The sequence below is a fragment of the Danio rerio genome, chromosome 6, assembly GCF_049306965.1.
Source record: "Danio rerio strain Tuebingen ecotype United States chromosome 6, GRCz12tu, whole genome shotgun sequence".
In the NCBI taxonomy this organism is placed as follows: Eukaryota; Metazoa; Chordata; class Actinopteri; order Cypriniformes; family Danionidae; genus Danio; species Danio rerio.
The window spans coordinates 11,927,467-12,071,645 of NC_133181.1; the positions used below are offsets into that span (position 1 = coordinate 11,927,467).

At 35.8% G+C, this 144,179-nt stretch overlaps 5 protein-coding genes and 2 long non-coding RNA genes across 11 annotated transcripts in view; 3 read left to right on the plus strand and 4 right to left on the minus strand.

Annotated features, from left to right (window-relative positions):
* Nucleotides 1-13,885: 13,885 nt before the first annotated feature.
* On the minus strand, nt 13,886-19,841 carry coq7 (coenzyme Q7 homolog, ubiquinone (yeast)). Its single transcript, NM_001083011.1, is given in 6 exon segments — nt 13,886-14,678; nt 15,078-15,146; nt 16,969-17,108; nt 17,191-17,305; nt 17,683-17,861; nt 19,669-19,841. Coding segments are annotated over 6 exon segments (672 nt in total). The 5' UTR covers nt 19,760-19,841; the 3' UTR covers nt 13,886-14,600.
* Nucleotides 19,842-19,863: 22 nt separating this feature from the next.
* LOC101885660 (uncharacterized) lies at nt 19,864-39,541 on the plus strand. The gene is made up of 4 exons (NR_170240.1): nt 19,864-19,979; nt 35,733-35,903; nt 36,023-36,100; nt 37,406-39,541. It is a non-coding gene; the product is annotated as an uncharacterized lncRNA (long non-coding RNA).
* LOC137495925 (uncharacterized) lies at nt 30,161-32,145 on the plus strand. Its single transcript, XR_011015914.2, has 3 exons — nt 30,161-30,258; nt 30,856-30,903; nt 31,758-32,145. It is a non-coding gene; the product is annotated as an uncharacterized lncRNA (long non-coding RNA).
* Nucleotides 39,542-40,262: 721 nt separating the features above from the next.
* Nucleotides 40,263-99,059, plus strand: abcc6a (ATP-binding cassette, sub-family C (CFTR/MRP), member 6a). Of its 3 annotated transcripts, none has more exons than XM_073953716.1 (32): nt 40,263-40,339; nt 41,792-41,888; nt 59,701-59,877; nt 60,324-60,449; nt 69,192-69,329; nt 73,189-73,308; nt 75,874-75,935; nt 76,044-76,175; nt 76,616-76,822; nt 77,697-77,874; nt 79,511-79,672; nt 79,788-79,880; nt 81,095-81,298; nt 82,422-82,568; nt 82,673-82,760; nt 83,482-83,551; nt 83,659-83,785; nt 84,194-84,370; nt 85,849-86,016; nt 86,113-86,305; nt 86,481-86,559; nt 87,164-87,272; nt 87,364-87,571; nt 87,662-87,972; nt 88,127-88,326; nt 88,599-88,725; nt 90,623-90,724; nt 90,880-91,026; nt 91,366-91,524; nt 93,387-93,553; nt 94,889-95,083; nt 97,654-99,059. In XM_073953716.1, the coding sequence occupies exons 4-32, from the start codon at nt 60,432-60,434 to the stop codon at nt 97,760-97,762; spliced, it is 4,197 nt and encodes a 1,398-aa protein (XP_073809817.1). In that variant the 5' UTR covers nt 40,263-40,339; nt 41,792-41,888; nt 59,701-59,877; nt 60,324-60,431; the 3' UTR covers nt 97,763-99,059. The 3 variants fall into 3 exon arrangements, 2 of the variants coding, with proteins under 2 accessions (XP_073809817.1, XP_009300481.1); XR_012407676.1 differs by lacking the exons at nt 40,263-40,339; nt 41,792-41,888 and adding an exon at nt 57,806-58,001 and having other exon boundaries at nt 97,654-98,444; nt 98,847-99,059; XM_009302206.4 differs by lacking the exons at nt 40,263-40,339; nt 41,792-41,888 and adding an exon at nt 57,806-58,001.
* A 2,340-nt stretch (nt 99,060-101,399) lies between these two features.
* sumo3a (small ubiquitin like modifier 3a) lies at nt 101,400-105,037 on the minus strand. The gene is made up of 4 exons (NM_213124.2): nt 104,846-105,037; nt 103,781-103,909; nt 103,509-103,580; nt 101,400-102,511 (listed from the first exon to the last, which is right to left on the minus strand). Exons 1-4 carry the CDS (start codon nt 104,864-104,866, stop codon nt 102,449-102,451), a joined length of 285 nt encoding a protein of 94 aa, NP_998289.1. The 5' UTR covers nt 104,867-105,037; the 3' UTR covers nt 101,400-102,448.
* Nucleotides 105,038-108,253: 3,216 nt separating this feature from the next.
* pttg1ipa (PTTG1 interacting protein a) lies at nt 108,254-122,589 on the minus strand. The gene is made up of 7 exons (NM_001326362.1): nt 122,206-122,589; nt 121,428-121,480; nt 115,148-115,256; nt 113,549-113,651; nt 110,996-111,061; nt 110,661-110,707; nt 108,254-110,297 (listed from the first exon to the last, which is right to left on the minus strand). Exons 1-7 carry the CDS (start codon nt 122,441-122,443, stop codon nt 110,251-110,253), a joined length of 663 nt encoding a protein of 220 aa, NP_001313291.1. The 5' UTR covers nt 122,444-122,589; the 3' UTR covers nt 108,254-110,250.
* A 5,915-nt stretch (nt 122,590-128,504) lies between these two features.
* myo10l1 (myosin X, like 1) overlaps nt 128,505-144,179 on the minus strand; it is a 153,922-nt gene continuing 138,247 nt past the window's right edge. For all 3 annotated transcript variants that reach the window (XM_073953718.1, XM_073953717.1, XM_001924006.9), the window contains 6 exons: nt 144,136-144,179; nt 142,127-142,263; nt 141,903-142,026; nt 138,027-138,506; nt 137,281-137,472; nt 128,505-133,109 (listed from right to left, as the gene is read on the minus strand). The exon at nt 144,136-144,179 is cut by the window's right edge and continues 164 nt beyond it. In XM_073953718.1, the coding sequence (XP_073809819.1) occupies nt 133,005-133,109; nt 137,281-137,472; nt 138,027-138,506; nt 141,903-142,026; nt 142,127-142,263; nt 144,136-144,179 (1,082 nt within the window). In that variant the 3' untranslated portion in view covers nt 128,505-133,004. The remainder of the gene's footprint in view (nt 133,110-137,280; nt 137,473-138,026; nt 138,507-141,902; nt 142,027-142,126; nt 142,264-144,135) is intronic.

A 144,179-nucleotide genomic window follows, 5' to 3' on the forward strand; every position in this document is an offset into this window, starting at 1 on the left:
ATTGAAAGTGTTTTTGCTCCTAGATTGAAAATATATCCAAACAAAGGGAATGCAGAATCAACTTGAATCAACAAGCATGAAGCAGCATTTTTTGATGCACTCATAAAAGCACTTGTAGTTTAACTGTTCAAATTTAGTCTCCATGACAGGGATCTGTGTCTTGTGAATGAAAGATTTGGGAAGTTAAAAGTAGTGTCTCAAATGAAGCATTACTAAGTACTTGTGCATTTGTTCATTTATTTTCTTTTCTTTTCGGCTTAGTCCTTTTATTTATTCGGGTTTGATTCCACAGTGGAATGAACCGCCAACATTTTTACGCAGTGGAAGCCCTTCCAGCCTCAACCCTTCTCTGGGAAACATCCAAACACACTCATTCACACTCATACACTACGGGCAATTTAGCCTACCCAATTCACCTGTACCACATGTCTTTGGACTGTGGGGGAAAGCGGAGGCCTCGGAGGAAACCCACGCAAATGCAGGGAGAACATGCAAACTCCACACAGAAACGCCAACTGACCCAGCTGAGGCTCGAACCAGCGACCTTCTTGCTGTGAGGTGACAGCACTACCTACTGCACCACAAGTACTTGTGCATTCTGCACCTATTCACCTAGTGCATGAATGTTATAAGATTATTTTGTCATTCAACATCAAAATGCAAAAGCCACATCCCCTCCACTACATTAGTAAAATGATGACACCTTAGTGTATGAAGTATCCAAGATTTCACCAAGCACCTCTGAACACACAACAAATCGAACCTTGAGGCAGATGGGCTACAGCAGCAGAAGACCACACCCGGTGCCACACCTCTCAGCTAAGAACAGGAAACTGAGGCTACAATTGGCACAGGAAGAAATTGGACAATAGAAGATTGGTAAAAACATCGCCTGATCTGATGAGTCTCGATTTCTGCTGCAACATTAGGATGGTAGGGTCAGAATTTGGCATCAGCAACATGAAAGCAATGGATCTATCCTGCCTTGTATCAACGGTTCAGGCTGGTGGTGCTTATGTAAGGGTGTGGGGGATATTTTCTTGGCACACTTTGGGCCCATTAGTACCAATTAAACATTGTGTCAACACCACAGCCTTTCTGAGTATTGTTGCTGACCATGTCCATCCTTTTATGACCACAGTGTACCCATCTTCTGATGGCTACTTCCATCAGGATAACGCACCATGTCATAAAGCACGAATCATCTCAGACTGGTTTCTTGTACATGCCAATGAGTTCACTGTACTCAAATGGCCTCCACAGTCACCAGAGCTCAATCTAATAGAGCATCTTTGGGATGTGGTGGAACAGGAGACGTCAGGGATGTGTAGCCGACAAATCTGCTGCAACTGTGTGATGCTATCATGTCAATATAGACCAAGATCTCTGAGAAATATTTCCAGTACTTTGCTGAATCTATGCCACGAAGGATTAAGGCAGTTGTGAAGGCAAAAGGGAGTCCAACCCAGTACTAGTAAGGTGTACCTAATAAAGTGGCCGGTGAGTGTATATATATATATATATATATATATATATATATATATATATATATATATATATATATATATATATATATATATATATATATATATATATATATATAAATATAATACATATAAAGAGCCATAACTGGCATATCACGAGCATCTTATTTTTTCTACATTCTAATAGCACATAGTGATCCTGAACACTATTGGGATCCATCTGTAAGGGTTTGTTAGCGACCACGAGTTGGGTCGTGTGGGGCCTCGTCAGATGCTTGGGCAAATAGCTTGAAGAGCCAGCACAAAACTCATGACAGTGCTGAGCAGCACCGTGTCCTTGAAGTCATGCTGGTGAAGCCCCAGTCCTGTCAAAGCCACTGATGAATGTCCGCTAGGGTCACGCCACCCTATGTGGGACCTCACATAAGCTGATCAGAAACGCAGTCGTCGGAGGTGCCAACACAACTGTAGGCGCTTCTCGACACAAATGTCATGACTTACAAAGACGAACATCAATACATTCATACATGCTCACCTGTTCTATATGCCAATGCTAATGGATTGGTGGCCAAGCTATAAGCCACGGTTTGGTCATCAATTAACACACAGAGACTTGCAAGGTCAAAAAATAAGGATATTTGTTATTGCAGCAAGCATAGTGATATTGTACGGATGTAAAATAACAAGGGTTTTATAGACACTTAAGTCATTTCTATATTACTCAATATATACAGTTGAAGTCAAAATTAGTAGCCCTCCTAAGATTTTTTTTTATTTTTCAAATATTTTCCAAATGATGTTTACAGAGCAAGGAATTTTTTACAGTATTTACTATAATATTTTTTCTACTGGAGAGAGTCTTATTTGTTTTATGTTGGCTAGAATAAAAGCAGTTTTTAATTAAAAAAAATTTTAGGGTCAAAATTATTAGCCTTCTTAAGCAACTTTTTTTTCCACATAGGCTAATTCTGAAAACGTAGCTCTATATACATTTCTGGAGATCACGAATTATGTAGCCAGAAGCACGTATGACTGCATTTCGTTGCTAAAATGAATGCTATGGGGCGGTATGACGTCATTCCTTTTCATGCTTACCAGCTGACCGTTTACCTCCATATGGACAGCTATCCCGCTGTTAACCAGTTTGCCCAGTGGCTCGCCATGTACGTTGGCGGATTTGAGACGCAGAGAGGAGTTGACCACAACAACGAGCAGGCCCGGATTTGCTAATCAGGAGGACTGGAGAATTCCCGGTGGGCCGGTCCGTTTTATGGTCGAGAGGGCCAGTATCCCTAGCTGCTTGCACTCTCAGCAGTCGCACTTTTTTTCATTTGTTTATTTATTTGACCATAGCCTCACTCTTTTTATTCATTATTTTACTGCAGCTCCGCTCTTTTTAATAATTTTTTTCGCTGCCCTGTCAGCAAAATGAGGTCTGCAGGTTAATGATGATGTAAATATTAATATTTAATATTTATGAATTGATATTACACCTGCTCAATGAAAATCAGATGATTCACTAGAATCACTACATTAATAAATCTGACATAACATGATCAGAAATCTAAAAAGGGGAAAAAAAGATTAAGCCATCAATAAAACATAATACTGTGGTTAAAAGAGTCCTGCGGGTAACAGTCCAATACTTATTTTTTATTCCAAATGCACCAGCATACTAGTGTTATTGTGGTTCAGTGGTCAGCATGTGGCATTATGACGCCGCCAGTCCGAGTTCTAACCTCATCTGAGTATTATTTTTTTTTTCGTTTTTCATTGAAGACATATAATACTTTTTGGGTTACTTGTATAGGTGTACATATTTTATTATTATTATTTTTTTTGTGTGACCACAGTTACAAAAGACTGGATATCTATAAAGAATTTTGCACAGAACATATATTCAGATATTGTAGGAAAAGATATGGTAATGTTTTAAAGAATATTGTTGGAGATTTAGCTACCCTTTAATGTTCTTATATTTAATAAAAACATTTGAAGTTCTGTAGCAGCTGTTTCCTTGAAAAAGACATGATAGCATCATTAGAAACTGAACTGGAAATTACGTTGTTTAATTATAGTCAGTCATGAACTGAGGTGGGCCGGTCTAAGGCTTGAAACTCCAGGGCTGAAAAGGAGTCCCACTCCGGCCCTGAAAACGAGGTTTAAATCTTGTCAAGAGCGGTTCCAGAAAGCAGATAAAACAGAAGCCAAAAAAATAAAGTAAACAAGTAAATAACATGGTGAAAACGTGATAAATATCATACAAGGGCTTTTCTTTTTCTGGATTGCTTTTTAAAACTGTATGTTGGGTTTATGGAAGTGAATGGGCGGGTCAATCGATGCTTTTGAATACACTATTGGTTGGGTTTAGGGAAGGAGGAGGATGGGTCAGTCGATCGGTCAGTAAGTCAGTCGACAGCGGGCTCTTGTGGATTTACGCAAGAACAGCAGGCACAAATAACATTCGCGAGATAGATTTGAGATCGCAAGAAGCATACACAGTGGCCACTGATGGATTTGTGAAAACGAAAGCATATTTGGCTCTCTCCGGAAATGTATATAACAGTACACTTTCGGAATGAGCCATCATTGTACCTAATTAACCTAACTTGCCTAATTAAACCTTAAGCTGAATAGTAGTATCTTAAAAAATATGGTAAAATATTATTTACTGTCATCATGGCAAGAATAAAAGAAATCAGTTATTAGAAACGAGTTATTAAAACTATTAGGTTTAAAAATTTATTAAATTTTTTTTACAATTTAACAGAAATTAGGGAAATATATATATATATATATATGGGGGGCTAATATTTCTGACTTCAGAATGTGAAAAGTTTAGATGCAAAAGCCATCTGAAATTTTCCTCTAAAATGAGCATTTTTCTCAGCCTATATGTTTATCTTTAGTTATGTTTACGTTAAAAGGAATGAAAAAAACTAAATAACCTATTAATAACCATTAATGTGAAATTAATGAACCTACACACAGAAGCTTGAGGGAAAAAAAAAAAAAACATTTTAGAAGATTTCAGATAGCAACATTTCATTTGGTACTTCACATCAGTAAAATCCAAGAAAAAGCATTGCAAACTGCTGAACGATAAAAAATGTTTTTATTCTTAAACAAGACAACCATATCTTGATGTTCATTGTATGGCCAAAAAAACGGACATGTTATCAGGTTGAGTAAATGATGACCGAATTTGGGGATTTTGTTGCTGTGATGAACCAGGGACAAGAAAAGTTTAAAAGAAGCAGCAGCAACCGAATAAAAATGTGGGTTTGATACACTTTTATCTTAAATACAATGTATAGAGATGTAAGACTGTGTTTAACATTGTAGTCAGTGATTCATTGGATGCGTCTGATGTTGCCAAGAAACAAAAGGATCTGCATCCGAAAGATTTCATGATTTGTGTGAATTTATATTACCATTGTGCTCAAAATTTACAACGACAATTTTTCACGGAGACAGCAGCCATAATGTTTTGCATTTTTTAAAGTCTGCTCTTGATTCTGATTTCCTCAATATAAAACCGGATTCCTTGCAGAGGTGAGTTTAGGTGAAACAGCTCTTTCTTTAGTTACACAGAAACAATAAACCCCATAAGCATCAGTCTGTCTGTGATTGACAGCCAAAGGTCTGATACTTGCTTCTTAAACATTTTTGTATTGTGAGTAATCATACACTCAAGGCCACTTTATTGGGCACATCATACTAGTATCAGGTTGAACTCCCTTTTGCCTTTAGAACTGCCTTAATCCCTTGTGGCATAGATTCAACAAGGTACTGGAAATATTCCTCAGAGATGATTGACATGATAGAATCACACAGTTGCTGCAGATTTCTCAACTGCACATCCATAATGTGAATCTCCCGTTCCACCACATATCAAAGGTGCTCTATTAGATTGAGATCTGGTAAGTGTGGAGGCCATTTGAGTTCAGTGAACTCATTGTCATGTTCAAGAAACCAGTCTGAGATGATTCACGCTTGTTGTCATGGCACATTATCCTGCTGGAAGTAGCCAGTAGAAGATGGACACACTGTGGTCATAAAGGGATGAACATGGTCAGCAACAATACTCTGGTAGGCTGTGGTGTTGACACGATGTTCAATTGGTACTAATGGGCCCAAAGTGTGCCAAGAAAACATCCCCCACATCATTACACCTCCACCCTAACCACCAACCTGAACAGTTGCTACAAGGCAGGATGTATCCATGCTTTCATGTCGTTGATGCTAAATTCTGACCCTACCATCCGAATGTCACAGCAGAAATCGAGACTCATCAAACCAGGCAACACTTTTCCAATCTTCTATTGTCCAATTTTGGTGAGCCTGTGAGAATTGTAGCCTAGGGTTCCTGTTCTTAGCTGACAGGATTGGCACCCGGTGTGGTCTTCTGCTGCTGTAGCCCATCCGCCTCAAGGTTAGACAGGTGTACCTAATAAAGTGGTCGTTTTTTTCACAGACACTTATTAAGTGTTGTTAAAAATATTTATCAGTTTAAGTAATATATCAATGTCAATTATCATCATATCATTAAGTGTCACGTAAGTATCTTTCCGAATATTTTAACTGGAAGTCGAATATTTAACTGGAATATTTCAACTGGAACCAAAAAAATGTTAGCAAATAATTATGATTTTAAAGCAGGTCTAATCATTTTGTCTTCAGCTGTAAATCTAAAGACCTAAGCTGATGTGTGCCAAATCCCATGCAAATCAGACCAACTGAAATGGATTTATTTTAAATAAATGGTCCAAAACTGGAGACTTCACTAGAAATACAGTCCTTAAAAATCATTAGTACAATGCCACCTTGTGTTAGATATGTGTATGTTAAGAGTAAAAAAAATGAACAAAATCAGAATGGGCTTTCATTAGATTACATTTAAAAAGCTTTATTATAGTTAAAGATTGTGATCGGAGCAATATTTTTGTTAAAACCAATAAAAGTGATGTTCTATTTAGGATGACAGACAGAAAATGTAAAGGGAGGATCTGCTTATGACTCAGGGATGTCAAACTCAATTCCTGGAAGGCCGCAGCTCTGCACAGTTTAGTTCCAACCCTAATTAAACACACCTGATCAAACTAAGTCCTTCAAGTTTGTTTGAAACGTACAGGTAAGTGTGTTGGAGCTGGGATGGAACTAAACTGTGCAGGGCTGCGGCCTTCCAGGAATTGAGTTTGACATCCCTGGGTTATGTGGTTACTGTTGGCACTTATTGCAAGGATCTTTATGGTTAAAGAAGACCTGTCATGCCCCTTGTTAGACGATGTAAAATAAGTCTCTGATGTCCCTAGAGCGTGAATGTGAAGTTTCAGAAAATTCCTCACAAATAACTTCGTAAAAGTCTTTGAAACAGCCCCTTTTAGGCTTGGATCCTAATTGTGTCGTTTGGTGACTGTTGCATTAAATTTAAATGAGATTGTGCCCCCAGCTGTCCTTTTGAAAGAGAGTGGAGCTACAAATGCCTATTCATCAGCATAGCAGCAGATTCAAAACTGGACTAATGTTATCTCTGAAAAACTAAGGGTGCTTTCACATCTGTAGTTCGCTTTATTTGGTCCAGACCAAAGGCATTAAATGATACATTGTAGCATTTTCTGCCGTCTTTTGGTTGTTTTCACAACACTGCTGGCTTTGGTCCGAACCAGATGAAAAGAACCAAAATGCACTCATCTGACAAAATCCACATCACTTATTGGCCAGATGTTGTTAAACATAGTACCTAAACTGCTTATCAGTTGGTCAGAATTCACATGCGGGAAAATACCAATGGAACTCCCGCAGGTAAACAAACCGGCAGACAAAAAATGTCAATTTTTTCTATGGAGGGATGACTTCGCTGACTGATTGTATCCCTGGTCATTGTATACAATATAGTTTGCATACATCACTTTAGAAAACTATACATTTCAAGAATGAAGCATGGCTGCGGCTGGAAAACTGTTTTAATGCATCACATGTTACTTTAAGAGGATGCGTGATTTAATTTAGCTAAACTTTGACATGGTCATCTTGCGGAAATATTACCAGCGATCCCTCAGGTAATGTCTTTTTTCTCTTTGATAGTAAAGCGCTGTCAACAAATATTTTTCCTCCATTTCCCATAATGCACAGCTCATCGGCCTACAGCAGCTGGATTAGTCCAAAAGGTGAGGTACTTTTTTGTGGTTGGGTCTGTTTTATGGTCGGGTCATGTTCTCACCACAAATAAACCGCTCCAGGGTTCGTTTGAAACAGTACCGAGACATCTTCAAGCAGGTCTCGGTACGCTTTTTTAGTCCGTTTTTTTTTTTTCGCACTCGAGTACGATTGCTGCATTCATACCTGCCCAAACGAACCGCACCAAAAAGGAAAATGAACTCTAGTGCGATTCAACCGAACTAAATAATACAGGTGTGAAAGCACCCTAAAAATATCAAAATAGTATCTCAGCAGAAGGCAGTCTATGGAGATGTGGCAGGAGAGATAATTACTTTCTTTGCGTCATTGATTAATGGGTCTTTGTTTCTGCCCTATCACCAAACGGCATTTGGGCTATAAAAAGGAGAAAACATTTGCTACCTGGAATGCGCCACCTGATGGGCTGCGGCGCTGTGAACACACTTCTGTCACTTCCCGGACCTGCCAAGGGCACTCGAAATACTAATCGGGTTGGATATTGCTTAGATTGGTTTAACCCATTACAAAGGAAAAAGGTAATTACAAGTTGGTAATTGCAAGTTACAAGTAGGTATTTGCAAGTTGGCTGCTTTGTATGCTAAATGGCCAGCGCTCGAAAAAGATCTGCTCAACAGACAGTTGTGTCAGGCACATAAAAATACATTTATGGACCATGATAAATGGGTAAAGCTGCAAGATAGGCACTTGGATATTAAAAAAATACTTCCTTCTGAATAACGTTTTTACTTTTATTTTAACACCCTTTCTATTTCATGATGCCATTTTTTTGTGTACTGACTCAACATTTTGGTATTTTTTTCTTCTGTTCTCTGAAACACTGAGATAATATAGTTGTCGGTTTTATGGTTTACTGATATTAACACCCGCAGCTTGACTGGAATCATCACTCACACTTTTATGTTATGGTAATTTTGTCACACAACCTGGATGCCAAATATGCAGTTCAGCGCTTGTTTCTTTTTTTAAGCATCTTACATCATGCAATGAATCTGTCAGCACTATTAATCTAAAACAGAAATAAACCCCTGACTCAGGTGGGCTCGAAGATAAGCAACTTCTGCTGCCATCCAGAGAATAGGTGAGTAGAACTATTATTATAATATGATGATATTCGATATACAGCAATGTTCATTTGTTTTTAAAGTTGTAAAGATTTCTGTAAATTAACAGTTGTGTTAATGTACATTTTAACATTCAGTAATGCTCACAGGTGACACGGTAGCTCAGAGGTTAGCATTGTCGCCTCACAGCAAGAAGGTCACTGGTTTGAGTCCCCGCTGGGTCAGTTGGCATTTCTGTGTGGAGTTTGCATGTTCTCCCTGTGTTCGCCTGGGTTTCCTCCAGGTGCTCCGGTTTCCCCAACAGTCCAAAAACATGCGCTATAGGTGAATTAAATAAAATAAATTGGCCATAGTGTATGTGTGCGGATGTGTGTATGGATGTTTCCCAGTACTGGGTTACAGCTGGAAGGGCATCCGCTATGTAAAACATATGCTAGGTATGTTGAATAAAGGGACTAAGCTGAAGTGAAATGTATGAATGAATAATACTCAGTTTACTATTCCATTTCTCAGCATAAATTTCTCCCCCCCAAAATACCTAAAACACTGATTTATCTGACCACAGTACACGTTTCCACTGTGTGATGGTCCATCCCTGATGCCTCCGAGCCCAGAGAAGTCGATGGCACTTCTGGACACTGTTAACATAGGGCTTCCTTTTGGCACAGTAGAGTTTTAACTTGCATTTGTGCATGCAACTACTTATTGTGGTACTTGGCAAAGGTTTGCAAAAGTAGTCCTAAGCCCATGTGATGACATTTCTTCTAGATGAATGACAATTCTTTATGCAGTGTCACCTGATGGATCGAAGATCACAGTAGTTCAGCTTAGGCTTACACTTTTGTCCTTTACGCAATGAAATTTCTCTTGATTTCTTAAATCTTTTAATGATGTACTCTTGAAGGGGAAATTAGCCTATCCAAACGTCATCCTATCTAGAAACATTTCAATAACTTTCTCATGTATTTGTTTGCAAACTGCTGGTCTTCAGCCCATCTTTGCTCCTTAAGGACAAGACCTTTCTTGGATGCTTCATTTGTATCAAATCATAATTACATCATCTGTTGACATCATCTGTTTCAAATCACATCATTATTTAACCAGTTTACCTGATTACAAGCTCTAAATTGCGCCTCTCCCAACTTTTTTGGAATGTGTTGCTGGTCTGAATGACAGGAAAAAATGTATATTTAAAAATGAAATGATATTGACCAGACAAAACATGAAATATTTTGTGTTCATGTTGTCTGCAATGAAATACAAGTCAAAGTAAATTTGCATATCAGTACTTTCTATTTTTATTAGCGTTTTCCATACTGTTCCAACCTTTTCTGATTTGAGGTTGTAATTTGTATCATATACATATATAATTTATTTCTAAATATAAACATTTTCTCAAATATATGCATGCATGAATATATATATATATATATATATATATATATATATATATATATATATATATATATATATATATATATATATATACAGTATATATACAGTTGAAGTCAGAATTATTAGCCCCCCCTGAATTATTAGCGCCCCTGTTTATTTTCCCCCCCAATTTCTGTTTAATGTAGGGAAGATTGTTTCAGCACATTTCTAATCATAATAGTTTTCGAAACCTGTTTCTAATAACTGATTTATTTTATCTTTGCCATGATAACAGTAAATAATATTTTACTTGATATTTTTCAAGACACTTCTATACAGCTTAAAGTGACATTTAAAGGCTTAACTAGGTTAATAAGGTGAACTGGCAGGTTAGGGTAATTAGGCAAGTTATTGTATAACGATGGTTTGTTCTGTAGACTATCAAACAAAATAAATAAATTAGCTATGGGCTAATAATTTTGTCCCAAAAATAGTTTATAAAAAATTCAAAATTGCTTTTATTTTAGCCAAAATAAAACAAATAAGACTTTTTCTTGAAGAAAAAATATTATTCGACATTCTGTGAAAATTTCCTTGTTCTGTTTCCCATCATTTGGGAAATATTTAAAAAAGAAAAAAAAATCGAAAGGGGGCTAATAATTCTGACTTCAACTATATATATATATATATATATATATATATATATATATATATATATATATATATATATATATATATATATATATATATATATATATATATAACATACACACACACACACACACACACACGGGCGTAGAATTGGCATGGACAAAAGGAATGTGACTCCACCAATAACTGAAATGTCCCTACCATTAATTTAATTCTTATTAACCTACACATGCACAAAGTCAAGTTTGCTACGAGTTCCAAGGCTGTGCAATTAATCAAAATTCGGTTACGATTTTGGCCTCCATGATTATAAGAGACACTAATCGGCATAAAACAGTTCATTTCCGTCATACACCTCTCTAGATTTCACTACATTCATACCACCTTAAAGCCCGACTACAGAAAAATCATGTAAAGTGACTTTTGGAGCATGGGACGTGATTGTTATTTCTATTATTAAGTGTTGATTTTATATTATTAAGTACTTTATTCATGTTTATTTTTTAAAGCGCGAAACAGAATTTGTGCTGTTCAATGCAGCTCTATGGATGTATATCCCCACCAATGTCCAGAGCAAATCTACACCCTTGTATATACATTATAAATATACACAAAAAGACAAACTTAAATTATGTCAAAACAAACTTTTATTTTGGATGCCATAAATCGTGATTAATATTTGCCCAGCACTAATATTTATATATATATATATAATTTGAATATATTTGAAGGATTAATTTAAGAGTTGTAAACAAAAACTATTATTCTAATAATGAATCATTTAGTTTAGGCCTTGTGTGTGTGTGTGTGTGTGTGTGTGTGTGCATGTCACTAATGTTCCAGAACTTAAATAAACAGTCTAACAATATACACTAAAGGATGAATTTAAATCAGCACACACTGCAACCTGACCTGAAGTCAAGATGAAATGAACACATCTAATGCAGCAATGTGGTGTCTTATAAGGGTTTGACAGCTGTCATTTGCACAATGCCTTTTCTAAACAAAATCAGTGGCCGAGCACAGTTGTTTAACCTCTTCTCAAATCCTGAAATTTATGAGTGTTTTGCAATGGGAGCTAAACCGGGGGACATGATTTATGATTCATGAAGACACGTCACTGTTTATATATGTGAACTAGCACAAGCTGGTAGTTTGTCTCTGGGTGTTGTGTAGGTGGAAGGTGATGTCATCGAACACTTAAACTTCTGATCCAACGTGAGGTGGAAAATCAGTTCATGGGACGGGCAACCTGCTCAGTTCACTAAATCTGTGCTTACAAGTGTCAGATGTTGCATACATGTCTGTCTGCATGTTCTTATAGTTTATATGGTGGAACAGGGTACTACTAATGACAAGCTCATAAATCTTATTTCTAGAGAACGTGCACTGTAAAATAATGAGCTTGCTACGTACATTAAGAAATGTAAATGTCATGCAAATGTCGTCTGCTCTTCTCACTTAAAGAAATACTGCAGTTTTTTTTTCTAAGAATAGGCTTATTTTACTAGTACTCTACAGTTAGTACACTTAGTTAGTAAGACATGTGAGTTTTATAATTTTTGAACCCACTCAGCCGATGTCCAGGTCTGGAGGGAGCACTTTTAGCTTAGCCTATCATAAATCATTAAATTGGATTAGACCATTAGCATCAGGCTAAAAAAAAATCAATAAAAAAAGTGTATAAAAGATAAGTTTTCCATTTAAAGATTGATTCCTTTGTAGTAATATCATGTGCATACTGATATGTACAAAGACCCATATGGCTAGGAAATATACGCTCTTTCTTGCATAATAATCAAGGAACTTTACAGTCATAACATATCTGGAGCTTGCGCAATGGTATTATGCAGCGCTGATGGCTAGTTACCTAGCCGCTAATGCATAATGTTATAATGCCTGCTTCAGCCATGGTACAGTACAAAGTTTTTTGATCTTAGTCATATCAACCTAGAAAATAGCAACTTTTTATATTCCATCAGTCTTAGTATAAGATATAACTATAGAATATTCTTTAAACAAATTGGAGTGAGGTGCTTATAGCCTGATTATCTTTACTATGCTAAGCAAAGCATTGTGCTAAAAATGTGTAAATAGTTAATTTTCCCATTTAAAGCTTGATTCTATAGTTATGTCATGTACAAAGACAGGCGGAAAACAGACCAGTATGGTTAGGAACTATAACTTTACTGTCATCCTGGCAAAATAATCAATGAATTTTACTGCCATACCATGGCTGGAGCAGGCGCAATTGTATTTAATGGAATTCAGTCATGGAACATTACGAAGTTCTTTGATTTTAGTCATATCAACCTAGAAAATGGCAACTTTTATCTTCCATCAGTCTTGGTATATGATATAACAGCAGAATACTTTTTAAAAAATTGGAGATGCTAATGGTCTGATTCATTGATCTTTGCCATGCTAAGCTAAGCATTATGCTAAAATTGTGCAAAAAGATATGACTACAAACTATACTCTCATTCTGGCATAATTATCAAGCAATTTTACTGCCATATCATTGCTGGAGCAGGCACAATGATATTACTTGAGCCAATCTCTGGGTCTGGTAGGAGCACTTTTAATTTAGTTTAGCTTAGCATAGCAAAGTTCTTTGATCCTAGTCATATTGACCTAGAAAATAGCAACGTTCTGTCCTCCTTCAGTCTTGATATAACTAAAAAAAAGTCTAGCTTTAAATTTGAGTGAGATGCTAATAGTCTGATTCAATGATCTATGCTATGCTAAGCTAAGCTAAAAGTCATCCCATTAGACCTGAAGGTCGGCTGAATGGACTTAAAAATGGTTAATCTTAACTGTTAAACTCCAGGGGACTTGTAAACACTTAAAAAAAAAAAAACATCAACAAAAAACAAACAAAAAGTGTTTCTTTAATTTTTAATTTAATTTCTAAAGATCTTTCACCTGTAGCAGGGCAGAACATAAATACTAATTCATAAATCCATTACTGCTCCTGCATTCAAAAATTATGATCCTGTTCCAAATCTGTTTAACTTACTTTCTTCTGCACACCACAAACAAAACACTTTAAATAATGTTGACATTTTAATGTCCATTCAGTAGGAGGCAGTACAAAACAAAAATATCACCAACTTTTTTTCAAAATATCTTTAATGTTTTACAGTATGAAAGAAAAACTGTAAATAATAATAAAAAAGAATGATTTATTTTTGGTGGACTATCCCTTTAAGTCAGGGATGTCCAGACACAGTCCTGGAGGGCCTTTGTTGTGCAAAGTTTAGTTCCAACCCCAATCACACACACCTGGGCTGGCTAATCAAGCTCTTACTAGGCATTCTAGAAACATCCTTGCAGGTGTGTTGAAGCAAGTTGGACATAAAATCTGCAGGACGCCGGCCCTCCAGGACTGAGTTTGGACACCCCTGCAAAGTAATCTTATGACCACCAGATGGTGCCACACAGACAAAATACATAATAACATGCATTTTTATATTTCATTATTTGCAATCATTTCATTGTTTAAACCCAAGTCAGATGACTTAAAAATGACTTATCAAAAAATAAACATTTGTCCCTATATGCCCCTTTCTGTTTAGTCTCAGGTCAAATGAAAAATACAACAATGACTTTGTGAACACATTTAATTGTGGAAAATACACAGATTTGAAATACAAATTCCATTTTAAATTTGTATATTTAAATGTCCAACAAGTTCACAGGAGGTCAAAAATTTCATTTCGAATCAAGTAAACTGAAGATGTGACAAATGTGGTCTCCTTACATGTTACATTACTGTACATGAATGACAAAAAACAATATTTACAAGCCATGCATTGTTAAAATGACTCTAAATACGCTGAGAAATATAGATAGCAGCTGTACAGCCAGCCTGTATTGCTGTTTTCAAAAGCATATATCCTGGTACCTATAGAGGGAAAAACAAGTTAAAGAAACCTTTATCCAAAAAAACAACATAACATGTATGGAAAACAATAAAATAAAACAATAAATAAATTAATATGCAAATAAATAAATATAACGTCCAGAAATTCTTGTATAAATATATAAATAATTAATAGTGTAAGCAGGTAAATAAAATATATAAATTTAAAAAAAAACTACTTCCAGTTTAGCATTTTCTTACTCCAACATTTGTGTATTTTTTTTATTTACTTGCTCGCACTATTTATGCAGGAATTTGTAGATTTTTATATACATTCATTTATTTATTTGCACATTTATTAGTTTATTGTTTTTGCAGGTTTCGTCCTTAATAAACATGTACATTTCCCATAAATCAATCAATCTATAATATAAAACTCACCGACTCAGCATCATGCTCCAATCCTGTGTCATGATGCTCTATTTCATCATCACGAAATTCTTTAATGAGCTGATTGAATTAAAACAGTTTGATTAGGTTTTTTTTTGCTCGAAAATAGACACATGCTTTTTTTAAAAAGAAGATGCCAATTAAAGAGATGGTTCACCCCAAATTATTCCTCGCCATTTATTTACCTTACCTAAAGAGATTGTTCACCTAAAAATGAAAATTCTGTTATCATCCTTCACTTATCTAAAACCACTTTGAGTTTCTTTCATTTGTTGAATGCAAAAGAAGATATTTTAAAGAACGTTGAAAATTAGTAATTATTGACTTCCATACTATTTGTTTTTCCTACTATGGAAGTACAAATGTATTCTCAGACTATTGTATGATTACAGTTGAACCACTGAAGTCACATGGAATGTTTTGACAAGGTTTCGCAGATGACTGGGATTTTATTGAAACGACACGTGGGTGAGTAATTAATAACATTATAAATTATTATATTTTCTACCTCAATTTCTGTAGGGTTGGGCAATAAAATGGGTATTGATATTTATGGACCATACATCATTGTCAATATTGTAATGTAATGTAATGTAATGTGTATTTATATAGCGCATTTATTGTGTATGGCATACACCCAAAGCGCTTCACAATCATGAGGGGGGGTCTCTCCACACCACCAACAGTGTGCAGCATCCACTTGGATGATGTGACGGCTGCCACAGGACAACGGCGCCAGTGCGCTCACCACACACCAGCTATTGGTGGAGAGGAGAGACAGTGATAGAGCCAATTCGGTGAAAGGGGATGATTGGGAGGCCATGATTGTAAGGGCCGATAGAGGGACTTTGGCCAGGACACCTGGGTTACACCCCTGCTCTTTCACGAGAAGTGCCATGGGATTTTTAATGACCACAGAAAGTCAGGACCTCGGTTTAACGTCTATCCGAAAGACGGCGCCCACTGCCAGTTTAGTGCTTAAAGTACTTAAAGTGAATATTGATTTTAAAAAAATAATTGGTATGAAGTTTCTGTATGAAGTGCTATAGTTTTATTATAATGTGGCTGCTGAGCACGTGTCTTGGAAGGAATGCCAAGAAGGGTGTAAGTTTGTCATTTCCAATGAAGGCATGCAACTTGCACAATGTGCACATGGGAGTGACGCTCACATGGTGTGCAAGCGAAGCACACATATGGAAAGCCAAATGGGTCAAATCGCTTAATACCAAATGCGTGTCATCCTCAAAATGTCGGTATTTTTGAAGTTTAAGACGAAAATACGGTGAAAAACACTGTGTTTTACAGTGCATGTAATGTTGGTAAATTAAAATTAAAAATGATTTTAATATTCCTAAATGCATTGTTAATAACTATTAAATAATTATCGGTATTAAATGATATGAAACATGACATCGTAATATTTTTTTTGCAACATTGCCCAGCCCTATTTCAAAACAAAACAGTTTTAATAACTAAATTCTAATAACTCATTTTTGGCCATGATGACAGTACATAATGTTTTACGAGATATTTTTGAAGATACTAGTACTTAAAGTGAGATTTAAAGGCTCTACTAGGTCACTAGACGAGATAGGGTAATTAACCAACTCATTGTTTAACAGTGGTTTGTTCTGTAGACAATAGGAAAAAATATTGCTTACGATGGCTAATAATATTGACCTTAAAAGGATTTAAAAAAAATAAAAACAGCTTTTATTTTAGCCAAAATAAAACAAAAAAGACTTTTTCCAGAAGAGAAAAAAATATTATTGAAATACTGTGAAAAATCCCTTGCTCTGTTAAGCATAATTTGGGAAATATTTAAAAAAGAAAAGAAAAATTGACTTCGACTGTAAATGTGCATGCTCAGTACTGGTATTACCTGTAGTAACTCTGTGTATCTGTCTGGATCAGCTTCCATTAGTGTTCGGATTTGGCTGTTGTAGTGCTCCGAGATGCTTTCCTCAACAGCCACAGTGCAGGCCATGGCTCCTTCCTTACCCAGAAGAGCCGTACAAGCTCCTGAAACCACCACAGTCAGAGCTTATTATTACAAATTACAGTGCAAAAACAAACAATTAAGCGCGTCTACTTAAGAACGTACCTAATGCAAACCCAGCGATATTCCACAGCGGCAACAATAACGTCGGTCGAACACGATGCTCTCCCAGAATCTCGTTAAACTTTTCCAAATGTATTTTCTCTTGGTCCCACATATGCTGCAGGTGTGAAAGGCACATTTACAACAGCTATTTTATTAAACCTGGTATACAGTTGAATTATTAGCCCCCCTGAATACTTTTCCCGCAATTTGTTTTTAATTTTTAGCAGAGCAATGAAATTTTCACAGTATTTCCTATAATATTTTTTCTTCTGGAGAAAGTCTTATTTGTTTTATTTCGATTACAATAAAATGATTCACAAAAAAATTTAAAACTGCTTTTGATGTAGCCAAAATAAAACAAATAAGATTTTCTTTAGAAGAAAAAAATGTATAAGAAATACTGTGAAAAATTAATTGCTGTTAAAAATCATTTGGGAAATATTTGAAAAAGAAAAAAAAAATCTGTATGTAAAAGACAAAAGACAGACATACCTGAATTAGAGGCCCTGTCTGAGTTCTTCCGAGAACTGCCATTTGGCCAGCGTAGATGCGATTGGCCCCATACTCTCCTGCATGGTCAACCCTCAACATACGGTCCAGCATGGCTTTCTCCTGTTCATCACGAGGTGGAGGAATGACACTGTATCTTCTGCATGACACTAAGCCATTAACTGCACATAAGAACACAGTTACTTTGCAAGACAAGTTCGCTTTGTCACTGAATGCATGTTTGGGCACACCTTACAATTGTTTATTAAGATTTATGTAGCTTTTAAAACTATAGTAATCACTTCACATCTGTAAAATAGCACAAATTAGGGCTGCATGATTTTGGCAAAATCTGACGCTGCAATATTTTTCTTTTCTGCGATATTCATTGCGATATTAATATTGTTTCAAAAGATGATTTGAAGAGCTCTGTACTATCTGACAAAAGTCTTATTTTAAATAATATTTAATATTATTTTAATCTTTAAGAAATTATCTAAATCATTGAAATACCGATGCTCAAATGATATATTGAGCAGCCCTAGCACAAATACACTTTTGATGGAATTTAGGCAAGTAAAATGTAATAAAATCAATTATTAGAATAAGAGAGCAATCATGTCTTCAATTATTATTATTTGCTAATGTCATTGTATGCTAAATTTAGAAAAGGTTACAAAAGCATTAACTAGATAAGGGACATTACACCAGAAATGTAAATTTTCACTTAGAAAAAAATATGACAGGACCTGACCTTTAGGCTTGTCTTCCTCAATAAAAAATCATACAAAGCAAGCATAAAATCATACAATTCAATGATAGGACGAACTCTTGATGACTATCAGCTTCTACATCAACTGATGTCACTTCCTTTGAGTCATAGCCTTAATGGTGTATTGCAATTGTAAATATATTTGTAGTATTAATTTGTAGAATTTATTCATAATTTCTTGCTTTTTAACAATTGATGTTAACGATAATAACTTGCTATTTCTGAAGTATAGTTTTTTTCTAAATAACAGTTTTTAGCATAACAAAACTATTAAAGCTGGACTGAGGATAAGAACAATGACAGGGCTTGTACTTTTGTAAAGTGTTTTAATAAAGAAAAAACAATCTGAGAACCATTTGAATGACATATTCCTTTACAGAACAATTCACTGAAGACATTTAGGTAAAGTTGGTTTTATATTCGGACCTTCAGACCTTCTCTTTAATAATATAATTTCTGTTTCTAATATTTGCAAATTCTAAATAATGAAATCATATTAGCACCTAATGACTATCAAAGAACAACATTGTTCACAGTCAAATAACTAGTGCTAATGTTGTTTTCAAGTCATATTTACATGCTCATTCAGACTGAATATTTAAAGTAGGGTAAACAATATAGGGAGCATTAAATGAACAAATGTGCAAATATAAAAACAACTTTACCTCAATGCACAAGGCAACTATCCATCCATTATATATTTTTAGGATGAAATACTATTGATTTACTGTATTTATGTTTTTATTTTAGGAACAGATAATGTACGTTTCTACTCGAATATCCCATATATGTACTAAAAAAAACCAAATGTTTTCATTTGATGTGACTGAAAATCATAGTTATTCCAGCAACTCTCCTGAAATTAAAACATTTATATTTTGTAGTTTAAAAATATATAGAAACTGCATTTTATTTTACAATTCGGATGAAACTATATTAGCAGTTTACAGAAGAAATAACAACAAAATAGATGTAAACAACATCATCATGTCATAAACTTTTCATCAGAACAGTGAAACCTTCCCAAATCCTATGGCTTTTTTCACAGGACTATTACTAATTATTGCCATATACAGTCCATAAGCTAAAAGCTAGCATTTATAACTAGTATTACAGCTGAAGTTGGAGGACTCGGAGTTGTTTTCTTGACATGAGTAACGTTATGTGATCGCAGCTGTCATAAGCTCACACACACATACAGTACATACACGCCTTACCTCTGTTTACTGCACGACAGTTCCATACGCTTGACGGGCAAAAAACACGACTGAGGTCAAGTCTCACAGCACACTTCCCGGCTGTCTGCATTTCTAGTACAAAAATACAATTATCTACCGCAGTGTAAAGACAAAATTATATATTAGAAGTGAAGGTTGTGGCGCTTGTAAGTGACGCCATCGAAACGTCGCTACGTTCGTGCACGTACTGTTGTGGGTGGTTGTGTGTGATGTTTCTGGGAATGTGTCACGGAGAAAACGGTTTGTGGAGACAACGATTACAAACAACGGAAGCTGTGTGTCAAATTAAGGTATCGAAAAAACATGGCTTTTGGTGTTTTATTATTTGAATATTTGCTGTAATATTTAACTTTTTGGCCTATAGGTGGCGCTCTTACACGCAAATGAGTCCAACTAGTACATGTCAAGCAATACAAAACATTTATCAATATGACAGTTAAACTTACAGTGAGTTTAGCATATAACATGTAACCTCTGGTTAAAAAAAGCTTATTATAGCCACTTATATTTATAGGACATTCTGCCAGAAACGTTCATTATCTGTCCTTACATTAGTAGGCAAGGCAAGTTTATTTTTAATAGGCCTAGCACATTTCATACACAGTGGCAATTCAAAGTGCGTTGCATAAATAGGAATAAAAGGGACAAGTATAAGAAAAACAGATGAAAATGTGTTATAAATGAGTGAGAAAAAAATACAGTGAATAAAAGTATTTTATCCCCAAAAATTTCTAAAATGTCTTCTGTGAGTTCTGTAAAGGAATATGTCATTCATTTGGTTCTCAGATTGTTTTTCTTTGTTAAAAACACTTTACAATTGTACAAACCCTGTCATTGTCTTTGTCCTCAGCCCAATTGAACCTACAGCTTTAATAGTTTAAGTTATGCAAAAAAAAAAAAAGTTATTTAGGGGAAAAAAAAAACTTCAGAAATAGCAATTAAATTTTTTTTCTATTAACGTCAATTGATTAAAAACATAAAATTAAAAATAAATTATACAAACAAAATACTATTTTAGGCCTACTGTCCCCATGTTTCTGTCTGTCAGTCTTGTCACATTTGCATTAACTTTAACATAAAATGCGTGCAATACACATTTAAGCCTATGACTCGAAGGAAGTGACATCATTTGATGGAGGAGAAACTGACAGTGATGAAGGATGTGCTCTATCAGTGATTTTTTTTAAGGAGGACAAGTTTAAAGCTCAGGCTTTAAGTTTTTTTAAAGTGAAAATGTACATTTCAGGTAGAATGTCTTATGTTTACTCTTGCATAAATATACACTTCCAATTTTTGGTTAATATAAGAAGAAAGTATTTTATTAAAAACTATTTATTAAATTAAATGGGTTAAAATGTAATATTAATGTCAAACATTTAAACAAGACTCTTCATGCTCACCAAAGCGCTAAAAATACAATATAAATGGCAAGATTGTGTAATATTAATTCAAATGTACAGGTAATTTATTCCTGATTGAAAGCTGAATTTTTAGCATCATTACTCTAGTCCTAAGTGTATCACGATTCTTCAGAAATCAATCCCTTATGCTACTTTGCTGCTTAAAAAAATAAATAAATAAATAAATATATATATATATTTATGTGTGTGTGTGTGTGTGTGTATATTAATAATGTTGAAAACAGTAGTGGCATTTCATATTTTTGAGGAAACTGGTATATTCAAAAGTATTCTAAAAACAATTGTTATTCATCTAGGACACATTAAATTAATCAAAAGTGACAGTAAAGACATTCATAAACATAATATTTCTGTTCATAAAATAATTTTTCTTTCTAGCTGCATTCCAGTACTGGAAAACATCCACACACACTCAATGTGAATATATTTTAAGATAAAATTTATTCCCGTAATCGAAAGCAGATTTTTTTAGCAACATTACTCTAGTCTTCAGTGTCACATGACCCTTCAGAAATCAATCTAATATGCTAATTTGCATAATAATGCTCAAGAAGATTTTTTTAATTTATGATTGATAATTATAATGTTGAACACAGTAGTGGTTTTATATTTTTGAGATTTTTTCACATTTTGTTCAAAATTATTCTAAAAAGCCATTTTTATTAATCAAGGATACATTAAATTTAGGATGAACCGATACTCGCCGATACTGTGTACCAATTCCGATACATTTTAGATTTGGTTTCAATGAAAGTGCAATTCATTTAAAAGGAGATTTTATTGTTTGCCTGTAGCAAGGATGAACACAAAAATCATTAACAGAAGGAAATTCTTAGCCAAAAATATAAACACATTGTTGACAACCCTGTATTGATTGCCAATTAAGCATGGACATTTAAAGGATAAGTTATCCTTGCGCTGACACGCATCCATGACTTCACACATTACATAATCTAGCATCATATTGCATATTTGGTTTATATATATATATATATATATATATATATATATATATATATATATATATATATATATATATATATATATATATATTCAATATACTGTTAACATATACCTTCTCTGAGTATATACGTTTCATTTTTTTACTGTAAATGTCACATCCATAACGCTGGAATCAGCCATATATATATTAAGACAATGAAGTCAGGTACAGTAGGACAACAAATCACATCCATGTAGTGAAATACTGTTGAGTGGTATTGGTGCATGGTATTGGCATTTCATGTACGATATGAGTACGAGTATTTTAACCAAGTATTGACCCGATACTGGTATTAGTATCAGTGCATCCCTAATTAAATTAATCAAAAGTGAGAGTTAAGACATTCATAACATTTCTGTTCATAAAAGCATCCTGAAAAGTAAAATATGACAGTTTTCGTCCAAAAATGAGTCATTAATAAGAACCATTAACCAGAACTAAAGACCAAAAATCGTTCATCATAAGCAGCAAATTAGTTATTAGAAAGATTTCTAAAGATTCACGTGACAATGAAGACATGGTTAATGCTAAAGATTCAAGTCTGAATCACAAGAATAAATTACATTTTTTAAAAGCTTAAAAGTAGTTAGGGCTGCACAATATATAGTTTTATGATCAATATCGAAATATGCACATGTGCACTAGTTACACTGCAAAATCTGCAATGTTGAACTGGTTTTATTATTGACCAGGACCTATATTTGAAAACACTTATGATTTGTCATTGCAGTTTAGTGTTTAACCATAGAGTTACCAAAGCGTTTATCATATATTTTTGTTTTTAGGGTCTGCGACTGAGTGTTTTTTAAGGTCAGGTAAATATACGATGAAAACTGTACAGTGTTATTTTACCATTGATTCTTAAATTTATCTTTCTGAATATTTCTAGACATCTATAAAGTATTTTACTCGTACTGTATCATTGCTTTACTGTATTTATCAATGTTTGTGTTTATAAAATCATCCCATTGTATCTAAAATTATGAATTCTTTCCAAATAGACTTTCTTTTCGTTTCATCTTGTGAAGTTATTCTCAATATCGCAAGAAATATCGTAGAAAAAATAAAATATTGTAATGTCAGATTGTTCCAATATTGTGCATCTTTCATAGTTATTTTAAGCTGGCAGCATTTCACAGGGTTACTTTTTAAATGGAGCTTTCACTTCTAAAATAAAAGAGTATAGTGTATGCAACTTAACACTTGCCTAATTGCTCTCATTGCTGTATTTCAGTGGCGTAGACATATGCAATTGCCCTTTGCATTATGGCTGTTGTGTATTTCACCCTTAGTAATTAGTGGAACACTTTAGCAAATCAGTATGTGAACTTCTCAAAGTCATTTTCAGGGTGTATAAACTTTCGTGAAGTGCAGAATGTGATGTTTCATCCAAGTCAGCCGGTGAGTTCCATGGCTTCAGTAGCTATGTCTTAGATTAATGCATACTGCACATATTTCACTACAGTGATAAAAGTGGAGCCTGGTCATCTGAAGAAAGAAAGTGCTGACTGCTATGGAACTGTGATTTGTATTAGGCAAACATTGAACTGTAGGTAGAAGTCGGCCTGTAGAGTTTATACTGCGAGTTAGTTATGGGAATCCGATTCTAGGCCGACGTGACTGGACGGTTTTGGCTTTGAATAATGTGTGAAATGGGGCGTGATGTAATGTAGGAAAGAAAAAAAGTGAGATCAAACCATATGAATTTAAAAGAGAAATACATAACGTGACTGCCTCCGGGAAAAAGAAAATTAGTGTTGTGTTAACACTTGCTGTGTTTCAAGATATGTAAAATCATTTGGTGGTGTAATATATTAGAATAATGTGCTAAGAGTTTATGGTTAGTGGATAACCTGCAATTTAAGCACCACAACTGTATTTTATATGATGAGTTTTTGACATCTTATGCTTAATTGATGATGGGTTCAGGTTTGTATATCCATTAAGATGACCTAATGATGTTATTACCCATATCAATAGTCTATAAAAGGCATTAATTGAGCATTTCAGGTCTGCAGGCATGTAATATGTCCACAAATGTGGAAAGAAATAATGTGTTCACCTCCTTTCCAAGGCTCTGGTCAGACAGCCTTAGACATAGCTGTGGTGGAGTAATGTCTAAGAGCTCCGGGCACAATTCTGTTTATTTGTTTGCACCATTGAAAGAGGACAGAACACTCATGCCTCGATGTGTGCTGAGGGCTGTTTGATATATTTAGCTTAAATTTGTTGACCTGCATCAAAGATTGTTGTTTTTAATCTTAAAGGGAAAGTTCAGCCAAACCTGAAAATGCTGTCTTTTTTTTTTTTACCCTTTGCTTGTTTTAAATCTGTTTGCTTTTTTATTCTGGTGAACACATATGGTGATATTTTGAAGAAAAGATGTAAGCCTGTAGCTATTGACTTCCAATTTTTCTTTTACTTACTATGTTTTACCTACTATCATTTCTTCATGTTGTCCCAACACAAATCGATTAAGTCAGCCAACCCAGGCTCATTCTGAAAATGTACCCCTATACACATTACTAGAGAGTGCCAAATTCGTTTCAGGAGGTAAGTTTTTTTTTGCAGTTTGTGTTTTTGCTAATTCACCAAAGGCCTCTGTGTACTATACCCTCCTGTTTTTCCTGGGATTCTCCCGAATTTTACAGTTCTATCCCGCTATAATCCCGTAAAGGTATTTTCCCGTATCTCTCCCATATTTTCAGTCTTTCTCTGAAGGGTGGCAAGAAACATTAAAGAGCCGAGCCTCCCTATACCACCAGGGGCCGCCCCTTGCTCTTAAATGTGAGTCTGTTCTGTTGTTTAGGCTCGAAAACACTTTGAAATAAATATAAAAACTGCCCGATTCCCCTTCCTTTTTCATTACAGGTGCCGTCACCCCTCCTATGCAATCCTCAAAACAGTCAAACAATGGTGCATGACTGTCAGCTGAGGCGCTCTATAGTGATAACTAGACGCTGTTTCACAAAGTCTGGGTTTTGGATACGTGTTTGAACCGACATATACACATAATTAATAATAATAATATCTAAAGATTCCAATCTTGGTGTTTTTTTTTCCAAACACAACTAATCTTTAGTTGAAGATTAAACTAATCACAAGATTAAACTAAGATTAAACTAATCAGAACTGTCTTAAATGAGCATAAAAAGTTAGGAAAGCAGTCGAATGCTTTCATTATAATGTTAGAGTTTTAAAGTGACACCTGTTATTTAATGTAATCAAACAAAAAATATAAATTAATAAGAGATTCATTGGTTGCTCTTTAATCAGAATGTGTAAGTTATACAGTGAAGATACGGCTAATGAGATTTGATAGCTTGATTCTATTTCATTATAATAGCTATTAATTTTAATGTTTGCTAATGTATTTGCTGCTAATGTATATATTTATTTTTTCTTTAGTAAATAATAATACTAAAATATTACTGCCCATTTAACTGTTTATTTACAATGAAACAGCTCCAAATGAACTGTAATTTGGGGATTTTTTAAAGGAGGAGGGGGGGGGGTCCCTTATTATGGTGGGCATATCCCTTATTTTCACATCCCAATGTTGACATGCATGGTGTATAAGCCTTTTGAGATCTGAAATTTCTCTTGCAAATTCTCTTGCAAATCTCGCTGTCGACTGTCTGACCGTTTGACTGACCCACCTTTCTCCTTCCCTAAACCCAACTGACAGCGTTTTCAAAAGCAATCCAAAAAAAGAAAAGCCCTCGTAGCAGTCTTATTTTTTTTTACCACATTTTCAGATTTTAACACATTCTCATCCTGTTATTTGTTTATTTTATTTTTTGGCTTTTGTTTTTGTCTTACCTGCTTTCTGGAATTGTTCTTCCCTGGATTCAAACCCTGTCGTCACATCGTCACAGTCAACTCTTCTCCATGTCATAAGTCCACCGACGGTAACAGCTGGTAACAGCCGTCCAAACATATGTAATTAGTCAGCTGGTAAGCGTGAAAAGAAACGGCATTATAGCCCGGTAGCATAAAGACGAAATTCAGCCATACATACCTCTGGCTACATAATTTGAGATCTCCAGAAATGCATATAGGGCTACGTTTTCAAGACGAGCCTATGTTGAAGGTACCTTAATCGTTTTTACAAATTTAAGTCGATTGAACACAAAAATATTAAGTTGTTCCCCCAACAATTGTGTTGTTTCAACTCATTTTGAAATAGTAGCTTGAACAAGCAGCAAACGCAACTTTTTGAGTGAAGTCAATGGTTACTGGTTTTCAGATTTCTTCAGAATATCTTCTTTAGTGAAACTCATAAAAGTTTGGAACCAGTTAAGTGTGAGTAAATAGAATGAAATTGTAATTTTTGGGTGAACTATCACTTTAAGTATTTTTTTTATTTGTAGCTAATGCAAGCAAGCATAATGCAAGCACAAGTAAAGAATATGTAATTTCAAGCTTTTAAAAAAAATTTTTTTTTGCTAATGTGTTGCAGCTGATTACTTTAAAATACACAAAGTGTATAATTAAATGCACATTCATGTTTTTAGATGTTAGACAATTTTTGATTGCTTAATACTTTGAGGTATATAACCTCTGGAATCTTCCAGATTGTTTTTGAGGCAGCGATGTGTGTGCAATTTTCTTACCAAAAATTCTGGCGGAAGAATGATGTAACAAACCATTTCAACATCAAGCTGTGCTACTTTGTTATAGATTTATTTTGTAGTTTTTGTGTGCGAATATTATCGATTCACCACTATTTTAATTATGCATGTTGAGACCTTGAATGGCAATCACAATAGTTCCCTAATTATATTATGTTATGGTATGTTAACTATGTACTTATGTCAAAATAATAATTGGATAAAATATACTTATTGTATTCAGATTTAATTGCAAAATACTTAGGTGTTACTGAGGTGGGATACAGGTAAGGTTAGGGACAGGTTTTGTGGTATGGTTAAGTTTATAAGTGAGTTAAGCGGTATGAATAGGCAACACAGTATAATTATATATGTAACAACAACATTAATTACAGATGAAATAGAAAATTGAGACATCCTATTTTGTGTTTGCATCTAATTAAATTTACAGTAACTTTAATATGAAGAAAACTTATTAAATGTATACAAGTCTAGTTTAATATTACAAATAACTTGAAAATTGTCATTGTAATAGCACAATAGCACTGACATACATAGCATGTAAATATAAACCTATATGTATATTTGTCTTCATAGCATGTTGACAATGTAGTTTAATCAAAAAGCAAACTGAGCATGTGCGCAGAAAAAAAACATAAACCCATGCCCCACACACATACCTCTCCTGCTTGATGCTGACATGCTGCTCTGCTCCCGGTGTACTGTAAGTCTTGTGTGTGAACATGGATGCCAAAAATATAGCCGCGCTGCTCATGTGTTGTGAAGCCGGTGTAATAGCCTTTTATGCAGAGTTGTCAGCACATAGTGAGTTTTGCAAGTTGACAAAACAAAGTTTAAATAATATGATGGTGATCTTATTTAGACTAAGCATGCCCCCTGATAGATTGATGGTGATGATGAGTCAGGGAGGACAGACTTAATAAACCTAATTCTCGACCATGAGTCGGGTCTAAGACATAGAATTGCCTATAGAAGTGTTTCTCAAGCTTTTTTCACTCAGAAAAACATTTCTCTCCAAGAACAACCATAATGACTGGTATTGAAATAAATAGTAGGCCTAATTAAGCGACTACACAGATCACAAACGTGGCAGATAAATTCTTATTATTCTGAAATATTTATTATTGTCAGCTCCTTTAAACATAATAAATAGTTTGAACAATAACACACTTACAGGTAAAAAAAACATAAATAAAACATCAACGTTTAAATTAAAACGTGTTTTTAAAAGTTAATAAAAAATGGCACTGTTGTTAAAAAGTTAAAAGAAAACTGCTGTACTTAAATGTAAAGTATTCATAAAGTAGCCTATTCATCAAAACCTGCAAATGTTTCCCGGACCTCATAAATATAATTAACAAAGGGACTAAATACATTAACAAAGGGACTAAGCCGACAAGAAAATGAATGAATGAATGAATAAAGTAATATATTGTCTATGTTTGTGTTGTTAATTATGGTACAAAAGCCAGACTTAATTCTCTCTATATAATTATTTCTTTAACAATATCTCATGTAAATCATGTAATAAACTGATCTGACAGTCAGTGACATTGGCAGAGTGCAATTACACAGAGCTTAAAGTAAGTTTATAGCTCTTAAATATTTGATAAAAAAACTTTTCATGTTGTTAAAATAATAATTTGTAATTCATTGAATTGCAGTACACTGTAAAAAGTGCTACACTCACAAAGTTGGTTCTATCTACTTTAAATAATTGCAATCTAGTTAATTTTATTTGTTTTATACCAAAAAAATTAAATTTGCTTCCTCTTTACTTAAAATATATCAGTTTTTATATAACTGTATATTTTGAATAAAACTAATGCAATTTATTTGAGTAGATTTTTTTACGTGGTTATTGTGTAGAATAAATGTTATAAAAGTGAGTTGACACAGACAATTTATTAGAGCAGCTGTCGATGTGGGCAGGTGTTCATAAAACGTGATTTTAAAGAGCCCATATTATACATGAAATAAGGTCATATCTTGGTTGTAAGGGTCTCCAACAACAGTCTAATATGCATGCAAGGTCAAAAAACACTTTCATGGTCTTATAATCTGCATTTATTTTTATCTAATTATCCCAGCGACTCCTGTATGAATCGTCCAGTGATTCATTTGTTCCCAAACCCCTCCTTAGCGCGAAGCTAATCTGCGCTGATTGGGCCGATGACAGTCTGTCGCGATTGGTCGACTGCCTTCAGTCAGAGAGGGAAATGGCCAATAGCTAATCAGCAATTTAAAAAGTAATCACAGTTCATACACGCTCGATAGTGTAGGCGTGGACTTTAGCTGCCACACTATGGCGAGTGGATAGTGCCACGGATAACCGAACGAAGGAGACAGTCGTGTACTCGCCATACCACACACACACAAAAACACACACACACCTCCGGATGACAACGCTCCCGCTTCAGCCCGCACCCGCCAGGTTTTAGCCTGAGAACCCGCTCCGTTTTCTGCCCGCCGCGCCCGGTCCCGCTAGAGCGGAGAACACAACCAAATATCACCCAGTATACAGTCCAGACAGCCAAGCTGTCTGTTTAAAAACACACACACAGCACAAAGTACACAAAGCTCGTTCGTTCGTTCGCTCTCTCTCCCTCTCTCTCCCCGCGCCAGATTTCTGCGGCGCGGGAATACATTTCCGAATAAATCGCGGGAGCAGAACTCTAGCACGGAGCTCCATAAACAAACAGCACGCGTCGCGTTTTTAACGTGACTTTGCACGCGATAAGATAATATATCCAGTTAACCTGATACAGTACACGCGGTTACAAGTAACAAATCACAACTAAATACATTTGCAAGCTAGAGTAAACGAGGCAACAACTTTAACCGCACGTACTTACACTTGAGAAATGTAGGAAGAAACTCATCCTGACGTCCATCAGTTACTCTTTACTGATCCTTCCTTTAACAAACTCAGATGAAGTATTCTTTGTAGCATGTAGCTTCCAGAAGTTTCCAACTGCTTGGTTATAATGCTGATGTTTCATCTTTGGGTAGAGACTCAATATATCCATCTGCAGTGTGACTTCAATCGACCGGCATGTTTGTGTGCGTGTGTTTGTGGGTGTGCGTGTGTTTGTGGGTGTGTGTGTGTGTGTGTGTCTGGGTTACTGCGTCAGAGGGCGGGGCCTCAGGTTTGAAATCTCCCGGGTTTGCGCGTGCACGTGAAAAACTTTGTTTCGTTCGTACGTCATGGCGAAACACCTAATGAGTCGGTATCAAGGCGACTCGTTTGAAGCACTATGATTCGACTCTTTTATAGATGAATCAACAGTTTTAAACACTGTATTCTTACAGATTTAAGCCTTAGCTGGATACTTCACTTCACTTAGAGCTGTGTTACACACTACATGGAGGGGAATTTTCAAAAACCCATAATATGGGCTCTTTAATAGTTTGGCGTGACTCCTTTTTCATTGCCCGGGATTTAGCAGGCAGACGCAGCTTCTGCAATGGTCGACATTAACTGCTCCCAGCAGCGGATCTGATTAACACGGTAAGTTGCAAATTTAGCCGAATGATAATTGTAAAGTCATGCAAAACTGCTGTCTTCGCTAGGCAGGTGAGGTTTTAGCTTTGTAAATTGTACTGTAGCCTCAGGTATGTTACAGTTAGACTGCTCTCACATGGAAAGCTAAGTTGGCTAACGCTAACCAACGCTAGTTTATGCTAACGATTAAAAGTGATATTATTGAGAAAAAATAGTGAAAGTAGTTTTAAAACACTTAGTAGGTATAACTAACGTTGCAGAACCGATTAACAAGGTCACTGGTGGGCGGTCGGGGTGTGGGGGTTCAGTTTGCTAGCGCTAACTTAGCTAAAGTTAGCTCACCTAAGTTATAGCAGCACATTAAGGATGGATATTAAATGCAGAAACGTATGCAACAGTTAAGTAGTGTGTGTTTAACGTAAGAGAAAGTATAACTTAAAGTTTGTGTTTTAGAGATTTAGTCCATAAGTTTTTTAATGCTGCATAGTGAATAAATTACAGATTTACAATTTATTTTAACTTAAATTACATTTACTACTGATGTTTACAGAACCATTTAAATTGTATGCACCTCATTCTAAAATGCATGTTCTTGGTCTTTAGATACCAAAGTGATTTTGTTACCTGTGGATCTTCAAACTTCACATCCAGGTAAGAAAAACATTAGATACAACTACAGCTATAATTATTTGCAGGCAAGTAAAACATTGGTAAAATTGCAAACAATAGTGGGCTCCATAGAATTAACTTACATTTGATATCTGAAGATTTTTTTATGTGTGCAACAGTAAAAACAGTATAAAAATATCCTAATGCAGTTTCTTATTATCTGTCAGTCTTTCAATAAAGCTAACTGATAACACTGAATCACTGAACTGTCATTTGCCAGTGACATTAAATTTGAAGAAAAAGTCAATTAAATGTAGCTTTAGCAAAAATTTAATGTAAACCTTAATGTAATGTGTAAAATGGCAATGTATTTATTTATTTATTTAATAAAATTTGTATTATGACGTGCAAAGTTTGGTGCAAAATGAAGATGACATTTAAATTATAGAACTTGTATTCTATAATTTTCATATAGCCATTTTCAAACAGTTTTAATATCTAAATTAAATACACATTCTTATGCTTTATAAGTTGCCAAAATAAACAAAAAATGTAATACCTAAATTTTAACAATTCTTTGATTGACAGGAAAACACAATGACATGCACTGTTACACTGAGTAAAATCACAGTTTTCTTTAAAATTTGATAACTAAAAACACCTGGAATAATGTAATTACACAACCTCTATAACCTTTTTTTATTTTTTAAATAGAAGTTAGGTAAATTTTAACTAAGGTAATTTTTAACTGATAAACTAAGGTGTTTCATCCATGCATCATTCTCACTGGACTTTTGTAACTTCACTTGTAGTTATTTCCTATTCAGTATTTAGCTATTTAATGTTGTTTGGTAGCAACCACCTGAACTCCTGTTTCTTTTTGTCTCTACCAATAGAGTTGTGAGGAATCAGAGGTGCATGCGGCTGCCCACGGGAAAAATTTGCCATCAGCCCAACACAGTTTGGATTATCATAGGACTGTCAGAGGTTTGCCAAACCTGTCAAATGCATGATGGCTCCTGTTTGGACTTACCGATGTCCTCGACTTCAAGTATCCATCAAAACTGTATACATTTGAGATATATTAGAGACTCTTTGTGGGACTGGACATTATGCATCCTAAATCTTTATCAAAATATGCAAATCTCCTCACTGAGTTGCCTTGGATGATTTCTCAATAGGATCTGGTATTATTAATGTTTTTATTTATGTATTGTGTATGTGTAGCCACATTAATGGCCTATTTTGTAGTCACTATTAAAAGGAACATCGATTGATATTGAATACATGTTATGGTCTTTAATCCATCTTCCCATTCTTATTTAATTGTTATTGACAGGAAAGTCTGTTTATCTGTTTTTACTAGTGTATATTGTGCTTACAATATAGAAACGAAGATTTATTTTCTGAGGTTACAGCCAGAAGTCAATTAAATTAGTTTTAAATGACATATGCATGGTTAATTTTATTTAGATCATTAAGTTCATAATACTTAATTAAAATGAGTACAGTCAACATATAGCAATGTATAAGTAAGTTAAGTTTAACAAAAAAAGTAAGTTTATCTGATTTGAGTAATTTTAGAAATATTAGTTGGCTCAACTTAATTTTATTGCATTTGTTTTAAGCAATGTTTTAGTGTTTAAAATACTTAAAAAAGGCTGGAAGTTGAATCAACCTAAAACGTCCGATGCAGCCACTTGCCTCACTTTTTATAAGTTAGATCTAAGTAACATTTTTTACAGTGTACTGCACCATTGAGATTATATTTCAGGTAATTAAGGAATGTTTAACACTGACAAATGTGTTAAACTTAATAACTGTTCATATTCACTTATATTTTTATGTTTTTTTAAAAAAATATGTGTTATTAATTTATTTTAGATACTTACAAATAGGCATAAATAAGACACATTTTTACTATTAAATGTTTTTTTTTTTTGTCTGACTCAAATACATCCAGAATTTTTTAATGTACAATGTAAGTACAATGTAAAACATGGATATACACATTAGGTACACATTAAGTGCTAGTACATAGTATAAAGACACTTAATATAAAGTGGGTCTGAAGGATTAAAATCACCTGCGAAGCCCAGCAGACTCAGGGGAAAAACTGCTGCATATAATAGCCTGTGGTCAGGAACTGGGTTACTTGCTTGCGCCTGTTACGCAACCCTGGTGCAAGTTTGGAAATTGGTCCAACACTTTATTTTACTGCTGTTCAGTGGTATCCCCCTGGAAAAGCAAACCAACTCATAAACGCAACGACAACAGCACAAGAATCAAATTCAGATTTAAATTTGCATTGTCTCTTCCAGTAGACACACACCTCTTTTTATAGTCCGCTATTTAAACTAGGGAAAGGAGACATTTTACCGCCAGTATTGGACCGTTTGTCCTCTGAAATGTTTCTTCTCATCTGCAGACCTTGTTAAACCGCTCGAAAACAGGCTGCTTTTGCAGACTGTGTGATTTCAGCAGGCCGATGTAAGCTATTACATGCCACTGCATCTGTCTGTGCCTTTTTGACAAATAGACTAGTGTAAGGAAAGGTGTCAGAGGCTTGTTTTGCATCTGCACCTGGCTGCGGGGTTCATGCTTTCATGTCCAGACAGACCTCAGCCGACTGGGATGAATCAGATTTCACAATGAGCCGGCAAACAAGCAAGAGTCTGCACATCACAGGCAAAATAATATACAAATGCTTATTAGTAATGTTTAATTTTGACACAGACGCTTCTGTCTCCACCAGCAGATGTTTGGAAATATTGTCTGACACAAAAGACTGATGCAGTGTTAATGGAATTACCTTAAGACAAATTGAGCTGATATAAATAAATGTTTTAGTTTTTTAAAGTGCAAATTGCAAAATGTACTAAAAATCTAAAGCGAGTTCTTCTATATTTAAAAAACAACATAAGTTTCTGACTTTCTTTGTAGTCAAAAAAAGCAGCTTGCATTGAAATAAGCTTTATTTTTTAAAATATTACACATTTCCAATGCATTTTGGGCAACTGGATCACAAGTATTATTACAAGTAAAGACATATTTTTTCTTAAAAACAGTTGCATTTAATGGGCATTCTCTTTATTGGCACCTAAATTTGCTAAACTCTTGTCTTTTTTCTCTTAAAACTCCTTTTATCTCTTGAAATGTGCTTTTTAGAGTAGGTTTTATTTGATTTGATTCGACTTCTATATGATCTTTTTAGATCTATTACTATTAATATTTTATGTGTTTTGTTCTCATTCATCCTTGTATCTTTTACTGCTGCACATTTTATATCTGTAAGGTGCCTTGAGATGGTATTTTTAAAGGCACTGTATAAAAATAAAGATTATTATTTTTATTATGAACATTATTATTAATGTTCTTTGAGCAGAAAGCATTTGTACAGTATATACTTTTTTCCCCCACAGAATTTTTATTTTCACTAATAATATGAAACAAGCTTAAAAATATAGGCGAAAATGGGAAAAACAAAAGAATATGGGAAGCATCAGCTTTTGTTTCTGACAATTAAAGCCACAAAACTACACAAAACTTTGTTGGTTTGTATTAGAACTCTTGTAATATTTAATTGTATTTACTGATTTTTTTAACCTTCATTTCAGACATCAAAGTATAAATTCCACACTGTAAAAAATGCAGGGTTCCACACAATTCATTCATGTTGTTCCAACACAAATTAAGTTAACTTAACGCTTTTAACAAATTTAGTTGGATTGAATGTAAAAATGTAAAAAATTAAGTTGTCCCAATGAAATCTCAAGAATTGTGTTGTTTCAGCTCATTTTAAATAAGCAGTTTGAACAAGCAAAAAAAGTTTATGTAATCAGCATGGAATTCGTTATTTAGTGCCACTCAAAAACTCACATAAGCCTGATCAGATTATTTAGGGTTTATGTAAATGCTACTTTTAGATTTATCAACCAGAATGATTTAATTCAGCAAAAATGTATGTTTTTTTACACTATGTGTGTAGGCCTCTAAACATTATATTGATGTTTAAAATGATATATGCATAACGTATCTTCATATGTACAACATGTCTGATGTAGCTAGTTTGCTCAGCAGCTCATCTGGTACAGTATTGGACTCCTGATTTAGAGCACTCACGAGGCTGGTGAAACAGGGTCCAACAAAAGAGCTCAAAGCTGAGCTATAACAGTGTGCATCAGCATGTGTGTTTTAACCGCTGTTCTTTATAAGATGTCTAATCTCTATTATAGATCAGTGGTTTTAACACTGTTGGTTAGGCTCAGAGCGGGAACTCTATTTCCAAACACATTTAGCCTTAACCTTTTGGCACTACTGCTTTCATTTCTCTGCCATTATACTTTTAGCAAACAATGGCTTCTTGTAGATGTGTCATCTGAAAAGTGCAATCAAATAGTTCAGGTTTTGCAGAAGTGTAGGCTCCAATGAACCTGGACTGCAACTACTGAACCATATTGTTCTTGATGTACATCGCAGCAGTGTCCAGCTTATAGGTTATGCATAATTAGGTCCCAATTTACGCTTAGGTTTTATTAGTTGATGTTTGTTCATGTATTTACTAACGCAATCTACGAATGAACAATACTTTAACAGTATTTATTAATCATAGTTAGTTTGTAGTTTGTGTATTAAAATTAGTGATTCACCACTAGTCTAAGGCTGAGTTGTTGGTTGAATAGCAATCACACTTGTTCCCAATTTATATTATGTGTCTTTAATTATGTACTTGCGTCAAAACTGAATACTTATATTATTCAAATTAAATTGCATTGAATGAAATTCCTATTTAAGAACTATAATGTCTTACATTTGCATTTACCATAAGCTTAGCTGCTGCATTATCATTCATTTGTTTTCCTTCGTCTTAGTCGATTTTAGAGGTCACCACAGCGGAATGAACCACCAACTATTAAAGGAATTTACGCAGCAGATGCCCAGCCAGCTGCAACCCGGTCACGGTCACATAATGAGGACAAGGAGGGTTATCTCTTTTCATCAATTTATTCAAACTAGTAATGCATTAAAACCTGGAGAAGCAGGTAAGTGAGAGTCTTTGCAGTAGAGCTAATGAATAGTTATTTACGTTGTAAACAGATAGCTTCAAGCAGACATGGAGTGTAAAGTCACTCCCCCTAATGATAGCTTTGTTCATCCACAGGTTTGAGAGAAACATCCACAGGTTAAACGTTCGTTAAAGAGGGGGAACATCCATGGAAGAAGGACAGTCAGGAAAAAGGTAAGGTGAACTGTCAGACATCTATCCCAGCCACTGACTGACTGGAATCGCTGGGTTATATGGGGAGTGCTGATGATGGGTGCAGGTGTGTCTAATTAAAACCCAGGTGAAAGTGCTAGGGCGTGATGAGAGGTGGCAGGAGATGGGAAGCCATGATTGGTGCTGAGGGAATGTGATGGTGAGAGAGAATGGTAAACTGAGCAGCAGGAACGAGCCGGGGATGTGACAAACCCAGTATTGGGAAACTCACACACACTCTACAGCCAATTTATTCAATTCCACCAAGAATTGAATAAACCCACGTGAACATGGGGAGAACTTTTGAACTCCACACAGAAATGCCAGCTGCTCCGCCCAACAATGAACCAACAATGAACAACTTTATTACCATCAATACACATTAACAAAGATGAATAAATACTGTAATAGATGTATTGTTCATTGTTTGTTTGGTTAAGTTAGCAAGTACATTAACTAACATTGAATAATACAACCCTATTGTAAAGTGTTACCCACAGCCTGTTTTAGCAGTGGACGTTTTAAATCAAAATCTCGAGTGTTACATGCCAATCGAAATGGACTGTTTTAAACTCTGGGTCAAAGCAGATAGAAAATACCTGTTCCTTCTAAATGTTCAAATCTTACATTAAATATAAACTTTAGTATGTTATAATAATTTATTAGTTTTGACCCCAATAATACAACTGATGGTTCTCATTTCTGACCACAAAATAGAGTTGTTTGATTACACATCTTGCCTTTGCCATGAACTACAAAAAGTAAGAAACACTTCATTTACAATAATGGGATTAGTAACATTATATTGTCAGGATTCAGCATTATTTATTTCCTTTGTCTCATATTAGACCAGACTTGTGACCCATTGTTGGGTCATGACCTACCAGTTAGATTATATAACACTCAAAGTTAATACTGTTCCAAAGTTCAGGAACACTACCACTGACATGTTTAAAAGGTGTGACTATAAGCGTAGTATTTTTTTCCCCTGAAAACCTTCAGTTTTAATCTGCCATGACCGTCAGGGTGTGTTTAAGATGCCTGAGCATCTCTGTCATAATAGAAAACTGAAATATCTTTTTTTCTGGACCATTAAATGCAGCACAAGTGGACTCATAACAGTCAGCTCATTGAACTGTGACTTTTCTCAATAACATCTTATTTTAAGTCATGACCTAATGTTTTCTAGTTTAATTTGTTCAGAAATTCATGCAGGAGGAAAAATATTCAGATTTCTACTGAAAGTATCCTCTGTTAAGTCAGTGTCGTCTCTCCTCTTCTGTACAGACGGCAGCGCAGCCCATCTGGATGACAGCTGGGCCACTTGTTATAAACAAAACCATGAACAGTAAAAAAAAAAAACAAAGACAGTAAAAAAGTATCATTTTGGAAAATGCAAGTTGAAACCTTTTATGTTTAATTAAAAAAATACAATTGTTATACAACTGCTGTTTTCGATATAGCCATACCAGCACAGCTTTACATGTATAAAGACGTACTACACTAAACAAAGTCTTGCTGTCTTACTTTTTTGTTGTTGTTGAATCAAATGAACTCTTCAAGTCATCTCAACTTACATCAGATTAATTAAAAATATTAATTTAAAGTTTGTATAACTTAGAGAATGTACTAAAAACTTGATTAACTTCAAATAAATTAAGCTAAAATAACAAAACAAATAACAATTCATATTATTTTTATGGTACATAAGGGCACTGTAATTATCAGAGCCCATGTAAAAACATCTCAGTACCATCGACAAACAATGCAGAGTATTTAAAATATAAAACCAAACCCAAAATGGTTTAATAATTTGAAGCATTTTCAGAGCTCCATCTGATCCCAATTAGCTGTGGAAAGTAAGAAAATAAAATATTCAGACGACACTACAAAAAAATGTTGATCTTCGTTCCCGGTTGTGTTTCGTTAAACACTCTCGCTCTTTGTGGTCAAGCGCTCATAAAGGACTCATAGCTCCCGCTTATTCCTCAGTCCTGCAAAAATATTTTTAGCCAAAGTACGCCAATAAACATTAAGTCGTGTTTGTGTAGCATGAGTCCGTACCACGAATTATGTCATAAATGAATGGATGTACGTCACTGAGCAGGGGTGAGTAGGTGGTATTCTCCATTAGATTACAGGACAGGCTCCAGTGAGCTGTCTGCGGGCCGATCCCACGGATTTCCACAAGCTTCTATTTTGGGCCAGAAGGCCTGCTTATAGTTTGTTCAAAGCCACAGCACCCTATTAAAGACAGTTAAAGTAATTGGACGATGTTTACACAAAGACAAAGACTTGCCACGGCATTGTTCTTGAATTTGCAGCGTGCAGGTTTTCCGTATAGATGCATGTATGTTGGATAGCAGCTTTGGAGTCTTCAATCAGGGAGTCTTGACCGTGTGCCTAGCCTTTGATCTGAAGTCGGAGAATAATAAAAGGCAATAACCTTAATGATGCATCGTCCTGATGTTGCCCACGCATGCTGCCTTCCTCCGTTCCCGTTTAAAATTGCAGTGCTCCCTTAAAAATCTGATTTGTAAATGGGTAGATTGACAGTATAATAGATAATAATCTTTGAGGAAATGACAAACGGTGTTTTAGGGCTGTGAGGGAGGGCCACCAGCGTTTGCATGTAGACTATAACAAGAATAACACTCTAACACCAAAGTATTCATCAACATTTGGACTTAGAACAATACTCACTTAAAAAGTGCTACAGAAAAATGACACAAGTGAAGTAACGCACAGATTAACTTTTCCTTCAACATTTATTTATGTTAAGTGTTTAAATTTTAGTGCTAATAGTTTTCTTTTTTTGTATTATACTACTGAATGCAATGTAAAAAATTATTATTTTTTTGTGTACATTGTGCTTCTTTTGTTTTACCATGTTTAGAAAGCTATTGGCCTTGTAATGATATGTTAATGTACATTAGCAAAATTTTATAGGTGGTGTTTTTACAAGTTTAAGCTTCTATTTAAAGTTTACTGAAGCTTCTGTATAACCGTTAATGGAAAAAGTATACTGTACTGAGAATATACTGCAATTTTACTGTATTTTCCATTTTTTTAAAGAAGAAAAATTCTGAAGAAAATGGAGAATGTACTGGCAGACAATTACCTCTACATTTTTTTAACGGAAATTTTACAGAATTTTCTGTTTTTTGAAATGAAAGAAAATCCACAAAAAATAAAAATAAAAAGCAGAAAATGTCCTTGTAATTTTCTGCCAGTACAATCTCTTTTAAAAAATTTTTTTAGTGTATGTTAGTGCAATCTTAGAGTCACTTTTTAAAAAAGATAATTAGATGTGTTAGTTAGTTACTTTTTGACAAAGTAGTGTCTTATGATATATTTTCGATTTATAGTTTAAGTTAGCCCTAAGTTTGTAATGTATTACTTTTTAAAGTCATTTTCCTTTTAAACAGAAAATAAGATATTTTGAAAGAAAGCTTTTTGAAGAAAGCTGGAAACCTCTTACCATTGATTTCCATAGTGTTTGTTTTTCGTACTATGGATATCAATGGTTAGTTTTCAGCTTTCTCCAAAAAATATTCTTTAGTGTTATAGAATAGAGAAACTCATCAAGGATTGAAACCACTTGAGGGTAAGTACTGTAAATAGTGAGTAAATGTTTATTTTTGGGTGAAGGATTCCTTTAATATTTATATTGATCAGTGAATAATGTTTACGGTATGCTTAAGCAAGCTTGCTTTATGTTCATTGATTAATTCTTAGATTTGAATTAAAGCTAGAATTAAATCTGTTCATGATGTACAGGCTGTTTCTCTATTCCATGAACGCAGCGAACGGACTTGCAGTCTTGTGGAGAACCGTCTTGCCAGGTTACCTCAGAAGAACGAACTCTGGAGACCGTGAGAACAGTGAACTTTAATAATAAATATATATAAAATATATGCTGCTCTTCCCACCTTCTTTATTAGGCCGCAATGACTTCTGGTACTTCTCGAGCGAGTTTTGCGCTCAAGTCTGCATCGGTGCGTCCTCGATTCTTGCGGCCTTGAGTTTTGGAACTGATTTTTGGCAGTTGATAATGACGTTACACGAGAACACAAGGATGCAAGATCACTGAAGAACGCATATTGAGAAGTTTCTTTGTAAAGACAAAAAAAGGCGGAAAAAAGGCGGACTTGCGACATAGAGCAAAGTTGACCGGGATGATGGGGTTCGAGTCCGGCAAAGAGCGGTTCCAGAAACCAGGTAAAACAAAAGCATTCATTTATTTATTTATTTTCTTGTCGGCTTAGTCCCTTTATAAATCTGGGGTCACCACAGCGGAATGAACCACCAACTTATCCAGCAATTTTTTACACAACAGATGCCTATTCAGCGGCAACAGATCTCTGGGAAACATCCACACACACATTCACACACACTCATACACTACGGACAATTTAGCCTACCCAATTTACCTGTACCACATGTCTTTGGAAATCGGAGCACCCAGAGGAAACCCACGCGAAGGCAGGGAGAACATGCAAACTCCACACAGAAACACCAACTGAGCCGAGGTTTGAACCATCGACCCAGCGACCTTCTTGCTGTAAGGCGCTAGCACTACCTACTTCGCCACTGCCTCGCCCAAAACAAAAGCAACAAAATAAAATAAATAAACAACAGGCTGTAAATGTAGTGAAATCACATGAGAGCTTTTCTTTTTCTAGACTATTGGTTGGATTTAGGAACGGGGGTGGTTGGGTCAGTCAGTTGTTCAACAGCAAACAAGCCTGGTTGGCTGAAATGTACAGCATATTGTGCCCTCTGGTGGATTTATGCGAGAGAGCTTTAAGATCATCAACAGTGAGAAGATGTACCTCCGCTTACGTATTTCGCTGTCCCCAGAAATGTAGACCTGGGTACTCATCAGTGATGAGCCTGGGTTGACTTTGGTAGAACATGATTCAATCGTGGACCTATCTTAACAACACTGCTCGATGTTAAACCAGCTTAAAGTATTTGGGTAAACATGATTTAAATATTTATTTTTAACTTGAATGAATGTTTTTTGTTGAACAAGTATAAATCACATTAAACGAACACAAACATTTTGTGCTGGTTTAACATCATTCAGAGCTGTTAAGATAATGCGGTGTAATCATGTGCAATCAGTGTCCGCGATCAAATCATGTTTAACCAAAGACGAACATCAGAAGGGCATCCGCTGTGTAAAACATATGCTGGAATAGTTGGCAGTTCATTCCGCTGTGGTGACCCCTGATGAATAAGGGACTAAGCTGAAGGAAAATTAATTTTAAAAAATTTACACGAGCAAAAAATTGCTTAAGAATGCTTACTGATTTCAGAAGTTGCATAGGACAGTTATGGCTCTCTGAGCAGGATGGGCAACCCCCGATAAAGCAGGGAATAAGCCAAAGGAAAGTGTGTGAGTGAAGGCTTTTTACTTCTCACTATTCCAAATAGGATTAACTCACGTATTATATATATTTTTACAAATATAAAGAAGTAACCTCTTATATAAGACTGCTTACACAGATATCTATAGAGTACGAGGGTGGAAGTACCGGAAAAAGAGCTCGGGATCTGGCTCTAATATAAAGGTGTTACATTTGCTGATATAGGCCTGACATGTAGACGTAATTATATGGCAAGTTTATAGACATGTAAAATTAAGATACATTTTCGTTTAACCAGCCTGTAATTAGAAGACTGACTGGAGTGATGAAAATCCTGACGCATCCACTTCCGGTGGGAGCAAACCATCATCTCATCCAAAGGAATCCAGACAGAGGTACCCTCCATTTAAAGCGTCTGCAATTTGGCAGGCGATTACTCTTCCTTTTGTGGTTTTCCTTTTTTGTTTACCATGGAATTCCATCCATTTCATCAGCAAAATCTCAGCTAAAAGCTTATGTAATAAGCTCATGAGTGTGTGAGGAGATTTTCTTTACAGATTGTGGCTGAAAATCCAGTGCTGATTTTAAAATGTTGTACACTGTAAAAAAAATCTGTTAGAGGGAATATTTTCCATATTAAAATGAGTTTTTGTCTTAACCAACACCTGTAATGTATATTTTTGAAACAGCTTCTATTTCTCACAGGTGAACAACAGAAAATTATGAATGCTAATAATGTGAGATTAAATGTCCCTTTACATATTTTTACGGTTGTACATTGCACTATGGGAGCTTCATGTCTGCTCTGTTAAATTTTGATGTCAAAAATTCAACAGTTTAACAAAGTGACTTTTATTGACATTTTAGTGTTTTTTTATATATTTTTATTTTGACATTAAAGCAACAGAGCAATACAAAAAGCATCAACAGCTACAAAGACAGAAAAGAAAAGACAAACAAAGCAAAAAAAAAAGAAAAGATAAATGACAGATATAAAATAAAACATCATCGTTATATCTGTTCCTTCAGATTTATACATAGCCTAACAATGTTACACATACAGTTAAAGCCAGAATTATTCGCCCACCTTTGAATTTTTATTTTCTTTTAATATTTCCCAAATAATGTTTAACAGAGCAAAGACATTTTCACAGTATGTCTGATAATATTTTTTCTTCTGAGGAAAGTCTTATTTGTTTTATTTCAGCCAGAATTAAAGCAGTTTTACATTTTTAAAAAGCCATTTAAGGTCAAAATGATTAGACCCTTTTAGCTATATATTTTTTTTCTATAGTCTACAGAACAAACCATCATTATACAAAAACTAGCCTAATTACCCTAACCTGCCTAACCTAATTAACCTAGTTAAGCCTTTAAATGTCACTTTAAGCTGTGTTAGAAGTGTGTTGAAAAACATTTAGTCAAATATTATTTACTGTCATCATGGCAAAGATAAAATAAATCAGTTATTAGAGATGAGTTATTAAAACTATTATGTTTAAAAAATGTGTTGAAAAACATCTTCTCTCTGTTAAACAGAAATTGGGGAAAAAATTAAAATAAACTGTATATTTCTAGGACAGTGGGCACAGGCAATGTGGTGATCTTGCAAACAATGACAGGGTCATACCTTTAAACTGTTATCCTTGACATTTGACAGATAATTAAAAAAGGGTTTCCAGCTGTTTTCAAAGCCAGCAATGCTATCAGAAAGATTTTGTCTATGTTTATTAAAGGTTGTTGTACTGTAACATACAACACTAACACAGATAATATATCACTTTAAACTAAAATGTTCATAAAAGTCGATTTTTATTTTTATTTTTCAAGGTTAATAGTTGTTTGAAGAAAGATCAAGGTCCTATAATGCAACTCAAAAACATAAATAAATGGGGGAAAATAAAGTGGGAATCACAAAATATGTAAATCTGCTAATCTACGGATATTTTAGTGTATGCCTGATAACAATATTATCCAAATGCATTTTCCTTCATTGTTTTTTAGACAATTTATTTGTATTGATAGTGCTATAAATAAAATTCAGAGACATCCCATTCCATGTATTAAAAAAACTATTTTAAATATATAAACAGTAAATATCTAATTTTTCAACTTTTTAAAATATAAATATAATATTTAATTCATTACACCATTCAGTTTCAGGTAAATTGTGAACATTTAAACAACAGCTATTCTAACGTGCATTAATATAAGTAATAATGTTGTATTTTTTATTTAATGGTTAACAATTGGTTGATTTAAAAGACAGTAGCACATTTAGAATAACATTAATTTATTGATTCTCTTGAATATATTCTTTTTCTTCAAATTAGTTTCCTCAATGTTTCCTGTTTCCTTTGTTGTGTGTTTTTGTTTGATCCTCAGTTGCTATGACTGTTCATTAAGCAACACATACCTGCTTGCTATTTAAACTAATTATCCTTGTGTTTAAATGTCCCTCAGTTTGCACACTTCTTGGAATGGTAACGTAATATTTACAACGGATGCATGCTTTGAGAGTCTTCCTGACTGAATGAATGAAATACGTTGTTTCCACCAAGGCAACCCAGGGTGCTGAAATTCATTCATTCATATTCTTGTCGTCTTAGTCCCTTTATTAATCCGGGGTCACCACCGCGGAATGAATCGCCAACTTATCCAGCAAGTTTTTACGCAGCGGATGCCCTTCCAGCCACAACCCATCTCTGGGAAACATCCACACAAACATTCACACACACACACACACACACTCATAGGGACAATTTAGCCTACCCAATTCACTTGTACTGCATGTCTTTGGACTGTGGGGGAAACCGGAGCACCTGAAGGAAACCCACGTGAACGCAGGGAGAACATGCAAACTCCACACAGAAACGCCAACTGAGCCAAGGCTCGAACTAGCGACCTTCTTGCTGTGAGGCGACAGCACTACCTACTACAGTACGTCACTGCTTCGCCTGAAACCTAAGTTGACTTAATTTTTAATATTCAATTATGCACTAGTTAATTTATTTAATCATTTTAAGGCGACAGGTTTCACTCCCAATTTAAATCAGTTAATAATTTAAAGGCACATTATGTAAGTTTGACACCCAGTGGTTGAACTAGGTATTGCAGTCCTGGATCAAAACAAACACAAGCACAGGTTGCCAGATTGACAACATAAACAGGAGCATGCCTGACTATCAAACCTAAAGGCTGATTTAAGGCTGGTTTCAATCAATTTCTAAATAAAAGCAACGGCATGTGATAGAAGGAATATTTTCCATACTAAAAGGAGGTTTTGTCCTAATCAACACCTCGAATCAATATATTAGAAACGGTTTCTATTTCTTACAGCTGAACAACAGAAAAATTATCATCTCAGGTACACCTCATGTGTTTTATTTTGTGGTGAATACTAACAATGTGAGTTTGAATGCCATTTTACATGATATTTATTGGCATACTACTAAAAGCAGCAGCAGATAGTTCACCTCAGATCTTTAAAAGAAAATGAACCATTTGAAATTAAACTTTAGAACTGTGACTCAATGCAGGACAAAACATATGAGTGATTCAGCATGTACATTTAATAATTTAAAAGAGGTTTAATATGAATTAATTAAATTATAAACCCTACTATTTTGTTGGAGTGCAGTGAGTGCACTATTTTTACAATCTGTTGTTAGGACGCAAGGTTACAATGTAACCTGCTCACCTAATGTTTGCGTTCCTAATAATTACAGCGGATGCATGCTTTGAGAGTCTTCCTGACTGAATGAATGAAATACACTGTTTCCACCAAGGCAACCCAGGGTGCTGAAATTAAATTGGCTAAACTGATATTGGTTAAATGACCAAAACAAAGAAAGACGTTCAGGCACAGAACACACATGATCAAAGCAGAATATTCCTCGTGACTTTTTTGGTTTATAAATGATTGTTACACTGACATCTTAATGGATTATGACTATTATGATACTATGGCCATTATTATGTCGTAATTGTGATTTCGAAACCCCCTTTTGACCCATTTGTTCCCAAATTATAAACTACACTGACAGTTTTATTAAAGCCTCGACTCATAATCGACTTCTGGTAACTGATGCCTCAGAAACCGAAAGGCTAGCGGAAACCTGTGAGATGTGTGTAGACGACAGATGCGTCAAGACAACCTTGACAGCACATTTTAGTCAGACATTTGATCGCGACTGAATCATAAGACATACTGTAGCAGGAAGGAAGGAGCATGGCAGAAAACAACAAAAGTCGTAATTGCATGCGTAGGCTGACACATCTGGATTTACCACTCCTTGGCTTTTTGCCACAGACTTTATGATGGTTCTTTAAAAAAAAAAGATATTTTCTTACTTCCTACCAAAAGCTGCGACTTAATGGGTTTGGCACCTCTGCGGCCAGAGCTATATTTATCTGCACTAGAGAGAGTGGGTTGAAAATGACACCATTATTTTCTCCAGACTGGTTTTGCTCCAGAGTAAAGAGAGAGGGAGAGAAAGAGAGGGGTCTAATGAAATGCTGTAGAGTTTGACTGGTTTACCAGCACTCTGGCATTATTTCTGCCAAACTGGCATAGAGACAGAAGCTCTGGTCTCTGATTTGTACCAGCTTAACAGACTCTTTTTGGCTAAAAGTGGCAACAGTCCAATTTTTTTTTTTTTTACATTGCTTTGACTTCTTGTTCCACTAATAAGCTCCATCATACAGCAAATGCTGAGATGATAAATTTGAATTTATAAAATTGTTTATATTTATAAAAATATTAAAAGTATTTTTTTTAAATAAGGCCCAAGTCTATCTTTGTACCACTAAACCTATCCTACCCCTTCCTCTTGGCCCTTGAAACAGATGCCCAATCGCAATTCTACTGCTTAGCCCTTACCCCTACCCTTCATTTTGCGCGTTCACATGAAGGGGTAGGGCTGTCCCAATTCTTTTTAGCTTGAAGCGTTGGGCTAAGGGGAAGGGATAGATACCCCTTCAAGCAGAGATATTTCAGGACCACACTCGAAACCAAGGGGTAAGAAAATTTCCCAGAATACACCAGCCACAAGTGCAGCATAGCTGCACCCGGATTATCCCTTTCGAGGGGTATCTAGCCCTTCCGCTTAGTCCTACACTTTAAGCTAAAGAGAATTGGGACACCCCTACCCCTTCATGTGAACGTGTAAAACAAGGGGTAGGGGTAAAGGGTTGTTTAGGACAACTTAATTGTTTTATGTTTAATCCACTTGAATCTGTAACACAAAAATTAAGTTATAACAATATATTTGTGAAGACACGGTGGCTTAGTGGTTAGCACTGTCATCTTACAGCATGAAGGTCACTGGTTCAAGTCTCGGCTGGGTCAGTTAGCATTTCTGTGTGGAGTTGGCATTTTCTCCCCGTGTTCATGTGGGTTTCCACCAGGTGCTCCGGTTTCCACCACAGTCCAAAGACATGCGGTAAAGTTGAATTAAACTAAATTGGCGTGTGTGCGAATGAGTGTGTATGGATGTTTCCTAATACTGGGTTGCTGCTGGAAAGGCATCTGCTGTGTAAAACATATGCTGGATAAGTTGGTCGAAGGAAAATAATTGAATTAATCTATTTCTGTTGTGATGGCATGAAGAAATTTTGTGAAAATCCCAGCATTTTTACAGTGTAGTTTTTAACATGTTCCTTTGGAAATCATCTTAATATTGACCAAGGACCACAATACCAGAGGTGTCCATTTTTTTTTTCTTTTTCATTTTTAAGTTTTAAGTTTTCAATTTCAACTGAAAGCTGACCAAATGGTATTTGCATTAATTTATGGTTTGTCATTATCATTGTCATACTATTTGAAAATCTGGAATCTGAGAGTTAAACAAAAATGTAAATATTGAGAAAATTGCCTTTGAAAATTGTCAAAATAGTGTCTTAACAATGCAAATTAATAACAAAAATTGAATTTTGATTTATTAAAATGAGGAAATTTACTAATTATCTTTATAAATATGATCTGTAAATAACATTTGAATGATTTTTATAGCATAACTAGAACATTTTTGATTAAATAGCCAAAATACACTCATGCAGCATGCAACTGATTTTAAAACATCAAGTGCATAATAAATTGCACAGAAGTGACAGAAATTTTCTTATTAACTCTTATTCTCTTATCAACTTTTATTCTGAACGTTTTAGTCATCAGATCCTCAAATTTACTATATATATACACGTGTGTGTGTATATATATATATATATATATATATATATATATATATATATATATATATATATATATATATATATATATATATATATATATAGTTTTAGAGACTTATATTTCCTCAAACTGTAGCTTATTTATTTTAATCAATCTAAATGTGTTGCTAAATATAAATTTTTAAAAATACATTTAACATTTTTGTCCCCTCTGAATACCCTGTGGGATATTTTGTAGTTTGTAAAGGTCTAATCAAAATACTTTTACAAATGTAAAATGCTTTTGTAAAGTTGTGCATACAGTATACTTTGGTAAAAAAAAAAGTCACATGGGTCCATTCCTGTACATTCAGGAATTTTCTCCAATTCTTTGACTTATTCTACGAAGTGACGTCTGTCTGTATTTATTTTAGTATCCTGCCTATTTTTAGCGTCCCACTCGACACCACAGACCAGTTATCCACTAAACAGTCATAATGAAGTGTATGTCCTGGCGGAGAGCACTCTTGATGCACAACCCTGAATGTTGTCTACCTTTGATGCACGCAATTCAGCTGTGGGAAACAGTTTCGCCCCACCCCACAGCATAAAAAAGATAATGCCACTTTGACTTGTTTGGTTGTAAGACTGTTATTTAGCTGTCTGGATTTGATTAACAAAAACAAAAGTGGGCAGTCATGCTGATTGGAGTATTTTAGATGGGGAAACACCGACAGTTGTTTGTTCTCTCTGAGCCACCATCTACCTTAAATAGGCTCTTCGGCAACAGCTTTATCGTGCAATAGAGCGATGCGACATTTTCTCTTTTCATGACGTTTACGGCTCATTTACTGCCAGAAGTGCTTTTCTCAAACTGCAGGCTGAATGAGATGGTCATTGTTGTTCGATGCCGGTTTGCCAAACCATTGGTGGATTTATGGTTGACCGGGAAGAATGCATCAATTCATCTCCCTCTGTTTAGTAGTTCTGACAGTATAATGCTATGTTTTTGTTATTTTGGCTTTTCTATAGGTGGTCTGGCCACTGAAAACTAAGCGCCGAAAGTGCATCTGAAAAATTGTGCAAATTTTTTAAACATTTATACATGAGAGCAGCTCTCAGACTGTTTAAAAATGATTTATCGTTGTTTTGCAAAGTGATAGTTCACCAAAAAATATGAGCATTCTGCCTGTTTGACATTCCACTTTGAGTTTGGTAATTTTGCACCATTTCTTTCTGAGTTGTGAGCTTCACTATAAGTAGTCAAAGCCAAGAGGTAAAATTGGCAACCAGCAAACCAGCGCTGATTATATCTGTCTTCCTCTAAGTCATTGACGCCATGAGCAGTGTGAGGCTTCCTGCTGCTATATTATCACTTTCTTTAAAACTCCTGTCAGAGGCTTCACCGGTACTGAGTATAATTTACAGGCCCTGGGTCATTGACTTGAGGATCCTATACTTTGTAAAATCAATGTTTGCATCCATATAGAGATCTGATAAATAGAAATACATGAAATATAAGTTCATTTCTGGATTTTACATACATAAAATTGTATATATATATAACACTCACTCACTTTCGGTCCCTGATTTATCAGAGGTCATCCTAGCGGAATAATCGCCAATGGCCCATCCAGCAGCAATAAATATAACATATTGCAAAAATGACCATTTTATTTATTTTTCTTTAACCGTTTCATTTAAAAATGTGTAAATATAATAAATAGTATATACAGCGGGGACAATAAGCATTGAACACATCATGTTTTTTCCTGGAAGTAATATTTCTAAAGCAGCTGTTGACTTGGTATTGAACCAGATTTTAGTAAAAACCCAAACAATACAAACAGCCACAGCCATATCACCCTGCAGCCCAAGAGCGGTTACTCACTGAAGCTAAGTAGGGCTGAGCCTGGTCAGTACCTGGATGGTAGACCACATGGGAAAACTAGGTCTTTGTGAGTCCTAATGCCCCAGTATAGTGAAGGGGACACTATACTGTCAATGGGCGTCGTCTTTTGGAAAAGACGTCAAACCGAGGTCCTGACTCTCTGTGGTCATTAAAAATCCCATGGCACTTCTCGTAAAGAGTAGGAATGTAACACTGGTGTCCTGGCCAAAGTCCCTCTTTCGGCCCTTATCGATCATGGCCACCCAATCATCCTCATCCACCGAATTGGCTCTATCGCTGTCTCTCTACTCCACCAATAGCTGGTGTGTGGTGAGCGCACTGGCGCCATTGTCCTGTGGCTGCAGTCGCATCATCCAAGTAGATGCTGCACACTGGTGGTGGTGTGGAGAGACCCCCCTCATGATTGTGAAGCGCTTTGGGTGTATGCCATACACAATAAATGTGCTATATAAATACACATTACATTACATTACAATGCAAACATAAAAATAAAACAATGTTGTAACAATGAAAAGACTCAAGGAGAAAGTACTGAACTACTGAAACATATTTCATATTTTCTATAAATGGCTTTTTTTGTGATTGCAGCTTAAAGATGCCTCTAATATGGAGAATGATGTCACATGAATTGCTCAGGTGTGAGTTCTGTTCATGGTTCTGTGAGTCTCGTCTATCAAATCTGAGCTTTAATTTGTATTTTCTATTGGATTCAAGTAAGGTCATTGGCTGGGCCATTCCACAGCTCTTTGTTTTCTGAAAGCATTTGAGAGTTTCCTTGGCTGTGGTTTGGATCTGTGTCTTGCTGAAATGTCCATCCTGGCTTCATCTTCATCTTCCTGACAATGTAGATGTTTGACTGAGGCAGCGAATATTTATTTATACAATGAGGAAGGGCAGATGGTTGCTGAAGAACTCAACATAGGCTCATTCTGAAAACGTAGCCCTATATACATTTCTGGAGATTGCAAATTATATAGCCAGAGATATGTATGACTGCTTTTCATCTTTAAAATGAACGCTACAGAGTGGTATGACACTGTTCCTTTTCTCACTTACCAGCTGACTGCTTACCTTAGTATGGACGGCTTTCCCACTGTTACCAGTTTGTCCAGTAGCTTGACATGTACGTCTGCGGGCTTGAGACGAAGAGGGGAGTTGACCACAACAAAGGTGTTCGAGTCCGGTGAAGAACGGTTCAAAAAACAGGTAAAATAAAATATAAATAAAATAAACAATGTAAATAACAGGGTGAGTATGTGGTAAAATCTGAAAACGTGGTAAAAATCAGGCGGCTTTTTTTTTTTGGATTGCTTTACAAAACACTGTCGGTTGGGTTTAGCGAAGTAGGTGGGCGGGGAAATCTGTGCTTTTTATAATACTATTGGTTGGGTTTAGGGAAGGGGGATGGTGGGGGGATTGGTCAGTTGGTCAGTCAGTAAATCAGTCCGTCGACAGCAGCCTCTAGTGGATTTTTGTGAGAACAGCAGGCGTGAATGCCACTTACAAGAGATATTTGAGATCTGAAAAAGCATACATATCGGTCTCTGGTGAATTCGTGAAAACAAAAACTGCAAAAAACACACCTCATGGCATGTATTTTGCTCTCTCCAGAAATGTATATAGAGGTATGTATGTATCAGAATGAGCCTGGGTTGGAAGAACTACTGAGAGATTTCAGCTGCTGTCTGGGCTTTCACTGCCATTATACACCTCTGTTTCTTCATGTGTTCAATATTTTTTTCCTGCATCATTTCATTTTATTACGCATTACATAATTTGCAAACTAAATAGATATATTTTCTTTGCATACACAGTATGGATTTTGTTGGCTGTTACCTACATCCGGGAAGAATTTAAAGTCAATTGCACCTTTAGGAATATATTTTCTGAAAAAAATGGTGACGTGTTTAATACTTATTTTCCCCGATTTATGTGCAATTCCAAAGGGGGTAAAAATTAAACGGCTATTTTTGTAGAATTTCGAAATATATGTTGCATATATGACATATTTTATATATGTGAAATCCAAATGTGAACTTGTATGTCATATATGTCATTTGCATATATTGCCATATATTAGATTTCTATGTTGGCAACTATAGGCTAGAAAAATTATCTTATGTTTTAATAGATTTAAAGGGATAGTTTACTCAAAAATCAAAACTTGATCACTATTTACTTCTCAAGTGATTCCAAACCTTTATGAATGTCTTTATTCTGTTGAACACGGAAGAAGAGTTTTTAAAGAAAGCTGAAAACTGGTAACCATTGACAAACATAATAGGAAAAGAATAATATGAAAGTCAATGGTTAGCAGTTTCCAGCATTCTTTAAAACATATTCAGAACATGACAGAATTTTCAGTTTTTTGCTGTACTGTCCCTTTAAGTAGAATAGCGCTAAATATGGTGCTGCCTACAAAATAATATACAGTATTCTCACCTTGAAGAATAACACAATACAGTTTTGCTCACACACACGACTGGCCGCAGGGAGCGCTTGTGGGCAGGTTTGTCCATCCATCGTTTTTTCCATGTCTCTCTGCAGAAGCTCCTGGACTGAGGTCGACCTAAAACTTTCCACCAAGGTACAAGCCTTTTCCAAGGTTTCTGTTGGACTAATGTTACTTCATAACAGACTACGGAGAGCTTCAAAAGAGACAGACATAATATCAGTCTGACTGTCTGTTTAACTTGTGTCAGTCTAGTAATACAAACTTGTGTGTGAGAATGTCTGGGTGTCTATGCGAGGACGATTTTGTGTGCGAAAATGTGTATGTATTACATTGCATAAGTATGTCTGTGGTAAATCTATGTCTCAGCGCATTGGTCTTGGTGTGTTTATAATGATGCTTGAGCACTTCTTTATTAAACACACTTGACCTATTTAAAATGCCAGCCAGTTGAAGGCCTTCAGTTCTCGTATGTTTTGCTTTTGACCAGTTCAGACTTTTTGTAATTTCCAGTAACAGTGTTCCTGAAGATTTTGTAATTAATCAATACATACACTTTTTAATAAAATGTATAATAATTAAAAATATATAGCCATCAAAAGGCATACATATAAATCCTATAGTAGTGGCTTTTAAACAAGTAAACTGCCATTTTTCTTAAAAATAAATGTATATTTAGGTGACAAAACTTAAGAATGAATAAAAAAATATTTCCAACTACTGTAGGAATGAATTTAAAACAATGAGACCTTGCAAAAATGCTAGATGTATGAGATGTATATCAACAGTATGCGAAATACTGTATAGGAAGTAAAAAATTTAATTGTGATTTAAATGGTTTTGAGCATGACATTTGCTTAAGGTTATAGTGGGAAGTTCATACTTATGAGTTAGTCATAACAGCAGGATAAGTATTGACCAGTATTGGGCACGTTACTGTGAAAAAAACCTAATTAGTATAATTAATATGAACACTATTATATGAAATAAATTATTGTAAATGTTATCACTGCTTTAATGGAATGATAAAACAAAAAATAATGGATGGTTTAAAAAAATTTATATGCACAAACCACAACTGTCAACTAATTATGCTTCTTAAAAATATAACTAAAACAGACAGACAGATAGATGTTCATTCATGTTTTAATCTTGGTATAACATTCATTTATTTATTTATAACGCGCATTGCTTGTAATACTTCCAAAATGGTAAATTAGCCCATGTATTATTGTCAATATATTTTTTAAAGCTAATCTGTTATCAATAAATTAGCCTCCAACGTTTAAACCTGAAATCACTCTCAGTTTGAAAAGCAAAACAAGAAATTTTTGTATCTTATAGCAGCATATTTATAATGAAATTAATTTGAGCCAAATCTATCTGCGTATATATAAATGTCTGTATTGAAAATTAAAAGTTTATTTTAAAAAGATTCATGCTTCTCAAATGTCTATTTACAATCGTCACTTGAATACACACACACACGCATGTTGAAGGGGATTGTTCAGAGCGAGAAGGGGGAGGGGACAGGATGTATGTTTTTGCAAGTGCTTATCATATAATCCCACTGTAAAAAGGTGACTTGTTGACTTTACTTCAGTGAGTAAATTGAGTAAATCTGCCTTCAAATTGTTAATAAATGAACTATGCACATAATTATAATGTTTAGTCAGCTTAACAGTACTAGTTTACTCACTTTTTTTACTCTTCGTTTACAAGTAACCAATCACTTTTTTACGTTATACTTTCTATTACTTATTTTACTATTTTGTTTACTTATTTTACTATTGTTTTAACATTACTAGTTTTTATTATCTATCTATTTTCTATTAGCTGCAAACAAAAGTCTAAGTATGCATTTGAGAAAAAAAGTGACCATAGATAGACAGACAGATAGACAGACAGACAGACCGACCGACCGATCTATCGATCGATCGATAGATAGATAGATAGATGTTCATGTCTAATGTTCGTTCATGTTTTAATCTTGCTATAACTGTAGTAAACTGTAAATATATGGTCAAAAGTGACCATGAATATAAAGAAACCACCTGCTTGTCATAGCAGCTACTCTGAAGGGCACACAAGAAAGACAAAACACGAGCACCCAAATAAGTAATAGAAGTGACGTTGTATGGAAAGCCCCTGCTACGGCCTTAAATTACCAACTACGCACTCCATGGTTTAAAATAATGCAGATGTATTAGCACAAGAACCAGAACCCACGTTCACGTTTCTTAAGCACATTTTTGAGAGAGCATTCATACGCCCATTAAAGTCCAAATGGCAAAAGATAAATTGTGGTACTCATTTATCATCTTTATTGAATTTAAAAATTGTAGCTTATTAAGTGTGTCTTGCTTTTGATTTTTATTTAGTTTTACTTCAGGAGAGATAACAATGAGTGATGACCCAAGAAAACAAACTTCACCCCAAAATAAACATTTCCTCATCATTTACTCACACTCGGGTGGTTCTAAACTGAATCTCTTTCTTCTGTTAAAAGCAAAACAAGCCACTGACACCCATATTAGAAACAAAAAATACTATGAAAGTCAATGGCTGTTTTTCCCCAGCATTCTTTAGTTCAGTCAACAGTAAAAAAAATAAATAAAAATGCTGAGTTCCACACAACTCCTTCATATTGTCCCAAAGCAAACACATTAAGCCAAGGACCTGGGAGAGGACAGGGCCCTTGATTGAAATTAATTTGTGTCATGACGTGAAAAACGCCTTTTTGCATAACTGTGCATTCACACCGAAAGCAGCGAGAGCATCAAAGTCATTAGCTGGAAATCATTCATTTTAGGAGCCTGCGCGATATGTGGCGAGGAACGGCATGGTGCATCTTTACTGGTGTGGGCGTCGAGGAAAGTTGAAATCAAGTCAACTTTATGGTAATGAGCCATGATGTGGTTCGGCGGCAAGCAATCGAAAGAAAAGAGAGAAAGTCCACTGCTTGAGGGGACTCCAGAGAACACAGTCCTGTGAACTTTGGTTCCAACCACAGTTGTTTCCAAGGGTTTGATTATTGCGGTCGGCAGATTTCTAATTGTTTACGATGTTTACTTACAGGGATATACATTTAAAAAGGTTACTAGTGAGTTACTGATGTGCATTAATGTTATTAATGTGTATATATATATATATATATATATATATATATATATATATATATATATATATATTTTTTTTTTTTTTTTTTTTTTTTCAAAAAAGCAGGAATCTCATGTTAACTATAAAGACTTCAGAAAATTTCAAACATGTGGACATATTGGATAGATGGAGCAAAGCCATTTTCCATAGTTAAATGAATTTGATAAAAATCGTGCAACATTTTTGCTCTAGAAAGCATGCTTTTATGTGGGAATGTAGCTTATTTTCTGAAATGCTGCAACGGCTCCTTTAATTACGAGATAAATGTTGTGAATTTTGATGCTCTCACCGCTGGAGTTGAAGATGGCAGACATCGTTGTTGCCAATGTGTCAAGAGCAAACTTTGACACTCTCGCCGCCTTCAGTGTGAACGCACAGTTACGCTTTCGCATGTCGATAATGTGAAGTATTCTTTTCGACTCGCTGCTGTTCAAAAACAGTGATGCCGCTAAACTATGGCTCGGAGTGGCTGTAGCTTAATCAGAGTTATAAATAGCCCTTTTTAGTCCTCAGTAAGGGTGACCAGATGTTCTGTTTTCCCCCAGGAAAGTCCCTTATTTCCCAGGACAGTTCCTTATTTTACCTCGAGAACGATCCAGTCAGAGGTAGGCTAACCAATCGCATCATAGAACAGAAAATAAATTTAAAACAGTATTGCAGTAAGAGAGCTTAGAATCATGGAGTCATGCAGAATGGACTCATAACTGTATAATAATCCGGAGCGATATAGACAGTATATCTGAGGGGAAAAAAAAACATGCTAACCTACTGTAATCAATTGATGCCAGACCAAATGGGAAATTAATTTAATTTAATTAATCTCAGCTAAAGTTTAAAGTAAAATTTTTTAAAGATAAAAAAAACTGTTTAAAGCATTTATTGTTAGGCACACATTTAGGAGGCATTGCAAATCTGTGTGTTTTTTGAAATATATACTGTATATATATAATTTTGGTAGCCTTTTTCAACATGGAAAAATTTAGTTATATAATAATACAAATTATTTCTCAGAGATGGGTTGTGGCTGGAAGAGCATCCACTGCGTAAAAACTTGCTGGATAAGTTGCTGGTTTATTCTGCTGTAGCGACCCCGGATTGATAAAGGGACTAAGCTGACAAAAAAAAATGAATAAATGAATGAATATTACAAATTTCCGAAATTAACAATATAAATAATATAAAAATAAACTACACTGTAAAACTCAAAAAGTTAAGGCAATCATTTGAGTAAACAGATTGCAAACTATTTAGGTTCAAAAACTAATCCTAATGAGTACTGTCAACTTAATCCATTTGAGTAAATGAAGCAATTTGAGCACAGTAAAACCCAGTAAATGAAGAGAACTCAAACCAACTGAGTACTGTAAAACCCAATAAGTTAGGGCAACTCAAACCGTTTGAAGAAACCGATTGCTACAAACCATTTGAGTTAAAAAAAAACTAATTTATATGAGTAACTTACTCTATTAAGTTGAATGAGGTATTTAATTAACTCATTACCTTGACTGTAAAAAATGCAGGGCTCCACACAATTCATTCATGCTGTCTCAACACAAATCGATTAAGTTTACTTAACACTTTTAACAAATTTATGTGGATTGAACATAAAAAAATGAAATGAATGAATAAAATCTCAAAAATAGTTTCAGCTCATTTTAATTAAGTAGTTTGAACAAGTAAAAAAATTTGTTTTTTGAGTGTTTAACACTGAGTTCAGCTCTTTTCAAATGAGTAGAATTAACTAATCGGTGAATTTTAAGTTAACTACACTCATTTCAGTTTAATAAAGTTGACGGTTGGGTTTTACAGTGTACTTTTTTAAGGTGCTAAAATAAATGGGGCCCTTGGGTTTACTATAGCCCCAGGGCCCAAAATGTGCTTTATCCGGCCCTGCATATCTTTACTGTAAAATATACACTAGTTTTCACAATGCAACATCAAAATACAGTAACATACCACATAACTGTCCTAGAGTAAAATACATAGTACATTCATTTCAGCTTTGTTTATAAGCTGTCCAGAAACAAACTGCAACCCATTTCTGGGTCATGACCCAAGCTGACTTAGAGATAACTCTAGAGATAATAAATCTTACCATTAGGGGCAAGCTATTCAACTCCAGGTTGGACCGAATGTGTGTAATGAGTGTAATAAATCACACTGGACAAAACTGCATGCCTCATGGTGCAGAGTGTAGTGCCTGAATGTGTGTGATCTTACTAAGTGTTTCTCGGGTACATGTGGGAAAAGTGAAAAATAGCACTTCTGAAAAGTCCAACAAATAGCACCAGAGTGCTACTAGCAGCACCGCGGACCAAGCTGAGAGAGACTGTTTAGAGGAACATGAGAGTGTTGGTGTTTTATAAGAGGCAAAGGGGGAGACGACTATGTTACGCATTTTTTTTTTTCGGGTGGTGTCAGAAAGCTCTGCAAAACCCACAGTCCTGTTTTGATCAAGAACCTAAAGTACGTGGGAGTCTGGAAAGGAGGAAGATAAATAGAGAAGGAGGGGGAGAAAGAGAGTTTAAAGAAGACTGCTGGTAGGAGAGAGTGAATATAACCACCCACCTATGCCGCTGTCAGACTGGTGGTCAAAAAAGCAGACACTTCCAGACACTCGCAGAAAACAAGCAGTGACAAAAGTGAAAGAGAGAGTGTAAGAGCTCCCAGGACAGAGGGAGAGTTTGACTGAGACACAGAACAGAGTGAAAACTTAAGTCCAAAGAAGCAGGATACACAGCAGGGATAGAGACAGCCTCAGGACCAGACGAGTGAATGGATACCTTTTGCAGTCTAAGTGGACTTGACCCTCTATGGGTGAGCAAACATTTCATTTTAATGTTTCATTAAATGTTAATGTTTCATTTTAAGTTTTTGAATAAATATAGAATTTTATGTATACTTTGAATAGGTCATTTCTATATGTGTAAAGAGTTATTTATTTATGCTTGATGTTATGCTTGATTTTACTGATGAATCTTTATAATATGCCAAGAACTAGAAAGTGTGTGTCTGTATATATATATATATATATATATATATATATATATATATATATATATATATATATATATATATATATATATATATATATATTGCACACTGTAAAAATGTTAAGAAAACATGAAGGAATTAAGTTTCCTTATTAGTTTTAACAAATTTTAGTGGGTTGAGCATAAAACAATTAGGTTGTCCCCCCAAAAAGTCAAGAATTGGGTTGTTTCGGCTCATTTTAAATAAGTAGTTTGAACAAAATGCAAATGTAATTTTTTGAGTGCAGTACTGCGTTATATTATGACTTTTAAGTTTTAATATTGAATAAATGTGTTGCATTGTGTGTTTAAAATGTGATTTCTTTTACATAAACAAGCTAGCAAATGGCAGTGCTTAATGTAAATTTAAAGAGATAGTTCTCCCAGAAAAAAAAGACCCTTAAAAAATTACTTTTACTACACTGTAATAAACTATTAAGTGAATTAATTATGTGCATAATTATAAATTTTAAGTTAAGTGAACTTAACAGCTCTAAGTTAAAACAGAAATTGGTTTACTCACTTTTTTTATTAGTCGCTTTTTACAGTGTACTTGTTCAAACTACTTATTATTTAATTTGAGTTAAACCGACTCAACTCTTACATTTTTTTTGATAACTTAATTATTTTAAGTTTAAACCACTTAAATTTGTAAAAAAAAAAAAAATTTATACATTTTTGTTGGGACACTATGAAGAACACTCAAGAAATATTTTTGCTGGTTGTTCAAACTACTTATTTAAAATGAGCTCAGTCAACACAATTCTTGAAGGTTTTTTTTTTGGGACAACTTAATTGTTTTTTTTTTGTTCAATCTATTTAAATTTATAAAAACAATTAAGTTAACTTATTCAATTTGTTTTGGGACGACATGAAGAAATTGTGTTGAACCCAGCATTGTTTACAGTGACTCATACTTCTCTTTGAGTTCCTTTCTACCATTGAACACAAAAGAAGATATTTCGAAACCTTCTTGGAGCTGGCCCCCATTGACTTATTATAAGTCAAATAATTGTATTCCCACGATGGACTTCAGTGTGTACCAACAACCAGCTTTCTTTATCTATCTCCTTTTGTGTTAAACAGAATCAAGAAGCTCCTAAAGGTGTAATACCAAACATAGGATGAGTAAATTATGGGTGCACTATCCCTTTAACTTGGAATTACTTTCAGATCTGTTCCTTTAATTAATTTAGTTAAAATTCATGACTTAGTCTCAATAATTTCTCATCCAATAATCGAAAGAGGAAAGCCAGTAATGAGATTGAGCTCGATAAACAAAAACAAGACCAAAACAGTAAACAAAACTTGAGATGTTGAAAAATCAAATCTAATTTTAGATGTTCTGGAGCATTCATATCATATCTGGTTTTGGTGTGGACAGGGTTTGGACTGAGCCATTGTTGATCCCGTGAAAGAATGAAAACGGTCAATTATCATAGAACTGGTTGAGAAGCTAAGCACACCCTTTTCTTTATCTTTAGGACTGGAATCAGACGTGGTACACGCATAGGCCTGAACTGAGCAACTGCTTCCAGAACACAGTCCTTGTGTGGGCTCCGTGCATCTACCTGTGGGTCCTTTCTCCATTTTACTGCCTCCATCTCTACTGCCATGGCCGAGGTCGGCTGCCGCTTTCTTCGCTCTGCAATGCAAAGCTGGTGAGACAAAGCGTTATGAGTTTTTAATATTACATCAGCCTGTTCAATACTCAAAGAATCAGCTTTGTGGACTATAAATCTCAAACCATAGTGTTAACACAAAGTGAACGTGAAAGTGGTCGACTGAGGGGTCGAGTTCAAACTTTAGTGGCCTAGGAAGACAGTAAAAGCAAGTGTGATGTGTGTAACCTCAGTTTGTGGTACATGTGCGTGTGTGGTTAGCACTTTAGTGAGCTCTGATGTCACTTTTCACTCTTCCGCTCTAAAACTCTTTTGTTTGAAATACCGTTGTTCCTCGGTTTGTTAAGGGTTTCGCAGATTCCTCTCCGGTGTTATCACAATGCAAATCGCACCTTGTCTCTACAGTCATTGAGTACTGGAGCTTCCGGAGGAGTGACTCAGTTCTCACCCTGATATGAATTGCATTTCTCTCTTCTGTTCTACAGTTGTTGGGGTTCTTCTTGGCGTCGTTTGGATTCGTGGAATTCTTCTACATCCTGTTGGAAAGAAGACTAGAAATACACCAACACCTTGTCTTCTTGCTCAGTCCCATCATGCGCAGTCTCACTGTGGTAATGTAGCATCTTGATGTCATATTTGAGGGGATTATGTAACAGTATACAGACAGATATTAGTGTAAACACATGTACCGGACAGTTTGTTAAAGTAAAAGTGCCCCAATCTGTTGGATTCGTCAAATGAAAGTAAACAATTCTAGGTTTTCAGTCAGATACCTATTTTAAAGGGATGGTTCACCCTAAAATGAAAATTTACTCACTGTTTACTCGCTTTCACATGATTCCAAATCTTTTTTTCATTATTTTATTTGGTTAAAAACAAGGGAAGGGAGAGTAAATAATGGAAGAAGTTTCAGTTTTGGATGAACTATCCATTTAACGCGGTGAGGAAAATTTCAATAGCTATCAAACAGGTTAGTAAATTTGTATTAAGGTGAAAGATTTCCCTGACAGGTACAAGCTACTTGTTTTGAATGTGACTTCAGCTTTGCTTATTTATTTTCAGTGAAATAATGTAGATATGGTGTTACGGTGGTGCAGTGCATAGCACGATCACCTCACAGCAAGAAGGTCGCTGGTTCGAGTCTCGACTGGGTCAGTTGGCATTTCTGTGTGAAGTTTGCATGTTCTCCCAGTGTTGGCGTGGGTTTCCTCTGGGTGCTCCGGTTTCCCCCACAGTCCAAAGATATGCGCTATAGGTGAATTGGGTGAGCTAAATTGTCCGTAGTGTATGAGTGTGTGTGGATGGGTGTTTCAATGGGTTACAACTGGAAGGGCATCCGCTGCATAAAAACATATGCTGGATAAGTTGGCGGTTCATTACGCTGTGGCGACTCCTTTTAATAAAAGGACTAAGCCGAAAAAAAAATAATGATGAAGATATTTGAATAGCGAGGTGGACAGGTAAAACAAGTAAAGCTAACTGACTAGCATTGTTTCTCTTTTGGACAAAGCTGGTTGACCAAGAACGTCTTGCGGGTGAAGCTAATGAGTATGTCTACATTTTGACCGAATATCAAACATTTCATTTGTCATAGTGGTAACGTCCAGACAGTCAAGCAGTATCATCATTATACGTTGATACTTTGTTGTTTTTAGGTTGCGTTGGAAAGTGACCAAAATCGAATGTCTGTCTGACGTTGACATTGGTCTGACATTGGGTTCTGACATGAACTCGATTTTCATTTCCACCCAAAATGCAACGTCCCAACGATGTTGGGGTACAAAGTCAATCTGACGTCAAGTTAACATCATTCATTTTTGCGTGAAATATGCCACACTGTAAAAAATGCAAGTTCTACAGAATTCCTTCATGTTGTCCCAACACAAGTCGATTAAGTTAACCAACATTTTGTTTATAAAGATTTATAAAAATGTAAGTGTATTGAACATAATCCCAAAAACTGAAGAATTGCGTTGTTTTAACTCAATTTTAATAAGTAATTTGTAAAAGCAGCAAAAATGCATTAAGCTAATTATGACCACTGTGGAAACATCAGTGTCCATATTCGAAACTATTAGGTTATTAGGTATCTAAATTAAAAGATTAGGTATCCAAAACAAAACCCTAAGCAGTTTTTTAATTTTGGTTAGATATCCAACAACTATCCAAGACGAAATGTGTGTGTGTTTGTGTCAGCCCACATATAGGCAAATATACATCAGCAATGTAAGCTTCATTCATTCCCCTCCTACACGCTTTCTTTCCCATCATTCATTCTCAACACACCTGCTTAGCTCAGTAAAATGGCTCCTAAACCCTAACACAGGAGGAGCTGTTTTCATGTAATAGACTGTGACTTTCTGAGGTAAACTAGGTTGGGGGCACACCTACACACGGCCTAATGAACACAATCTCATCATCGCTTTCTGTCCGCATGTTCCATTTGCATCTGCAGAGACGGGCTCCAGACCAGACTCATGACCCATCTGTGGTCTCCTCAGACAGCTAAGTCAACATTGGCTAGTGTTGAAGAAGCAAAAAAGAACACCTAAAGAGTTAAACAGTGGGATCTTGTCCTGAAATGTCGTCCATCTTAACAGATAGTGATCTTAATTGGTCAAAGACTGGCCCAGTGTTGGAATGTAGGTCTAGAAGAACAATCACCGTTTTTTAAGTAGGTGCATATTGCTTTAGAAATTATGAAACCATTACTTTATTACCTGGCCCAACCACCTGTTGGGTTTCTTGTGCAATATTTGGGCTTATGTAATCAACAGTTTAGAAAGCAACAGCCACCACTGTTGTATTAACCTAGAGGGGGAAGCTGGAGAGTTGCGATATATTTACACATCTGGATTGTTTTAGCATCTGATTAACCACAGGAACACAGTAAACCTGAGCAGATCTGTGTTGGAAAACTACTTGCACTAAGCAGTTCCCAATCTTTTAGGTTAGTTACTGTATGAGTGATAAGTTGATTAATGCCAGGCTTAGATGGAAAGACATAAGAGCAGTTTTGTTTTTACATGTTTAATGTAGTGTGTTTTCGGGATTCGCTAATGACAACAGGCAAAACACTTGACAACAACTGACGCTATGTCTGGGATGCTTCGCAACATCAAAACAGAAAGACCAGCATGTTCATTTCTAGCATGTTAATTATTTTTTAGCTCTCCACTGTTTTTCGGTCACATTTGAGATGTTGACTTACAGAAACAAAGAAGCTCTTCTGTCCACATCTTCCAAACATAGTAAAACAAAAGACAGACGTTGGCTTTCGTGCTGCTAGGTGGAGTTATGCAGTAGAGGAACTCTGCATACAGGACACCCAGTACTAGACTTGCTCCTTTGATAGACATTGTTTGTTTACACTCTTGTTTCTTGAATAATTCACTAGATCGGCTTGTGCGTGACACCACGCAATGATTGGTCTGGAAGCAATGTGTAGTCTGACATGTTTCCTGTTCATGACATGACAAGAATTTTAGAGCTGAATCAAAATTTTATCGAAAAAATACTAAAAATATCGCATTGCCTTGTGCAGTACACTGCAAAATAATATCTGTTAATGGGCTCTATGCACAGCTAGAGTTATAAAGCCAACGATAAACTTCCGGTGAAAGCTCAATGTGACTATTTTCAATTACACAAGGTTTTTTTTACAGCATCAATGTTGTAATGAAATTACAATACATTCAGTTCAATAGACTTAAGGATTCTTTTAGTTGTTCAAGAGTAAAATGAGACGAAAAACGATGTAACCTCTAGCGCCATCAGGATCAGCAGGCGAGCTCAAAAACTTCATTGAAAATACTGAAGTAAAATAAACTGTCATATTTTAGACATGGCGGGGTGAAATGGAATTTAATGCAGTGCTTCTTATGTGGTCTGACACCCACTTCATATCGTATATCTATCTGACAGTGAAGATCGCTGATTTTTATAGAAGTCTTAAATGTTACAATTTTGTAATGGAAAAACAGTTCACTGGAAGCCTTTGGTCTGCCTGGCTGAAAACTAAAGGTTTGTGTGCATAGAGTCAGTTAATCTGTTTACGTATTTTATAATTTACAAGTGTTTTCCGATTGAACACCAACCCAGACAATATATTGCTTTAAACCAGATGCCAAAAGTAGTTGGCCCATCGTAACCTTTGATTCAGCCCACCATCTCATAAGTGGAGAGTGAGAATGATGAAGAGGGTTGGGGCGGATGACTTTAACACAGAGATTGACATCACTAATTTGACGTAACAAAACAATTTTTGTTTGTTGTTACATTTTTGACAAAATGTATATATTGTCACTCGACAGATAGAGGACTATGCAGAAGATATCGGCGAGCGAATCAAGGCAAATGCGAGTGTCATTCTGTTATAAATGTTTTATTTTTACTGTAATAAGCTCATTATACAACATAAAAAGATATACAGTATTAGTTCATATAAAGCAATGTTTTCTCGTTATTTTTAAACATTATTAAATAAATTAGGAAATTACTCATGGCAACTTGCAATTTGAGGGTAACAAGTAAAAACAGACTTACAAAAATTGTTCACCTTTCTAAAAAGATTTTGAGCACAAATCTTGAAAATGCCCATTTTAGCAGATAAGAACCACCCACTTTATTCTAAGTTTTGCCTCTTGCCATCAGGCAGAAGGTACACTTATTTCAGACGGGCTATAAGGTCCAACAGATATTTCCATTCATTTGTTCCAACTGCAGTTACTTAACAAGCTTTAAGTTGTATTTGCTCTTTTTAATGAATATTTTAGTTAATCATGATTAACTTTATTGTTTACTATATTTCTATTTTTGTTTGAGTAACTTAACAAGCTTTTAGTTGTATTTGCTCATTTTTTAAATTAATATTTTAGTTGATCATGATTAATTTTGGCGAGGCAGTGGCGCAGTAGGAAGTGCTGTGGCCTCACAGCAAGAAGGTCGCTGGGTCGCTGGTTTGAACCTCGGCTCAGTTGGCGTTTCTGTGTGGAGTTTGCATGTTCTCCCTGCCTTCGCGTGGGTTTCTTCCGGGTGCTCAGGTTTCCCCCATATTCCAAAGACATGTGGTACAGGTGAATTTGGTTGGCTAAATTGTCCGTAGTGTATGAATGTGTGTGTAAATGTTTCCCAAAGATAGGTTGAGGCTGGAAGGGCATCCTCTGTGTAAAAACTTGCTGGATAAGTCGGTGGTTCATTCCGCTGTGGCGACCCCAGATTAATAAAGGGACTAAGCCGACAAGAAAATGAATGAACGATTAATTTTAGTCTTCTGTTGTTTCTATGTTTGTTTGAGTTACTTGACAAGCTTTAAGTTGTATTTAATCTTTTTAAAATAAATATTTTAGTTAATCATGGTTATTTTTAGTCTACTGTTGTTTCTATGTCTGTTTGAGTGTTGATCTGTGTCAGTTGTTAACCAAATTGCCCCTCGGAGGCAATAAAGACATTCCAATCCAATTCTAATTCCAATCCAACTATATTTACCTTCAGCCCACTAGCCTCAATCAAGTTTGTTTTTTGGCCCTTCATAAAAAAAAAAGTTTGGGCACCCCTACTATTCAAAACGTTATTAAAAGTCACTTTTCTAACTTTTCTAAGGTTACAAGTTTTTAGAGGGAATATATAATGCAATTCAACAAAAAATAAATAAAAGTGGCAAAATAAAAACATGAATCACAAAATACAAAAAACTATCACTTTTTACAGTGCATTAATGCCATCAAACCATACTTTTTCCATTATTTTTACCTAAACTAGTTAGAGCAAAGCTTGCTTTAACATTTGCACAAAGGCTGTAACCTCACAATAAATACCCTTGCAATATTTAAACTAATGGTCCCCTTCAATAATGAATTTTTTGTGGAGCTGAAGTCTGCTGTACAGCTTGGTTATTTCTTCTCCCCACCATAAGCTGTTGTCGGTTTCACTGCGTGCTGTCATTGAAGCCGCAGGAAGCAGATCTGTCTCTGTCGTCTTTCGCTCTTAACTCTGCAGTATAATTACAAGCTTTGGCTTCCTCCCACTGTCCGGAGGAGAAGTCATTGGCTTATTCTCATGAGACTTAACGTCAAAACACAGCCTCATCAATGCAGATGTTTGCATGTGGTTTACATGTTCGGTTTCCAGGTAGCACAACAGGCGTCTTTCATTAGGACGTGATTAAGAGTTCCTTTTAAAGGTTTCACCTCATTTCTCTGAGGTTCTATGGCTCTGGTTTGGTTATGAGGAGGCGTCTTTGGGTTCAGTCCTGATCCCTCATCTGTACCGCACCAGGAGGCTGCCTTTACAAAATCAAATGGTGTTTTGCGCTACCTAGGAGACAACAAAATGAACATTGCATCAAGCTTGGGATTGGCGAGAGCTAATGGCTGTCTGGTTTTGAGACATGAAGAATGTCAAATTGCTTTTGGATGCAGAAAAGGCACAGTAATTAAGAGAGATGTGGGATCAGCAGAGGCCACACTTTACATGTGTTGTTTTATTAGAGGAGGCAGTTGTGGTAGACAGGGAAACCCCAATATAACGTTGACAAAACTGCTGAAACAAAACAAAGCAAATTTAATGATGGATTAGTCTTAAAACACAGCACAAGATGTCCCCAACAAACTGAATTTGGCTTTTCTTTTTTTTTTTTCTTTTTTTTTTTCTTTCAGATTTGGTTTTTATGTTTTGTGACTTTGGTGCAAAAGTTGTGAACTGATTGAAATAACCTGTATAATGATTCTTCATCACTTTGTTTTCAGCTGGTTGCTGACAAGATAAAAGTATATGCTTTCTAGTCTTCCTTCTCTCAAAGGGTCATGGCCTCAATTGTTGTAATTTGAACATATTAAATGTAATTAAATCTATTTAAAGTCATTCACAATGAGTGAAAGGTGTAATTTCGAAAAAGATGAAGTAATGAAGTTTCATGTAACACTTTCACCATTTTCTGTTAGTCAGCCAAATAGACAGACCTGTCCTCTAACTGTCTGCATTGGTCACTCGAAAAGAACCACTACGTTTACACCCTACACAGGGGCGGATGCAACAAATTGTTTAAAGCAGGGGCGTCAAACTCCTGGAGGGCCGCAGCCCTGCACACTTTAGTTCCAATCCTGCTTTAATACACTTAAAACAAGGTTTAAAACAAGCCCGAAGGACTCAATTACTTTGATCAGGTGTATTTAACTAGAGTTAAAGCTAAACTGTGCAGAGCTGTGGCCCTCCAGGAATTAAATTTCACACCTATGGTTTAAAAAATTCTGTCAATTACTCACCCTCATGACGTTCAAAACCCCTAAAACCTTCAGAAGAAAAATTAAGATTTTGAATCTGAGTTTAAATAGTTTAACTGAACAAGTCATGCTTGCTTTCACATTTTATAACCTCACAGTAAATAACCCCTGAAAACTTGCTCATCTTCAGAAGACAAGTCAAGATTAAGAATCTGAGCGCTCTCTGATTCTCCATAACAGTCCCGACTTGTTCGTTGTACAGGAAGGTACAAAAAACATCCTCAAAACAGATCATATGCATATTTTTAAGCACACATAAAACAAAAATAATTAATTTATTCAAGTTTCTTCTCAGTGTCAGTATAGGGTGCATGTTTCATGTGCGCACAAATGTTTTCTCATGGTAGCTTGATAATATTCAGATTGAAGTACTGAAGGTATATGGTATTAACTATTAAAAATCTTAATAATATTTATGTATTATCAAAAATAGTAAAGTTGATATTATTAAGAATAGAAATGTATTAATAAGTATAAAAAAAATGCTAATAAAAGTCACGTTTTCAAACTTTTCAAGGTTACAAGTTGTTGGAAGGAAGATCAAGATCTCATAATGCAATTTAAAAAACAAATAAACTTGGAATAATAATAATAAAAACAAATCACAAAATATGAAAATCTACCAATTAACAGATACATTGTACAGTGTATGCCAATAAACCATCTACTTTTTGATTATTTAATCATTATTTTTGAATTAGTTTGAGTCATGCTTGCTTTCACATTTATAACCTCATGTTAAATATCCCCTGAAAACTTGCTCATCTTCTGAAGACAAATTAGGATTAAGAATCTGAGCGCTCTCTGATTTTCCATAACCGTCCCGACTTGTTCAATGTACAGAAAAGTACCAAAAAATATTCTCAAAACAGATCATATGCATAATTTGTCCAAACAAAACACTCTTCAGTGTCAGTATAGGGTGCACGTTTTATGTGCGCACAAAGTTTTTGTAGTAGCTTGATAATATTCAGATTGAACCACTGAAGGCATATGGTTTTAACTATTAAAAATGTTAATAATAGTTATGTATTATTAATAAAAGTAAAGTTAATAATATTATTAATAATAGAAATGTATTAAATATTAAAAATGTTAACAAAAGTCACTTTTTAAAACTTTTCGAGGTTACAAGCTGTTGGAAGGAAGATCAAGATCCCATAATGCAATTCAAAAACATAAATAAACATGGAATAATAATAAAAACAAATCATAAAATATAAAAAATACCAATTTACAGACACATTTTACAGTGTATGCCAATAAACCATCTACTTTTTGATTATTTGATAATTATTTTTAACTGCACTAGTTTGAGTGATGCTTGCTTTCACATTTACAACCCTTAAAACTTGCTCAACTTCAGAAGACAAATTAATATTAAGAATCTGAGCGCTCTCACATTCGTCATAACCGTCTCCATAACACTTTTCGAAGTAAAAAATTGAAGGAATAAGTCCACATATTTTCTTATTATTTTGTCCACATACAAAAAAAAAAAAAAATTATTCAACATTTTCTTCTCCTCAGTGTCAGTATAGGGTGCACATTTTTATGTGCGGACAAAAGTTTTCTCGTAGTACCTTGAGAATATTCAGATTGAACCACTGAAGGCATATAGCAGGGGTGGCCAACCCTGTTGAAAAACTGAAATCTGCAGGAAGGTGGTTCTCCAGGAACAGGGTTGGCCACCCCTGGCATATGGTATGTTTTGAGAATGTTTTATTGTTGTTTTTGTGGACAACGAATTGGCACTATTGCTGTTTACAGAGGATCAGAGAGCTCTCAGATTTCAACTAAAATACTTAAACACTTTCTTGAAAGAAAGTCTCAGGGGTTGGAAATGAAATGAAAGTGAGTATTTAATAAAACTTTTTAAATTTTTAGGTGAACTAGCCCTTTCAATCTAAACTAAAGCATTTTAGCATTTATTTAGCCCCTTTAAATGTGCCTCATTCAGTATATTTTTATCAGGAAGAAGACTATCTGTTTAAAGCCTGTAGCTGATGTTTTTTTATGTACTGTAATTTTAACACATGAGAGCAATGTCATTAATAGCTGTGTGTTTGACAGGTGTTAGCGGTGTGTGTGATTCATTGGGAGAGAGTGCGGGGATGCCGTTCCTCCGTCTTCCTGTTCTTCTTCTGGCTGTTGGGTGTGCTCTGCTCCATTATTCCACTTCACGCAAAGGTCCAGCTGGCTGTGGAGCAGGTGAGAGAAGTGACAAGATCCCCAATCCTGGGAATTCAGCTTCACAGTACATTCACAAAACCCTGGACTAACCCTGCACGTGTGTTTGTATTAACACATGGATGATACACAGGTACACGCATGAAAAAGTTCATGGGCTCTAGCATACGGTCAAACGGATGCACATTGCAGCGAACCTGTGTGCACAAACACGCAGTAACTCAGCATTCCAGCAGTTTCTACTTTAAGCGCTGTTGATTTTCTCCATGTTTGGATTTGGTTTGTCACATTCATACCATGAGCTCAGGTGAAGTCCTTGTAGGTGTTAGTTTTAAATGCATGTCAGAAAGTGTTTAAATCTGACATTTTCCCCAATTGGTGCTTACGGTATTTGGAAGTACAATATGAGTGTCTTTCATTTTGCAGAAAGACACAATTAAACTAAAATTATCAAATTAATTTTGTCAAAAGTAAAACATTTCAGTCATTATGTTTGCTTCCAATTTAAACATACAATTGACATCTGAATAAGAAACGGTGTGAACATTATCAAAAGTATATCATTAACCAGGCTAAAGTAAGTTTTAAACGACTTCACAAGCCTCATAAACAATAACACGGCTAGCAAGAATGCACTTTCAACAAATTTAGAAATGAAACTGGGCAGTTCTCAACCATATCATGCAAAAATGGGTCAAAACAGAAAGACAGATAAGCATATTTCCCATTGGCATGTTGACTTTATGCTTGGATAAGAGTGGGAAGACGTTTCGACTGACCTACATTTTGACCACTGAAACCGCTCTGGCCTTGTTTTTTTATTTTGCGGTGTGGTTAAGAATAAAGCCTCCATCCTGGCAAGGGGCTCCATAGCCAAACGGATGTTTACTACAGATCAGTCTCAACATGACTTGTGCTACAATCTCTTACTCAGGACTCTGAAAGATTCAGTTAGTATCTACGATATGTTCAAAAATGCATGAGCAGAAAATGAACAGCACATGTGAAGTGTTTGTAAATATAGCTACTTTTGGCTCCGCACCAACAAATAGTGGCCGGAGGCTTGAACAGCAGCAGTCTATGGGTTTCCAGATTGTAGCGTGACTTGAGGCCTTTTATGACTCTTTTCATACGTAATTCATTTATATAAAGCAGGCCATTAAAGAGTTTGGTTTTCACCATGATTTGCCTTAACTGTTCAAAATAAGCTTTACTGTGCTGTTAATGCTCGTGCACACCCATGTCTCTGACATTAAGAAGGGGCGCTGCAGTACTGCACCATTTCTAATAGAATAAACAACAGATCGTTTGTTATTTGGGGCATGACATCCCTTACAAAAAAATAAGTTTATTCAAGTAAACTATCAGAATACATATTTATTTTAAATAAAGTATACATAGGGGGGAGCAGGGACAAAAGTACAATTAAAGCCTCCATCCTTTATACAAACAAACCAATTCCTTACATTTATAATAATTCCATACATTTATATTTCTGGACACTCAAAACCCTTTACACATTGGGGGAATCTCCTCATCCATCACCAGTGTGCAGCATCCACCTGGTTGACACGACGGCAGCCAAATTGTGCCTGACCGCACACCACACACCAGCTGATTGGTGGAGAGGAGACAGAGTGATCAAGGCAATTATGATACAGGGATGGTTAGGAGGCCATGATGAATAGATGCCAGTAGGCTAATTTGGCCAAAATGTCAGGGTTTGAAACCCCTACTCTTTTTCGAAGAACATCCTGGGATTTTTAATGACCACATAGAGTCAGGACTTCTGTTTAACCTCTCATTCACAAGACAAAGCTCACTGAGCAGTGAAGAGTCCCCTTCACTATACTGGGGTGTCAGGACCCACACAGACAGCAGGTTGAGGGCCTCCTGCTGCCCTCACTAACACAACTTCCAGCAGCAACCTAGTTTTCCCATGTGGTCTACCATCCAGGTATTGACCAGGCGCAGCCCTGCTTAGCTTCAAGGGGTGACCATGTGAGCGTTGCAGAGAGTTAGCTGCCGGCCAACTTTTTTAACTGACACGTTCTATCATTATTAGGTGCCATTTTGAATTAATGTTCAATTCACTTGTTACTGTTTATTTGTAAAGCGATTTTACAATGTAGATTGTCAAAGCAGCTTAACATAGAAGTTCTAGTAAATTGAAACTGTGTCAATTTTCAGAGTTCAGGTTCAGTTTAGTTCAGAGCAGTGTGGTTAGATTTCACTGCTGAAACCTTGTAGAGCTAATCCATTTATGCACAGCTCCAAAAGTCCCTAACTAAGCAAGACAGTGACAGTGGAAAGGCACAAAACTTTACCAATTGACGAAAGTGAAGGGAAAAAACCTAGAGAGAAACAAGACTCAGTTGGGCAACTTCAAAATAATTTCACTTTAAACATTAATGGTACGCTGTTACGTTTGACCTGTAAGTAGAGACAAAAGTAACACATGGGTGGGTCAAAAGTAACAAAAATATCAGTGACAAAAGTAAATTTTACTTCCGTCTAAGCAAGAACTCTTGCTATTTATACCCGATGTACTTTTAAACTGAAATCTTAGAGCAAAGTAAACCTATACTTGTTAATTGACATGTACAGTACTTAGATGTGTAATTGCATGCTCTTAAGTATACTTGGTTTGTTGTTGTTTTTACTGTTTTGATTGATTGGCCTATTAATTTTTTACATATTACATACTCGATCTAGAAAACTAGTTTACCAAGAGTTAAAGAGTCAGACTTGAGATCCAAAGGTTGCAGGTTAAAGTCCCAGCACCATCAGGAATTGTTTGTTTGTGTGTGCAGTATTATTTAAATACCACATGTATTACAAAGGTATACTACTAGTATACTCACTTGTTCACTTGCAGTACAAATGAGAAACCTCATTAGACTAGTCACACTTATAGTTAGGGCTGCACGATATTGGAAAAATCTAACATTGCGATCTGTGTTTTTTTTTGCAATTTAATTACGATAAAATGCAATTTCACTAGATTTGATGAATAACAATTTAGGAAAGAATTTTTAATTTATATTGATTGGGGTGACTGTAGGGGAGTGCATATGCATAATATATAAAAAACAATCTACAAACATAGAGAAATTCAATAAAAAAAGATAACAATTAAATAAACAGTGTTTTATTGTTTTTAGAGGAGTCGATCTGTATTCAGGTATATACTACTTGAATAATCAAATGTAAAACAATACCTCATAGTCTTTGTTTAATAAACAATTCAATCAAATTATTCATTATTAATTTGTCAAAGTTACAAATGGTACAATTTCTTATGCCTGAATGCTTTTAAAACCCTCACACAGTCACAGGCCTCAAAAAGCACTTTCAAAATGGTAAATTATAACCCAGACTCAACATTGCGTATACTCATGATGGGACTTTTGCGAATGATTACATTGCAATATTGATGCTAAAACAATATATTGTGCAGCTCCACTTACGGTAAACTTAAAAGATTACTTTTTTTATACTCAAAGAGGGCCATTCTAGTCCAAAGAGATATTATTACAAGTATGCTAGTACATAGTAAGATGTTAATATGTGAAGTATACTTAAATATTTTACTTATTTTAGTATTTTAATACATATAAGTATACTTTATTCAATTCATTTGAAGTATACTTTTTATGAGGGATACTTAAATGTCCATCAACATTGTGTGCTCTAGAAAGTTCCATAGGAACAGAGTGTTCAGGGTGTAAACAGCGTGTTGGGAAGTCTGTGGATCAGGACTGTAATAACATCACAGTAGCAGTATGGGAAATCCCTGGTTTTGGTGCACATTTAAATTGGAAACTCACTCTCTCTCCTCTGTGTGTGATCTGCTGATTCTGGTGTTTATGCTTTTCAGGGTCTCTCTCCGGATATTGTGCGGTACTTGGCCTTTTTCTCCTACTTCGCCTTGCAGTTGGCCCAACTCTTCCTCAGCTGTTTTGCAGACCAGGCACCCTTAGGCAAAGCCGTCCACAAGGTACGGATGGAGCAAGCTGTTCCTCAAACTAAAATAATCACAAACAAACCCTGTGGTGTTTACTTGCATCTTTATGTAATATAGAACCCAACCCCTCCATTTTCAAGAGACTTATGGTAATGGTGGTAGCACATCCAGCTACTGCCTCCCGCAAGTATGTAGTGCTTAGATATTAGCCGAGCTGACGATTGCCTAAAAGAGCTGTTTTCCGGCAGTCCCTTTGACTCATCTACATGGACACCCTGTGGTCCTCCTTCCCGGATAATGATACCTCCTGTTTTAAGCTAAATTCTTGACTCATTCTGCCCACTGTTTGGTTGTTATGTGTGCAAATTACACACACAGCACAGAGGAGAGCAACACGCAACCTAATCTTCAGATCTCTCAGGAGATAGTGGTCCATCTGACTCGTCTTTGCAAAGAGAAAAACAAGGAAACAAGCTAAGTAAGGAATTAGTGTGTTTGTGATGAGGTCGTAGCCACAGACGTCTGTGCCACACCCCTTGATCCCCTCCTGGCTCAGTCACTTCCTGTGTAGGGTTATTCGCAGCGTCCTGAAGAGTGAGACCTCCGGTGAGGAGGCGGGAGAGAGAGAGTAAGTGTTTGGGTGGATAGCTGTACGGGCAAGGGGGCAGCATTGAGGTCAGTAGTGGGTGGAAGTGTGTTACTGTGGCACATAAGGCACACAAACACGCACAGATAGAGGTCTACCACTCTTTCTTACAAACGCTTTCACACTGTTTCTCTGTTTACTCTCAGCTCGATGTTGCCAAATATGATTTCTAGCCACTGCTTTCTCCATCCAAGAAAGCAAAACTGTGAAGGCCCTCTTTCTAAAACTGATTGTTGACATTTTCACATTTGGTTATATATGGTTTTAATATTAGAACTGTTTGGGACGAGCCTTGTTATAGCTGATAATATAATTGCACCTGTATCGTGGATTAAAGGGGTTGTTCACCTAAAACTGAAAATTCTCTCATCATCTTTTACTTGTTCCAAACCTGTTTGTCTTTCTGTCTTCTGTTAAACACAAAAGAAGACATTTTGAAGAAAACTTGAAACCATTGAATTTCATAATATTTGTTTTCAGGTACAGGGTTTCAGCTTTCAACATAATTTCAAGAGTTCACACTTATCTAATGATTGATTATAAAGCTTGTTTGGCATGCTGTCCCGGGAGAGAGCCCTGAGCTCATAAGATCCCAAGCCCGGGGCTCCCTCCCGTTTGCAAGGTGAGAGGGGAGTTTAAGCTCAGGTAGATCTCGAGAACTCCCCTGCTGTTTGAAGCTTGTGTGCAATTAGGGATTGTTATAAAGATATAACTACTTAGTAGGAGCATGTCTATGGTGCAGATTTGGATTAGTCAATTAACTTAAGTTGCATGTTTTTGACCAGTGGGAGCAACCCAGGCAACTCAGGGGAAACCCACGGGGAGAATGTGTAAACTCCACACAGAAATGTCAGCTGGCTTGGTAAAGACTAGAACCAGTGACGTTCTTGCTGTGAGGCAGCAGTGCTAACCACTGGGCCACCGTGCCACCCATCTAGGAAAGGAGGTGGATTAGGGTTGGAAGGGGGGATTCTTCAAAACGAAGATGGCGGTTATATGGAACTTAGGGTATTCATAGTGAGTTAGGAATCGTCTGATTGGTGAATCATAAATTGGATATTGCGGGACCAGCCGCAAGCAATCATAAACATGTGATCCTCTCGAAATTAGTTTATAAATAAACTTCACATCTTCTTTGGTGTTCAACTGAATAAAGAAACTTTAGTAATAATAAAGTTTATTTATAAACTAATTTTGAGAGGATCACGTGCTTATTATTGCTTAAATTATTAAATTTATGATTCACCAATCAGACGATTCCTAGGTCTCCATAAATAAACTAAGTTCCATACCATAATCATCTTCATTTTGAAGAATCCCCCCTTCCTCCTCCTTTCCTAGATTGGCAGCCAGTTGGTTAGCACTGTTGCCCCAAAGCAAAAACATCATTGGTTCTAGTCCTTATCAGGCCAATCGACCTTTCTGGGTGGAGTTTTACATGTTCTTCCTGTGCTTGCGTGGGTTTCTCTCGGTTTCCTCTCATCATCCAAAAAAACAAAACAAAACATACAACTTAAGATAATTGACTAATTCAAATTGGCACTATAGACATGCTCCTAGTAAGTAGTTATATCTTAATAACAATCCCTAATTGCTCACTATCTTCAAACAGCTGGGGAGTTCTCGAGATCTACCTGTACTCAAACTCCCCTCTCGCCCTGCAACTGGAGGGAGCCTAGGGCTTGAGGATCCTATAAGCTCAGGGCTCTCTCTTGGGACAGCATGCCAAGGATACATCGTAATCAATCATCAGCTAAGTGTTAACTCTTGAAATAAAGGTGTGGATCCACTTGAGGGTTGGTTTCAGTAAAGACACTGCTAGGGATCAGTATTGGCTAATAAATGTGACTTTTTAACTATTTAGTGGTACTTATGCAAAGACTAATGGGGTCGCTAATATTTATATATTTTTGGCTAAATCTTGTGTTAACTTGATTTGATCCTTTTCTTAGAATGCATGTCCTGTTCAAGATGCGTCCTTCTTGTCCAAGATCCTCTTCTGGTGGTTCAGCGGGTAGGCAATTAAAATGATTTTGAATACTATTTTCAATTTATGAAAGTGCAACAATACTTGGTCCAGTGAAAGTAATACATATTCAGTCTGTATTTTCTGTGCTTGCAGGTTAATATTTAAAGGATACCGTTCTCCTCTGCAAGCAGAAGATTTGTGGAGTCTGAGAGAAGAAGATACTTCTGAGAGGATCATTTCTGACCTGGAGGAAGAATGGACAGCAAAGCGCACCAAACTACAGCAGTAAGTTCCATTGAAGTTTTTCCAGACATGACATTTGGAGGCACGTGTACATTTATGGTGTTTGTTAATGTCGCCGTGCATCTGCTGCTTTGATCAATGCATTCACATTTCCATCTGAAAGAGACAGATGTCAAAGAAGTCAAACAGGAGCCCTGCTACTTACATGGTCGAGACAGGGGAATGGTGTCAATTGGTTGGCTTGTTAACACTTTTCTGCTTTGAACACAAAGTCCTCTGAAATCCTCTTTTAAGGCCTCACATGTCAGAGATCCCATGCATTTTACAACTTGTGGAAACTTGCATTGTGCCGCAGGATGTTTTAATGTCATTCTGTTTTCAATTAGAACTTACGAAGAGGGATTTAAAAAGCTTAACGATGACATTTAGGCTTTACCAATGTCTTATGCACATGTCCAGCATTTGCTTTTCTCCATCTGCAGGCAGGAGAACCACATGAGCACCAGTGCTGCTTTGGGATCTCGTCTACCAGACCAAGCCCAACTGCTCAGGAAGATTCAGAAGGAGCAGAGTTCGGGATTTTGCCTCTTAAGAACACTTGCGCGCAGCTTCGGACCATATTTCCTAACCGGCACCCTGTGCCTTATAGTCCACGATGTCTTCATGTTTTCAGTTCCACAAGTTCTAAGGTGAGAAATTCAAAGGTGATTTAATGAGTCACCTTGGCCTCATCCTTAGTTTAAGTTCATAAACTTTGGCTTTTTGGTATATCTAGAGTAAGTCAGACCTTGGGTCATGTTTATGTGAAGATCTGCCTTCAGATAAACACAGATGGCCCCTCTGTGCTTTTTAAGACAGCTCGCTGGGTTATCAAAATATTTTTAGAATAGACATCTTACGGTTCACAATATCTTGGGATAAAAACAGGAAGTGGCAGTGTGCGGCAGGTGCTTGAGTCAGAGACGCCATACCAGCCAGACAGAGATCATGCTGTTTATGCCCAGAGAGAAGCAATTATGGCTTCAAGTCTGAAAGCATGAGAGAGCGAGAGATGACCACAGCGCTCTGTCCGCCGTAGACGTGTTAGCTTCAGGGAGGGTAGAGGAACACTGTCGGGGTTGTGGTTACTATAGGAAAGCAGCCAGCTAAATGGGAGGTTCAGTCAGCTACCAGCAAACTGCAGGGAGATCCAAACTGTAGCAAGTAGATGTATTGTACTGGGCTATAGCGTCAAAAAAAAGGTGGACTTTGGTGGGAGCTGTGAAAACATTCATGGTCACAGTAACCAAGGTAGGCTTTGTAGCATTTGGTCAGCATTCAGCAAAACATTCATCCAGTTGAACATGCTACTTCTTGTTAGGTTCAACAAATCGACTGTTCTTCATTTGAAAATTTTTTAAAGAAAGTTGTGGGTTTAAGCGCTACTGTAAACCTTGAGCTTAACCACAATGGTTGGATGTGGTCTGTTATAGAGGAATCAAGCCAAATGGTTAGTTACATCAGTAATCAGCTAATTCCTTTGTAATGAATCACACTTTTATTTACACCTTGTTCTTTTTAAAGTCTTTTATTAGGCTTTATGAAGGATGAGGACACACCCCTGTGGAAGGGCTATTTCTACGCCACACTTATGTTCCTCCTGTCCTGCCTTCAGTCTGTTTTCAACCACCAATACACATACACCTGCTTTACTGTGGGCATGAGGGTCAAAACAGCTGTCATGGGTCTAGTCTACAGAAAGGTAGGTCCTCTCATCTGCACAAAACCTGGTTTGAGTATATTGTTTTGTAAATGGTGCATGGGTTTTAAGTAATGGGAGTATTTTCAGAAATGCTTTCAGGGTAATTACACATTATAAAAATGTATGTATTTTTAACATTTGTATAATGTTGTAAATAAACTATAGGCGGGCATAGATTTTTTTTTTAAATCTAGATTAATCTCACTTTATTCTTGGAATTAATCTAGATTAAAATGGCTCATTTGAATTCTGCTGAAGGCATTCAGAATATGTGTGCTACCCAAATGACTAAAAGAAAGTCTTTGAGACCGGGTGGCGCATGGGGGCTAATCTATTGTTTCCAAAATGCATCACAAACTGCTTGAGAAACTGTTCTACTATGATAACTGGTGATGAAAATAAATGATGTTCAAAAAGATGTACTTGTGTTTACAAACTGTTTATTCAGTTAAACATGAATTTTGAAAAGCTCGAAACAGCGATTTTTAATCACTTTAATCCGACTAAAGTCATAACTGAACTAAACAGAAATGGAATCAAGATGTGGAGTATTCAGATATTAGTGGCATTATTGAAATAAACACCACAATCAAACTGTTACCGGCATGTAGGACTTTTCGCCATATTTTCCAACAAGATTCACACACGTGGCTGTCAGTAAAGGACCGCACACCACACACACACATACATCGAGAAATATGAAAGTTTTTTTCTTTCCATTCGGCGTACGTTAGTAAATTCTATAACACTCTCACCAGTCCTTACTCCTTATTTGCTTCTAATACCCCAGTTTGTCACGGGGGCATGAATGAAATGTTCATGAGTGAAGGTAAAACTGCTGAACTGCAGTTAGTCACCCAAAATTACAGGACACTCTTACATGAAACCACTTCACAGAACCACTTTAATTATATTATTGTCTATTAAGGCAAATAACTAGATTACAGATGTTCATGTAAGCGTAGTCAGTAGTGTCTTTGAGGTAAGTGAAAGATATAGAAGGTCATGCTGCTGATTTGATTCAGAAAGGCACTTTTTTGTCAGATGCTCACCGGTTTGACTTACATTCACCGTCATTCATTTCAAAAAGCACCCAGTCTATTTTTAAATTTCGTATATGTTTTACTCGAACACATAAACTCTACAGGAGCCTGTTAGATGTGGAGCTAACATTAATCAGATTCACTTTAGTGAACTGCATCCATGTTAGCTTGTCACGTTTGATGTGGTCATATTAAAGTAGGAATACACACAGGTTTGAAGACTCGTTCTTGCCACCCACAGTGCAATTCTGCCAGGTATACATCCATGCTAAAATATCAAGGTGAAAGACATCAAAGCTTGCGTAGTATAGACCCAGCTCCCGATATTGAGAATAGATTAACGGTTATTTTTTTTTCGCCAGATAAGAGTCTCGCGTTAACGCAGCAAGTTAACGCCGATAACAGCCCACCACTAAAATAAACATTCATTTCCATGATTTTATGGACCAAACAGGCTCAATGTAAAGATTAAGAAGGTGTCTGTTTTTGCGCATAATGTTGTTAGACTAACGAAACTATAATGTTGTGTTTAAACTTTCAAGCAACACAATTTTAATCAGTGCCTTTGTCTCTGCATTCTTGTTTTTTCTCAGTCTCTTGTTATGAACAGTTCAGCGCGCAGAACCTGCACAGTAGGGGAGATAGTCAATCTGGTGTCTGCCGATACACAGAAGCTGATGGATTTTGTGGTGTATTTCAATGCAGTGTGGCTGGCACCCATTGAGGTCACACTCTGTCTCTTTTTTCTTTGGCAGGTGAGGGCTCATTTATTTGCTATTATAATATCTCAGTATTCGGGAACGTGGCTGAATATTTGTTTTAGCTTTCCAATAAAAATAAGCAAGACTTTTCTTATTTGACTTATTTCAGCATTTGGGACCCTCAGCACTTGCGGGCATTGCCACAGTGATTTTCATCTTTCCTCTGAACGGATTTATTGCAAGAAAGAGAAGCAAGCTCCAGGTATTGCATTGTTTTAAATTAGGATATTTGTGTTCTCACTTACCTTATTTGAGGCCTGGACTCCTTAAAGAAGAAAATCTAAATTCAAGAGAATACTTTAACTTATCTTAACAGATTCATCCACTCATTCTAAAAACATGTTTGTAGATTAGAGGGAGTTTAAATTTAGGTTTTGTTTTTCAACATCTGAAACATTTGAAATCCCCCAATTGCAATTTTAAAATTTTCCTCTACATCATAGGTCTCAAACTCTATTCCTGGAGAGCCTCAGCTCTGCACAGTTTTGCTACAACCCTGATCAAACACAGTTAATCCAACTGGTCAAGGTGTTCAAAACTACAAGAGACTATTAAGCAGGTGTGATTTGGTGGTGGTTGGAGAAAAATTGCAGAGCTGTGGCCCCCCAGAAATTGAGTTTGAGACCATTGCTCTACATGCTCCTTAATGTATGTGATGTAAAGCAAGAAGAGTTCAATTCAAATTCAAGTAATCCAACCTGTCGCTTCAAAGGCATCAGGTTACCTTACTTTTTAAAATAAAGTAACTAACTGCTTTTTACAATGTTAGTGCTGCTAATCAAATAGGTGGATTAGCAATAGATGGATGCCTAATTTTGAATGAGACTCTCAATAAAGGTAAAGAAAAAAATCTAGATTAATCCAAAACATGAGACTATAGTGGAGCGCTATAAATGAGCTCTAACGTAAGTCACCATGAAGGGTCCACAGCTGGTTTAGATAGTGAAGTGAGCCCAGCGTGGGTGTGCGGGTTGGATTCAAGCTTCTTTTTCTCCTTTGAAGTTTCCCCATGTTTCCTCCAAAGCAAAGCAACCACAATGCTCACAAATGGCAATAAAAGTTTGAAAATTTTCGTTTTAGAAAACAACAGACATTTGGCATGCCACTGATTGAGTCGATCTCTCATAGCAATTGTTTTCTAGAATATTTTAACATGCTGTAAGGAATTTATTGCCGTCTTCAGTGTGAATGAAAGTCTAGCTTAGACCAGTGGAAATTGCTCAACCCAATTCAACCCTGTTCAACATTAAACCATTGTGTTTGTTCAGCTAACAATTTAAATAATTGTCATTGAGTATTTTATGACAGAATTTTTTTTTGTGTGTGTGGACCAACCATGGAAGAAAATGCAATTTAGTGGTGCCATGTCAATGCAAGCAATGTTTTGATGACAGTTTTTTTCTGTTCATTCCACAGGAGATACAAATGAAGTACATGGATGGACGAGTCAAGCTAATGAATGAGATTCTCAATGGCATCAAGATTTTGAAGTTCTATGCCTGGGAAAAGGCTTTTCTGGAGCAGGTCTTAGGATACAGAGAAAAGGAGCTTAAAACTTTGAAGAAATCACAGATCTTATACTCTGTGTCTCTTGCCTCCTTTAACTCGTCATCCTTTCTGGTAAGAAAATGGAGATTTTTTAAAACTCTGTCAGGGATATGTTGTAGTATTTGGATAAGACCAGAAATGGACTCAAGTCTGGCTTCAAGTCAATGGCCCAATCCCAATTCTATTTTTGTACCCCTACCCTAACCCTTGGCCCTTGAAACAAAGTGTAAAGGGGAAGAGCTGTACCCCTAAGAAATGGGACACCTGCACACGTCATCAAATGTCATTGTGAGCTCTTGCTTCATATAAGATTGACGATCGCGATTGCTGTAGTTATTCCAGTTGTCTTTTTTTGGTATTTATATTCAGGAAATCACTGAAGGCATATATTATGTTATCATAACGGGGCAATAAGTTCATAACTGTACTGTGCATTTACACTCTGGCCATATTCATCTCTGTAAACACACCAAAAACAACAGTAACAGTATAGCAGACACTGTGAAAAGCTCATTCCCGACCACTAGACTTTTCTGACAGGGGAATCGAGTGGCATCGAGTGACATATGTGAAAGTAGGTTGAAGGATTACTACACAGAATTTATTATTAGGGATTACAGATAGCGGTTTTTATTTTAGTTTTTTAAAGCATGACCGTAAAAAAACTAACGCAGATATGAATGTATTAAAACATGTTCTTGTCTGTTGTAAAAATTTGTGATAAAGACAAAAAAATCTATCTCCTGAGTATCCAGTAAAGCTGTGCTGCAGTTGTTGCTGGTGTATTCTGGGAAATTTTGGTACCCCTTGGTTTCGAGTGTGGTCCTGAAAAATCTCCCTTTTCGAGGGGTATCCAGCCCTTCCCCTTACAGCTAAAGAGAATTGGGACACCCCTACCTCTTTCCTGTGAACGTGCAAAACGTGGGTTAAAGGGAGGGGCTAAGTGGTAGAATTGGGATTGGGCAAATATTTTTTATGACAAGTCAAGACCAGCTCATTCGAGTCGAAAATTGAGTCCAAAATGCTTTGGGAAAATATGGTCTTGAAATTGACACTGGTCTCTAGTTGTAAATCTAGAACACCAAAACTGCCACCAGCTTTCATGAGGAATTTGGAAAGAAACTAAAACTATATCACGTTATATGAGCATAGATAAACAGATGACAAAAAAGAATGTGCTTTCCTTTCTTTTCAGATTGCGTTTGCCATGTTTGGTGTCTATGTGCTCATTGATGATAAGAATGTCTTGGATGCTCAAAAAATCTTTGTGTCAATGGCTCTCATCAACATACTGAAAACTCCTCTAAGCCAGCTTCCATTTGCCATGAGCACGACCATGCAGGTGAGAATGACCTGAGCTGTAACATCATTATATTATGCCCATTTATTCATTTATTATTTTAGGATTCTAGTAGATATATTTAGAGATGTTTTCTTGTGCTGTAGGCTCTTGTTTCCTTAAAGCGCCTGGGAAAATTTCTGTGTCAAGATGAACTCAAACCAGACAACGTGGCAAGAGAATCCTTCAAATCTGGTGAGAGCTCATTTGTTGACAAACATGATTGTGTGAAAGACATGTAGGTCTAAAAACAGACTCTATTCTGTTTGTGCATTGTGAGGCTGCCCCTCACTTCCGACTGTCAGTAGAAATATGAGTGAGTGTGAGGTTAACAGCAGTTTGATAATAGCTTCCAAATTTCACAGTTAGATGGTAGTGATGCCTCACTTCCCCTCACTGGGAAAAACAATGATCTTTGAAAACACTGGATGTCCTACATAAGAATGCAGTGTAGCCTACATAAACCTTCATTCGACTTATTTATGTACGCTATTTTCATTTATCATTTTCAGAACATATTGTTCTTTGTAACCAACCCTAACATCTCAGGGAATAGGCTTCTGAGCTTTTTTTTTTATCTCATTTTATTTTACTTGTGAATTAGCGAACGTGGGTGTGTTGCATTCATCAAAGGTGTTTTGGATAGCTTAAAGAAAATGATTATTGTGAAGATGATGCAAATTAGACTGTGTAATTAAACTGAGACTTTAATTCCACAAGCTGCAAAAGAAATCTGCTTTCCCAAAAGAAATCTCTGTAATTTCAACTGTGCTTTTCTCCTGAACAATTTGTGTTTGTAGATAGATGTGTGCAGATACTGTATGCTGCCTGCATAAATTGCATGTTATGGTTGGTGATAAAGGCATGCTATAACATTATTTACTTTGGTCTTTAATCGTTCCTCTTTACTTGTTAGATGTGGATGGTGTCGTGTTTGATAATGGAACCTTTAGCTGGTCTAAGGATGGACCCCCATGTTTAAAAAGGTATTATTATCCGGAAAGTTTCCACAAAGCACCTGAATAGACATTCAGCCAACTTGTGTCCAACTCTCATCAACTTTCCCCCTGACTTACTCCCTTTGTGTGAGCAGGATCAGTGTTAAAGTTCCCTGTGGCTCACTGGTTGCTGTTGTCGGCCATGTTGGCAGTGGAAAATCCTCGCTGCTTTCTGCCATGCTTGGGGAGACTGAAAAAAGAAGCGGGACTGTCTCAGTCAAGGTTGTTAAACAAATTAATCATAACTTATAACGTCCTAATGACTTTGAAAGGCATGTCATGATTGTACAGTAGATTACCTTAATGACATTCTTGTTTTAAAATATTATATATATATATATATATATATATATATATATATATATATATATATATATATATATATATATATATATATATATATATAATGCAGAGGTGTACTTACATGCAGATGGGGTACAGTGGTCTGACAACAATGTGAATGCATTCAATGTAAATCTGTAAATAAACAAGCCATTTTAACAATTAGAAAAAGTTCCAAAGCAGTAAAATGCTATTTCCATTTTTTCATTATTTAAAAGGGACTAATCACATTCCAAAATTGTATTAGTTGATTTTTTTAATAGTATTTCTTTGCTTTTGTCTATTTAGGGCTCCATTGCCTACGTACCCCAGCAAGCTTGGATCCAAAACGCCAGTCTGCAGGATAACATTCTGTTTGGACGGGAAAAAAAAGAAAGCTGGTACCAGCGAGTGCTGGAGGCCTGTGCCCTGTTGCCAGATCTGGACAATCTACCTGCAGGAGATGCCACTGAGATTGGAGAGAAGGTGAGACACCTATGCTTTACCCAAAGTAGAGTAATGAGCTAAAGTTATATTATAGAATGATAACGCGGCAAAATACGCAAAATCGAAGATTCCCGGAAATATTGCCTGAGTCACAGAGAGAAAGTGACACACATTTATCATTTTACTGCCTTCCGAGTAACCTGAGGGTCCGTCCTGAATGGATAGTAAAAATAAAAAGGGATATCAGACCTCATTTTGAGCTAAGGGAAATGGCACTAGTTAGCTAGTGTTTTCTTTCCTAAACACACGTTTTAGATGCCATTTATTAAACTCAAGTTAATAAACTGATTCTTTCACTATATTAGGCTTATCAAGATACTGAATTTCAGTACTGAAATAAAAAAAAAAAACATAAATTTTCCGTTAACATTTAAGCACCGCTGATTTGCCATAGTATTCACCAGTGCTCAACGGAAATGACTGTGATTGGCCATAAAGGTCATCAGTTCACCGATCTTCATCGAGTGCAAACACAAACAAGCAATCGACTGATCTTTGCAGTTTTAAAACGCTCCACTGTGCCTGTATTTGTGTTTGCACTCCGTGAAGACTACTAAGACTACTACTATGGCAAATCAGCGGTTTAATAACACGCTCAGCAGCAATTAATTGTTAGTGGGAAATAGACGTTTTTAAAATTTCAGTACCAGGAAAACACTATTACAGACAACACAAGGGTGTGCTACAGAGAACTGCATTGCTTTATTGCTCACCCGGTGGGGAAGCGTCCCCATTGTGTTTACATGGTGCCATGAACTGAATCCTAGAATGGCACTTAAGCTTATTACTCTTAAAGAGATTGTGATTTTGTTTGCCGTCTAATTTGCTTTTAATTGTTTAAATTAAACTCAACTGAATGATATTAAAGAGATGTTTACACCATTTGTGCATTTTGAAATCACTGAAACAGCTAAAGGTTTATAGTCCACAGCATGTTGCTGCAATGTTTACAGTGGTGATCCTATACTACCTGGTTTCTCCTCAACGCAGCCTCACTTTCATTTTTTAAAATGGCAGCCAAGTGAAATAGGCGTATTCGGTTGTATGCAGAAGAATACTTAAGTGAATATAAAAACCTATTTCAGTCATTTAGAGATACAAGTAATCTGCAAGCGAACACATAATTTCTGCTCGGCTCCTGCTGATTCTGAATCTAATGATTTTGCCTGCTCAAATTTTAAATAGTCTGGTTCAGTGTTTGCTATATAGTTCCTCTGAAACCCTCCAGCTCCGCCTCGCTAAATATCATGCCACAAGATTTATAGCTATATGCCTGTTCATGCAGCTGCAGTATACTGTAGATTTTCAGAGCAATCTGTGTATCTATTGGCCGTGACAAGTCTGTTCTTGCTCTGTAGCAGTAGTGTGTAGCAGATAGTCCACTCAAACCAAGTACATCTTTCTTCCATTCCACTTGGAGAGTTTTGATTTAATCATGAACAAAATTGTTTTGCCAGGGTTTAAATTTGTCTGGAGGACAGAAACAGAGGGTGAGCCTGGCACGCGCTGTTTACAGGAAAGGTGACGTGTATCTGCTTGATGATCCCCTGTCTGCTGTGGATGCACACGTCGGTCAGCACATTTTCAACAAAGTCATTGGGCCCAAAGGCATACTGAGAGACAAGGTGACTAATCTAGCAGGGTTCATTCGACAGGCGGGGTGGGTCATTTTCTTATTTCTCAGCAATTTCAAAATCTAACATTCACATTTTATTTAAAAGACACGAGTTTTGGTAACCCATGGCATGAGCTTCCTGCCTCAGGCAGACTTGATCTTGGTTCTGGTGGATGGGGAGATCAGTGAGAGAGGCTCATATCAAGAACTTCTGAACCGCAATGGGGCTTTTGCTGATTTCATCCACACGTTTGCAAACTCCGAAAGGAAAGAGTGCTTTTCGGAGGCCCTTCAAAGAGGTAATATTGCTACGCTGTGTGATTGTGTGAGGCATTCACCATTAAATAATGGACTTCTTATATAAGTTTGAACACTGGTGTTAAAAGCTGATCTTCTCTGTGTTGCTTTAATGTTAAAAAAACCCATGGAAATAGAATTATTGATCATTTTTATTTTTAATTCATATACTTGCAGGCTCCAGAAAGTCCGTAAGATTGAGTGTTACTGACTACATGCCGTTTTCGAGGGATCTATCTCAAGAGCAGTTAATCGGGTATGGAATTTTATATTTGCTAATGCATTGCTAACAAACACTTTAATGACATAATTACTTTAAATGATCCAGAAAATTGAAACTAAATCTTATATTTATGCATGATGACTGTGGTCAAAGTTGGGTGACCAGTCTCTGGATTATGACATTGCAAATAGTTTTTAAAACACAATGTAATCAGATCTGAAAATGATCCTAAAGATGAGGAACGCCTCATTGAGTGGGGTTAAGTTCAACTGGTGGTCTAATCATATGCCTTCCTTCACATTTTAAACCATTTGATCTTGGCATTTTTATTTTTGACCATGGGATACACACTAGGTTAGATTTTAAATAATTGTTGCCAAACATATAATATGCCAGAAAAATATTAATCATTACATTAAAGATCCGACCATAGACTCTTAAGAATTAAATACAAACAGCAAGCTTGATTTTTTTGGCCAGGAGGTATGTTTGAGCTTAACCATGGCTCTTACTTTAGGCATTAAACCAAATCTGACTTCAGTGTTACTCTCTATAGTACTAATCACACTCAGCTGTATCAGTTCTTCACTAAATATCCTAAAAGTGTCAAGACTTAAATGATTTAAACCTCTTTCAGTGGTGACACAAACAGCATTGCTATTGAACCACTACCTGATTCTGATGAAGACCACATCCCAGAGGACCTGGGGAAACTTACGAAGGTTGACAAAGCACGGATAGGCAGAGTAAGATTTATTATTAAATTCTTTTTCTTCTCAAAATATTTTTGTTTTATTTAATCAAATGTTTGACTTTGTCTTCTTTCTGTCCCAAAAGGTCAAACTTGAGATGTACATCGAATACTTCCGTACCATTGGTTTACCTTTAATAATTTCCATAGTATTTCTCTACGCCTTCCAACAAGCAGCGTCTCTGTCAAATAATTACTGGTTGAGCTTGTGGGCCGACCAGCCTGTGATCAACGGCACTCAATTAAACACAGATCTGAAATTGGGAGTCTATGGAGCTCTCGGCTTTGCACAAGGTGAGTAAAGTTTTACCGCTTTACCACAAACAACTTCAGTTGATGTAAGTCAGTGTCAGATGTAACTAATTCATCATTTGTTGTATGTAGGAATTTCCATATTTGGTACCACTGTGGCCATCTCATTAGGGTGCATCATTGCCTCTCGTCATCTTCACTTGGACCTTCTGAACAATGTTCTCCACTCACCCATGTCGTTCTTTGAATCCACTCCCAGCGGCAACCTCCTCAATCGTTTTGCTAAAGAGATAGACGCCATAGACAATATGATTCCAGATGGGCTAAAGATGATGCTAAGTTACTTCTTCAAACTCACAGAAGTCTGTATCATTGTGTTGATGGCCACTCCTTTCGCTGCAGTTATCATCCTCCCTATGGTTTTCCTCTATGGTTTCATACAGGTATGCTTGAATCTACATTTGTGGGGGTTTAGATGTCTAATTTCCTAACTGCAAATGCTAGAATGCTCTTGATCCTTTTTGCTGATACCAGCAATACCTGACACTAGCAGGAATGTTTACGAAAATTTCTCTTTAATTCTTTTCAACCTTGAAGAGTTTCTATGTGGCCACATCCTGCCAGCTGCGGCGGTTGGAGTCAGTGAGTCGCTCTCCCATCTACACGCACTTAAATGAAACAGTGCAAGGCGCCAGTGTCATCCGGGCATTTAATGAGCAGTCACGCTTTATCATGGGTGCCAATCACAAGGTGGATCATAACCAAACTGCTTACTTCCCGAGATTCATAGCCACAAGGTGAGGCACTCATCAAAATTCACTTTATAGCCACATCTGCACTTACAAACAACCACAAAGTAGTCCACCATTCACAAAGTAAGCATTCTTGCATTCAAAAACAGCTAAATGAAGTGCATACAGAATGAAAAAAAAATGTGCTGATGTACTGTAAGACAACTTCTTGTGTTGACACTCACTTATGTGGGATCTTACTGAGCACAATTTTTTGATTAACTGAAATTGCATTGCCATTTAACCTCATTCCAGTTTCCGGATGTGTTTTTATGCAGGTGGTTGGGTGTAAATTTGGAGTTTCTGGGTAATGGCATTGTTCTTGCTGCTTCTATTCTGTCTGTGATGGCAAAAGGAACCCTGAGCCCTGGAATGGTTGGACTGGCAGTGTCTCATTCACTTCAGGTGTGAATCATTTCTTCATTCTCTAGGAAGAAGTTGGCATTATAGTGTTTATAATTGTTAATGAAGTTGTTCAATGCCCTGATGCAGTGTTCTCACCAAACGTGGATGAAGCGTTAAATCGTTAAATCAATGCAAAGATGTGAATATACATCCTGCGGCACAATCTGCGTCATTCACGCTGCCTCATTTGTGCAGAATGTCTGATGTCATCTTTGCATTGACTTAGGGTGCAAATCACTCACGCTTGAAGAATGAAGCGGCACGAGTTGATTGTTTTGTAGAATTTCATCGAGTTGAAAAATCTTCAGCGGACATTTGTGCCATGTTAATCAATCGTGAGCTTGCTATTGTAGGGGAGTGATTATGACGTGGAGCCTGTTGTTGGTGTCCCGAGGTGAAATCCTCTTGCCGACACCAGACAGTTCATCGAAATGGGATTGGCTAAGTTTGAAGCACTGCTGAAAGCCTCAATCACCCAAGTATAGTTTTTGGAGAAGTTGATGAATTTAGAGCTGGGTGCACTTCAGAAAGGATCTAGTGGAATCAGACACGGCGCCAAACAAAACTATGCTGTTTTTCAGCCTTCCTAAAACGCAAACAGCACAGCTACTATCTCAATAAAATCCATGTTAACCATTTAGCAACAAAGCTACAGTCACCGGGGAGACAGAAGCCCGGCCCATGATGCGAATCTGCATCTATTGTGAAGTGAATTTCACATGTGAATGTTCACACTTCTATTGACACGCGAATAGCATGATTTATTTGCATGTGCCACATCTGGTGTGAATACAGCATAACTTCGGAAAACTGAGATATTTTAGATCAAATTTGAGAGCTCTTTGATCCTTCATAGACAGCGAGTTTCCCAACTCATTCGAAATTCAGAAAAAAAAAACATCCTTAAAACAGACTATTGTTCAATCTGAATATTAACAAGTTACAATACTTTTGTGTGCACAAAAAAAAAAACTAAATAATGACTTTAACATTTTTTAACATTTCTAAGTGTCAGTATAGGGCACAGGTTCATGTGCCTCTGATGTTTTACCGCAGATGTGCATGGCTTTGTTTCAAACAGAAAGTTGCGTGTGGGTATCTCTGTGGGTTTACCAAAGGACATAAGGCTACTGAGCATACACAATATACTGACAATGAGGAGAAGAAACTGTAATCAACTGTGTCATAATGTTTTATGTGCACACAAATGTCAAAACACTTCGATTAAATCACTTAAATTAGGCAGGGGTGTCCAAACTCTTTCCTGGAGAGCCGGTGTCCTGCTAAGTTTAACTTCAACTTGCCTCAACACACCTACCAGAAAGATTCTAGTATATGTAGTGAGAGCTTGATTAGCTGGTTCGGGTTTGTTTGATTAGAGTTGGAGCTAAACTCCTCAGGACACCAGCACTCCAGGACCGAGTTTGTACACCCCTGGCTTAAGGCATATGGTCAGGTTTTTTTGTAAGTACTGTACTTTGAATGAAGAAATTGTGGAATATGGAGAATGAGTAAGCTCTCAAATTTCATCCAAAATATCTTAACTTGTATTCCGATGACTTGAGAATGTGTATATAATAACATAATTGTCCTTTTTGTTTTAAACTAACCCTTTAATGACGCAAATATTACAAGAGCTATTCTAGAGAAACTGCATGTTGCAGCCTCACTCTTGCAATGTTCACCCTCAAACCTCAGCTTCACAATAACTTAATTATTGCACAAGATCTGCTGTGGTATATCTTTCATTTGTGGTCAGTGTTTTTTAAATTAAACCAGAGAAGTAAATGCAGTCATTATCATAGCTCTTTTGTGTTGAATAAAGATCAGGCAAATGGGATCCTTTATAGTCAATCTTGTATTATAAAATGCTTAAATGTGTTTGCTTACCTTTCAGGTGACCGGCTTCCTGAGTTGGATTGTAAGGTCATGGACAGATGTAGAAAACAACATTGTGTCAGTTGAGAGAGTGAAAGAGTATGCAGACACACCGAAAGAAGTGAGTGTGGATGTACAGCCTCTCAGTGCCAAATATAATGTGCTATGAATTATAGAAAACAAAAGCTCTAAGAGCCCATTTCTTTCATTGTTGCAATAAGCAATGGCAAGCATTTTTTTGCCATACCTCATTTCTCTCTATATCATTATTTACAGGCAGCTTGGAGCATAGAGGGAAGCTCTTTGCCCCCTTCTTGGCCTCAAACAGGGACCATAGAATTTCAAGATTATGGCCTTCAATACCGTAAAGGCCTTGAGCTGGCTCTAAAGGGCATCTCTGTTCACATCCATGAGCGGGAGAAGGTATAAATAAATTCTAAATGAGCAACTACTTTTAAAAATATTATTGCTGTCAGTTTTTAACACAATTCTTTGCTTCATTTTTCTAGGACAAAGCTAGATTCTTGTAGAGCTTGAGGGAATAGTTTGCCCAAAGATATAAAGATAAAACTTATTTAAACCAAGTAATTTATCCATTTTTAAAGTACTAAGTAGGATATACTGTAAAAGCGCACCGTTGTAATTATACACGACTGTGGTAATGCAAAGTGTTCTTAATAATAGCTTCTATAATTTCCTTGTCTGGAAGTTAAGTAATGCTGAACATTTTCTCACAGACTCTTTGTTTCCTTCTCTTGTCAGATTGGTATTGTGGGAAGAACTGGTGCAGGAAAGTCATCGTTGGCTCTTGGAATTTTCCGAATCTTGGAAGCAGCAAAAGGAGAGATTTACATTGATGGAATCAATATCGCAGAGATCGGGCTTCATGATCTAAGATCCCGCATCACCATTATTCCACAAGTGCGTAAAACTGATATACTTCACCTGGTGGCACTAAAATTAGCCTGCTCAATAATAACTGTTTCTCATAAGCTGTTTCCATCCACAGATGTGAATTAGAACTATTTGCAATACTGGAATATCGCATGAAACATTTACGAATAAAGCACCGTTTCCATCCAATGAGTCAAACAGAACAAAATTGTAACTTTCAAAAATTTCTGCCAGTATTTAAAAAGAAAAATGAAATTTGCTGTGGTGGGAGAAGTCACTGTGGGCCTTGTTCCTCATATCAGTGGTCCCCAGCCTTTTTGTGACTGTGGTCTGGTCAACACTTAACAATTTTTTTCTGTGAATCGGGACAAGTGGGGGGTGTTAGTGGTTTGTAGGTTGCTTGACGACCATCAACCGTTTTCTAAGAGGATGACAAGCTGAAAAAACATTGCTGTCACTCTGCTACATGTTTTATTAATGGAGAAAATTACAAAGCAGACAAAGGTGTTTGTCTGAGACAACTAGTCTACTGAAGTGTGCATATGACATACAAACTGAAGCTGATCGGTCAGTTTTTATCATGTGACTCCCGGTGCGTTCATTCAACTGGGTGCATTTGGAAGGCACGAGTAAATCACGGTGCTTGCGTGTGCAAGCCACACACCTGCATTAAAAATAACGAACGTGTGCGAACTCTAGAAAAGATGCCATATGCGAACAGCTCCTCAAAGGCCACCGTCATTTGCAATTTCCACCAGTTGATCTTCTTGCACAGACATTGTGGATTCACCTGATTTGTTGACAAATGGGTTGCGGATCCATTCCTTAGCAGTTTGCGAGTCCTTTACTGGGTATTTTCCCCTTAGCAATGAAACTTTCCAAAGACGTCTGTTTCTTACTCATTTTGCTGCTTGTGGGTTAAATTTTGTGACCGAATGTGAAATGTTAGATTTATTTTTTAAAAATAAAAGATCATTCAGACAAAAAATAATTCATGATTTCTTATGCAGCACTGTACCAATTGGTCCACAGACCGGTGTCGGTACCTGGCCCGGTGGTTAAGGACCATTGCATTATATAATAAATTACCATTTAAATTTTGGAGCACACCAGTTTAAGACAGTTCTGGAAGGTATTAATACCAAACACTCTGATGACAGACTTTAGCTAAGGCATTTAAAAATGACCAAAACATTTCAGATGTTGTGCAATGTGGTTGGTCCACTGGTTTGTCCATTATTGCCATCCCATCGCAACCATTTATCATCACACGTTCTGTGTAAACAAAATCACATGACTTCTTTACATGACATGCTGGAATTTATTCTGTAAATTAGTATCCATTGTAGTTTTTGCTAATTTTTTGATTAGATAAGACGTGTTTTTTATTTATGTGCTTATAATTATTTCGATTAAGCTTTTTTATGCAATATTCCATTCATTCATTTTCTTTTTGGCTAATCACTTTATTAATCTGGGTCGCCACAGTGGAATGAACCGCTAACTTATTTAGCATATGTTTTACGGAGTGTATGCCCTTCCACCTGCAACCCATCACTGGGACACATCCATACAAACTCATTCACACACATATGCACAACGGACAATTTAGCCTACTCAATTCACCCGTACCGCATGTGTTTGGACTTGTGGGGGAATCCTGAGCACCTGCGAACACAGGCAGAACATGCAAACTTCACACAGAAACGCCATCTGACCCAGCCGAGGTTCGAACCAGCAACCTTCTTGCTACATGCTACCCATTGCGCCACCATGCAGCCCCGCCATATTTCAAATTGTGCATAAAATAAGTGGATGAAAACATAGCTATAGTCATGATTTCAATTATCTCCGAACTCCTAACAAATCTGTGTTTTGCATCTTCCTAGGACCCAGTGCTGTTCTCTGGATCTCTCCGCATGAACCTCGACCCCTTCAACGCCTATTCTGATGAGGAGGTGTGGAATGCCCTGGAACTGGCTCATCTTAAAAACTTTGTGTCTGAACTGCCAGATAAACTCAACCATGAATGCTCAGAAGGTGGAGAAAATCTCAGGTATGTGCATCCAAGTGTGCTAATATTTCACAATTTCAAATCTCTAAAAAAGTATTTTGAAGTATTTTTAATAACACTTTATAATAACTACAAACTATAAATCATTTATTAAGCATTAGCAAATAGTTAAGCATTAACTCTACATTTATAAACATTAGTTAGCAGTTTATAACTGCAGCTACAAATGCTCTATTCTTGACTTATAACCACATTTAAAATGTGCTTAATAATTGTATTTTCATACTTAGTAAATGATAAATTTTTCATTACTAAATTAAGTATCGCATTATTTACAAACAAGTTGTATTTAAGAGTAGTTGAGGGTTTTTAGGATCATTCAGAATGAGTTAGTAAATTATTAATAATACATTGAAATTAACGTTTATAGGTCTTATTATTCAGGCATATATTAATGGTTACTATGAATGTTAATAAATGCTTTATTAACTCAACTTCACCTAGTTTTGTGACCTAATCTAAAGTGAGGACTACTCATGCTTTATAAATCCTTTATAAATGACAAATAAAGGCTAAGTTAAATTCTAAACAGGAAAAATGACATTATTCATTCCTATTCAATTAAAGATACACAAATGAAACTGTACTTCAAATAAAAAATAAATCTTTGCAACCTTATCTAAAATAAAATCAGATGCATAACTGTAGAGTTTAAAAATTACATTTTATTACATTGTTTAATTATTATATTGTTGTTTTATCCAGTTTTGTTGTATTTTGACACTCCTGTTATTCAGCAATTATTCTGAATGTTATTCTGTTATTTAAACTTTACAGTAATTTTACATTTTAGAAAAGATTGCAAAGATTATAGTTCATTTGATACTGAGCCTTTATTTGTCATTTATAAGGGATTTATAAAGCATAAATAGTCCTCACTTTAATAAATGTTGATTTCAATAGTTAATTAATCATTTACTAACTCATTCTGAATGATCCTAAAAACCCTCAACTACTCTAAAATACAACTTGTTTGTAAATGATGCGATACTTAATTTAGTAATGAAAAATTAATCATTTACTAAGTATGAAAATACAATTATTAAGCACATTTTAAATGTGGTTATAAGTCAAGAATAGAGCATTTGTAGCTGCAGTTATAAACTGCTTACTAACGTTTATAAATGTAGAGTTAATGCTTAACGGATAATGAATTCACTATTTGCTAATGCTTTATAAATGATTTATAGTGTGTAGTTATTATAAAGTGTTACCGTATTTTTATTCCTTAATCACAATTGACCTGGAAAGGTGTGATTTTTATTTTTTTTTTTTGATTGAGATTAAAAGTGGTGAATGTTTTATTTTCTCCTGCAGTCTTGGTCAGAGGCAGCTGGTATGCCTAGCAAGAGCTCTTCTCAGAAAGACAAAAGTTCTGGTGCTGGATGAGGCAACAGCTGCACTGGACCTGGAGACAGACACGCTGATCCAGTCAACCATCCGCAGCCAGTTTGAGGATTGTGCAGTTCTTACTATAGCACACCGCCTCAATACCATCATGGACTACACAAAGTAAGTCATGATATGCAGCTAATAATCATTGGTTGCCAAAGAGTTTAGACCATGTTACTGCAACTGGAAATATGCTCAAATATAAAAATATTCTCTTTTGTGTTCATTGGCTTGTTACATTAACCAAATAAAAACTGCTTAAAATATAACTAATATACAAGCTGTGCTGAATATAATGCAGTATTATATACTGACAATTGAAAATTAACAAATGTGACAGGAACTTTTGCATTTCCTTTTGGTACTCTGGAACTATAAATAAGAATAGGCCTTAGTCAGGTTAGACAACATTGGCTGCATTTATCCTGTAAGCCATGAGGTCATTTATCTGCCAGTGTCATTTACATTCATAATATGTCCTGTGGACAAACACTTCAGAATCTCAGTACTAATCCAGTTGGTTCTTGCCTACTGGTTTCTGCCCACTTCTGACTTTCTTTATAATTCACAAACTGTTTTTAATGATATAGTTGTAGTATACGATTTTGGATACACCATAGTTCACCCAAAATTTAAATACTCATTTCTTATCATAATAATGTTTCAGTTTTTTCTTCTGTTGAACACAAAGGACAATAAAATAAAATACACTCACCGGCCACTTTATTAGGTACATTTTACCAGTGCTGGGTTGGACCCACTTTTGCCTTCAGAACTGCCTTAATTCTTCGTGGCATAGATTCAACAAGGTACGCGAAATATTCCTTAGAGATTTTGCTCCACATTGACGTGATAGTATCACACAGTTGCTGCAAATTTGTCAGCTGCACATCAATAAAGTGAATCTCCTGTTCCACCACATCCCAAAGGTGCTCTGTTGAGCTCTGAAGACTATGGAGGCCATTTGAATACAGTAAACTCGTTGTCATGTTCAAGAAACCAGTCTGAGATGATTCGCGGTTTATGCGAACCATGGCGCGTTATTTTGCTGGAAGTAGCCATCAGAAGATGGGTACACTATGGTCATAAAGGGATGGACATGGTCAGCAACAATACTCAGGTAGGCTGTGGCGTTGACATGATGTTCAATTGGTACCAATGGGCCCAAAGTTTGCCAAGAAAATATCCCCCACACCATTACACCTCCACCAGCCTGAACAGTTGATACAAGGCAGGATGGATCCATGCTTTCATGCTATTGATGCCAAATTCTGAGAGAGGGTGCTCGCTGCAGAGCCATTTGAGGAGAGCTGAGCTCCAGCGAGGGGGAGCATGAGCTGTTGCTCCTCCTCCTGTAAGCTGTTTTAATGCGTACACCAACCCCACCCCTAACCCTACCCCCAGTGACATCACTCGTAGAAGAAGTGCAAAAAAGGTGGAGCTCAAGCTTAAGCTCCCCTTCGCTGGAGCTCATCTCCCCTCAAATGGCTCTGCAGCGAGCACCACTTGAATTCTGACCCGACCATCCGAATGTGACAGCAAAAATCGAGACTCATTAAACCAGGCAACATTTTTCCACTTTTCTTATTGTCTAATTTTGGTGAGCCTGTGTGAATTGTAGCCTCAGTTTCCTGTTCTTATCTTACAAGAGTGGCACCCGGTGTGGTCTTCTGCTGCTGTAGCCCATCTGCCTCAAGGTTGGACGTGTTGTGCATTCCGAGATGCTCTTCTGCATACCTCGGTTGTAGCAAGTAATTATTTGAGTTACTGTTGCTTTTCTATTGGCTGGAACCAGCCTGACCATTCTCCTCTGACATCAACAAGTCATTTGCGCCCACAGAACAGCCACAGGTATTTTATCTTTTCTGACCATTCTCTGTATACCCTAGAGATGGTTGTGGGTGAAAATCCTAGTAGATCAGCAGTTTCTGAAATACTCAGACCAGTTTGTCTGGCGCCAACAATCCTGCCACATTCAAAGTCAAATCACCTTTCCTCCCAATTGATGCTCGTTTTGAACTGCAGAAAATCATCTTGACCATGTCTACATGCCTAAATGCATTTAGTTGCTGCCTTATGACTGGCTGAATAGAAATTTGCATTAATGAGCAGTTGTTACCTAATAAAGTGGCCGGTAAGTGTATGCTGGAAGTCAGTAATTATTGATTTCCATAGTTTGTTTTTCCTACTATGGAAGTCGATGGTTATTGTTTCTTGCATTCTTTAAAATATCTTATTTTGCATTTATTAGGGAAAAAAGTAATGATGGTTTAGAACAACTTGAGAGTGAATAAACACTAAATGAGCATTTTGTTTATATCTAGCAGGTTTTCATAACACAACGTGCCCATTTGCTAATCTAAATAAGCCTAAATATAAAGTTAGTTTTGATCGCCACACCCTTTCGATTCCCACTCCCACACACTAAAGTTTGTAAAACCGCGTGTTTATTTGTGACGTAATCAATTAATGTAACGACATTAAATCAGTAAATGACTACGAACCACTGTTTTTATCCGCACAAATGGCAGTAATAGCTTAATGTGTTGCTGCTTTAGTAATATTAATACTTACGTCATCATAAGTCAATTTAACAGTTTGGGAACATGGTTGGAAGGCGGTATTTAAGCGTATGCTACATATTTGAGCATATTGTTGTAAACTTAATACATGTTTTTCTGTTTTCTCAGGGTAATTGTTATGGATAAAGGACATGTCGTTGAAATGGATTCTCCCAGTAACCTTATAGCAAAGAGAGGCCAGTTTTACTACATGTGTCGGGAAGCTGGACTCTTGTAAGACTTTATAAATCGCTTGTCTTCTTGCGCCCTCATGTGGTGAAAACAGAATCTTCAGATTCTTCATTTCTCAGTGCAGAACACAGAGGGACATCATAACCCACCTGGTGCTTCACAAAGGAAAACAAAAAAGCCCAGGCACTTGAATTACACTTTTCCCCTGATATGAAAATGGTTTGCTTGATAAATCTGAACTGAAGCTAAGATGCAAGTGTTTACTCAGGTTACCTCCATGGACAGTGCTATTTTAAGCAGCTCTAAAGAATGAGGAAAGGGGTTTAGCATTCTGCCGGAAGTAAATAATGGTGCTTTCAGCGTTATTACAGAAAGTTGTAGCTGATAGAAACCTGTAAATCTGCATCTAATTAAACAGGCACAAGGTATTGAGGGAGGATAGTGTTATGCATGTGCCACACTCAATAAAAGAACATGAATGTGAATAGCTAAGATGCTAGGCAGGTTTTTATAAAAAGAAAAATCAATGAAGACATTTATATAAGCTCTAGTGGTTTCACAGTTCTTCTCACAGACAGTTACGTGAAGAAAGGAGAATAAATATGTTTACTAACATATTGCCACATATACTTGACCTGAAATTCCCAGAAAAAATTCCAGACTCCTTTTCAGACACTAATTAAAGCTTTACGAGAGGGTTTAGGGAGAAATGCAGTATAGTCGCCCAAGTAGCTTGTGGTGTTTGTTTCAGCCAAAGTACACACAGACACACACAAAAAAAGAACAGATGAAAATACACGCAGTACAGAGTAATATTACACGTCTTTATAACTGCTGATCTAATATCTCAAGAAAATACAGTTCAGCATACTGAAGGCAAGATTAAGATATTTTTATTTCGCAAATTTGCACTTCAGTTTGAGAAATCCCAAGTGTTTTGTTCTCTGTTAATGGTTACTGTAGATAATAGTTCTCAAACTCAATTCCTGGAGAGCCGCAGCACTGCACAGTTTTGCTCCAACCCTAATCAAACACCGCTCATGCAACTAATCAAGACTCACCTCAATTATTAGGATCAGCTGTGTTGGATTAGGGTTGGAGCAAAACTGTGCAGAGCTGCGGCCCTCCAGGAATTGAGTTTGAGAACTATGCTGTAGATCTTTAGAAATATTTTAATCTTAAAATTGGACATAAAAAACACTACATCTCGTCTTGTAAGACAATGCGCAAAGTGCCTTTTTGACACTCCAGATTTTATTTATATTTTATATTTAATCTTTGACACTTCATCTCATGTTTTGTATGTTTATACTTGTAATATCTGTATAAAGAAACCTTTGACATCTTGTCTAAAACGTGTCTTCTATAAATATCTTTGTATTTGATGATGAACGTTCATAATTAGGCCCACACAGAATCTCTGCGTGCAGTAATCCAGAATTTCCAGAAAATCCAGTCTATTTATTTACTTGTGTAAATTTAATTTCAGTAATATTATTGACTAATATGAAAATGTTCATTTGTTTTATTTACAATACAGTTTGTAAAGTGATATTTTCAGTCCTTTAGAGGAGATATTATATGAGAGACTTGATTACAAATGAAGTGGATCTAATTGGATTTGCATTGTAAACACTAAATAAAAGTTAAAAAGCTATTACTTTTTATTTTTGTTATGATACTCTAAAATCATTCCACATAAGCCTGCAGATTTTTCACAAAAATCTCTGGAGAAATAGCAAAATAATGTCTGCTGATTCTGTCTGGCCTTATTTATAATTACAAAAGCACAGTGTGTACATCAGACATGGCTAAAGTAGGGCCCACAGGCCGAAGTTGGCCCACCATCCCTTCTGAGAAGAGAGGGAGAATGATGGAACGCGGTTGGGGTGAATGCCTTTAACACAGATCATTATTGAATTTAACAAAACCTTTTGTTTCTTTGTTTTATCGATGAGTTACAAAATACTGAAAAAAATTTTTTCAATTAAATGTAAATAAATCAGACTTTTAAAATGTAAATACTGTCACTAGACAGATAGAGCACAATGCACAAGTCATCTATGAGTAAGGCCAGACAGAAAGCAGACTTATTTTGGAGTAAATAAAAACGTGTGTGTGTGCGTGTATATATATATATATATATATATATATATATATATATATATATATATATATATATATATATATATATATATATATGTGTGTGTGTATATGTATACACACATACACAAACATACATGAACACACACATGTTTTTATTATATATATATATATATATATATATATATATATTTTTTTTTTTTAATTATTATTTCTTTCTTACTTTTAATGTTTTAATGCAAATCCATCTAGATCCATTTCTTTGTAAAACAAAGCAAGTCTATTATATATTACTTTACAACATGTATTGTAAATAAATCTAATGAACACTTTATATTAGTCAATAGTATTACTGAAATTAATTTTAAAACAGAATATACATAAATTTACACACAGATTGAACTGTGTTATAAATAGGATTGCTTATGTTTTTCCAGTAATAAGTTCATTATAGAATGTTAAAAATGAAACTGGGTTAGTTAATATGATTTAAAGCAGGGGTGGCCAGAGTTTTTTCCTCTGAAGGGCTGAAAATCAAACTTGATTGAGGGCAGTGGGCCTAATATATACCAAACTATTTTACAATAAATTTGCCAAAGAGAATTTTATCATTTATATGATTATACTTTAAAAACAAAAAAGAAAACGTTGCTTTTTATCATATTAACTATCCCAGTATAATTTTATTATGAACTTATTGTAAAAACAAACAATCCCATTCATAACACAATAGAGTTCAATGCTGAACACACTAGTCGAGCTGCTCCTGCCTTCACCTTGATTTGCTAATAGGCCTACACAGAATCTGCACATGCAGAAATCTGCAGATTTTTACCCCATCGAGTCTATTTGTGTTATAGTTATTCAGTTTTTATATTAATTTCAATAATATTGACTTATGAGTGTTCAGTTAATTTATTTACAATACAGGTTGTAAAGTAATAATTTCTGTCATTAAGTAGATATGGTTTATGATAGATTGCTTTGTTTACCAAATAAGTGGATCTAGATAGATTTAAGATTAATTTTTATTTCATATAAGAAGTTTTTATTTACCCCCAATATAATCCCCAAACAAGTCTGCTTAAATATATATATATATATATATATATATATATATATATATATATATATATATATATATATATATATATATAAAAAAGTCTGCAGATTATTTCTGGCCCTACTCATATATGACTTGCGCATTGCCCTCTGTCTGTCAAGTTAAAAGTCTGATTTATTTACATTTAACGAAATCATTTAATATCAGCTTTTTGTAACTCATCGATAAAACAAAGAAACAAAAGTTTGTTACATTAAAAATCACGATCTCTGTTAAAGGCATTCACCCCAACCACCTCCCCATTATTCTCTTTTCAGAAGGGACGGTGGGCCAAATCAAAGGTTACCATGAGTTAACTTTGGGCATCTCTAATTTAAAGCAACATTTTCTAGTTTCTAGTATTATCAAATTAATTAGCAAATTCCCTTTGGCAAATTTATTGTAATATGGTTTGGTATACTTTCGGCCCATACTTTGGGCCCCCTGGTGTACATGATGGAAAACCGCAGAAACAAAAATGAGTACCAAACTATATTTATTGTTTACAGTAGTAAAGGACAACAACAAAACAAAACAAAAAAAATGTACATATCAGTACAGAAGGATGCCAACATCTGGAAATCTTTGAGTCAACCTTTAAAACCCTCTCTCCCTTTCAACCATATGAAGAACAACAGCAGGAAGGCTAGAGATGTTAAAAGGGATCAGACCAGCCCTGCGAGCGAAGACTGAAACGTTTCCTCAAAGCCTGAAAAGATTCCCTTTTCTGCTCATAGTTTGGGGGATTAAAAAAAAAAAAGTTTGGGGTGAAAAACAAAACATGTATTGGTCTTTAAGTCATTCCAGTCTCCTCAACCAACACGAAAGTGGAAACGGGAATGATGAATGGATATTTCTACACACATTTAAAAAGTTAGAACTAGTTGGTGTAATCCTGCTCTTATCAACAGATCGAGTACCATCCTTGGGGTTTGGTCCAGAAAAGGTGTTGGGGGTCGCTGTCAAATTGTGTCGTAGTCAAGTCTCTTCATTTTAAGTGACCAATAAGACGATCACAGAACCCGTCCCTACAGTGAGCTCATACGAGAAGCGGCCCCATTTAAAAAGGCAGATGAATACAACACTGGTCGAACATATTTCTACAACACATACAGGCAAATAGCATCGGAGTTACTACCTTAAAGCTCTTAAGAATTGAAAGGTGAAAACGAAAATTAAAAATAACCATATGCTTCCTCACTTTTTATTGGGCAAATACACTGAGGAGGGGTTTGCACTTCCCTGATGTGATTGGCCATTGATTCTGAGCAACATAACAAATAAAAAAAAGCCTGCCGGGATGTGTGGTGGACAATATGAAGAACTACACCCTCCCTCGATGTTTGCTCTCCCACCACAGGAACTGTTTAAACATTGCGTATATAAATATTACTGGAAACACGTATTGTGATGCCCACTCTAGTGATGACAAGAGAGAAAAAGAAACGATGTGAAAGCATCTGAATGAAACATCATGAGGAATAAAATAGATAAGTGTGGGGGGGGGGTTCTGGGTGGTGTGGAGTTTTAGCAGGAGCCGCCGGTTTGTTGCTGAAATACGTCGATCGTGTCCTCATCCTCCATCTCCAGCTAACAATCGAAAACGAGAAGATGCGTGAATATAAATATTAAATATAATATAAAGGTGTGAAACTATTTGAATTGGTGTACACTAGCGTACAATGGTAGATTTGTTTATTATAATGATACGTAAACCTTTATAAGATTAACAATGCATCAACTTACTTATTAAATCATATTTACAAGTTAGTGTATCAAAAAACAATTGATATCCTTCAGAAAAATTTTTACTGTTTGTTTTTGATTATTAAATTACTTTAATTGAACGACACTGTAAAGGGTTTAATAATTGGGTTATCGAAATTATACACATTTTTCAGTCAAATTACACACAAATTAATTTCCAGAGTTAACTAGGAAAATTTTTATTGAAACAAAGCAGATATTGATATTTAAATTGATATTTAAATTAATTGAACCCTTTGACTGCCCCTCTACCAAACAGTTGACCATGTTTTTACAGTTTTAAATAATTACTGTTAAAGGCTAGCAGTAAATCTAAAGAATGACTGTTTTAAATAATGGTTTACACTATACAGCATTACTGGTTTCTAAAAAAATAATAAAAAGTTAGTATTCAAACATGTTTTACTTTAAATATTTTTTTAATAAATTGGTCTTACACTTCACATTTTCAGATTTTCACAGTGTATGTATTAAGTCTGGTACTTTTACCTTAAACCAACATATCAAACATTTGGTAGAGGTTGATATTTTAGAAATTATGGGATGTGTTGAAAAAAAATATATATATATAGCGACATTAGGAGTTAAGAAATGCATTCCAAACATTTTTGTAATTCAGAATTTTTTCTTGGTGGGGTAGTTAAAGCATTAAGTACCAAATCAGAAGGCTGAAAAAACTATATGAAAGCTGAGAATTTAAAAAATACAATTAGACTATGAACAAAGGTTGATGCTGAAATATGAGAATATCACAAATAAATAAATGTTTATACATTTTAAAATGGTCCTTTGATGGACAGAGAAAAAAAATAGTACTCACCTGCGCCGGTGTGTCTGTCTCATTAATCGGTTGTCCGTCAAATCTAAATCTAATCTGTCTTATTGACAACCCCTAAAAGAAAAAAAAAGCAATGTTATAAGTCTAAATTTAAGTGTATTACATAATGAAAAGTTGTGAAATTTAAGTTTAATTGATTTGTAAAATAATTTCCACAGCACAGTTCAGGAACCACACTGACAGTAAACTGTATGAACCACATGGACATCCCACACAGCAGTGCTATGGTTAAATTATTTTGATCTGATTCTTACCTGTCTCTCGCAGTACGCTTTCATTAATTTACTGAGTGGCGTGTGCCTTTTAATTTTGAACTGGACGACTGAGCCATCCTGCCCCGCCACCTTCAGATTGATGTGGTCGTTTTCCGTTTTCACTCCCTCCTGAAACAATAACAACACAGAGCATGTTTGAGAAACTTTAACAATTAAACGGTGTAAAATGTACAGATATGTAGCGCATAAAACAATTACATCTGAGATCTATACTGCTATGGAAAATTGTGCTAGGCCCTTGGAACATTTTTAGGAGGGAAAAGACTGAAGAGGAGAACAACCAGGCCTAGTGCATGCTAGTTATAAGAACTAAATGATTTGATGAAAATATAGAACAACGTTAAGTACATCCTGGTTAAGTATTAAAATACCAGCTGTGGTAAAGAATATAAACAAACGATCTTTAAAAAGACATGCAAATACGAGAGAAAATATTAGCCGTCTAGTCAAACATATTGTTGCGGCGCTGTGCGCCATTTTTAAGCATTTGGCGCAGCGAGGTGCAACTCAGAACTCAATAACCGTAAAAGATAGATTAGTCAAATTAAACTTTTGATGTTGAATACGTTTGATTGACGAGGAAAATACACGTCATCCGTTTGTTTACAAACCAAACAATGGACAACCATTGAGTACGACGACGGTTTTATATTTCGTACCGCTCTTCTTGCGGCATTTTCTTACGCCAGTGGCGTAACGTGGCCGGTCAGCGCCACTCCGCTCTCACAAAGAAAAACCCGCAAACGCCGAATTACACCAGGGCAAATGCGCGGTACATACAAATAATGGCTTACTTTGAATGAGCGCCTGCGTAACGCATCGGTTTAACTTAACAGTAACAAGAATATTATCATATAAACCGAAAGCGGATGGCGTTTACAAGAAATGAAGACAATGATTGCGTGCCGACCGCCTTTCTCCCGCATAAATGCGCAATCTGACTATCGCAGCAAGGTTGCACAAAATGAAACTGGAGAACGGCCTCAAGCGGCTCGTTTTGAGCAAAGCTGAACAACACAGTATACTCAAATATTGGATGCTTACCTTAGGCTTGTCTTCGGACATTTTTGCAGGTGTCTGTCTGTATTACGGAAATAGATTAGAACACAAGACGCGCTCTCCACACTGTAGAGCAACACAGCTGCGGACGGGGACGCGCTTTCCTTTACCTACTTTATCAACGATTGGTTGGTTTCTGGTCACGTGATGTCCACGAGAGCGCGCAATACTCCCCATGGATAATCAGGCCTGTGCTTATGTGCAGTTCAGGTTTTAGCATCAAGACTTAAGGAATCAGTTAAATTTAAAAGCACTTATTGCTTTAGGAGGTACAAAATAATAAGATAGTTTTGTTATATTTCCTATTTTGTACACAGTGCTGCTCGGTGTTTTTCTGGTTCCGTTTGTGTTATCTGATGGAGACGAAACTGTCAGGTTTCCTATCCCACATGAAAAAATACTGCAATATGTTACAATAAATAGCATAGTGTTTTATATTTACACTGCATAGTATTGTATGTGCAACTGCATGCTGTAGTATTAACTATCGTAACTGATAAACTAATAGTGTGGTATACTTATATTTTACTACAGTAAACTGTGGTGTTTTGATGTATAATATACATAGTAGTAGGAAAGTTACAGTATTTGAAGATTTGTTTATATAGTTGTTGTACCACAACATCTATATAGTAGAATTACCTAAACAGATTAATTCAAGCATTTAAATACATTTTAATATTATACAAGAACACTCAAGATGAAATTACTAGCTCTGCCTTTAGACGTACAGTATATGTGTGTATGTCTATGATATATGTACTATGTCTGTATTTTGTTAGGACACAGTCAGAGAACACCAGCCAACGCTTACTGATGCAAACATTTGTGTATTTGACATCTGTACTATTGTGTTTATATAATATTCATTGTGTCTCAATACTGGAAAGATGTGCTATAAAAATTATCATCTGCACATTTTTTAAACAACATTCTCATGCATGGAGAAAAAAAACATTATAAAAAAACACAAACACAGACAAACTTGTTTTGTTGGTATAAGTGGTGTAATGTATTTTGTACACTAAAAAACACAACTCTCAGGAAATCTGTGGCAAATTTTGAATATGAAAAGAAATTACCATTAAGTATGTTAAAAAAAATTAGTTTTGAATTATGAATGATGTCCTTATAAATCACCTTAATCCCTAGGCCCACATAGAAATCTGCGCCCATAAAAAGGCAGGAATTTTATTAACAAATCCATTAATCTTCATTAATTTTAGACATTGATATATAGTTTTTTAGGAATTAATTGTGATATTTCAAGTGTATTTAAAGACATGAAATAAAACCTCATTAATTCATTTACCTTAAATAAAAATATAACATTACACTGATTTCATTTTGTGTGTGTGTGTGTGTGTGTGTGTGTCACCCCAAGATTTGGTGTGGTCTCTTCTGGCCACCCCTACGAAAAATTTCTAGGGGCGCCACTGCACACGAGTAGTAGTAGGCCTGCCTTTGTGTTCAACCAGTGATAATATACAGCCACAGCACTGCTACGACGGCAAAATCGTGTATATATATATATATATATATATATATATATATATATATATATATATATATATATATATATATATATAAAATCAAACACGGAGAGACTAAAAGTAAAAACCCTTTTGTATGAGGAACTACTTTCTTCTGCCATTCCTTCACATCTGCTGCTGACATCAGAACAGCAGAAGTTGTTACTAATTCACCAACATCACTTTAGAGGTAGCATTTGAATGATTCTCTAGCGTAATGTCTAAAGGGATTACAAAACAGGAGATTTTTCTGACATTTTAAGATTATATGGCTGAATGGCATTAATCAGTCTATAGAGATACCTCACTACAGTATTACAGTCTACAGTATTTCTCTGTTGCAATTGGGATATCACAATAATTAAACCCAAAAAAGCAGCGCAATCACTACCAGACTGCTGTTGTGTTTGCGATAAGGAAAAACGCTAAACACATTCGGGCATTTCTTCTTCCTTACTGCCAACACAACACATATTCCTGATATGTGAGTCCCATCTCACACTCAATAGTATAAATACAGCATTATAAAAGAGAGATTGATTTAGAATATCACTCACCAGTTTAATAAGGTTTTGATCAGCTGTAGAAATTACGCTGTTTTAGCTTCTAAGGCACATTTTACAAGGCCCACGAGGCAAATGTCAAAACTTTAATTCAGGCCTGACAACAAGTTTTGGTAATGAAGTTCAAGTGGCCGTGCTCACTATAAATATCAGGTCTGTGACAATTACCATATTGAGACGCAGGTGGTGCTGTTGCGCTTTACCATACTCACCACTTTAGACGTTAACGTAACGTTACACTAAATGTAAACAAGGTAAAATATTTCTGGGACTAGCACAATGTCAAAAAAACGCAAAGTGGACTGCGAATATCAACAATTTTAACCAAGGTGAAATACTCATGTGATTTTTTTTGAGCAGTAATTTTTTTTTTATATATTTAGGCTACCGTTTATCTATAATAGCCTACTAATAAATATATTGCATTAATTTTTCCCTCTTAAATCCATAAGTTCAGTTGTAGGCATCGACAGTTGACATGGATCATTTCATGATTAGGTTGCCCTTTTAAAGCTAAAAGAATAAGTTCAATAATTTAAAATCAGAAACCATCTGTTGCTTGTTACAATGTGGTTTATCAGTTGTTGGCGTTTTGTTTTATCATCAGTTTTTTCTGAATATGAAATTGTTTTTAAAGTAGACTACTGTTCTATGCCATCCTACTGTACTGTTTTATGCTTATATTTGAGACCTTGTTTTATGTTTTGATAGAGATAAAACCTTGCTATTTTGATAAATGTGGTTTAATGAAATGTAAGAGATGTTATATAGTTGTTAATACACTTTTATCTTCTCCAATTAATAATTAAAAACAAAATGTGTATGTATGGCCCCTGACTTTACTCACAACACTCAGCAACACTTGGACCTTACCAAGTTCTAAGGGCTCATTATGTGGCCTCTGTCGCCATCTTGTGGATGGACGTCTTTGGCCTGCTCAATGACAGGCTAATGGCCGTCGATGAAACATTATAAATATTTTGAAATAGGCACTGTCCTTATGAATAATGTGCGTAGTTGTAATCTAAACAACTACATTCTTGACTAATAAAGCCTCAAAACTACATCATGTTGTCCAACAGCAGCAATACTTGGCCGCTTGTTGCTTTATGTGGGTTGGTCGATAGTTGTTACTGGCAGAATATCCCACGGCTATCAACCAATCAGATTCAAGAACCAGACAGAACTCTTTTAAATATGTTTGTCGCACTAAATATGTATAAAATATGTATATGTATAAAATATGTATAAAAACTTTAAAGAAAAGACAAAAAAAAAGCAGAGAAAAAAAAAGCAGAGACTTTTAATTATATTTATTCAAAATAAAAAATAAACCAATACACTGCATGAACAGCCATTCATGAAGCTTCTTAAAATGTGTGTTCAGCTATAGAAATAAAGAAAACAGTCACAGACTAAAGAGTAATCCTTCACTCTGTTTCAAACCCAGCAGAATGATGTTCATATGACTTCACATGAGAGTGAGGTCAATCCACAAAGAATAGTTCAGGTTTCATTGTGACGAGCCAACGTTTCGTTCTTCTTTATACAATGACATTATGATCAACCACAAAGTATGAACAGAAACTAAACAGCACAATCAGCATGAGAATGTTATGATGAGCAGATAGAGTTGAAGTCAGAATTATTACCCAATTTTTACCCAATTTCTTTTTAACGGAGAGAAGATTTCTATTTCTAAACAATAGTTTTATTAACTAAATTCTAATAACTGATTTATTTTTGCCATCATGGCAGTACACTACATAATACTTACTATATAGTAGTTATCAGCTTAAAGTGCAATTTAAAGGCTTAACTTGGTTGATTAGGCAGGTTAGAGTAATTAGGCAAGTTACTGTAATGATGGTTTGTTCTGTAGACAATCGAAAGAAGTTTAGCTTAACACGGCTAATAATATTGACCTTAAAATAGTTTTTGAAAAATTAAAAACTGCTTCTACTCTAGCCGAAATAAAACAAATAAGACTTGCTCCAAAACAAAAAATATTATCAGACATACTGTGAAAACTTCCTTGCTCTGTTAAACATCATTTGGGAAATATTTAAAAAACAATACAAAATACACAGGAGGGCTAATCATTTTGACTTCAACTGTATCGTGGGATGTGTTTATCAGCATTTTTTCTCTTCCTTAATGATTTTCAGACTAGGAAAGTAATAAACAAGTGAACATTTGTACATATATGATGAATATATTCATGGCTGCTTTAATTAACGTGTGAATGGACACAATGAGTTTAGTCGCTAGACAGATACAAGAATCTGATTGTGGAAAATTATATAAATAAAACGAAAATGACTTAAAAGGGATAGTTCACCCACATATTAAAATCTGTCATCATTCACTCACCTTTCACTTACTCAAAACCTATTCGAGTTCCTTCTGTTGATAACAAAAGCTGATTGCTGGCACCCATTAGCTGTGTCTCATTTCAGAGGCTGCATCCTCCCAAGTCTCATTTCAACAAAATTAGAAGGCTCCTTTACTTGCAGCCTCAAAATGTGTCCTTCATTTCCCAGGTAATCCTTTGCGGCCTCAAACATCCCAAGATTCATTGCGCTGATAACGGCAGGATGTTTTTAAAAGAAAACTCTGGATTAAATGTATGAATTAGGTTTTATTTTACTTGGAGGTCTAAACACATGTTAGAAAACAAGAAGAGTATGACATGTCTTGCTAAAAGGTGATTTATGTGTACATGTATGGTTCAAAGGAAATATATTTCTAGCTTTTGTAAACCTTGCTTTGCCTTCAGATCGCTTAAAATATGCTTTAAAATCACTTTGGAAAAAAGAAGTCATTACAAATTTTATTACCGTTTTATTACCGGAAGCTGTTACAGTTGCCTGGTGGCGAGATCTGTCCTCTGTATAGGCTAGATGGTCTCATTTCAAAATGCTCGTTTCGGCCAGTGTGGACTTCAAAGGACTCACCTTTGAAGTTTGCATCCTTCCTTAAGGGTGCTGCCTCTGAAATGATACACAGCTACTGGCTTCCATAGTAACTTTTTCCCCTACTATGGAAGTTGGTGGGTCCCAGCAACCAGCATTTCTCAAAATATCTTCTTTTGTGTTCAACAGAAAAAACATCAAAGGTTTAAAACCCCATGATGGAGACTCAATGGTGAGGTCATTTTCATTTTCAGGTGAACTGTCCATTTAAAATGAATTCTTCGGTAAAATAATCCCTTGAGCTCATTTTTGTGGACTGTTATCCTAGGCAGCGGATAATAAAAATATATTTGGCCATAAAATAAAGCACCCAGTATATTTTAGTTGGGGTTGTCGAATCTGGCGTAAGGACTTGCCCTGCTGAGACCTGAAAAAGAAAAGAATAAATGTATATAAATGTAACAAAATACACACATTTTACATATAAAATCCATCATAAAGACACTTTTATCAATGTTACATATTCACACCAATGAGAGTTTACTACAGAAACACAAGGGGACAAATTGCATGTACACCACTAGAGGGAGCACAACTTTCAAACAAAAACAATCAAAACAAAATTTGACTAGTAAGAGGAAAAAATACCGACTTTTCCATAACGCTGCATTTTTGAACTCACTTCATGCTACATGTGTTTAAAAGTTTAACAATAGGTTATAGTAATGACTTTTGGACATTCTGCCAGCATTATAACCACTTAAATGTTTCCAATTTCTTGCAGACTCACCATATTTTTGACGGATCTCATCGTGCCTAATTTTCATCTCTGCTTTCCTGTGGCGCAAGAACACAAAAACATTCATTCTTCCAATCGCATGCACACCTTACAGGTATGTTGACAGTCAGTACCCATTACAGCTGTAAAACAGGTTTCTCAGAGGTCATCTTTTGTCACATCTAAGTTCCTCATAACAATATCATGCATAAGCCTTTGCTTGTGCGTATGCGTAAGAGCAGACTTTTTATAGCCTATTAAAGCAGCTTTTCAAAAACTGATATGATCTCGTATCTCCTACTGTCTGTCATTACTATTTTGACTATACAAACGTTAATCAGTCTTACCTCTGCTCTTGTTTCGTTTTCGTCTTGTCGACCCGTCGATTAAGTCTATTTTCATTTCGAGAAGATCTGTGAAAAGACACATCATTTCCAGGATTTAGACCTAGCCTTCCTTAAATGATCTTGAGGTGTCTTTACCGCTTTTAGAGATTTGGGAAGAAGCTATTCACATTTGAAGTAGGCTAAGCATATACAACTGAGGTTAGAATTATTAGCCCTCCCGAACAGGGCTGGATTAAGAACATATTGGGCCCTGGGGCTATAGCCAAAGACATTAGAATACACAAGAACTGTCACTCGTATCTTTTCGAATAGGGAAAATTGTAACGGTCAATATGGTAAATAAAGCCCCGCCTACTAGTACAGAAGCAAATCATCCATCGCAATATAGCAAACAAAGCACGCCTTCTATTACAGGAGCCAATCATCGATCGATATAGACTAACAATACTCCGGGGGAGGGGCTCGGCCCAGACATGAGTTTCTGCAGATTTTGTGGGATTTAGATGTTTATAAATGAAACTAAAGAGACAGTTGTTGTTTATTTGTATTCGTGATGCTTAATATGAAATTTAATGGTAAGCTTGACAGTTCTGGAGAATTTGATGTTTCCCCATTCAGACAGAATGCCCAAGCATACTGCCCGAGAGGTGTTTCAAAGATGGCCCCCGAGTGAAATGACTTGTCTTAAAGGGACTTTGCTATAGAAAACACAAGGGCTCCGTTTATTTTATCCCGTCCAAAGTTTTTTTGGTATTACTATTATTAATTTGCTTATTAATATTGTTATCTAATTTTCCACTATTTGATTTATATTTGATTATTATAAATGTTTTCTTTTTTACTAAAGTAGGTGTACATTTATTCATTCATTTTCTTGTCTGCTTAGTCCCTTTATTAATCTGGTGTCGCCACAGCGGAATGAACCTCCAACTTATCCAGCAAGTTTTTACGCAGCGGATGCCCTTCCAGCCGCAACCCATCTCTGGGGAACATCCACACATATATATACACACTCATACACTACGGACAATTTAACCTACCAATTTAGCCTACATGTACCGCATGTCTTTGGACTGTGGGGGAAACCGGAGTACCCGGAGGAAACCCACGCGAACACAGGGAGAACATGCAAACTCCACACAGAAACGCCAACTGAGCCGAGGATCGAAACAGCGACCCAGCGACCTTCTTGCTGTGAGGCGAACGTACTACCCACTGTGCCACTGCGTCGCCAGTAGGTGTACAAGCTTACAAAATTAATCATATAACATAAACATCAAATTTTACACAGGCAGCAAAATCAGTAAAAAACAAACACATTTGCAGTACTAAATGAGGGCTTTACAATAAATACTTTAAATAGGCTTCTCTTTAAAAAGTTTCAACTTTAGCAGAGCAGAAATCCCTAAAATGTCTTTAAAATCCATGCTTCAAATTTCCCATTTGGTCTTGAATCAATCAATGACAGTAGGTTAGCATGTTTCCCCTCTCAGATATACTGTCTGATGAAAGCCAGCGCCAATATTTCATTGCTCCAGAATTATTACTGTCGTTTTATAAAAGGAGAAATTCATTGATTTAAAAGTTTGCTTTCTAACTGGTTTAGTTAGACTTAAACCATGTATTTTCTTGAGGTAGATACTGCGATGGACATTTTGATAACTGTTTGTGTAGACTATTTGATTTGGTCTTGTTTATGAGAGGGCAGGATTGCGCCCATACAGTATGATTCAGCCTATCCCGACTTCTCTTACGTCAAGTTACTAACGGATAATGTTTGAATTTCTTTTTTTTTTCTGCAATTTTGCTCGGCTAGCTCACCTTTGACTAGACCAAAATAAGACACTGTGTTGGGAAATAAGGGACTTTCTTGGGAAAAGAACAGGACATCTTGTCACTCTTACTGAAGACTAAACAGGGATATTTAAAAATGAGCTAAAGCAGCTCCGAGCCATAGTTTAGCGGTGTCTGTTTTTGAACAGCAGCAAGCTGAAAGGAATACTTCACATTATCAACATGCAAAAGCGTAATGCAAAGAAGTGTTTCCTGCATTATGGCGCAAATTAATTCTTCAGCCAATCATGGGCCCCCTCCTTCTGTGGGCCCTGGGGCTTCAGCTGCTCCTGAATTATTAGCCCCCCAGTTTATTATTTCCCCAATTTCTGTTTAACGGAAAGAAGGTTTCTTTTCAACACATTTATTCTGTAGCCAATGTAGAAACAAATCTTGCTTAAAGGGATAATAATATTGACTATAAAATTGTTTAAAAACTTATTTTATTTTAGCCAAAATAAAACAAGACTTTCTCCAGAAGAAAACATATTATAGGAAATACTGTAAAAAATTCCATGCTCTCTTAAACATCATTTGGCAAATATTTGAAAAATTAGGAAGGCTAATCATTTTGACTTTAACTGTATGTCTAAAAATAATTACAGCCTGAAGCAGGTGACATCAGTTGAAAGATAGCTAAATGGAGGGTGCGCCCTACTGTATTTGTCAGTTAACAATGTGTTGCAAAATATCGAATCCAGCTTGTGTGTTCAGACTTACCCAATGTTCTCACACTTGCAGCAACAGAATATGCAAATCAAAAACCCAATGATGAGTAGAGCTGCAGCCACCGACAACGTAATGATCAATATCTGGAAATTCACTAAATTACACAAAAAAACAAAAGAAGGAAACATGTTACATAGTGTTCCCTGTAACAATGCTATAATCACACGTGCTTGTCCATAATATGAATAACTGTGGTTAGTTTTTAGTATTTGTTGAATCTGATAGTCTAGTGAAAGGACTAGAGATATTCCTTATAGTGCTTGTTTATGAATGATATTGTTATTATATTTAAGTGTCCCACTTGCCTAAATAAATTCCAATAATTCTTTAATTTGTTACATAAATATGCAATAAAAATGATTATTACACAAATAAACAAAATAAAAATAAATAAATAAAAAACAGCACACATTATTTTTTTTAATAATAATATTTATTTCATTATTATTATGGGTTTATGAAATAAATGTAAATATTTAAAAAGTATATTTTTGTAACAATTAACAATTTCAAAACAAATTTCTAATATTAATATTATTTAGTTATTACCATACTGTTGTCATTACACAGGCCATACATAAAATACTCACATACAGCGCCACAAACTATTTATGCATTCATTTTCTTGTTGGCTTTTAGCTTTATTAATCTGGGGTCACCACAGCGGAATGAACCGCCAACTTGTCCAGCATATGCTTTATGCAGCGGATGCCCTTCCAGCTGCAACCCATCACTGGGAAACATCCACACACACTCATTCACACACATACACTACTGACTATTTAGTTTACAAAAATCACCAATAGCACATGTCTTTGGACTTGTGGGGGAAACCGGAACACCCGGAGGAAACCCACGCGAACATGGGGAGAACATGCAAACTCCAAACAGAAACGCCAACTGACCCAGCCGAGGCTCAAACCAGTGACTTTCTTGCTTTGAGGCGAACGTGCTACCCACTGCACCACCGTGCAGCCTCATTATTATAATTATGGGTTTATAAAATAAATGCAAATATTTAAAAAGTATATATTTAATAATTTATTTCAGATTTAATTTGAAACTAATTTAAGCAATACAACATATGCCGTGCATTCCTAATATTATTATTATTTAGTTATTACCTTACTGTTGCCATACCTACATTAAATAGAAAATACATTAAATATTTACATACAGTCAGTGGCACAAACTAATCAATAATAAACTGATCAATGTTAAATGACCATTTAAATTGAAAATCACAATAAGTTTGTACTGAGATATATGTTCTTATAATCTATGTAGATCTTTTGTAGATGTACAAAAGAATGAATTAAACAAACAGTGCAAAGGATTGGATAAAAGGCTGGGAAAATGTCATGTAATTAAATTGTGGAGTAAAAAAATCAAGCAAACAAATAAATAGACAATTAAGGATAAAGTGAACAATACTTATTAGTATAAATAATATGTAGATATTTGTGCAGATAAAAAAAAATGTGTAAAATGAAAAAGTGTATTTGAGGATTAGGCTGAGAAAAAAAACGTAAAGATGAAAATTAGTGTTTAAAAAAATAAAAAAATGTAAAATATATATATATTTCTTACTTGAGCAAAGACCCCATCGAGCATCATTCAGTGGACAGAGGGAATGGGGAGGCAGGATGTTTTTGGCTGGGTATGTAATGCAACGCTTAGTTGTCCGACACCATAGACACTTAAAAAATAAAATAAAAAAAGATTGTCAAATACATTCATCCACTGTATACAATCCAAATCTATTTCAAATTCAAATCAAATTTTAAAATATGCAGATGACACTGTGATTGTAAGCCTCTTCCAAGGAGATGAAAATAGTCATGGTCCCATAATGAATCATTTTGTTCAGTGGTGTGAAGAGTCTAATCTAAAATTTAATGCAACAAAAACTATATGATATGATTGTTGATTTCAGAAGGAATCATACAGTAGCTGAGGTGATTAATATCAGGGGTCAAAAAGTAGAATGTGTGGAGAACTACAAATACTTGGGTATAGGGTTGTAACGGTATGAATTTTTTACGGTATGATAATCGTCTAAAACAATACCACGGTTTGACGGTTTCGCGGTATACGGTATGTTACAAATGTTACAAAATAATAGAACAGTGAAGCAAATTTGACTTTTTCCAAATAATATATTTTCAGTTACTATAAACAACACCACTTACAATGAACAAATAAAAAAATAAGAAAATAATAAATAATGTGTCAAAGTCCAAATAAAGTCCAAATAAAGATGGTGCAAATCCTCAGTAAAAAAAAATAGATATAAATATTTACTATACTATAAATAGTTACATAACGAACTAGATTCAATATGGAACATCCTTAGGTTTTATGTGCCAGCATGGATATGGTTGTCTGTGGATATGGATTTGGATATGGTTGTCTGCAATGCAGACAAACAGCTGCACCTTCATTTGCGTCTTTTGAAAACAGCAAGAGCAGCAGTTCGTCTTTGCTGTGTCACTGTTTTGTCATGTTTCTGTGCTGCTGTGCATGCAAAAGTACTTAGTTTGAGAATTATTTCATGCAAAACTTTTTTTTTGCGTTTTATTTAGCCGCGCATAAATGTATGCCTATCTCTCATTCCGTGTTGTTCAAAAAGCTCAGTGTTGGTCCACAAACAAAAGTGAAACCTATGCTTATTGGTTGTGATATAGCGAGTTTTAACCAATCTGGGCATGGAGGAGGGACAATGCATCAATGTATCATGTCTGGTTTGTCCGGAGACACAGTGACGAGCGTTTCTTTGTCAAATCAGCGTTGTCAAATTTTGATGACGTAACCGCACTGATTCCGGAGCCTCTGAAAGTCTGCTGCTCTGAAAGTCTGTGATACAGCACTAGAAAGCTGAGATTCTCTTCTTTATGCCAATCTTTGAATTGAATGAATGTGATCAGCGGATCAAAAGTTATTAAACATTTAAGAGCAATACTTATTTTTAGCCGCAGGCGGCTGTCTCGGTCTTTAAGGGTTAAAACCGTTGATATGCAATTGTTCATGGTATGATAATCGTGCACGTTCAAATCGTGGTAGACCGTCATACCAGTATATTGTGACAACCCTACTTGGGTACCATAGTTGACTAATCTTTAAACCTTAAGGCAAACTGTGATGCTGTGTGCAAGAAGGGGCATCAGCCCCTTCATTATCTCAAGAAACTATCACTTTTTCACATTGGCCCCAAAATGCTTACTCTTTTCTATTGTGCTTTTATCATGTCTATTCTATCCTTCGCTCTGGTGGCATGGTTTGGAGGTCTATCTCTCAAAAAAGAGAAAAAACTGAACTGAACTGAAGGTTATAAGGTGGTCTAGCAGGTTGATTGGTGAATCACATTTGAGTATTGAATTTTTACAGATTGCCCAGAGTATTAGTATCTCTCATCCTCTGATGAGTTTATCTTGCTCCCTTCAGGTCGAAGGTTTCAGATGCTTTTTAGTAGGACAAAGCGGTTCAGGAATAGCTTTGTCCCATCATCTTATTGTCGCTCTGAATAAATTGTGATCTTTCATAAGGTACTTTACTTTGTATGTGTATATGTGGGTAAGTATATGTGTGATTTAATTGTTTATATCAAATGCCAGACTTTGCTGAAAATGAATCTACCTACGGGTACTAATAAGGTCAACTCAACTCAACTTAAATCTAATGTGGTTTTGTTTCCTGACAGTAATAAACAGAAAAAATATTGATGATGATGGCAATGACGTGAGCAGTGACGAGTTATTACACGGCTGACACTGACACACACGTCAGAAGCTCCTAGAACAGCTGTGTCTGTGTGTGTGTGTGTGTGTGTGGGTGTGTGTGTGTGACAATTCTTTTTGTTTGTTTCGTAACAAATGTGTCAACTTCACAAGCTACCTGCCCTGATATGCTAAATATGTCCCACAAAACGAAATATTGTTATGGCTTTCGTTTCTTTCTTGTTTATATATGTAATGTGGCTTAGACAACGTGCATTGTATTAAGCAGATGTTCCATAGAAATAAAGATGACTTGACAAACTCCATTCTTAATTTTACAGCTAAAACAACAACTATTTAAATATCTTGATGGACGTGATGGTACTCTGAAAAAAATCAGGTTTGATTTGAGTTCATTTCAGGAGTTTGAAACAGTTTGACAAAGCAAATTTAAAAAAATGTTTGGTCTTGCTGGTAAACTCATTAGAAGTCTCTGACTCTTTATTTTGTTCTCTTAAAAACACCGGAGGGCTGATTTATGTTTCAAATATAATTATACTAATAAAAAAATGGACACTGTTTTTTCAGGTTGAAGCCCAGGGATACACCAAGTTGACGTCAAAAAACTACACTGAAATAAATGATTCATTCTATTTACTACATTGGTAAGGTAAGTGGCTGCAACCAATTTATTTGGGCTGAATTTAAACAACAAAATTAAGTTGAACATTACTCAATTAAATTTTTTGTTTAAATTTAGCCCATATAGATTGTTTGCAACAATATTGCAAATCTGAACCAAAAAGCTGCACGTGAACAAACCAGAGGAACTACAGCCCAAATAATGTAGATTTTGCATCTGCGTGAAAGGATGTATCTTTGTACACCTGCAGATGGCACTATCTGTATTGTCATTCTACAAAGTGAACTAATGCTGCACACATACAAACTATAAACAAAACAACATTTACATACATTTTCACTGTATTTGCAGCCTGATCTCACGAGGAAACTTAAGTATTTTACGTTTTGTCAGTTTAGTGGCTAATCCGTATAAATTTGAGTTCAGTCGCACGAAAATGTACGATTTTAAAAAGGAGGCGTGGCACCTAACCCCAACCCTAACCCCAACCTTTATTGGGTGATAAGCAAATCGTACTAAATTGTACGAATTAGATCGTATGAATTCATACGAATTAGCCACTATATCAAAAAGTTACGAATTGCCGTGAGACTGCATTGGTATTTCTCACTCCGCACAAATGGATTTACTTGAGCAAATGTCTGATATTCTAATAATCCTTACTGTTTGTAAATATTTAAGAAAAAAGACAATATGACAGCTGGATTTTGTCTCTTCAGTTTTTGTTCTCAAGCTTTAATTTGTACCCAATTTGCAGCCAATCAGTGTGCTTTATTTAATTGACGCATTATGCCGATTCTACATGCTGAAACCCCCTCTAACGTGAAGCTGATGAGAGGTGATGTGTGGTACATGCTAAAGAAACTAGCTTGAGAGACGACCGTCGACTTATTGTGTTAGCCCTTTTAGCCGCTTTCATTAAATGGAGATCATTAAATCTAAACCTAGAATTCTTCCAAAACTAAAAATTCTGTCATTAATTACTACATTATTAATATTAACCCTCAAACACAAACCTGTTTGAGTTTATTTCATTTGTCGAACATGAAGGAAGATATTTTGTAGAAAGCTGGAAACCAAAAACTATTAAAAAAATTTATATGCAAACATTTGCTGTGATCAGATCACTTCTTGACTCTTGTTGTTTTCTCACCCGTGTCATTTTGTTTCTTCATTTAGTCAATATTAATGCAAAACCTACACACATATTTGTCTGAATGCCTTTTAACAGTATAGATGATGTTAGGATGATTGCAAAGACATTTTATACTTATTTTACCCTTATTTAGCTAGTTTCTATTTCAGAGGTCGCCACAGTGGAATGAACTGCCAACTATTCCAGCATATGTTTTACACAGCGGATGCCCTTCCAGATGCAACCCAGTACTGGGAAACACTCATATACACTCATTCATACACACACACACACACACACACTCATGCACTACGGCCAATTTACTTTATTTAATTCACCACATAGAACATGTCTTTGGTCTGTGGGGGAAACCAAAGCACCTGGAGGAAACTCATGCAAACAAGGGGAGAACATGCAAACTTCACACAGAAATGCCGGGACTCAAACTAGCAACCTTCTTGCTGTGAGACGACTAACTAACGACGTGCTAACTATTGAGCCACCATACCTCCCTCCTTATTTTTTATGCCACAATAATCAATGCCGCATAATGCAGTTTTGTCTACTGAATTGTTATGCCACAGAGTAAGAAACTTCAGATTTAACACTGCTTATGAATCAATAATTGCTTGTCTTTAACAAAATTTTAAAGAGAAGATGGAACTATCAACAATAGCTTCCATCACATAAACTTGCAACTGCTATCAAAACACCATGATTTGTACTAGTTTGTCATCATTTTCACTCTTGTTACTCTGTTATTTAACTCTTACACTATTGTGTCTGTCCCTTCAGTACAGTTATTATTTCATAATTCCACTAATCAGCATAATCTCTCTTTTTTTCCTTGTGTAAATGTTGTGTACAGTAAAGCTTCTGTGCTCCTATTGGTCAATGTCACAGATGTGATGGAACCGGTCATGCACAGTAGTACTGGAAAAAATCAAAACCTGCCAGTCTTTGTTTTGGGATATTGTGTCAGACATGATGTTGATTGTTACACAATAACACACCATGCAATATATATTGTTTGATTTTAGCATTCTGATACCAATTGTGGTTTACAAATCACCACAGCACCCTACAAATCAAGCCAAAACCGGCTGATATTGTTTAGTCCGACCCACCATTATAGTAACAGTGAAGCTTGCTTTAGCAAACAAGTAAAAGGTTAACCTTAGTTACAGGTGGCCTTCAAGGCACTTACGTGCCATGTGACAGAATGTCTCAAACGACTTGGAAAGTCTATGAAGCTGTAAACATCCAGAACAGCCCAAACCGGTTCCACATCAGGTTGAGAAAAAAAATCCAGCCATTCCGGCTACTCCACACATTCTTTATTTCCTCACGACTGTGATTGTTCTTACACCTTTTCCAAAGTCAGATTTAAGCACTTTTCAAGCATTTTCCAGGAGCTGTAACCCAGCTCAAGCTCTTCTGGTGAACGGTCATGCTGTTACAAAATCACCATCTTTAAGGTCTGTTTTCTTTAAAAATCAATGATCTTTACTGCCTGATTGATATCTCAGACGCACTTCATTAAATTCCATTGATCCATGCCATGTCTTCAAATTATGAAAAATTATTTTACCACAGTATTTTCAATGGAGTTTCTGCTGCTCATGGCGGCACTTGCGTTAAAACTGCTTTTCATCTTTGCTTTTGTACAATTAAATTAGTGCTTAAGTCTATTTAACTTAATTTATGCTGTAAACTATGAAACCCTATGAAATTGAAAAAAAGTCACATTAAACTTTCACTGGAAGTTTATTTGCGGGTGAAAAACACTAGCTGTGCATATACCCCACTGTAGTAAATATACGTACTTCTTCATCTATTATATCAGATGCTATTTGTTAAAGGATTCTAGAGTATGCTTTATTAAGAAAAGACTATACTAAGCAACATTTATAATGGCTTGTTTACCCCAATGCCATTATCAACATTGAAATGCTGCCATTAATCATGTGTCATCTTAAATGTAGCCTATATTTATTTTAATAAACTCCAAATGTTGAATATATTATATATTAGATTATTTGGTAAATTTAAAAATATAAATTCAGTCGGACAAATTATGAAAGCCAAACAATAATCATGTAAATAAATCCAAAATCTAGGCACTTTAAAACCTTGAAAACACTAGACTAAAATCCAAGCATTTTAAGGATATCCAGCACCTGTTTTTTGTATTGTGCTTCTCTGATGTCATTTATACAGTTCATATCTTCCACCATTTTGTTGTTAACATGTTTCACCTCAACTCAAATGTTTGTGAATGAAGTTTGTGGATTAGCGACTGAAGTTCTAAAGATACTTTATCTTCCAACACCTGAAAAGCGTCAATTAAAAAGAGAATATTTTATCCAAACTCACATCCACATAGGCCAAGCACTCCTCACAGCTGGTGCCATTCTTGCTCTCACAGCCTAGAAAAGTGAGAAGTGAGAGAAATAACGTAAATGAATGTAGACAGCTTCCTGATTTTACACAATCAGTTCAGTCAAAAACAACAACAAAAGTAGTAATAAACCATTAGAAGTTTAACTCAAAGGGATAGCTCATCCAAAAATGAAAACTTTGTCAGCATTTACTCATCCTTTAACTGTTTCAAACCTTGATGAGTTTCTGTCTTCTGTTGAACACAGAAGACATTTTGAATTTGACTTGGTTCTTGTTTTTCCTACTATTGAAGCTGATGGTTACAGGTTTTCAGCTTTCTTCAAAATATCTTCTGTTGTGTTCAACAACTCATAAAGGTTTGGAACCACTTGAGAGTGAGTAAATAGTGAGCAAGTTGAATATATACATGTCATTCTGTGTTCCTAGAAATGCTCTTTGGTGACTATATATAAGGCCACAATTAGACCTTATGGGACAGGTTGCCTTGGCCATGCTTAGTTACAGTATGAAACTAGACCTAAGCAGTATGGGAAATCAAAGCAAAGCACTTGTTTACTAGTAAAACATTGGTCTTCCAAGAAAATATACTGTATATACGCTTAGTTACTATAAATACAGTAAATTAATGTCAAAGAAGGCTTGCAAATTCTTGCTTACATTGTCAGTTATAAATCTGTATGTAAATTCAACAAGTTTAAACTAGAGACTCCTAATAAATTAGACACGTTTAGACTGTAACATGTTGCCTTACTTGGATGTGGTGTTGTTGGTATAGTTGTAGACTGAGTAGTAGTCTGCGTTGTCGTAGTTGAAGATTGTGTTGTAGTAGTTGAAGATTGTGTTCCTGTTGTGGCTGAAGACTGTCCTGGAGACGTAGTCAAAGTCTGTGGTGAAGTTTGTGTTGTAGTATTTGGAGAAAGTGTTGTATTCTGTGCCAGCGTTAAACACAAAACAACGAGAAGCAGGAAGACCGGAGCCACAAAATTCATTTTCTCTTCTTTAAATGAGCGAATCGCTAAATAAAACAGACTTTTTACGGTTAAGTTGTTATTAATATTAACAGAAAATATCTCCCTCAGTCGAGCCTGAAACTGTGAGCAGGTTTGGTAGTTTTGCTTCCCTTTCAACTTGCAGAACAGCTTTTAGAGATTAAATTACAATACCTGCTCCGGCGAAGGCGTGGCGCATACATATTAAGTACACAGTGCGCAAGATGCGTGGAAATCCTCCTCCAATGGCGATGGCCGTCTTTGAATATTAAGTAGTTCGTGACGTTTTTTAATATTAACTCAATGCCACAAGAACAAGAGGTATTACATATTTCAATAGTTTTCTGAAAGAGAAAAATATAAAGAGAATATATATATATATATATATATATATATATATATATATATATATATATATATATATATATATATATATATATATATATGTGTGTGTGAGTGTGTGTGTGTGTGTGTGTGTGTGTGTGTGTGTGTGTGTGTGTGTGTGTACATGAAATGTTTTCAGAGCAGTACATGTTTTCAGTGTTTTATGTTTTGTGATTATTCTAAAAGATTTACATATAATTTGAAGTAATTTACAAAATGGGAAAAGTTTGGTTTATATTGAGCCCACTTTTCTTATGTATATGTATTTTCCTAATAACACATATGTGAAATATTAAGTTCCAAATCTTTCCAAAACATGTTTTGCAGGATAAACTCTGTTAATTATATTGTAAGACACTTCTTTAATTTTTTTATTAATGCAAAACTTATGTCAACTTCTAAGCTTTAACCCAAGAAATATTAGTAGGTCATGACGTCGTGTTCAGGGGCAGATTTAACCAATAAGGTAAGCAACCTTTGCATCACCCAGAGACTTTGATTAATCTTTTTTATGATTGTGAATTTTCAAAAACAATTTTTGGGAAGATCTATCATTGTATGTCCAAAAAAAAAAAAAAAAAGGTTTTAAGTTTAGTTAGTAATTTGACCCCCAAAGATGTTATTTTTTATTTTGTTTCAAACAATTTATCCGTGGACTTTTTAATGAATCTTTAAATTTTGTTTGGTAAATTTCATGTTCATTAAATAACACTAAACCTTGTTTAAAGGTTGCTTTTATAGATTTTGATTTTTATATAGAATCACTCAAATATATTAAGAGCGAAAAATGTAAAAATACAATTATTGTGGCAAAGGAGCCGGAGTTAATTGATTATTAATCTTACTGTCAATTGCTTAGGTTAAAATAATATCATTGTAAAGATCTCTATGTTGAATTGTCTTTTAATTTGTTTAATTTATGTAATTTATTTTTTTAGTTTATTTTATGTTATTAGTTACATTTGTATTTTTTTGGATGTCATGTTTAAATTGTATATTTGCTGTTGTTTAATAAAAAAATAAAAAAATTAATCCAAATTAAGTTAGCCCCCAATAAATATCTAGAAGTATAAATTATACCAAAAACTTTATATAATATTGTTTTCTATCATATTTTGTATGGGAGACAAACAACTAAAATTATTACGTAATTAAATATGATTTAATATAAAATAAAATAAATTATTGTTATTATAATGTAATGCTATGTAATAATAATAATATGAAAAAAATATCCACCACCCCCAATCATGGAGCAGTCCAGCAATTAAATTTATAAACATTATATACTTGTTGTTTTTTAGTTTAAATTAATTTTAAGAAATCAAATTATTTAAAATGTAAAGCTTACATTAAGATACAATGTAGAAACAAAGATTGAGTGACATAAACAAAAACAAAAAAACTGCAAAATAAATTAAAATTAAATAAAAAGCAGAAGGGGGGCACTTCAGACTTGGGGGGGGGGGGGGGGGGGTTGCTTAGGTCCCCCAAATGACAAAACCCACCCCTGCTCGTATTATATTCCTAAAGACAAATGACGAGTTACTTTATTTACTTCTTTATCAGGTAACGATTATGTCACTCTTTTACTTTGTTAGACATATTTAAGATTTACAACCAAACATAGACACATTTAATCTCTTAGGTTTATATTTTCTTAATTAAAACAAGCCTTGAGCCTACATTTCCGTGATCACAATAAACCTTTTTTTTTTAATTTTTACAATCAAACTACAATGCAAATACTGCCAGTATGTATACTATTTAATAACATGAATATGTAATGTTAGCATCAAAATAATTAGCGGGCATGAACTGTAAAATAGGATAAAATGCCAACATATAAACATATCTCAAAAATAAAATACATAAAAATTATTTTAATTAATTCGTTCAAACAAATAACCATATTTTAAACATTACATTATTACTATTATGTTATTAAATAGGCGAAAATATAACGCATAGTCATATCTCAGATGTTTTTAGCACCCTCTGGTGGACTGTAAATAAAACACCATAAAAAGCTGTCAAATAGCAGTAAAGATAATCTCCACGTGACATAATCAATATGCAAATAAATCAACTTCTTGCAATAAATTACAATAATTTATTAAAGCATTTTGTAAAGCCAGTTACAAAAGAAACATTTTCTCTCTCTCTCTTAATATTTTAACAAGCACAATTATTCATTTTTTTTTTCTGAGTAAGCTATAATTTGTAATATTATGACAATGTCAATGAGGAAAAAAAATTACATTCAGGCCTTGTACTGGCTGCCTGCAGCTGAGCAAGGACCCCAGTGTGAATGTGTGAGAGAGACAGAACCAACCGTGCAATGTTCGTGTACATGTTTTATATCAATGGTCTCAAACTCAATTCCTGGAGGGCCGCAGCTCTGCATAGTTTAGCTTCAGCCACCTCTAATTCAAATAGCCTCTATTAGTCTTAAACACCTTAATTAGTTGGATCAGTGGTGCTTGATTAGGGTTGGAGCAAAACTGTGCAGAGCTGCGGCTCTTCAGGAATTGAGTTTGAGACCAATGTTTTTATTGATCTTTGTGTGTGAGCATATGTTTATGATCATTTGTGTGTGTGTATTAATGTGTGTATGAAGCAGAGTGTAAGCTAGCACCTGAATCTTCTCAGCTGCTCTGTGTGTAACACACCATCTGCTCTTAACACACACACAAACACACACACACTTCTCATTAATCCAAAACACTGCCACATAAAAATCAAATCTTTTTCACTTATTCATGACTAAACACCTCTATCCATTTCTTCAGAGTGCTCACACACAACTCAACTGCATCTGCAGCACTTTAATGCTGATCTGAGTCTTAATGGTTAAAGAGGTCACGACAAATCAAATGTTGTTTTGATCACACTATATATATATATATATATATATATATATATATATATATATATATATATAYACACACACACACACACACACACACACACACACACACACACACACACACACACACACACACACACACACACACACACACACACACACACACAGTTTAAGTCAGATTTATTTTCCCCCCTTTTACTTTTTTTTCTTTTAAATTTTTTTCCAAATGATGTTTCATAGAGCAAGAAAATTTTCATAACATGTCTGATAATATTTTGTCTTCTGTAGAAATTCTTATTTGTTTTATTTCAGCTAGAATAAAAGCAGTTTTTAATTTTTAATGAACCATTTTAAGGTCAAAATTATTAGCCCCTTTAAGCTATTTTTTCCCAATAGTCTACAAAACAAACCATCATTATACAATAACTTGCCTAATTACCCTAACCTGATTAGCCTAATTAACCTAGTTAAGCCTAGTTAAATGTGACTTTAAGCTGTATAGAAGTGTCTTGAAAAAATATCTAGTCAAATATTATTTACTGTCATCATAACAAAGATAAAATAAATCAGTTATTAGAAATGAGTTATTAAATCTATTGGTTATAAATGTGTTTCTAAAGGACTTTTATTACAATTAAAGGGACAGTCCGTCTGAAAATGAAAATTTCTTTACCATTTAATCATCTTTAAGTGGTAAACTATGAATTTCTTTGAACACAAAATAAGATATTTTGAAGAATGTTGGAAACTGGTAACCATTGACATCCATCCATAGTAGGAAAAGCAAATACTATGGAAGTTAATGGTTACTGGCTTCAAACATTTTTCAAAATGTCTTATTTTATGTTCAGAAGAACGAGACTCAAACTGGTTTGGAAAAAGTGAATTGAGAGTAAATGATCCAACACAGACTCATTCTGAAAGCTCTATATACGTTCCTGGAGATCGTGAATTATGTAGCCAGAGTGACATATGTCTGCATTTTGTTTTTAAAACGAACGCTACAGGGTGGTATGACACTGTTCCTTTTCGCGCTTACCAGCTGTGCGCTTACCCCTGTATGGACAGCTTTTCCGCTACCAATTTGTCCGATAGCTCGACATGTACATTGGCAAACTCGAGACGCTGAGTGGAGTCAAGCGCGACGATGAACAGTTCCAGAAAGCAGGTAAGACAAAAAAAAAAGCTAAAAAATAAAATAAACAAGTAAATAACAGGGTGAGAATATGGTAGAATCTAAAACGTGGTAAAAATCAGGCGAGGGTGTTCTTTTTCTGGATTGCTTTTCAAAACACTGTAGCTGGGTTTAGGGAAGGGGGTGGGCAGGTCAATCCGTGCTTTTTAAAATACTATTGGTTGGGTTTAGGGAAGGGGGAGGGTGGTGGATTGTTCAGTCAGTCAACAGCGGCCTCTGGTTGATTTATGTGAGAACAGCAGGCACGTGTAGCACTCGAGAGAAATTTGAGATCTCAAAAAGCGTACACAGCGGCTTCTGGTGGATTCGCAAAAAAAAAAACTGCAAGCATTTGGCACTCTCCAGAAATGTATATTGCGGTACGTAATCAGAATGAGCCAGGGTTGGAATTTTCATTTTTAGGAGAACTATCCCTTTAAAGCGTCCTGTAAATTTAATACTTTAAAATGCCATTCTCATTAAACAGTTTGGACAGAAAGTCCAATGGTGTATATATATTTGCATTTATACTTCTTTGATAAATAGTCATTCATTTTACAGCTGACATTTCATCATGCATAAATAACTTAGTATTTAAAATAAAATAAAGTAAATTAAAATATGCTTTTGTTGAACACTGTTAAACAGGTAATGTTTTCCATGGACTGAAATTGCTAATTAAATCAGTGGTTGTTTAGTAATAGCCTTAGAGGCTCCATCTCAGGTCATTTCATTTCAAATGAGGATTGAAAATGACATTATCATGCTGGGTTCACAACAAATGTGAATATAATGTTGTTTTCAGCATCCGTTGTGTAAAACATATGTATGCCAGAGTAGTTGGTGGTTCATTCCGCTGTGGCAAATGCTGATAAATCTGGGACTAACTAAAGGATGAAAATGAATGTTGGATTCATACAAAATGTGTAGTAGATTACATACAAAGCCAAGTGTAAGAATAAAATGTGGAGTTAAGCTCAACAGCTTCTACTTTAACTTTTAACTTTAATTTAACTTGAGCGCAAAATTTGCGGGAGGCAAAAAACATCCCTCTATTAAAGAGGTAGTTCACCCAAACATACATCGTCATTTACTCTACCCTTTACTTGTTTTTCAAACTCTTTCTTCCTTAAAACTCAAAGGAGATATTTTAAAGAAAGCTGGAAACCTGTAACCACTGACTTCCATAGTATTCATTTTTCCTACTATGAAAGTCAATGGTTACAGGTTTTCAGCTTTTTTCAAAATATCTTCTTTTGTGTTTAACAGGATAAAGAAACACATAAAGGTTTAGAGCCACCTGGAGGAGAGTAAATAAGGAGTAAATTTACATTATTGGGTGAACTATCCCTTTAATGTGTGTCACAATGCTTCACGGCTGTGTGAATTCGGCATAAGCGAATCTCAAAAAACATCTTAAAACAATGATAAAATGTCATGACCCCTTCAAGAAACTAAATCTGAGATCAGCATGAAAGGGCGTCCCCTGCAAATACTATCCCCAATTATTAACGATAACACTATCCTAACAGATAAATACACCAAACCCCTCCCCCACCCGCTTTCCATAAATATAACCATAACGGAAGTCCCCATACACATAGCTCGCCAAAAAAACACCTTCATCATATTCCATCATCAATAACCGTGTTTCAATTCAGACATACACACGTTCACAAAAGAACTTGCATTACACTGACAAATATAGTTGCATATCAAACGGCAAAATTACACAGGTACTGCAGGATTATACTCACATAAAAAAAAAAAAACAACAGGCATACTTTAGACTCATCGACTCATTGAGTCAATGGATGATTTGTGTTATGGTCCACTGTGATTTCTTTTGTCTGTCGTCTCTCTGGCGTGAAATATTAATAAGAATGCCAGTCATGACTTGTAACACAAAAAGGCTGCTACGGCCAAAACAAAGAAAAATAAACCTGTATTAAGAGCACATATATCATAAACTCGGAGAATGTGTACGTTGTAATATGTTTATGATCTTCTTTTTTTTTCAGAGGCAGTCCTTGTAAAGACAAACAGTCACTTCTGTGATTTAAGGGAACAGATACGCAGCTACATAAGATTAGCCACCAGTTGGTCGAAATGCACTTTAAAGAACTTGAGGTGTTTTTTTACAGTACAGCAAATGTAAAGTTGATGCCAGCAAACGACGTACATCAAAAACATTTTGATTCTTCTCAAGCACCATTTTTTTTTAAAGATTCCAAACCCGCTTGTCTCTATTTGTGCTGGTTTTTCTCTGCAGTCAAATGTGATGATATATTATACAGTTTTATGTGTTTTCGTATGTATGCCGAGATTATATAAACTATCATACAGAAGATTGGGTGACGTAAGATTTTTTTAAAACTGTTTTTGGATTAAAAAAAAAAACTGTTTTCACCATTTATTTAATCAAAATACATTAGCGACTATTATGACAACATTAATTGTGCTAAATTAGGTTTCTATTTTAATATACACTACCTGACAAAAGTCTTGTGGCCTAACCAAGTTTTAGGAACAACAAATAATAACTTGACTTCTAGTTGATCCTTTGGTATCAGAAGTGGCCCATATGAAAGGCAAAGGCCTCTAAATTACTCTTATTTTACCAAAATAAAATATGATCATGCCTTGATTTTTAATTATGTCATTAGGATAATTAGTCATGATGCAGTGGAAAAAGAATGAATATTGTTTATGACTTCCATGAGCTTAGACAAGTTCATCAAGATTCTTTGGATTCATCTTCAATGCCTCCTCCTTCATCTTACCCCAGACATGCTAAAAAAAATTATGTCTGGTGACTGGGCTGGCCAATCCTGGAGCACCTTGACCTTTTTTGCTTTCAGGAACTTTGATGTGGAGGCTGAAGTATGAGTATGAGCGCTATCCTGCTGAAAAATTTGTCCTCTCCTGTGGTTTGTAATGTAATGGGCAGCACAAATGTCTTGATACCTCAGGCTCTTGATGTTGCCATCCACTCTGCAGATCTCTCGCACTCCCTCATACTGAATGGAACCCCAAACCATGAGTTCTCTTTCACCAAACTTGACTGATTTCTATGACAATCTTCAGTTCATGCGGGATCCAGTAGGTCTTCTGCAGTATTTGTGATGAATGGGATGCAGTTCAACAAATGATCCCTCTGAGAAATCGACCTTCTGCCACTTTTCCAAATGATCAATTAGATGTGAAGTTAATTTTTGATTCTTTTACAACTGGGATCGTCGACAAGGCTATCAGGTAGTGTACAGTATTTTAAAATGAAGCTACTTGTGTCACATGATCCTTCAGAAATTATTCTAATATGCGGAATAATATAATAGAATAAGCTGAACTTGTGAAACATTTATCATATCTTTATCATAGCTGAAACTACTTTCTTTGGAAACCATTTTATGTTTTCTTCATAATTCTTGGATTCATTTGAAGAAATAATTTTTTTTAAACATTTCAATTATTTTTACTGTCACTTTTGATCCATTTAACTCATCATTGCCTTAAAAATGAGCTTAACTGTACGATAAAATCTTACTGACACCCAAACCTTTAAACTGTACGTATATGACTAAGATCTTCAACAGTTGGCAGATTATTTTTGCATCAAATTGCTTCAAGTGTGCAATCCTAGGATACGTTGCATCCGGAAAGTATTCATAGAGCTTTACTTTTTCCACATCTTTTTATGTTACAGCCTTATTCCAAAACGGATTCAATTCATTTGTTTCCTCAAAATTCTACATACAAAACCCAATAACGACAATGTAAAAAGAGATTTTTTGAAATTGTTGCAAATTTATTATAAATAAAAATACCTGAAAAATCTCATGTACACTAGTATTCACAGCCTTTGCTCAATACTTTGTTGATGCACGTTTGGCAGCAATTACAGCCTCAAGTGTTTTTGAATATGATGCCACAAGCTTGGCACACCTGTCTTTGTGAAGTTTTGCAGTACCTCTTAAGCTCTATCAGGTTGGATAAGAAGCTATGGTATACAGGCATTTTCAGATCTCTCCAGAGATGTTCAATAGGATTTAGATCCAGGCTCTGGCTGGACAATTTAAGGCTTCTTATGGCCTGAGAGTCCTTCAGATGCCCTTTGGCAAATTCCAGGTGAGGAGTGGCTTCCGTCTGGCCACTCTACCATACAAGCCTGATTGGTGGATTGCTGCACAGATGGTTGTCCTTCTGTAAGGTTCTCCTCTCTCCTAAGAAGAACACTGGAGCTCAGACAGAGTGACCATCGGGTTATTTATCACCTCCCTGACTAAGGCCCTTCTTCCCCAATCACTCAGCTTAGATGGCCAGCCAGCTCTAGAAAGAGTCCTGGTGGTTTCAAACATCTTCCACTTACGGATGATGGAGGCCACTGTGCTCATTGGAACTTTCAGAGCAACAGAAATTTTTCTGTTACCTTCTTCAGCCTTGTGCCTCCAGACAATCCTGTCTTAGAGGTCTACAGACAATTCCTTTGTCTTCATGCTTGGTTTGTGCTTTGACATGCACTGTCAACTGCAACTGGGACCTTATATAGACAGGTGTATACCTTTTCAAATCATGTCCAATCAACTGAATTTACCACAGGTGAACTCCAATTAAGCTGCTGAAACATCTCAAGAATGATCAGTGGAAACAGAATATACCTGAGCTCAATTTAGAGCTTCACGGCAAAGGCTGTAAATACTTGTGTACATGTGATTTTTCAGGTTTTTTGTTTTTAATAAATTTGCAACAATTTTAAAAAATCTATTTTTACATCGTCATTATGAGGTATTGTGTGTAAAATCTTGAGCAAATAAATTAATTTAGTCCATTTTGTAATAAGGCTGTAACATAAAAACTGTAGTGTTGCACAAGTATTGTTATGTATATGCATTGAACCAGTACAAAAACATGCTTATTGAATCTTCTGTAGCTTAATACTTGTCTACCGATACTGCCTCTTTTCATCACTTGCATTGTAAGCCGCCATTATCTGATTTCAGCAATAGCAAACCTTGATACCTATGACTTGCATTTTTCATTCAACGCTATAGGTCACCAAAATGGGTGTGTTTTTGTGCACCGGTACAGTTAAAGTTACACACGCTTTGCAAAAGAACAGAAAAGCAAACATCCCAACGAATGTAAATACGAATAATTGTAGACACAGTATCAAATGTAACACTTCAGCATATGTATTTATAGACTCTGGCATGTAATACAAAATAGGACGTTTGTTGCATTGATAATGTGTGAGGAGCCACACAGATATCCATATGCTTCTGGCCACAGATAAACTGCAATCTGATTGGCTGACTGACTCATGGTGGCCCCCTACTGGTAGATGTTTTCACTACACTTCCTGGGGCGCAACTATTCAGTAGATTGCACATCTTCCATTATACAATAGGTGTCTAATATGTGAATAATATATTCCTTGCTGCACCATCACCCAATCAGTGCTGCCATGATGTCATTTGTTTAGTCACATGGCATCTAAGTCTCAGGTGATTGGCTGATAAACCTTGATGTAAGCATGAGCAGAAGCCATAAGCGAAGAATTGCAGAATTTATATCTTATAGTTCTGCGGGTCCTGCGCCAGCCTAGCAGCTGCCATTGAAATGAATGGGAATGTTAACGCATATTTCTCCTACTTAGTGCTTTCATGGCTTTACAAAATAGCTCTGCGTGTGCTCCACAAAACATACGCTTGTGTGAATGTGTGTGCCTGTGCAAATTCTGATCTCGCACACAAGCATATTATACACACCTCGGTATCATTAAATAGGAGTTGTGGTTGGGTACAACATCACTGACTGCAATCTGAGGGTAGAGAGAAGGAAACAAAATGGAGGACAGGCATGTAAATAAACACGTTTGGTCATCAGTCAGAGTGCTGGCAGTGAGGGGAGGGGAACAGTGAGCAGGTTACCAGAATTCATTGTGCTTCGTAAAGGTGAAATTAGTCTGAATAAATATTAAATAATGGTGAGCGTGCTGTTGTATTCGGGATAGGTAAGACAGAGGAGTTGAAACGTTTGGAGTGGTGAAGTCTCTGCTTTCCTCTTTCGTCAGTAGTGTATTTCTCGTTCGTCATGTTGTGTAGCTGTACATTTGGAGCTCTGGGTGGTGTCGATCACCTCATCCAGGCGCTGCTGTTGCTGGTGATGGACATGATGCTGCAGCGCTTTTTGACGATCATATTGATGTAAGCCTTCATGATCTTCGTGATTTCACCCACCTTAAAACACACAATGAAGCACACTGGTTATTAACACTACCAAATACTAAGGCTAAAACTGTTGTAGGAACGGGAAGCACTACATTCAAATATTCACTAAGTATTAGAGGTAAGACTTGCTTGAGAGCAAAGAAACTATATTTATAGACATTAATCAGACCCCCTAGTTTTTCGCGATTCTGCGATCACTGAATCCAACGCAAACTCAACAAAAAGTCGCAAATTTTTTCGGTCCTGCAAAATTCTTGATTAAACGCCGAATAATCATGGAGCTAAAAGGCTCACAGAATTTCAAAACCTCATTTGCAAAAATCTAGGAAAGTGGGAGGGCTAGCGCTGCCCACCTTCCGTCAATGCTATTGGGCAGCTAACATGAGGGCTATGATGTTTTGGCATGGTGTGATCAAGTCGCTTCCGATCAGTTAGATACATGTCCTAAGTGGCTGCATTTTGAGGCTTGTTCAGTTGGTAACAGTTGTTTAGCTGCAATTTTGTGGTCAAAATCATTGAAAATGGTTCAATGCAAGAATAATATTGTTCATAATTCTATGAAAATTTTAAAGCAAGTGAAAATGCCGTTAAAGATTGAACATCCCTTCATTTATTAACCTGTCTGCAAAAATCATGATTTTGTGCAAAGACAACTTGATAAGGTCTTTACTTTTTGGAGTGACATAGGACTGCGTTCAAAGAAGGATTTTTATGTATGACACACTGACCACACATTTGAATACTTATATAAAACTTTTGGTCTCTCACAATCACACTTTTTTCGTTATTTACAGGTGCGTCATTTTATCAAACACAATTTTCCTCAGTGCGAGGAACTCTCTCTTGATCATGATTTATACAAGATTTTGAGACAGTGCCCAATGAAGAAACATTTAGTGACCAAATTTATAAAATCTGTTTGCTTCTCACGTTTCGGTTTTTATTGCACACCTTAAAGATTCTTGGGAATCAGGAAATGACATTTCATCCTCTATTTGGGAAGAGGGATTGAGTCGTATTCACTCTTGCTCTATAAATGTTAGACTACTACAGTAGAGGTCTGCATTCCCGCGGCTGTCCCGCGGGCGCCGCGGGACCCGACCAGATTTCTACGGCGTGGGTATAAATTTCCGAATAAATCACGGGAGCGGTCGGTAACGGGTTTAATTTGGGACGGGAGCGGGCTGTCTAGCAATATCGCTCCCGACTCCCGAGAGAGCACGCGTATGTATGTGTGTAAATGAAATAGCCGATGCTGTGTTTAGCTTGTTTGTTGCAGTGTGTGTGTGTGTGTATGTATGCGCACGCGCAAATGAGAGATGTGTGTGTGTGTGTGTGTGTGTGTGTGCGCGCGCGCGCGAATGAGAGATAGAGAGCTTTGACTCATTGCCTGTGTTTGTGCTTGGTGCTTATGAGTGTGTGTTAGAGGGCGTGCGCGCGCGAATGAGAGAGAAAGCTTTGTCTGTGTGTGTGTGCTTGGTGCTGTGCGTGCGTGTGTTTATACAAACAGCTTGTTATAGGCTGTCTGGACTGTATAACTGGGTGATTTTTCGGTTTTGTTCTCCCCCCGCTCTTTAGCGGGATCGGGCGCGGCGGATAGAAAACGGGGCGGGTCGGGCAGCGGGACATCAAGTGCTTAATATATGGCGGGATTCAAAATGTAGTCCCGCGCAGATCTCTAGACTACAGCTCATACAATTTAAAGTGATGCATATATTGCACTAAAGCTAAACTTAATAAGCTGTATCCTTCTATCACTTCTCTGTGTGATAAATGCAATGGCACAGTCAAGACCTACGGTCATATATTCTGGTCCTGTCCAGAAGTATCTGAGTTTTGGAAAAGTATCTTTGGACTTTATTCCCAGGCTGGTGAAATGGACATTAAAATGAATGTGGAATTAGCACTGCTTGGATGTTCAGACCAGGCTCTAATGTGGCCTAAACATCAATTCTGATTCTGAAGTGAAAATCCACAACACATCCAATTTTTTTAAATGGTTTGCTGAAAGGGTTTCTGTCTTTAAGCTGGAAAGGTTATGTTTCTCTAGATTTGGCAAACAGTTGTATGATAAAATATGGGGCCTCTTCCTTAGATGTATAGGTTAAGAATATTTCTGTAAATGTTTTTTTTGGTATTATTTTTTTCCCTCATCCTTTTTACATCAAAAAAAAAAAAAAAAAAAAGCAAAATAATCACAAAAAATGTAAATAATATAAAAACATCCCATTCCAAACCATATAATCAAATTATATTTATTTCAGTTTGCAATGTATTGTTTTACGTGACTTATAGAGGTTACATACGCAGCACACGTGATGTATTTGAGTGTAAAAATAGAAATCTCACCTGCGCCCTCACAATCATTACATTAGAATGGGGAAATTGTTTTGCAGCCTATGCAATAAGCAGATGTGGATGAATCGGGAGTGATTTACATGTGATGTCAATGAAAAGATTGGATTAGGCATTCTGTGGTGTGAACTGGGTGTTTTGTACTTTTGACGCATGTCAGACTGCAAAATAAAGTGTGAGCAAACATCTAACAAACGGAGCAACAGAACAGACAGAACAGCAAGCAGCTTACAGTGATGGAGGTTTCATGAAGAAATTCATGAAAAACTAGGTGGTCTGACTAATATTTGCATTTTATTTTAATAAATGCATTTATTTTTATATTATATTTTAATTATGCATTTATATCTGCTTTTTATATCTTTTGAATGCTTTTATTCAAAAAAGTATACTTGGTATATACTACTATAGTACTAAAAAAGGTTTAATAGCACAACTGTTTTGAACAGTCATAAAGCGATTAGTTGACTTTACTCATAGAAGCAAGTAAACTTGTTGATTTTAAAGTAATTCCAACTGAAATAAAACATTGAGTAGGGAGTGGGGCTTTCTTTTTTGCATCATTCCCTTGTAGCAAACTAATGGTAAGAGAAGCAAGGTAAAGAAAACTGACACACCAAACCGACATAAACAGAGAATGACCACCACTCCAAAGCGAATAGTATTGTTGACTTAAAGAATAATAATGTGCGCTAGTAAAATAAACATTGTAATTATTTTAAAGACTTTAAGTAGATGAAATGTGTGGATAATTATAAAAATGAAGTTACTCTAAGTCAACTTACATTCAGTCGATTCTGATTGGTCAGTTCATACATTTTAAGTTATGTTATTCTAAGATAACAACTGCTGAATAACTCATCTAGGAACTTTGGATCTCCTTGACGTATCCAGTGAATATGTTTACATCTATATACTTACATCCACATTCATATGTATCTGTAGTCTGTCACCTCATTCACACAGGGCGTCAGCGTCAACGCTTCCTATTCATTTTGAATGGGTGACGTCAGGCTTTGCCGAACTGCATTGTGGATCTGTCTGTGCAGCTTCAGCGGCATTGTTTGCTGCAGAAGTTGGGAAATTCTCAACTTTTCAACCACCAACGAAATGACAATCGCATTAGCCCCAACTTCAGACACGCACTCGCTCAATCAGTGACCCTAAATCCCCATGTGAATCCCCATGTAAATGCATGTGTTTTGCTCCATCTCACGAATGACTATTACACAGATTAGTATATGCTCCGTTCAACTGGTTTTGTTGCCGTCAGCTATGTGCTTTTGACTGTTTGGCGCCATCTTGTGACGGAAGAATGAGCAGGTTAGTGTACACTCCATTCAACTGTATTTAACTGTTTTCGTTTCTGTCAGCTTTGCGTATAATTAAAGAATTAATAAACTATTACAGCTCAAAACATTTTTTATGTCTGGTTTCTTTCAGGCTTCTGATAAGCCTGTCAAGCTTTATTCTGCGATAACAACCTTCTGGATGTACTTTATCCCTAATTTAAGTTACAACACATTTATATACTTTTATAAGTTGTTTATATAATTTTTTTAAGTTAAATTGTCACTTTTAAGGCAGCAGGTACTTGGTTTAATTAAACATTTTAACTGGTCGCTATTTACAGTGTAATAAAAAAAAAAAGATTATTAAACACCAAATTAGCATATTATACTGATTTCTGAAGAATTCTGTGACAAGACTTCACTGAAAATTCAGCTTTGCATTGCAGGAATAAATTACATTAACATATTAAACTAGCGAAAAGAAATACAAAACCAAATTATGCACTGATAGCAAAGGCACAAAAGTTTGTTACCTGTGACGTTTCGAAGAACATCTCTCTTTCATCAACTATGATTTTGTAAGTGCTGGGCTGAGGTGCTCCAAAGAATACAATGTGCTCATACTGGAAAGTTTCAAGGGGTTTGGGTTCACCTCGTTTGTACACCGAGACATTTTCAGCACTGACGCCCAGCCACAGATCATGTGGGAAGCCCCCTTCCTTACACTGTAGAGACACAAAAACATACACAAACACACATTACTAATGAATTCAAATAATATTAGTGGTTAAGCACTGAGATTTACTGTATCATAACATTATAGCTACACTAATAATACTGTAGGAGATCTGATTATATGACTGCTGAAAAAGCAGCTTAGACCAGTCTGAATTTTATGAATCTAAGCTTATGATGGATTATCCGTCAGTTTGTAAACCCTTAGCTCAACTATGTTTATATTTTTGTTCCTGAGTGCTAGTTTATTAAAGTTTGTTTTGTTTGATGACTTTTTTCCACAGAAATTCTGTTGTTATATGTGTTTTCATTTTTTAATTAAATGATTAATTAAATGCTTCATATGCAGGCTCATTCGCATTTTAGAATTCAAGTCTTAATACACTGATCTGATCTTTGAAAAATTGATCACATCGGATTTTCTGTTCAGAAATTACCAATATTTGAAATGTGTGTTTACAATCATTTTAATAATAATTCTGTATTTACAACTAATCCTTAAAATAAAAAGTGTAAACAGGCCTTTAATGAAAACGATAGTCACCTCGACATCAAACAGCGTAGACCCATATCCTGGCCACTCTTTGATCACGGTCATGTAGTTGAGCATGGCCTGGTGTTGAGGCATGCCCTGCAGACGGCTCCATTTCTCCAGCACACTGGTCAGCGTGGCAGACATCTCCTCCTTCACAAACATCTCCAGCATGTGTTCCTCCTCCACACGCTGTTTCTTCAGCGATCCCGTCTTGAAGCTGCGCCTTAGTGTCCCGTCCAGGAAGTTGGTCTTCCGGCGTTCTAAAGTGTGCCCTCCAGGCCCGACCATACCAGCACCGGGTACTCCGGCGCCCCCTGCTTTGGTGGACTGGAAGATGCGTGTGCGGAGTCGCCCCACGGGGTACACACTGCTCAGGCTCCAGGGCGTCCGGGCCACATCCCCATGGATGTACTGCAGGCGCAGGGCTGCTAAGTGCTGGAGGGTTTCCTCAGGCGCTGGGAAATGACCACTGATTAGACTCTCATGAGCCTGAGAGATGGTGGAAACAGGAGAAATAAGGAGGAAATATATAGAAAATCTGTGACTTTATAACAGTGTTACACAAATTAGGGCAAAAAGGCCTAAGTTGGCCAACCATGCTATTTCATAAGCTCTTTCAAATCTTTAATTCTAATTTAGATTTTGTCTTTAATATATTTACTTAAAAAAAAAAAATATTTATATATATAGATATACATAACATATATATATATATATATATATATATATATATATATATATATATATATATATATATATATTATATATATATATATATATATATATATATATATATATATATATATATATATATATATATATATATATATATATATATATATATATATATATTTCCCAAATGATGTTTAACAGAGCAAGGAACTTTGCACAGTATGTTTGATAATATTTTTTCTTCTGGGGAAAGTCTTATTTGTTTTGTTTCTGCTTAAATAAAAGCAGTTTTAAATTTTTTAAAAGCCATTTTAAGGTCAAAATTATTACCCCCTTTAATCTATATATTTTTTCAATAGTCTACAGAACAAACCATCGTTATACAATAACTTGCCTAATTACCCTAACCTGCCTAGTTAACCTAATTAACCTAGTTAAGCCTTTAAATGTCACTTTAAGCTGTATAGAAGTGTCTATATATATATATTTACTTTTTTTTTTTTTATCTTTAAACTGATTATAAAATATTAGAGATTGAATTTGTGTCCCAGTAAAAAATTTTGGAATTTTAATTAATGATACACTTTCTTTTAGTTCTCACATTCAGAGATGGGTTAATAAATTACAAGGAATTTTAGACTATTGTAGAATAAATAACTGCCTTTCTATGGACGTTTAAAAGAAGCTGGTTGATGCAAAATTGGTCTGTTATCTATATGAAGGGTGCAGATTTGCTTTTGATACTGGTGGGGACCTAATTTAACACCAACCCACCCACCAACTGTAACTTCACATTTAAAATGTAAAGTTAAAGAATTACTGTCAAAAGGGTAGTTTAATAAAGACCTCCGTTTACTAAGGGCTTATTTGTGCATTATCAATTACACATCTTAACACATTTTTGCAAGTATAACATTGCCATTTATGCACTTGAAGCTAAAAGATGACTTTACATGTCTATGTGCTTTTCCTTCTCTTAGTGTGCAAACAGAACAGGACATGTTCTATTTCAAACTTAAAGAAACTTTAATAAATAAATCAAATACAATTAGTAATAAAAAAAACAACAACATTAAATCAAGCATGCCTTATGGTGTAAAAGTAAATTTACATGATTTTACTTTAACAAGAAATGAATACAGACTTCTGGAAAGGGGACACAACAACCAATTTATCTCGATTGTTGTTTTTTCATAACTGTCGTGGAGGCCAAAATAGAAACAAATGTTTTTTTTATTGTACATCCATGGTTACTATTATGGTGGACTTGTAGTGAACTTCTTTGAAATGCAGCTGCTGAAAATTTCGACAAAGCATTATTTTATTTTGGAGGCGATTCAATTCTGGGGACATTTCAATAATCTGTGGATATTGGTGGGGACACATCTCCTCCATCCATGCTAATTCTACACCCTTGATTTATGTGCATCCTTCGTCTCAGAGTCTGCATGCACTGGATACTGTTTACCATGGTGCACTAAGATTTTACTAATTTTAAATCCCTTACTCATCATTGTTGTATACTTGGGTAGGTTTGTCTGCTTTGTCCATTATGTAGACTCAAACATTAGCATATCTGTTTACAAATCTATACTAGGTTTACTCCCATCATATCTTCAGAATTACAGTTCCAATGTAATTAGAAATGTAGCCTTTGGTCACAGGATATTTGTTTACTGTCTGTTCCTAAAGTGCGAACTGAGATGGAGGAAAAAAGCTTTTACATACGCAGCACATTTTGCATGCAATAATCTACAAATAAAGTTGCAGTTAAAAGAATTGATTTCATTAAATGCTTTTAAAAAGAGTTTAAATGATTTAGAAATTGAAGCACAGGCTTGTAGATGTTTGAATAGTTTGTTGGTCAACGTGTGATTCATGTTAACTGTCACTTGTTTTTTGTTTATTAGACCCATGTGACATGTATACTGCCTAATTAGGCCAGGACGCTTTTGTAAAAGAGATTTTTAATCTCAATGTGTCTTTCCTTGTAAAATAAAGGTTATAAAAAAATAAAAAATAAAATAATAATAATAATAATAATAATGAGTACATTTTATTTTTAAAAATAAATTTTAATATAATAAATATTTCTATTAAATCAACCCTTAATCTTAATAATCAGTTTGGCCACTTTTGCTTTATAATATGTTTAATTATTAATATCTAAAATGTTATATTTAATATGTTCTGTCAAATTTGTAATAATAATTTCATGTAAGCTGGATTAAAGTGTGAAATAGGGACATAGCATAGAAATATTTTTATTTTTACAAGTTTTATATATTTACTCTTACAGAAAACAAAGGTAAGAGAATATATATCTATATATTATATATTAACTCTATCAAGCCTCTTCAGCTGCTCCAGAACACAGAGCGGTCTCCAGAAGCACGAGTGGTCTTTAATGAACCTAAAAGAGCACATGTCACTCCGCTGCTCATCCGTTTGCACTGGCTGCCAGTTGCTGCTCGCATCAAATTCAAAGCTCTGATGTTTGCCTACAAAGCGACTTCTGACTTTGCTCCTTCTAATCTGCTCTCACTTCTGCAGATCTATGTGCCCTCCAGAAACTTACGTTCTGTGAATGAACATCGCCTCGTGGTTCCATCCCAAAGAGGGACGAAATCACTTTCCCGAACGCTCGCGTTCAATCTGCCCAGTTGGTGGGCTAACTGCATCAGAACGGCAGAGTCACTCGCTGTTTTCAAGAAACGACTAAAAACTAAACTATTTAGTCTCCACTTCACTTCCTAATCTGCAATTGCCTCTCTGGATATACCACTAACTGTTCTCAAAAAAAAAGAAAAAAAAATTACTAATGCTTTCCTTCTTAGACTTTACAGACCTGAAACTTGCCTATAGCACTTATTCATTGTTGCTCTTTTAGTTGTGTAAATTGCTTCCTTGTCCTCATTTGTAAGTCGCTTTGGATAAAAGCGTCTGCTAAATGACTAAATGTAAATGTAAAATGTAAATGTAAATATCTTTGAGGTACCAATATGGACTCTTTTAATACAAATGTATACCTGTTAGAAAGGTATGGCTCCATTTACAGCTCTCATATCTTTTTTCTAAGTGTGTAGACAGTCTATTAAATGTCCATAACATTACATTACAGGTTACAAAGGTAGTTATTTATTAATTTAAACTAGATGAATAAATAAAAATCTCTATGATGCACACAACATTTAGAAATACGTTTGTGTTAACCTGCTCAAACATGAATGCAAACTCCACTCCTTCTTTAGGCATGCTTTCCACATCAAGAAAGCAATAGAGCTTAAAGTAAAGCCTCCAGGGTCCTTCCTCCTCCTCCTCCTCACTGCCTGTTAACCTGAAATTGCAAAGCAGAGCACGCAAAGTAAAACCATGGACAGAAATATAGATTTTACAGACGCTCTAGATATTGGTCAAGTTATTAACCATAAGATTACCTCTCAAACTTTGCGAGCACATCAGCCACAATCACACGGCTTTCTATAGCCCGACTCTCCACCTTATTGTGTTCAAACAAAGAGAACATATTCCTGCTGTTTTCCATGGCCAACCCACGAATCAACTTCTCCACCACCTTGACGCAGACAAGCACACATAAGATTAGACCACTTATATATTAGATCATATATGCATGCAATGTTGACGTCTGAGATTGTACAAACCCAATTCTGAAAAAGTTGGTATTATGTGACTTCCTATGAAAGACACAGTCTTGATGGTAGTATATGTTTCTGTTCTATCCCAATAAATCACTCCAAGAGACTGGCACTCTCACACATATACCACGGTGGCTGCTAGATCGGATATGGTTGCGGACGGAAGTTAACCAAAATTATTTCTATTATTTATTAAGTTTCCCATTTATAGTATTTTATTAACGTCTACCCCACCTCAACCCTAAATCCAACCGTCACAGTAATATTAAAACAGCAGTTGTACAGAGTGTTATTTATGCTATCTATTAAATTACCCATTTAGTTTTATTTTTAATGCCTACCCCCACCACAACCCTAAACCCAACTATCACAGTACTGTAAAAATATTAATCATTGTGATACAGCGTCATAAATAATGCTGCTATATTGATGTGCATATTGCACTAGATCCGATCTAGTCTCTACCATGTATCAGTCAACCATTACATCTGCTCTGCTGCAGCTCCATTCTATAACAGATCCTTTGCTTTTGCATCTGTCACTCATCAAAATCTAGCCCCTTTGCTCTCAGTTTGAGAAGTCAATGTCCGTTTACCCCAGCAACTTCTTGAAAAAAAAGTCTTTTTGACAATTTGATGTGAGCTCTGCAGTATCAGAACTAGCCTATAGTGTTTTTGACTAGCAAATATATTGAGTAGCAAAAACCAATCACGTGTTGCCAATCAACAACACTCAAGACACACCAAACACAGACACATGGAAGACTCATCTAGAGTTTGACTTCATCAATCTTTGATGCATTTTGTAACATGCATTCTGACATAAACAGAAACAATATAGCTTTAAATTAACTTATAACATGCCTTGACAATAAAACCAGAAAAAAAAATAAAATACAATTTCCAAAAGTGAGTTTGAAGTTGTCACAATAGTCGCATTTCCATTGTCGGGTCAGTGCAAGCCAGGGCTTTTATCAGGCCGGGCCGAGCCAATAGCCCGGGAGCTTGAGCAGTCAGGCCGAAAGCATGTCGTGTTTCGACTGTCAGACTAATAGAACACAGCACGGCATGCAAACCCTGCCCCCTGACCGTTCCCCGAATCAAACGTCACACAACCCGCCCAGTTCAGCGGGAGTCAGGCAGATAAAGCACATCATCATATCATCACGAAACGATTAAAATAAAGACAACCGAAACAAACAACTGATACGTTACTGTACAGCAGTACATTATATGTCTATACGCATAGGCCCATGTATTTTAATTCAGTATATTTGTTTACTCGCCGACCAACTGTTGGCATCGTACATCGAGTGGTGTTGCCACTAATGGAGGGATGACCCAGCACATCATCCATAATATAAAACCACAGAAAGTTTCCAGTAATAATATCGGTATAAAATGTATTTTATAACATCCTCGTTTTGGTAGACGCCGTCAAACGTTCAGCCCAAATGCTCCAGGAGACCTAAAACTTTAAAATTAAACTACATTTGATAGCGCAATCAGGATCAGTGTGCTCACTGGTTCTTGATTTGTTGCTTGTCATAAGAAAAGCCAAACTGCAGGAAAGTGTCTTCATAGGATCAAATGAATCTTTTAGGATTTACAAAATTTATCTCAGACAATAAAATCGTATTCCAGTAAAAAAATTGAAAATTATTTTTTGTACTTTTGTCAATTAAATAAAAGTAGAAATCACAGATTCTTTATCACATTTTATATAACATTCCAACTTTTTCAGGATTGTGGTTGTAAATAAAATTGATCATCTCTCTCTCCTTCTCTGACCTCTCCAGCCGTGGTGTGTGAGTTGATGGATATCTTGCAGGACC

Excerpts from the sequence above, each read along its gene's own strand:
- abcc6a (XM_009302206.4), top strand. The coding sequence starts at position 57,960 with ATGGATACCTTTTGCAGTCTAAGTGGACTTGACCCTCTATGG. Across the intron at positions 88,726-90,622 it reads CAGTGTCTCATTCACTTCAG|GTGACCGGCTTCCTGAGTTG; the intron begins GTGTGAATCATT and ends CTTACCTTTCAG. Across the intron at positions 91,525-93,386 it reads GCATCACCATTATTCCACAA|GACCCAGTGCTGTTCTCTGG; the intron begins GTGCGTAAAACT and ends GCATCTTCCTAG.
- sumo3a (NM_213124.2), bottom strand. The coding sequence starts at position 104,866 with ATGTCCGAAGACAAGCCTAAG. Across the intron at positions 103,910-104,845 it reads TGTCCGAAGACAAGCCTAAG|GAGGGAGTGAAAACGGAAAA; the intron begins GTAAGCATCCAA and ends TTATTGTTTCAG. Across the intron at positions 102,512-103,508 it reads AGACAGACACACCGGCGCAG|CTGGAGATGGAGGATGAGGA; the intron begins GTGAGTACTATT and ends TTCGATTGTTAG.
- pttg1ipa (NM_001326362.1), bottom strand. The coding sequence starts at position 122,443 with ATGAATTTTGTGGCTCCGGTCTTCCTGCTTCTCGTTGTTTTGTGTTTA. Across the intron at positions 111,062-113,548 it reads TGCAAGTGTGAGAACATTGG|ATCTTCTCGAAATGAAAATA; the intron begins GTAAGTCTGAAC and ends GTCTTTTCACAG. Across the intron at positions 110,298-110,660 it reads TGAGATCCGTCAAAAATATG|GTCTCAGCAGGGCAAGTCCT; the intron begins GTGAGTCTGCAA and ends TTTCTTTTTCAG.